The sequence below is a fragment of the Hyperolius riggenbachi genome, chromosome 10 (assembly GCF_040937935.1).
Source record: "Hyperolius riggenbachi isolate aHypRig1 chromosome 10, aHypRig1.pri, whole genome shotgun sequence".
Lineage (NCBI taxonomy): Eukaryota > Metazoa > Chordata > Amphibia > Anura > Hyperoliidae > Hyperolius > Hyperolius riggenbachi.
In genome coordinates this window covers 79,842,496-79,986,674 of record NC_090655.1, presented here as the reverse complement: position 1 = coordinate 79,986,674, position 144,179 = coordinate 79,842,496, and the positions used below count along the sequence as shown (strand labels likewise).

General features: G+C 45.0%; 2 protein-coding genes across 3 annotated transcripts; both read left to right on the top strand.

Annotated features, from left to right (window-relative positions):
- Positions 1-66,956: 66,956 nt before the first annotated feature.
- On the top strand, positions 66,957-100,237 carry GSTK1 (glutathione S-transferase kappa 1). Its single transcript, XM_068255396.1, has 8 exons — positions 66,957-67,108; positions 73,205-73,286; positions 75,985-76,113; positions 94,675-94,775; positions 94,884-94,919; positions 97,855-97,971; positions 98,080-98,173; positions 99,815-100,237. Exons 1-8 carry the CDS (start codon positions 67,040-67,042, stop codon positions 99,856-99,858), a joined length of 672 nt encoding a protein of 223 aa, XP_068111497.1. The 5' UTR covers positions 66,957-67,039; the 3' UTR covers positions 99,859-100,237.
- A 6,497-nt stretch (positions 100,238-106,734) lies between these two features.
- On the top strand, positions 106,735-142,810 carry YBX3 (Y-box binding protein 3). Of its 2 annotated transcripts, none has more exons than XM_068255633.1 (9): positions 106,735-106,988; positions 113,510-113,573; positions 116,755-116,788; positions 121,405-121,494; positions 123,927-124,049; positions 129,133-129,227; positions 129,492-129,687; positions 132,301-132,382; positions 142,208-142,810. In XM_068255633.1, the coding sequence occupies exons 1-8, from the start codon at positions 106,889-106,891 to the stop codon at positions 132,355-132,357; spliced, it is 759 nt and encodes a 252-aa protein (XP_068111734.1). In that variant the 5' UTR covers positions 106,735-106,888; the 3' UTR covers positions 132,358-132,382; positions 142,208-142,810. The 2 variants fall into 2 exon arrangements, with proteins under 2 accessions (XP_068111734.1, XP_068111735.1); XM_068255634.1 differs by having other exon boundaries at positions 132,301-132,394.
- The last annotated feature ends 1,369 nt before the right edge of the window (positions 142,811-144,179 follow it).

Sequence of the window (144,179 nt, the reverse complement as noted above, 5' to 3'; positions counted from 1 at the left end):
TAGCTTGTATCAGTCCTGGACTGGCAGCTTGCACTCTCATGTCAGTACAAAATAAACGCAATGGGCAACATGTCAGCACAAAATAAACGCAATGGGCAACATGTCAGCACAAAATAAACGCATTGCGGGCCACATTTCAGCACAAAATAAACGCATTGCGGGCACATTTCACCTGGAAAAAAAAGCATTTATTCACCTGACAGAAGTCCCCTCAAGCAGCCGGCCTTTGGTGTGTGTGCAGCTCCCCTGGACGATCCTCCTCCAATCTCCCGTGCTCACAGGCAGAGCAGGGCTACGGCAAGATGGCGCCCAAAGCCGTGTACTGCAGACACAAATAGTCTCCAGTACAGGGCTCCGCCTCCGGACGCCATCTTGCCGTAGCCCTGCTCTGCCTGTGCCTGCCGGAGGACAATGCAGGCTGCTGGAGCAGGGCTGCGGGGAACGAACTAGCGCAGTGTCTATGAGACGCTGCGGCTAGTTCATTCAGTACGGTGGCTAGAGTCCCGGGGCCTGGGACGTCCCGCTGCTAAAAGTGGGATGTTTCCCGGGACCTCATGCAGCCTGGGACAGTGCCCCCCGAAGGCGGGACGCGTCCCGGGTAAAGCGGGACATATGGTCACCATACTTTCGCCTGTATTAGTCCTGGACTGGCAGCTTGCATTCACTTCTGAGTGCAAAGTTTTTTTTTGTATTAAACATGTTTTATTGAGGTTTTCTTTTAACGTACAGCGTCAATATCATATTGCAAAAACAGTAGATACAATATATATTATTACAGACAAGGAAAAACATCTAGTAACATCTATAAGACATCTACCAAACTGCGACCCCTCAATCTAGGTTAGAGACCTTGAGATGGATATCCAGGGCTTGTTCTAAATGGGTCATTATAACGATATTTAATCTTAACGCCGTGCTTACCACTCCTAGTCTGTACCAGCGTACAGGGAGAGGCAGCTATAGAAGGTTCCGAGACCGGTTAACTGTTCTTGAGCTTTTATTTATCGTAGTGGGTTTTTAATGGGTTGCACTTATGTAATTGTTAACCTTGCTGTGAAGTGCTAGGGTCCTTGATCTAGTGTTGTTCTCTAGTGTCCTATGGGCCGTACAGTCGGAAACAGAATTACTACAAACACAATAAGAACGAACAAACAAACATGTACTCACTGCCATTTTAACTTCTAACTAGCTGTTCCACAGGTTCCCCTCTCCCGTTGTGGTCGTTTAGAGGTGTGTTCTAGGATTTGTCAAAGTTGGTGTCCCACATTATTGGCTATCTATTTATTAAGAGATTATAGGAAAACCTAATGCTGGGAATACACGATGCGTTTTTGCGTTCGTTTTCGCTTTCGATAGATTCTACTCTCGATTCACTGCTCGATTCCCCTCTCGATTCCTTATCTTTTCTTATCAATTACATTCACTTGAATGAGGAGAATCGAAACGAAAGTAGAATCGACCAGATCCGACAGGTTGGAATTTATCTATCGAACCCATCTATCTAAAGTAAAAACTTAACGTGTATTCCCAGCATAAGGGTTTTAATGGGAAGCCAAGGGTCGGGTGGGCCTTTTATACTATCCATCTGGCCAGGGGGGGAGGGAAAATAATGACAACGATGAGGTTGGACATCTGGATCTGATCCTGTGCTCAAGTAGAATGTTTTGCTCACAGAGGCATTTAAGTTGTGCCAGATGTGGGCTATCCTCGGATTTCCAATTTTGGAGGATTAGGGACCTAGCTGGCGCCAGTATATGAAAAGTAATTGGTCTATGCATCGGGTCTATGTCATCCATTCCTACATTTAGCAGTGCTAGTGGTGAGGGCAGTGCGTTGGTTGTCTTTGTAATAGCTTGTATTAGTGACTGAACTTTCTGGCTGCAAAGTTAATGGATTAGATTAACAGGCTGCTGGGTGGGGACAAGGAGAATTAAGTAAATGGCCACAGTACACATTCCATCCCTGACTGACCCTGACATCCAAGCATGTTATCACTCACATTCTGGTGATCAAGAGCAGCGGCTGTTCTGAGTGACGGAGTAAGGCTGAGCCACACACGTTACCTGGCTCACCTGGCTGCTGCAGTGCTGTGTGACATGCTGGACAGAGAGAGGCTGGGGGAGAACACAGGATGATCCAGAGGCAGTGTCCAGCAGCCCCTCGAGTCCCTCAACACATGCTGCTCAGCAGTGCTCCCCTGCATAGCCGCTTCCTAGTGTCTTCTCCTGAATTGCCTCAATGGGTGACGTGCGTTCTGGGGGCGGGGCTGGCTCTCTCCTCATTGGCAGGAGAGAAACGCCACTCCAAAAAGGCTGTCAGCGATTGGAGGGAGGAGAGAGACAGAGGAGCACTCCATGCTCAGCCGCTCATGCGATCAGCAGCTTGCTACCGCAACATGCACTGCCTGTGAAATGATTAATGATAGGGACGGAGGAGTTCCGCCCGGGGGGGGGGGGGGGGGGGCTGGGGCAGTTGACGGCCAGGGGAGGGCAGGTGCCCCAATTTGCCAGACGTGCGGACGCCCATGGTAGCATACATTGTAGAAACTGGGGAACAGTTCATTTGAGAGCACTGGTAGCTAGAGTGGTTAGAGATCAGGGATCAGAGCATTGGCTACGGGCTAGGCGCTACGGACAGTTACGAAGGGAGGATACTGTATGAGAATATGACAAAATATGCATTCTGGGGTTTTCGTCAGTGAAAACCGATATGTCAAAATCATTGTAGTCTTTCACTTCAGCCTTTGACCACACTTAGCTTTAACAGAAAAAAATGAATTGTGTATTTTATTCGGCAGCCAATGTCTCTGATCTTTTGACACATCAGTCTCAAGATTGACATTTCCAAATGGAATCTCTCAGGAATGGCTGCATTGTAAAAGAAAACTGTGTATATTATGATATATATTTACCAAGAAACGGGAGTAAACATGGGCTTTATACTGGCTTGTGTAAGGTACAGTCTGATGTGTTCATCTCGGGAAAGATGTTCATCTCTGAGTGTATTTCTATGCATATCCTACTCAGCAGACTCTCCTCCTTACTCCTGGGTAGAGGTGTGACTGTAAACCTACATAAGCATGCTGCTTTGAACTTGCCTTTGGTGGATGATAATAACTGCCTCAGCCAAGAATATTGTAAGAAACCAGAATGTATACAGCAGCCACCCAATGTCTGCCAAAGATTTGGCATGCCCAATCATCATCACCTAACCGCATTGTACTCCCCACTCTTCCACCCACAGTAAACTGGTTAATCGCATGCCACTCAGCGTCCCTCTGCTCCCCTCCATAGCAACAGACGTGTTGCTAGCATGGATGCTTCTGTGCAGCGTCAGCACTGCACAGTGGTTCAAGGGATTGAGTACTGATCCCTAATGAAATGCCTCAGTGTTCATGAGGCTTAAAGTATACCTGTGTAGCCCTTTCAGGGAATAGAATGTGATGTGGTAATGTATTGACATGTGTAATGTAATATTTGCTAGGGCAGGTGAAATTTCGCCTTGCTATTAAGAGACTTAGCCACTGTAGAACCAAATGAGCGCATTAGATGGCGCACGCGAGCATATACTCTCATTCACTTGCCGGTCACTTAGCGACCTATGCACATAGTGGGGAAGCTTCTGGAAACAGCGCGAGAGGCCGCACAGGCGCAGAGGACAGCATGGCGCCCGACATAGGCTGAGGAAACTGGTTATAACCAGTTCTCCTCACAGCACAGTGAGTCAGTCAGGCAGCGGTGAGCAAGGGGAATGGAGGGAGTGGAGCAGCAGCCACAGCAGCTACCTCAAGATGCCAGAGAGGGGCCCAGCGGCAGCTATCCGAACACAGAGAGAGGCAGCATCTTGAGGAGAGAGGACATGGCGACAGCGGGGGACAGATAAAGAGACACCCAGAGCCAGAACCAGAGATAGAGCAGAGAGAGGCTATGAGCCAGATGAGTATGAGTGTTGCTACTTCATTGTGCCACAGTTCAGAATCAGAGTATTAGACCACAAGGACGAAAAGAGCAAGAATTCAGTGTTAATTGCCTGAAGAGAGTGACAGTTAACCACAGTATACTGAATTATTTCCTCTGATCAAGGTGGCTAATTTGAATCTATCATGAAGAGGTTACTGTTTCTTTAAGTTCATAACAGACAGACAAACAGTTTAGTTCTGCAATACAGCACTGTAATTGCCTGAAGAATTAAGACTGTGCATAGATTACTTTCCAGTTATTGTGAACTATGTTGCCGGAGAGTGAATAGCCTCCAAGAGACCCCTCGGTTGATGTGTATGCTCAGCCGCCAGTAGTGATTATGACTCTGAGACATTTGCCTGTTAGCCTGTAGGAGGTCCGCTCTCCCCCCGCCTCCCATCTACATTGATGGCACCGAGGTGGCCAGAGTGCTCTGCGCTCGCCTCCTGGGCACTATCATCTCCTGCGATCTCAGCTAGAAGGCTAACATCACGGCAACCCAGAGGAAAGCCCAGCAGAGGCTCTTCAGCCTCCGCCAACTGAAGTTCAGCATGGCGCAGGAGATTTTAACTTGTTTCTACTCAGCCACCGTTGAATCGATCCTCTGCTCCTCCATCCTGGTCTGGTATGCGGGAGCCACCGCCAGCGACAGGCATACCCTACGGAGGATCATCAGGTCAGCGGAGAAGATCATTGGGAGACCTCAGCCTCCACTTGACCTCCTGTACAACACAAGACTGCGTGCCAGGGCACTGAAGATCGCAAGTGACCCCTTACACCCAGGCCACTGTTTTTTCACCCCACTACCATTGGGACGTAGACTTCGGGCCATCGCCACCAAGACCACCAGACACAGGAACTCTTTCTTCCCTTCGGTCGTTAGCCTCCTGAACTCCCTTAACATTCTTCCACCTTCTATCAGTGCCCTTCCACCTGCAAAGTAGCGGACCGCAAAAATAAAAAGTTTCCTTGTCAAACAACCTGCCACCAGGCATCACATTTAAACTGCCTAGCTTTGGTAGACTTTCAACAAAGTTTTTCTGTTTCTGGAAAATGCATACTGACGCTGAATGTTCTGTGCATTCGTGTATATTTTTATATCTGTCATGATCTTATTGTACTTCTGACGCTTTCTGTACTTATGATGCCTTCTCCTGCTTTTTGTCTATGTACCTCTCGGGAGCTATGTATTTGTGCCAAACCCAAATCCGGGCATGACCCAGACATGCTTGGTGAAATAAATTGATTCTGATTCTGTATCAGTTCCTCAATCTCTGTACAAACAGCCTAACAGTAAAGTGAATAATAAGTGATAGATGCTCTACCAAAGTGCAAGGCCTGTGAAGAAGAAAAGAGAGAGAGTGTTTAAGATAAGGAAAATCTGTCAGTTAGACACAACAAGGTCTGTTAACCTACCTGCAGAACAGGAGAAGATTTTGTAATGGAGTCACTCTGCATCCTGTGACAGTAAAAGAACTACAGTAAAAGGAGAATAGCACCTGATAGAGAGAAAGAGTGAAGCAGAGATTTATATCCAAGTGTGACACTCGCATAAGCTGGAGCTTCATTTAAGTGTGGAGTCTGGATAGCACAAAGAAAGAGTTGTCTTACTAGAGAAAGATATTGGTGCTATACCTGGGTTAATTTGTTTACTTTGGTTTTTTTTTATTATTTCTTTTTTATTTCTTTGATCCCTTATTGGTTTATTTTGTTATTTTAATTTTATTTGATTATTATTTTATTTGGGGCCACAGTAAAGAGAGGAGAGTATGAGAAATCTTCTGAGCCAAAGAGTGGAAGTTATTTCAGAGCCATAAATAAAAAGTTGCTTCAGTACCATAAAGGAAGAAAAACTCTAATACCAAAGGTTTTGCTGAGCAATATAGCTTGGACTTGGTAACAAGGGACAATGACTGCTTAGAACTGAAGTAGCGCAGTAGACCTGTTTCTGCCCAAGCCCTTATACACCAGCATATGGTACTGTGATAACCAAATGTTATTGAATAGTGGTTGATGAATGTAAAAAAGATAGAACTAAAAAAGTGTTATAAGTAACCTGATTTAATTCCGCAGCTTTTACTGGTGCACCGGATGTGAAGAGGAGAAGAGTAAATTGACATGTGATGTGAAAAGAATATATGTATACGTGTTGAATGTTGTTACTGGTTGAGTAGTTACCAGCTGACCATTGTTTTAGGTCACAAGTAAATTCTTGATATTCACATTTACGTCAGTGTCTGGTGGATTCCTCTCAGCCGGGGCGGAACAAGAGATAAATTGGGTTACACCAGAGACCAGTAAATTAAAAAATTATACATACCAGGGGCCTTCTCCAGCCCCTTTTCAGGCTGATTAGTCCCTCGCTGTCTTCCCACGCCGCCTGCATCCTCTGCTAGGCGGACTGGTAATTCGACCAATTGGTGCGACTTAGGGCAGATGCAGTCCAGCCGAGGGCACTCCCCCGTTGCACTCCCTTTTTCGGGACGTACAGGGCCTGCACAGAACTCTCCCTGTGACGGGAGCACAATGGGGCATGTATATGTGACTAGGCACACATGCACAGTACGCCCTGACTGGCAGAATTACCAGGCTGCCTAATGAGGATCCAGGCAGCGTGGGAAGATGGCAATGAACCGATCAGCCTGAAGGGGGCTGGAGTAAGCCCCTGGTATTTATCTTTTTTTTTTTTATGGTCTCAGGTTTCCTTTAAGAAGTTTTGTGAACCAGACTGATAGTGTATTCCAATTTGCATCTATAGGAGGGGAAAGATCCTTCCAAGTTCCAATACATTACTACAGGCAAGCATGCAAAGGCTCTATAAACAACTGGAAGACACATTTGTTGTGCAAGCATTGGACCTGATTCAGCTGCAACTATTGCTAGCATTAATGGCTAGTGATAGTCTAATGCAGCCTCAACCTTCCTAGAGTCGAGGAACCCCTAAAAACATTTTTAGGTCTCCGGGAACCTTAGTATGAAAATTATGTTTACAACTCTTGCCACTTCAATTGATGGGTTGAAAAGTTTGATTGTGTTCTATATCTACAGATAGAATTGTTGTTATAAATAACACAATGAGGGTAAAGAAGCGCCCAGGGGTTTATGAAACAGAGTTAAAAACAACAGTAAAAACCATAAATGAATTGGCTTACCTCAATAAGGACATTCTTATAGGAAAAAAAAAATAATTTTATTTTTGCACAGGCAACGCGTTTCATGGGTCTAAGCCCGCTTCCTCAAGCCAATAAGAGTGCCTGAGTATGTAGAGCCAGTATGCATGGAGCGCTTCAAGAGAAGCCATTATTGTCTTTTAAAAACAAAGCGACCACCACCAGTCTCAGTCTGGGACACCCCAAATGGAGATGGAATCATTATCTCCACTTGCTTCCTGTGGCTGGTTGCCCCCAGCAACCCACCTTTGTGAGTAGCCTTTTTATCATTATATTGTTTTCAGTGTTACTGACATACTACACCATTTGGGCTCCCGATTTTTGTTTTGTCTCTTCTTTCCAGGGTGTCCCGACACCCCCATCCACTGTGTTGTTATAAATAAGTTAATTTTGGCCAACATATTAGCCTAATCTGAACATGCCCTGTTTCTGTCTAGAATCTAGAATCATCTTCTCACATTGATGTATGCAAGGGAATTAAGTTCAGTTATAGATAAACCCCTTTATCTTATCTTTTGTGACTCTCTTTCAACTGGCAGAGTCCCAGTGGATTGGCTGTACAGTCAACGTTTTCCCATTATTTAAGAAGGGCAAAAAATCTGATCCAGGAAATTATAGACCTGTAAGCTTAACATCAGTTGTATGCAAACTATTTGAGGGGTTACTAAGAGATACTATACATGACTTCATAGTAGAAAATAATCTTATTTCTCAGCATCAACATGGGTTTACTAAAGACAAGTCCTGTTTGACTAACATGCTCAGCTTTTATGAGGTAGTGAATGCTAATATGGATATTGGGAATGCTGTAGATGTGATATACTTGGACTTTGCAAAGGCCTTCAACACTGTTCCCCACAAAAGTCTGGTGCAAAAGTTGAGGATGCAAGGACTGGGGAAGAGTCTGTGTGCATGGATAGGGAACTGGCTAATGGACAGAAAACAAAGAGTTGTGGTCAATGGATCGTACTCAAAATGGGAGACTGTTAGCAGTGGGGTACCACAGGGGTCTGTTCTGGGTTCAGTGCTCTTCAATTTATTTATTAATGACCTAGTAGATGCAGTAGTGAGCAATCTTGCTATTTTTGCAGATGATACAAAATTGGGCAGAATCATCAACTCTCAGGAAGATAGTGTCATTTTGCAACAGGATCTGGCTAGGATGGCTATATGGGCACATACATGGCAGATGAAATTCAATGTTGAAAAATGTAAAGTCATGCATTTTGGTCGTACCAATGGTCTAGCACCATACAAAATAAATGGGATACAGTTGGGGACATCAAACTTGGAGAAGGACTTAGGAGTACTCATCGACAACAAGTTAACCTCCTTGGCGGTCTGATTCTTTCCAGATTTTAGGGTCTAAAAGCGGTGCAATTTTTTTTTCACTCTTTCAGACCCTAAAACCTGAGAAAAATCATTCTGGCAGGGAGATCTGCAGCAAAATAAAAAAAAATTTTACCTTCCTGGGCTCCTGGGCTGCAGTTTTCTCTTTGCCCACAAGATGGCGCTAATATACATATAAACAAACTTCTCTATATTTCTCTAATATAGAGAAGCTCGTTTTCAATGTTAGCCCCGCCCCCGATGACGTCACGCTGCCACCACCGCTCTGCTGCCACCACCACGGCTGCGCTGCTCCAACTGGCTGCCGGGTCCCCGGAAGAATAGCGGGGACATGGGGGATCCCGGCGGCCAGGGAAAGACCCCACACTGCCGGGGAGAGAGGCTGGAGTCCCGCTGCGCAGCGAGATCGCGCGCGGGACTCCACAACTAAAGGTAAAGCTCTGCAATGCCTACCCCGACCTGAGCTCGGGATCACCGATAGCAGCTGCTTTTTTCTACCCCGAGCTCAGGTCGGGAAAACCGGCAAGGAGGTTAAATAATCGTCCTCAATGCCAAGCCACTGCAGCTAAAGTGAAAAAAAAAGTGGGAGGAAAAATGTTTTAGCCATTTATTTAGGAAAGGGTTCTTTACAGTAAGAGTGATTAAGATGTGGAATGCATTGCCACAGGAAGTCGTTATGGCAAACTCTATACCTGCATTTAAAGGGGGCTTAGACGCTTTCCTTGCGTTGAAAGGCATCCATGGCTACAATTACTAGGTAATGCCTAATGATGTTGATCCAGGGATTTTATCTGATTGCCATCTGGAGTCGGGAAGGAATTTTTCCCTTTTGGGGCAAATTGGACCATGCCTTGTAAGGGTTTTTTCGCCTTCCTCTGGATCAACAGGGATATGTGAGGGAGCAGGCTGGAGTTGTACTTTATACTGGTTGAACTCGATGGACGTAAGTCTTTTTTCAACCAAAATAACTATGTAACTATGTAAGATTTTTCACAAGCTTCACCCCTCTTTTGGAATTCCCTTCCAAAACATACATGTTACACTTCAACGTTTGAAAACTGTAAGCGCTCCCTTAAAAAATTCACTTTTTTACCAACCTATATTTTCACAAACATTTTAATTCAGTTAAAAATGTAAATTTTGATGCGAAATTCAAGCTCTTCCCTAGTCTGCACTGTTGTATTCCACTGTGACGCTGATTGGGAAGGGTGTCATGGTGTAATCATATTTAAATTCACAATTGGAGTCTCCAATTGCTCCATTGATCTGGATCAATAAGAATCCTTCTTTGCCTTACTGTACTCATTCCTCTTGGAGGGGATGGATATCTGCGGGTGACCATATTATTAACCTCCCTAGCGTTCTGGACGAGCTGAGCTCGTCCAGAGACACCGGAGGTCACTGCTCAGGCCCCGCTGGGCTGATTTGAATTTTTTTTTTTTTTAAAACACGCAGCAAGCACTTTGCTTGCTGCATGTCCTACTCAATCGCCGCCGCTCGCCGCGGATCCGCTGCTACCTGCCGCGGTACAGGGCGAGACCCCGTGCGCTGCCTGGCCAATCAGTGCCAGGCAGTGCTGAGGGGTGGATCGGGACTCCCTGTGATGTCACGACATCGAGGACGTTGATGACGTCACTCCGTTCGTCGCCATGGCGACGGGGGAAGCCCTGAAGGAAATCCCGTTCAGAACGGGCTTTCCGGATGGGTCTTTGCGCCGGCGGCGATCGGAGGGGTGGGAGGGAGTAAGCAGGGAGGGGGGAATCATGTAGCTAGCGATAGGCTAGCTACATGATAAAACAAAAAAATATGCGGCCGCGGGAATCAGAACGCCAGGCAGGTTAAAGGAGGCTTTCACATTCAACCTAATACTATTACCCCATCTCATTCTTGAGGCAGGAAAGAGCTCTTTGTCCTTAAAGGGAACCTGAATCAAGTAACATTATTTAAAATAAACATATGATGTTTCTGCAAATGATTATTTCATACTTGCCTCACTTTCAATTCCTCTCAGAAACTCACCATCTTCTTCTAACAATCATTCCTTTCAGTTTCTACTAGATCTAGTCGGAACCAAAACTTTTAGGGCCCTTTTCCATATCAGTTGCTGTCAGTTATAACTGAAAGGACAACTGATGAGCAAGGTAATGTCCATGTTTCCCTATAGCTAAAGTGGGCGATATTACAGGTTAACGGAGTGCTGACCTGGAAGCTGTGATGGGCTCATCAGCATTTTTTAAATGAAGGACAGAGAATTCCATTCCTTTGATCACAGTGGACAAACGGCATGGGAGAGGAGAAAGAGATTGATGACTATGTGGGAGGTAAGTACGACGTGTGTACGTTTATTTTGACTTTTATTTCTCAGTTAAGGTTTGCATACCTAAATAAAAAAACAAAAGTCAAAATAAACATACACACTTCATACTTACCTCGCATGTAGTCTACACATCAATCTCTTTCTCTTCTCACGAGTCCTGCTCAGGTGTGCGATGGTATAATTCGATATCGGGACCACCGTCGGACATCACAACATGCGCTGAGTCATGTAGTTCCGGTGCTCTCAGTGAAGCCAAACATCAGAGGAGGCCAGAATTCCTGTCAGCGAAGTGGTGTGCCTCACACTGAGCACAGATATGGGGGACAATTACACTTGGGGTGCGGCCCAACCGGTGGCAGTGTGAGGATGATTGGAAAATCTGTCTGTAGTGTGTGGCCAGGCAATAGATCCCTCTCTGTTCAGATTTGATCAGCAAGAGGTCTATCTAATGGATGGAGATGGCCCGAACAGTTCGCCGGCGAGCAGTATTCTGCGAACATTGGCTGTTCGCATTTGTGGCGAACAGCGAACATTTGGTGTGTTCGATTTGCCCCCTATCCATCATCATTGAGCTAAACTTTGACCCCTTACCTCACAGTCAGCAGACACATGGCAGCCAATCAGCTAGCACCCCTTCCTGGACCCCCCACCCCCTTATCAAAAAGCAGTTGCGGTGGCCATATTGGATCAATTCTCTGCTGGCTTCTGACTGTTAGTGAGAGTAGGGACAGACTTGCTGCAGATAGGTAGGGAAAGTATTAGCTAGGCCTGTGTTCTTGTTCCTTACTTGCTATGAAAGCACTCTAAACAGCCTTTTTGAGGGCTAGCACATCGGTCTTCTGTGTTTTTTTTGTGTATGACACTCCACAGCCCACTGACACCCAGAGCTACTGCATATAGGAAAAAAGGTCCTGGAACACAACAGGTATTGAAGTAATGAAAACCACAAAGTGGGAGCATGGGGCTGAGAGGATTAGGAACTAGAAAAATGTATTGAGTCAGGCCCTGCTTCAATTTCAATAAACAACTTTATTCAAAAAGGTGAACAACACTGTATTGACACCAAGTGCCTCTTTAAAACCATAAAACCACTCACTGCAGATGTTAAACACGCAGCCGGCTGGGCTCACACGTACAGCAAACTTAACACACCAATCAACCTGGGATCCCATCACACTCCTGTTAGACTATAGATACTGACTGTAAAACGAAGCAAAATGAACGCAAGCATAGTCCCAAAGCTAGGTCTCCGCCGAGACACAAGGATGGAAGGAGGGCAAAAAGATACTGTACAGATCCACAGCTCTAAATGCATATGCACATGCAGTTATAGTAATCCAGCTGCCTCACTGAGGCTCTCACCACTCAGCCGACCAGTTCATAGTCGTTGCTATTCCAATTGCTGTGGGATAAGCAGTTGCTTGGTAGATGGCCTCTCCTGCTGCAGACAGTACATATGTCCAGGATAATGGAATCCCTCAGGTGTCTAATGGAGGACGTGTGCACACGTGTGTAGCCTGCCGGTGATGTGACCAGTCACTCAGCCCTTCATGGATGATGCCTTCCGCATAGGTCAGCCGGTACCAGGCTCCTTCGTAGGCTTAAAGCAGGGTCGGTGGCTGTGCTGCACTTGGTGAGCAGTGAGGACGCCTTCACCACGCGTATCGGCCGCTTCCGGCCTTAATCATGTGATCTGGAGGCTGGGTCTTGAGCCTGACGTTTTTATAGCGTCATCGTCCATGCGACCAAAAATTCGCATCACCATTGCCATCATGCGGATATTTTCGCTTTGGTCATTCGCATGAATGCTGATATAATTTCGCATTGACTGAGGTGCCATCTTGTGGAGGTTTCACAAATTACATCTCCATTAATTAATGTGCCAACACTTCTCACAGATAACTAGTTGTGCATATGCCATCTAGTGGATAGTTCGGTTGGTGCAACCATATGTAGTTATTTCATTCACTTAGTAAATGTTGTCAACACTATCCATGCCTGCTCTCGAACTAGCATGGAATCATATTATTTCACCTATAGTGGCATTATTCCTTCAATCATCTATTATTGGTATATATATCTAATCTCTTAGCATAAGGTAGATCTTTATTTCTTACTCACCGGCTATAGAGTCTTAGAATACTAATAGTAATTTCTACTCAACATCTCGGCATTCATTCAAGGTTTTAGATACGGCTGATCATTATCTAACGTATTCATGCTAATAACCAAGTGGGGAAGGGGTTATTCCCTGAATACGTTAGATAATGATCAGCCGTATCTAAAACCTTGAATGAATGCCGAGATGTTGAGTAGAAATTACTATTAGTATTCTAAGACTCTATAGCCGGTGAGTAAGAAATAAAGATCTACCTTATGCTAAGAGATTAGATATATATACCAATAATAGATGATTGAAGGAATAATGCCACTATAGGTGAAATAATATGATTCCATGCTAGTTCGAGAGCAGGCATGGATAGTGTTGACAACATTTACTAAGTGAATGAAATAACTACATATGGTTGCACCAACCGAACTATCCACTAGATGGCATATGCACAACTAGTTATCTGTGAGAAGTGTTGGCACATTAATTAATGGAGATGTAATTTGTGAAACCTCCACAAGATGGCACCTCAGTCAATGCGAAATTATATCAGCATTCATGCGAATGACCAAAGCGAAAATATCCGCATGATGGCAATGGTGATGCGAATTTTTGGTCGCATGGACGATGACGCTATAAAAACGTCAGGCTCAAGACCCAGCCTCCAGATCACATGATTAAGGCCGGAAGCGGCCTGTCACGGACGATTGCGGGGACGCAGGCGCGTCCTGGAACCGCCCGTGAAGAAAAGAACGATCGCTCTCGATTCCTGCATCGATTGCGCTTCAGATCAATAGAACCAAGATTTGATGTGTAGTATTCCTCTGCCTAGGAACAGCTGGGGGATCTGTCTTAGCTGAAGTGACAGCCTGGGGGGAAGGTGTTAATTAGCTTGGACATATTCCCTGTGGAAGGCACAATTTCCCTTTTGGTTCTGGGATCCAGGTGACACTTAGCTGATCTCATGGAGATGTTAATTAACCAAAGGATGCCTAGGTGCAGCCAAGCAGGCTACGAATCCACGGGAGGTCTTGACACTTTGCTCCCTAGTAAAGATCAAAGGAAAGTCAGCTGTTAGCAGCTAGAACACAACCTCAGTCTCATGGCATAATCCATAACTTCCCAGATCTGTCATATTTCTGTGGTTCCTGAGATGGCAGCTTCGCCAAACGTGGGGGAAGTGTAGCATGAGCCCCGGTGCTGGTTCTGAGGAAGTTTCAGAACATTCTGAGGTAAGGACTGCCAGTTAGGCAGTTTGAAAAGGCCCTGATGATACCACAGGGGTCCCACCCCTCATGTCTGGTATTAGGGCGCTGGGTAAATCGAGACAGACCTGAAAATGTTAATAAATCTGCCCTGACCTGTACGGTTCTGTGAGATAGAGCCCATATATGGGTAGATATGATTTCTAGCCCCAGTACAAGGGGAGGGCTCATCTCATCTTTGAAGGGGGTGTATGGCTCCCCGCCCTCACTCCCTCCTACTGAAGCAGGGGCATAAGAATGGCTGAGGACCCAAACTCAGTGTCCTCCACACTGAACCATCTGGCACTCATCAGATGCCAGCTTGAGGATATGCTGGCATCCACCTGGTCTGAACTCTGAACTCTGAACTCTGGACTTTGAAACCAAGAACTTTATGATTCTTCCCACAATAAGGACATCTTTCCAGGAACTAAGTATTTTTCTCCCTTCTTTTATTTTTCATACTGGCTATTACTGTTTTAATAAATGATGATTTGAGTAATGTCCGTCTGTGCCATTCTGACAGTGTACCTGTGCTAGCAGTACCGCGCAGCTGCACTGCTCAGAACCCGAGCTCAGAACAGGTGGAGGGGGTTCCGGCCTCCTCCCCCTCCTCTGACTGCAGGGATGAGACCTTTCAGCCGCTGGCCTCGTGTGACATGAGCCAGTTGGCTGAAACTGACAGCGCCGTATTCTCAGCCGCACTACAAAGTGACCCAAGCCTGGAGGTGCTCAGGCAGCAAGCCGCTGAGCCCCTCGCGGACGGGGCCGCTTTCAAGGTGTACTGGGAAGGTGGGAGACTGTATAGTGAGTCTGTACAGCCCCCTACAGGTAGATCCCACGCGAATACCAAGTGGCTTGTGGTCCCGAGTGCGTTCAGGGGACATGTGCTGAAATCCGCACATGGTAATCCTCTGACAGGGCACTCGGGTGTCCGCAAGACACTCGCCGGTATTCGGAACCAGTTTTATTGGCCCCGGATGAACAGGGATGTAGCAAACTACTGCAGGGCATGTGCCGTCTGTCAGGAGCTGGGAAGGTCCAGGGATTTCCGCGGGGTTCCCTTAGGTCCACAGCCACTCAGCAGGGGAACCCTGCGTGGGCTGGCTGTTGACCTAACCAACCCACTGCCCGTTGTCAGCAGTCCCGGCAGACACCACGTCCGACGGCAGTGGCGCAAACGCCCTGTCCAGAACGGTCCATGTTGGGTCAACCCTGAGGGTAGCAGACCGCGACCGGTCCAGGGGAACCGAGCCACAGGCTCCAATAGGTTTTCCCGCCGTACCGGCAACTCGAGGCCCGTCAGCCAGGTTAGCGGCGCCGCCACACATCTTGCGGATGAGTGGCTGAGCCGCAGACAAGGGGGAGGGCTGTCACGGACGATTGCGGGGACGCAGGCGCGTCCTGGAACCGTCCGTGAAGAAAAGAACGATCGCACTCGATTCCTGCATCGATTGCGCTTCAGATCAATAGAACCAAGATTTGATGTGTAGTATTCCTCTGCCTAGGAACAGCTGGGGGATCTGTCTTAGCTGAAGTGACAGCCTGGGGGGAAGGTGTTAATTAGCTTGGACATATTCCCTGTGGAAGGCACAATTTCCCTTTTGGTTCTGGGATCCAGGTGACACTTAGCTGATCTCATGGAGATGTTAATTAACCAAAGGATGCCTAGGTGCAGCCAAGCAGGCTACGAATCCACGGGAGGTCTTGACACTTTGCTCCCTAGTAAAGATCAAAGGAAAGTCAGCTGTTAGCAGCTAGAACACAACCTCAGTCTCATGGCATAATCCATAACTTCCCAGATCTGTCATATTTCTGGGGTTCCTGAGATGGCAGCTTCGCCAAACGTGGGGGAAGTGTAGCATGAGCCCCGGTGCTGGTTCTGAGGAAGTTTCAGAACATTCTGAGGTAAGGACTGCCAGTTAGGCAGTTTGAAAAGGCCCTGATGATACCACAGGGGTCCCACCCCTCATGTCTGGTATCAGGGCGCTGGGTAAATCGAGACAGACCTGAAAATGTTAATAAATCTGCCCTGACCTGTACGGTTCTGTGAGATAGAGCCCATATATGGGTAGATATGATTTCTAGCCCCAGTAAAAGGGGAGGGCTCATCTCATCTTTGAAGGGGGTGTATGGCTCCCCGCCCTCACTCCCTCCTACTGAAGCAGGGGCATAAGAATGGCTGAGGACCCAAACTCAGTGTCCTCCACACTGAACCATCTGGCACTCATCAGATGCCAGCTTGAGGATATGCTGGCATCCACCTGGTCTGAACTCTGAACTCTGAACTCTGGACTTTGAAACCAAGAACTTTATGATTCTTCCCACAATAAGGACATCTTTCCAGGAACTAAGTATTTTTCTCCCTTCTTTTATTTTTCATACTGGCTATTACTGTTTTAATAATTGTTGATTTTAATAATTGTCTGTATATATTAATTATTTATATTGCTGTGAATAAAAGACTTCCTCCAAGTCATTCACTGTTTCGCTACCCTGCTTATCAGCATACACAGAAATGATCCCGGGTCTCTGAAGATACGCTACTGTTTGTTTGTTGTTGGCTAGACAGAATATCGTGTGTTTAACCGTTTTATTCGCAGGATTAGTCAGTCAGTTAGTGGGCCCCACGGTCCCATGATAACCGCGGTGGTGGCAGTTTACTCTGAACCAGTGGGTGAAGTGGTAATCACCCGTGTCTCACAGGCTTCCTTCTGAGTTGTCTGCGGCTAATTCTTAACGGTTCCTGCGCATTGACTGCGACCAGAGTTCGCACGATCTGTGCGCTGGCACCGTTTAGAAGGCTAAGTGCGGTCAGCCACAAGGGCTCGTGTGACACGGCCGATACGCGTGGTGAAGTCGTCCTCACTGCTCACCAAGCGCAGCACAGCCACCGACCCTGCTTTAAGCCTACGAAGGAGCCTGGTACCGGCTGACCTATGCGGAAGGCATCATCCATGAAGGGCTGAGTGACTGGTCACATCACCGGCAGGCTACACACGTGTGCACACGTCCTCCATTAGACACCTGAGGGATTCCATTATCCTGGACATATGTACTGTCTGCAGCAGGAGAGGCCATCTACCAAGCAACTGCTTATCCCACAGCAATTGGAATAGCAACGACTATGAACTGGTCGGCTGAGTGGTGAGAGCCTCAGTGAGGCAGCTGGATTACTATAACTGCATGTGCATATGCATTTAGAGCTGTGGATCTGTACAGTATCTTTTTGCCCTCCTTCCATCCTTGTGTCTCGGCGGAGACCTAGCTTTGGGACTATGCTTGCGTTCATTTTGCTTCGTTTTACAGTCAGTATCTATAGTCTAACAGGAGTGTGATGGGATCCCAGGTTGATTGGTGTGTTAAGTTTGCTGTACGTGTGAGCCCAGCCGGCTGCGTGTTTAACATCTGCAGTGAGTGGTTTTATGGTTTTAAAGAGGCACTTGGTGTCAATACAGTGTTGTTCACCTTTTTGAATAAAGTTGTTTATTGAAATTGAAGCAGGGCCTGACTCAATACATTTTTCTAGTACCCAGAGTTACTGCACACTACTGCTGTTGCCTCAGTTGCAGGCACAGTACCACTCCAATGCATTATTATTTCAATGTATTCTGATAGTACTATTGCATTTCTCTGTGTGAGACACTCCACAGCCCACTGACACCCAGAGCTGTGCATATTGTGATTTCTGCCCTTTAGGGATTAAAACCCGACTTTGCGTCAACTCCATAATTTTTGGTGGGACTTTTGCCATGGATCCCCCTCTGGCATGCCACAGTCCAGGTGTTAGACCCCTTGAAACAATTTTTCCATCACTTTTGTTGCCAGAAACAGTCTTTGTATGTTTTAAAATTCTCCTGCCCATTGAAGTTTATGGCAGTTCGCCAGATTCACCTGTTCGCTAACATTTTGCGGAAGTTCGCGTTCGTTGTTCACGAATAGAAAATTCTATGTTCGCAACATCTCTACTAATAGACACTCAGGCCATAAATCAAGTGATGTATGGCCGGCTTAAAAGTGGGAAGGGAGTCAGTCAAAGGAGGCCTAGGGGTAGTGGGGGGGGGGGGGGGGGGAGCTCAGTGATAGGAAGAAGATTGAGCAGGAAAGGAAAAGTATGGAGGAAGTGATGGGGGAGTGAGGAAAAACATCAATTGTTAAAATGGGAAAAATACATTAAAAATGGAGAACAGGAATCCGGAATGTAGAGAATGGATGAAATATTCTAGATAGTGGTCATGCCTAGGAGAAATCATGGAGAAGCATGTGATCCGTTTGGTCAGGTGATAGATATGTAAGTCTCTGAATTGCTGGTCATGATCATGTGCTAAAGCAGGATGAGCTCACAGCAAATCAGAGCTTTGCAAATCTATCAGCTGATCAAACAAATCACATGCTTCTCCATGAGTTCTATATCACCAATAAAACTCAGTAGTTCTGTTCCACCCCTAAAAGCTACAACATACAATTTCCAAAAGACAATAGACAACAGAACATGGGGTTTTAAATGAACAGTTTATCTATTTAATCTTCAATCACAGATATCTTCACGTGTTTCGCGGCTTACAAGCCGCTTCCTCAGAGGCACACTGTATACAAACATCTGTTAAAAAAAACACAATGTAGACCAGAAAAAAGGGTCAGATATATACCATCAAAGATCTATGCGCATGTCAGGGTACAACGGCTAAATATAAAAATAAGTTATTTATCTTACCCGATATGGACCAAACAAGAAATAAATCCACAATCTGAAAAAAATGTAAATATGCCATAAGCTACCAGCTGATCAAACAAATCACATGCTTCTCCATGAGTTCTCCTAGATATGACCATCACTAATTCTAGATAAGGATACCGTTAATACAACTGATATGGGGAATGGTCGACAGGATATGGTAAATGAGTGCAGGGTGAGTTCAGGTTGAGCAGATGAAAATAGTACTGTTTACTGTGTATATAGAGGGGTGGAGACATTGTTAACATTAATAAGGTGTCCTATGTACAAATGGTGGGGAAACCAGAAACCACCAATTCTAAAATACTGCATATTCAAGACGCGCTTGGTCTTTTACTTCATGATAGAAAGAATTCGGTTACCATTATGGTTTCTAATGAGTACATCCTAATCAGTGACATCACAATCTGGTTGAGGATTTGTGGAAGATTACTTACTTTTCTGAAGAAAATTTACATATAGAACATATATAGCAAATCTGGTGACAATAACATGCACGTGTGTGTGTGTAATGTAGTGAATGAAAATCCGCTTCAGTATGACACTGCACTGGTTTAAAAATCTGTTATCCCCTCTAAATTTTAAAATCGAAGGTATTTTTGAAAAATTATTTTGGACTTGTTCCATGGGTTACCTTTGATATACATACAGTGCATAATTTAGTTTTGATCTGATGTCTAATTGTCCATATACTTCAATGGAAATAAGTAAAATGATGACAATTTTGCAAAAAGTTTTGCAACTTTGCAGCAAATTTTTGTTATGTTTTTTTTTTTAAGCAATTTCACCCATCCCTAATCTACTTCACTGCTTTTGGTATAAATTCATCTTCTGTTGTCCACATTTTAGATTTCTACAAGAGCAAGTTTATCTATCTAATAATACAAAAAGAAGAATAGAAAACTTAAACCCTGTTTAAGTAAGATGATACTCAGATTCATTCCAGTCATCCTTTGTCGTGCACACATAAGAGAATAAAAGGCTGGTCCCAAATAGTTGTATTGTGCAATAATATTGATCTCTAAAAAGAGATCAATATTATTGCACAATACAACCTAATACTGAAATGTGTTAAAAAAAACACATTTCAGTATTAGGCCACTATAAAAGAAATTCATCATTTCTATCACAGACCACATCATTTGTATTTTTGCAAGAAGCAAAGAAAACCGAATGACATGACACTAATAGTACTTGACTTGCAAATATGTTCTTTTGACCATGTGTCAATGAGTAATGAGGGGTGTAATGAGGGGACTACACTATATGAAAACTGCATAAAAAATTAGATATAAAACCATAGAAAACACAACTCCAACGTTATTCAGCAAGAAGCCTTTTAAACAGAAACTTTTACCAGATGAGGAACTACCAATCGTGACAGAGAAATCAAAAAACATTTGAAAAAAACATTTTTCAAGCAACTAAAGGAAATAAAATTCTGGAAGAAAGATTGCAGTTCATACTACTTGCCTTCACCGATCGTACTTGACGAGTCTTCACTATGTCTAGCTTGGCCCTCACCGATGTTATAATTCACAGTACCTTTCTTGCAACAGGCTTGTCTGGAAACGGTTTTATCCTAATAGTTCACTTCTTGGATTGGCTAAAAACCCACAAGCATAATCCATGCAATATGATCATCAACAGCTTGGGAATTTCAAACATCTTCCTTCAAGCAACTGTCGTCTTCAACGAGATATTTTACTTCACATATCCAGAATTGTACAATGAAGCATCCATATTCTTTCTGTTTGCAGCAATCTCCGCATCTCTGGTATTCTCCAGTCTCTGGTGTGCTACCTGTCTTTGTTTCTACTACTGTGTGAAGATCGTTAACCTGAATAGACCGTTTTTTAACAAACTGAAGGCAAAGCTTCCTGTGGTGGTACCTTGGCTCATCAGCTTCTCAATTGTCTTGTCTTGGATAGCTGGATGGATGGTCTATTGGGACTTGTACCCAGAGTTTTCATTTACCACACTTAATACCACAGGAAATGTCACAACATTACTGATTCATGATTATAGAAGCAGGTGCCGTTGTTTATTGCACATATATCTACTTATCGGTTCCATGGCCTTTGCTATAATCGTTGTGACAAGTGGGACTCTCGTAAGCACATTTCACGGATGAGACAAAACAATGAAAGTGTTGGCCATTCCAGAATCAAGACTCATGTATCAGCTGCAAAAACAGTGACCTCACTCCTGATACTTTATTTGATTTTCTATACTGCTTTTACTTTAGTGGTTAATTCCATAACCAGAATGGCTACCGCCATTTGTTTCATTGTGATTTCTGGCTTTCCAACTTTAAATTCAATCATTTTGATCTTGGGGAACAGAAGGTTTACTGATGTTCTCAAGAAGATCTTTGGCATAAAAACCAGCATCACAAATTCTGGAATTACAGTTATTGCTGTGGTTTAACTTGCATGTGCGGCGGAATTTATTGTAAAAGCAAGCTAGTGTAATGTCAATGTCAACCCTTTTCACAGCTACTAAAACAGAAGAGCAGTGGAGGTGCCCAATGAATAAAAGATAGGCTAATGAAGCTGTTGATCTAATAAACAGAGAGGTAATCTTACCTCTCTCGAAGAATTTGGACCAGACTGATCTAAATTCTTCAATAGAGTTAAGAGTACATCTCCATTTATATGTTCAACAGCTTTATCAACCTATCTTTTATGCATTTGGCCCCTTCACCCCTATTTTAGGGCCATTTCACATGGGCCGCTTAAAAGCAGTGAAGTCCCCGCCTGTCAGCTGCTCTCCTGCAGCGGCCGGGCGCTTGTAAACGCCCGGTACCGGTGCTGTACAGACCACCCCCCACGGAGTGAGATCTGAGCGCTGCTGCAGCCATGCTCAGACTCGACATGTCACATGCCACTGCTGTCCAGTAACGCCACCACATGTCAATGCTTGACACATGTGGTGTTGCAGCCACTGCAATTCGGCTGCATTTAAATTGCACCCGAATTGCACTTGCAGGTGGCAAATGGGAGACTGAACTGCTCAGCAAACACGCAGTTCAGCAGCCCGTCTGAAAGGGGCCTAAGTGTTTTGTTATACCTCTTTAGAGGTGATAGTTTTTTAGTTTGGACTAAAGAACATTTGGAGTGCAACTGACCAATTCCTGTTAAAGCCTTGCAAAACCGAGCAGGGACTGTTAATGTCCTGCAGCATCCTACTCTTTAGCATTGAGAACACCATTAATCCTAACCAAATCTTCAACTCCATTTACAGAAATGCAGCCCCAAACATTCAAGGAACCTCCACCATGCTTTACTGTTGCCTGCAGGCACAAATTATTGGACCACTCTCCAGCTCATCGACACACAACCTGCCTTCAGCTACAGCCAAATGTTTCAAATTTTGACTCATAAGTCCAGAGCACCTGCTGCCGTTCCTATGTTTTCATGCATACTTGAATTGCTTGGCCTTGTTTCTGACCACTGGTCAGAAATGCCACATGCCACTGGTTTCTGACATTTCAGACCTGATGGCACCGCTGGACATCTTCCAATTTTGAAGGGTGATAAGCTTGATATGTCTTTCATCTGCTGCACTAAGTTTCCTTGGCTGCTGGTTTGAAGGCATAAGGTAGTAACACTGAATATTGATTGATTTCGATTTTACTTTGCATTTTGTAAACTGACAACAATAAACAGTCATTAGTAATATTTGCACTTATTATTCTTATTACTATATTCTTACCTCCTTGCCAGGGGCATAAAAATAGCCCCTGAGATTCCCACCTTTCTGGTGTTGGTGGGAGGGCTAAGGGGGTTTGGCTGTCATGAGATGCAGATCGTGGCATCTGAGGAGGAAGTGTAACTCCTTGTAGCTCCTGTCCCTGCATGTCATGTGACATGTGCCATAGAGTGCAAGGAGTTACACTGTACGGCACAGCTGAAGTGAAGAGAGGAGTGGGGATGACATGTCGCTTGCTCTGCTGAAAAGTAATGTATGCTGCTGCTGCCATGCTCTGCTAACTCTGTGATTCGGCAGTGTTTGCGCTGCAATTGCCAATTGCAAGCGATCGACAAATCACTAGTGCAGTGGCTCCCTATGGGGGCATCCACACTCCAACATTTGCAATCATGGAAAATCACAGCAAAATCGCCACGATTTTTGGTGTTAAACAGCCCTTAGGCTGAATCACTTTCTGTCAGCTATAACGCAATGGACAACTGGTAAGGAATTTTCCATGTTTCCCAGTAGGTTAGTTTACATCTATACATCATAACATAGATGTAAACTGACCCATTGGGAAACATGGAAAACACCTTCTCATCAGTTGTCTTTTGCATTATAACTGACAGCAACTAATTCAGTGTAAACCCAGCCTAAGCTAATTTCAGATAGAGGTGCTCATACTCTTTGGTTTGTAAACAGTTTTTAACTATTCTATATACACCGGGCACCTTCAATAGTGATTATTCCAAAAGTTTAATACAACTCAGTTGGGAGGCTGCAATTTTTTAGCTTGCCCCCCCAAAAATCCAGAAGGTGTGCAACCATCCATGTTCTGCTCTACAGTACCTGGAAACACTGAGCATAGGAAGTCACCTCCCCTCAAGCTCTGACAGTAGTAGCAAGTTCTTGCAACCTGCCTAATGAAATAGGTGACAAAAGGGAAAAACATCAGTCAAAAAACTAAGAAATGAAAAGACCAGAGAATATTAATAATAAAAAAAGGAACGAAAAGGGAAAGTAAAAGACAGAGCCTGATATAGTCTATCTATGACATCTGGGCCTTGATTCACTAAAGGGTGCTAAGTGTTAGCATGCCAATGAAAAGGCACTTAGGACGCAAAAACGGCCGCTTCACGCAAAAGTTTGTGTGTGCAAAGTTTAAGCGATGGGCGCGAAACGTTGTACCGGTGCACGCGTAACGTCGCACCGTTCGCGTGCTAAGCATACTTAGCAGTGCTAAACTTTGCACGTGATCTGTAACAGCTTTAGACGTGCAAACTACTTAGCACCCTACTTTGCACGTCCAAAGTTGTTAGGCATGCAAACTAGGTTAGCACACCTTTGTGAATCGAGCCCCTAGTATGTTAGTCCAATACCTGCAAAGCCTGGGATAATTCCATTTTATGTGGATGAGGTCTCCATGATCCTTTTTGCGCCTAGGGCAAACTGGCACAAAACAAACGCTTAGGTGCAAAATAAGTCCTATGAATAATTTATAACTGCAAAAATGCTGGGGTAGCATTCACCAAGACTAGGGGAACTGCTTGAAGAGCTTCTTGCCAATCCTCATCTGTAAGCTCAAGAAAGTCAGACTCCCAGGCAATTTTGCATTTTAGTGGGAATTTTTCACGATGTTTGGCCAGCAACATACTAAATCAGGATCGTATCAGGCCTTGCTTACTCGAGGCTTGCTGCAGCATATTAAACACTGGGGAGGGGCAGTATACAAACCAAAAGGAAGCAGCTTGAGTTTATTGAAGAAAACGTGCAGAGATTTATCATGCACAACCATCAGGTAATGCAGCTTACAAAGGACAGAGAGGAACACAGAATGAATACAGGAAATCAAAATACCATAGAGATCATCCTAGCACATTACAGTGACATCCTGTGGTTACTTTACTATACTGCAGTTTAAATAATGTGGTTGGTAATTCTAATAAATAATTATTCCACAAAGGAGTGAGGGAAGTAAATCCTGCCACATACTTGTAGGGCTTTTGCTCTGCACCACACTTTATGCATAAGGATTAACATAGGCAACTTAGGTTTCATATTTCTCAACCTGCCCCCCTTGAGTGCCAAATACACACAATCTGTACCTAGGAAATGATCAAGTAGCCTTCTTGCCGATTCCAACAGTGGCACCTGTAACCAGCCAGCTTAGTATATATTTCTAAGAATGATATTTCCTGTTCAGGGCTGGATTTTTGGAAAGGCCACAAAAACCCGGCCATGGGGTGGCTGCAGTCCAAGGAGGCACCTAAACATGAAAGAGGGGTTACTATGGTAGAGGGGGAAAATGGGGAAGAACATATGAAAAAGGAAACTGATGCTCAAAGGAGCTGTTCATGAAAGAAAGGGGGCTGCTGTACATAGATACACACGGAAGATGGGGGCTACATATGGAATGGGGGGGGGGGGCTGTGGCACAAAAAAGGGAAGTCACGACATACTTGGACTAGGGGCTTTGTTCCTGTAGTCCAGAGATACTGCGCCATTTGGCTCCTGGTCTTTCTTCTTTTATAGAGAATCCTGTGATTGTTGGATTTACCAGGACAACTTCCTATTCACGCAATCTAAGCTAATTGCAAAAGCATGAGGTAAACCTACTCTTTAAGATAAAGTGGGGTGCGAAAGTTTGGGCAACCTTGTTAATCGTCATGATTTTCCTCTATAAATTGTTGGTTGTTACGATAAAAAATGTCAGTTAAATATATCATACAGGAGACACACACAGTGATATTTGAGAAAGTATGCAATATTTGTTTAGATACAATTAGGCAGGTGCTCAAATTTGGGCACTGTTGTCATTTTATTGATTCCAAAACCTTTAGAACTAATTATTGGAACGCAAATTGGCTTGGTAAGCTCAGTGACCCGTGACCTACATACACAGATGAATCCAATTATGAGAAAGAGTATTTAAGGGGGTCAGTTGTAAGTTTCCCTCCTCTTTTAATTTTCTCTGAATAGTAGCAAAATGAGGGTCTCCAAACAACTCTCAAATGACCTGAAGACAAAGATTGTTCACCATCATGGTTTAGGGGAAGGATACAGAAAGCTGTCTCAGAGATTTCAGCTGTCTGTTTCCACAGTTAGGAACATATTGAGGAAACGGAAGACCACAGGCTCAGTTCAAGTTAAGGCTTGAAGTGGCAGACCAAGAAAAATCTCGGATAAACAGAAGCGCCGAATGGTGAGAACAGTCAGAGTCAACCAACATACCAGCACCAAAGACCTACAACATCATCTTGCTGCAGATGGAGTCACTGTGCATCGTTCAACCATTTGGTGCACTTTACACAAGGAGATGCTGTATGTAGAGTGATGCAGAGGAAGCCTTTTCTCCACCCACAGCACAAACAGAGCCACTTGAGGTATGCTAAAGCATATTTGGACAAGCCAGCTTCATTTTTGGAATAAGGTGCTGTGGACTGATGAAACTAAAATTGAGTTATTCGGGCATAACAAGGGGCGTTATGAATGGAGGAAAAGCAACACAGCATTCCAAGAAAAGCACTTGATACCTACAGTAAAATATGGTGGTGGTTCCATCATGCTGTGGGGCTGTGCGGTCAGCGCAGGGACTGGGAATCTTGTTAAAGTTGAGGGATGCATGGATTTCACTCCGTATCAGCAGATTCTGGAGACCAATGTCCAGGAATCAGTGACAAAGCTGAAGCTGCACCGGGATTGGCTCTTTCAACAAGACAACGTTCCTAAACACTGCTCAAAATCAACTAAGGCATTCATGCAGAGGAACAAGTGCAACGTTTTGGAATTGCCATCTCAGTCCACAGACCTGAATATAATTGAAAACCTGTGGTGTGAGTTACAGAGAGCTGTCCATGCTCGGAGGCCATCAAACCTGAATGAACTAGAGATGTTTTGTAAAGAAGAACAGTCCAAAATACCTTCAACCAGAATCCAGACTCTCATTGGAACCTACAGGAAGTGTTTAGAGGCCTTAATTTCTGCAAAAGGAGGATCTACTAAATATTGATTTCATTTCTTTTTTGTGTTACCCAAATTTATGCACCTGCCTAATTTTGTTTAAACAATTATTGCACACATTATATAAATCCAATAAACTTAATTTAACGTCTCAAATATCACTGTGTGTGTCTCCTACATGATATATTTAACTGACATTTTTTATTGTAACAACACACGATTTATACAGGAAAATCATTTTGATTAACAAGGTTGTCCAAACTATTGCATCGCAAAAGTTTGGGCAACCTTGTTAATTGTCATGTTTTTCCTGTATAAATTGTTGGTTGTTATGATAAAAAAATGTCAGTTAAATATATCATGTAGATTATAGAAGACACACACAGTGATATTTGAAAAGTGAAATGAAGTTTATTGCATTTACAGAAAGTGTGCAATAATTGTTTAAATACAATTAGGCAGGTGCATACATTTGGGCACTGTTGTCATTTTATTGATTCCCAAACCGTTAGAACTAATTATTGGAACTCAAATTGGCTTGGTAAGCTTAGTGATCCCTGACCTACATACACAGGTGAATCTAATTATAAGAAATAGTATTTAAGGGGGTCAATTGTAAGTTTCCCTCCTCTTTTACATTTCTCTGAAGAGTAGCAACATGGGGGTCTTAAAACAACTCTCAAATGACCTTAAAGTGAACCTCCAGACTAAAAATCTACTCAGCAGCATTGAAAAGGCTTGGTGTTTCTTAAACAGTTTCACAGCATCAGACCTTTGTTTTTCTTACATAAGCCTTATTTTTAGCTGCACAAAAGCTTAAGCTCTGCCCCATCAAAGAAAACTGCCTGGGCTTTTTTTCCCTGATGCTGTGCAAATCATGATGGGATTTCCTATGTTGTTATTCACGTTGCCTAGCAACTGGGAGGGGTGATCAGCACACAGGACAGTTGGAACTGTGTCTCATGCTCCCTGTCACCTCCTTTCAACCAAAAAGATGGCTGCCCTCATGTAATCAAACATTTGCCTGTTCTTTTAAAACAAGGTGGGTAAGAGATTATATTATTATCTATTTTAATTAACATAACTAATGTAACTTAATGACAGTATGTTTGTTTAGGCTGAAGTTCCTCTTTAAGACAAATATTGTTCACCATCATGGTTTAGGGGAAGGATACAGAAAGCTGTCTCAAAGATTTCAGCTGTCTGTTTCCACAGTTAGGAACATATTGAGGAAATGGAAGACCACATGTTCAGTTCACGTTAAGGCTCAGCGTGGCAGACCAAGAAAAATCTCAGATAAACACAAGCAACAAATGGTGGGAACAGTCAGAGTCAACCCACAGACCAGCACCAAAGACCTACAACATCATCTTGCTGCAGATGGAGTCACTGTGCATTGTTCAACCATTCGGCACACTTTACACAAGGTGATGCTGAATGCAGAGGAAGCCTTTTCACCGCCCACAGCACAAACAGAGCTTCTTGAGGTATGCTAAAGCACATTTGGACAAGCCAGCTTCATTTAGGAATAAGGTGCAGTGGACTGCTGAAACTAAAATTGAGTTATTGTGGCATAACAAGGGGCATTATGCATGGAGGAAAAACAACACAGCATTCCAAGAAAAACACCTGCTACCTACAGTAAAATATGGTGGTGGTTCCATCATGCTGTGGGGCTTTGTGGCCAGAGCAGGGACTGGGAATCTGGTCAAAGTTGAGGGACGCATGGATTCCACTCAGTATCAGCAGGTTCTGGAGACCAATGTCCAGGAATCAGTGACAAAGCTGAAGCTGCGTCGGGCTGGATCTTTCAACAACACAATGATCCTAAACACTGCTCAATATCCACTAAGGCATTCATGCAGAGGAACAAGTACAACGTTCTGGAATGGTCATCTTAGTCCCCAGACCTGAATATAATTGAAAATCTGTGGTGTGAGTTAAAGAGAGCTGTCCATGCTTGGAAGCCATCAAACCTGAATGAACTAGAGATGTTTTGTAAAGAGGAATGGTCCAAAATACCTTCAACCAGAATCCAGACTCTCATTGGAACCTACAGGAAGCGTTTAGAGGCTGTAATTTCTGCAAAAGAAGGATCTACTAAATATTGATTTCATTTCTTTTTTGTGGTGCCCAAATTTATGCACCTGCCTAAATCCAATAAACTTCATTTCACTTCTCAAATATCACTGTGTGTGTCTCCTATATGATATATTTAACTAAATTTTTTTTAATCATAACAACCAACGAAAGATACAGGAAAATCATGACGATTAACAGGGTTGCCCAAACTTTCGCATCCCACTGTATACGTGTGTGTGTATGTGTTAAATATATATATTTCAATAAAATATTTCCCTGATTTTTCTTTTAGAGAACACAACCTAACATATTTTGGTTGGAACGTTTTCTTTTTTTTGAGAATAAGTTTTTATTGAGTCGTCAATAAGGTATACAAATACAGCTGTAGCAAAATAGTGCATTGCATACAAAGATTATACAAGATCTCATCCATTGTCAGCGCAAAGGAATGTTTTCTTTTAAACAGCTTGTGATGATTTGCTCAGCTGCCTGTGCAGGCAGCCAGCCTTTTGACCATTGTTTAGATTTGCATGCTGCAGGACTCTGGAAAGAAGAGCTTCTGTCAGTTTTGCAGCTTGTGCTTGCTGAGGAATTTGCATACGTTGTCATGCAAATTGCCTGGCCACATTCATTGGAGGCGTGTACTATAAGTACTGTGTGTGTCCCACAATGCTTTGCTGTTCATAAGGATTTCGTCCTATGTAACACTCCTGGTGGGGTGTCAGCCTTGCTCTCTGTTTGAACATCAGCTTAGAGTAATTCCTAAATCTGCGCTAGGCAGATTTCCCTAGTGCTGTTAGGATTGTATTATCTGTATTGCCTGTTCTGTCTTGTCTTGCCTGTTTGCCATTGTCCTGTCCCTATGGTGGTTGACAGGAAATGGTTCTGATCTCTGTTCTTGGAGTATAGCTGATGCAGCGGTTGCTACCAGCTATCTCTTCTGTTCTGTCTCCTGGGATCGCACTAGCTACTTTTTGCTAGTGCTGGGGATCCTTCTGTTCTGTCTCCTGGGATCGCGCTAGCTACTTTTCGCTAGCGCTGGGGATCCTTCTGTACTGTCTTCTGGGATCGCGCTGGCCACTTTTCGCTGGCGCTGGGGATCCTTCTGTTCTGCTACTCTGTACTTGGATCGCGCTAGCCACTTTTCGCTAGTGCTGTGGATCCTATCTCTCGCTTGTCCCTGTTTTCGTGTGTCTGTCTGCTACGCTTGCTGGAGGCTCGGTGAGGTAACCGTTAAGCAAGCGCTCGCGTCCTCTGTTTCATGTTTGTCTGTTAATGGTTAGTTAGGCGTGCTTGTCTCTATTGTGCTTATCACGTGGAGACCGCGCATAACCGCGTGCACTGTTGCGAATGAGTGCGGTGTTCACGGTTAGCTAGCATTTGTTATTTTCCGTATCTCCTTATTGTATTATTTGCTGTGCCTTTGCTACCCTCGTATTCTATTCTGATCTGCCTTGTGTCACGTCTGGCGATCGCACCTCTCGCGATCGCGTTCCTATTTCATATCTGCTGTTGTGTGTGTGCGCGGTCGCTGGGTGGCGACTGGATTGGCGCACACACATACAACCTGTCCCTTTGCTCATTCTCATTTGCAATCGCCTCTCTTGCGATTGCGTTCTGCGTTTTGTACAATTCCTGTCTGGCATTTGTGGAGGTACAGAGGATTGGTTCCTCTGCACTCCCCAGCGCCATCTGCCGACAGGAATTTTCCCTCTACGGGTGCGTAGCACCTTTTGCTGGGTTCCTGCAAATTATACGCCTGATCACGGGGAAAGTTCCACAATCGTTACACAGCTTTTGTAAGCATCGCACAGCAATATTATTATTGCTGTGTCATCAAATATCAAACTTACAGGACTGTAGAGTTGGAGTTTAAATGCGATTGAATGTCAAATTCTAAGAACAAAAAAACATTGCAGATGAATAAGCCACATTATTTACATCTGTCAACAGATGCAGTGAAAGTCAGTTGACAAATGCTGCCAACTAGACTTGCAAATATGGCATCGTTTCCCTGTTGTTGTGTTTGGAACCGAAAGGTGAGGAAGACATTGTAAATAAAATGACAGATCTGGGTTTTCTTTGCATTCTGGAATTGAAAACAGGAGGCAACAACATAGACAGACGTATTGTTGTGCTCGCATGGCCACTAAAGATGAATGAAAGCGCACACCACGTAATTTGTTTAGGACAGATGGGTGATGAATTTATTTAAACTAAACCTGCTGTTTTCTTTAGCAAATAGGCCTGTGCTCACCTTACGCCTGATGCATTAATATATCAAATTCAGGAGCTTAGTTATAAATTAATCAAGAGACTCCATGTCCACACCACAGTTATCGATAATTGCAATCAGAATTCATTGGGCTTCTGAATACCGGAGTCCTGTATTCTTGATTGTCAGCAGGATGTCACAATTAAACCCTATATTGGCAGTGGTCATCCACTGCACTTTGTTTCTGTCAAGTTTAACGGGGAACGTGTTTATTCTAACTGTCCACTTTGCAGACTGGCTAAAGACCCGGGAGTTTAACCCTTGCGACGTGATCATCAACTGCATCGTCCTGTCCAACGTTTTGCTCCAAGGAACCGTTCTTATCAATGAAATTTGTTTCTTCATGTTTGTGGTTTACTACTTTCAAGATAAAGTTTTAAATGTTATGGGGGCGATGATGGCTTCATTGGCCTTCTCTAGTCTCTGGTGTTCCACCTGTTTGTGCTTTTACTACTGTGTGAAGATCATTCAACTCAGCGGGACATTTTTCTACAAAGTCCAGGCGAAGCTTCCAGTAGTGGTACCCTATCTACTGGCACTATCGGTGGCAATATCTTGGATGGTTGGGCTGCCTGCTTACTGGCAAGTTTACACGTATATGGCCGTTACTAATGACAGTATCCCTGGAAACCTAACCCTTCTTGGAAACCTAACCCTCCCCACTACTTTTAATATTAAAAGCAGATGCAATTGCCTCTTTCAGATGTATATGCTGTTTGCTGCTGTTGCATTTATCATCATCTTCATTACAGCCGGGACCATTATAACCTCTTTATACAGGCATATGAAACGCCTTAGACAAAACAGCAAGAGCTTTGGTAATGCAAAGATTAAATCCCACATATCTGCTGCTAGGACTGTTTCCTCCCTACTGCTTATTTATTTAGCATTTTATGGTGCTCTTACCGGCATATTCAACGAGACTGCGGAAGTAGGTACTTTACTGTTTTCATTTTGCTTTGTAGTGATTTCAACCTTCCCGACCATTAATGCCATTATTTTGATCACAGGAAACAGAAAACTGCTAAATGCCGTAAAGCATCTGTTGGGTATAAAGCATAGTGCTGACTGTCCTGTATCTAATGCTGCCAACTTATAGATGTTTTTGACGTTTCCCATGTGCACTTTTCTGTATGCAAAATACATTCTTGAACTATTGAACTTTATCGAATCATTGAGAAAACCCTTGGACTTTGATATTTCAGATTTTGAAAGACAAAATATCATGAGGTTCATCAACTTCAAGATCTAAAAAATACAGGCTTCTTAAAGCCCATCTGCAGACAGATTCAAAAACCCTATCTAAAAGCTTAGTAATAAAAGTGCTCAAATGGCACCTCTTGTGTGAATAGAGGCTTTTGTTGCTTACACAAAATGTCTTAAATTATGACAAATGCAAGAAAATGCCACTGTCTTAGCTCCAAAAACTTCAAAACCAACTTATTTGGCACCAGCTACTCCAGAAGGTTCTTTAGAGACAGACAGAAACAAGCTCTTCAGCTAATTGCATACACAGATCCAGTAAAGCTTTTTTTTAACCTGGAGTAGGGCTTTAAATAACTCATAGGCATATGATTATTGGACAAGCTAGTCCAGTTCTAGAAATGAGTGAACTATGTATTACCATCCAGGCTGCTGCACGTGAAACCAGAGCAAAATGGCTGCAGATGTCCAGAGGAAAGGACATTTCTGCTTATAAAAACTAGCGTATATCCTCGAAAACAAATCAACCTCATGTATAAGTCAGCAATATTTGACCCTCTAAAGCTGGAATTGGTTCTTGACTCAAGTATAAGTCTACCCAGGAAAGTTAATGGCTGCACTTGGGGACTAGAAGGGACTAATGACTGCATGTCATACAGTATTGCAACCATTAACCTCTGTCCCTTAAAGGGAACTTAAATTGAAGTAAAAAAAAAAGTTTAAGTTACCCGGGGCTTCTACCAACCCCCTGCATACGCCCTGTGCCCACACTGTCACAAAGTTATCCTCCTGTTCCTGCAGCACCCTACTTTCATCTTGACGCGTGGCCCCAGTCTACACACCTCCTAATCGTGCTCCCATGTACGTGAGTGCTCTGCACATGCGCAGTATGCAATAATCTCTACTGCAAAATGCTTGCTGCGGTGAAAGCATGAAGGAGGACGGGTGTGGCCGTCCATGCACAGTGGCTGTCAACTCGCTCAGTCGGTCAGCCGGAAGAGGGTCACTGCAGGGGACTGGAGGATCACTTGGTGACGGCACGGACACAGGGCGGCTGCAGGTGGCTGGTAGAAGCTCCGGGTTAGTTAAACTCATTTTTTTTTTTTTGGGCTTCAGAGTTCCTTTAAGTGCAGCCAATATATTCTCCAGGCCCCCAAGTGCAGCAATTATTCACCCCCCTTCCTTTAACCCAGTATCGTTCTGCCCTTTTCCTTGTTAATAGTTGTGGCTAGGTCTTTCAGACCTGTGTTGTCTTGGCATTTCCTTTATCAAGAAAATGTCACCTACCACTGAGTGCTGCAAATGGGAATGTCAATCACTAATAGTACACACATTAGTCAGTGTTGCCTGTGACTCGTGTATAAGTTGACCTCTACACTTTTATTTAGTGAGTCAGACCTACATTTCTAGACTTATAGTTGAGTATATATGCATGCATATGTTTTCAGATTGGCTCTACAAGAACTATTGGTTGATTACCATGGAACCTTGGTTTGCAAGCATAATTTGTTCCATAAACATGCTTGTAATCCAAAACACTCTTATACCAAAGTGAATTTCCTCATAAGGATTCATTCCACAATCCAACAACATTTTATAGAAACACAAAGTACTTTCCTGTAAAAAAGACTTTCACTTAACAGAATTATTGCTACCTGTTGGCTCACCCCAGCCTTTTTCTGTGTAACTTTACTTATCCAATAACAGTTGTTTTTTCCTACTTTTGAGGATTTCACAGAATTGTGACATTGTACAGTCCCTACATTCCGATTAAGAACAATTAACGACATCAGATTTACTTACTGTAGGCTTCTTCCAGTCCCCCGCCATATATAAGGTTTTGATCTCCTGCAGTGTCCTGCTACCACCACTGAAAGATCCAGCTATTGTGCATACATTGTTGAGTCCACATGCCTCCTTGGTCACACTCCCGTAGCAGGGAGCGTTTTGCTCAAGCATAGTTAAAGCCTTTATAAACTGCGCAAGCGCAGAACACTCCTGACTACGGGAGCATGATTGAGGAGGAACATGGGCGGGACCGTGCATGCGCTGTAGCCAGATCTTTTAGAGCAGGCAGTAACAGTTGACAGTGGATCAGAAGCACAGACCTTATATACTGTGGGGGCTGGAAGAAGCTCCAGGTAAGTAAATTTGAACTTTTTCCCCTGCCCCCGGTATTCTTAAAATTACAACTTGGGAAGCACAGATCTATCTAGAGACATTTCTTTTAAGGAAAAAAGGATTTTCCTTTAACAGCTCAATTGTATCTGGCTGTTGTGCTGTGGGAGCTGCTCTACTTTTGTTGTAGTTCTCTTTGCATCTACCATGAAAAAGAAGCCCTTATGTGGTCATAACAAGTCATAATTAGAGCATACCTACCAACTTTTTGAGATTAGAAAGAGAGACACTTACGCCACGCCCCTGCCACACATCAAATCACACCCCTAGTCACGCATACCATAAAGTTTCTATAAGAAAATTATGTCGTTTTATAATTCATATCACACTGGTCCTTTCTCTCCTGGTTCATTTTCCTTCATATTAACATTAGAAAATACAAAATATATCATTTTAAACGATGGTAATAAAGTTTGGAGTTAAATAAACACATTTTTCAGGAAAAAAAAATTATTTTGCCTATAGCTCATCCGTGATTAATAATAATGCACCAAGTTTCTCAGGTACCACGTATAAAGAGGCAAAACTTCTGGACCCCAAAAATACCTAGGTGAGAAGTAGGGAGAGCCCAATAGTGCAGTATCATCAGGTATAGGAAGGAATAAACTTATATAGATAGATATATACTCACAAGGGTGGGTTGCAGTTCCTGCAACCACCGTATAGGCCTGCAGGAAATTAACTGTCCCTGCTCGGTACTCCAGGTCCTGCTGGATACTGGACAGTGGCTCATCTGTACCACAATAGACTTTCCAGAAAAACTACAAAGCTATTACCTCCAAAGGAGGTCTGACTGGTAATGGGTAGGATGGAGGCACCCAATGTGTGTTCTATTTTAGTATTTTAAAATACAAATAAAAAAACCGCATGATAAAAAGAGAGGTAATTTTTTACCTCTCCAGAAGATATAGACACCAGTTCAACTGGAAAAAAAGCTTTTCACGGGTCATGGCCCACTTCCTCAGGTCAATGCAAAATGCCTTGATAGCATAGGGGATAGAGTATAGGTGCCTCTTATCCTGATTATTGTGAATGGGCACACTTATCACAGGCCATTGTCCTCTGTAGTTTCAGATAGTCTCTTCTACACACAGGGCTGGTTCAATCTCTGATGGGGCCCCATGGCAAAGGTTACCCTGGGGCCTCCCTACCCTGCCCCCTAAACCAAATTCAGCTCCTGTCCTGAGCCCTGCTGGACCCCTCACACTGCTAGACCCTCCTCTCCCCAATCGCCCCCCTCAACTATACTGTGCTCCCAGGTTTCTCCATGATCAGCATTGCAACTCACCTGTCCCGGCGCTGCTCCTTTGTTCATGTTCCCTGTCTTCATCATGCTGCTTGCCTCTTCTTAAAGACATGGCGCATGTTATTGCATTATGACATGCAACAGGTCATAGAAAAGAGGCAGCCAGCGGGGATGAAGAGGGGGAGCACAGATGGGGCAGCGTGTTGGAACAGGTGAGTTGCAATCAGGGGCGTAGCTAGACTTACTAGGGCCCTCCTGCAAAAATGATAGCATAGGGCACCCTCGGTCCCTGAACCCGATGAGGATCATGTGATCGGGAGTTGGCGAATGGCAGCAGGGAGTGTTCTGCTGTGAAGCATAGAGATGGGCCGAACGGTTCGCCGGCGAACGGTTCCACGCGAACTTCGGTGGTTCGCGTTCGCGTCCCGCTGGCGAACCTTTGCGGAAGTTCGGTTCGCCCCATAATGCACCGTGAGGGTCAACTTTGACCCTCTACATCACAGTCAGCAGGCTCAGTGTAGCCAATTAGGCTACACTAGCCCCTGGAGCCCCACCCCCCCTTATATAAGGCAGGCAGCGGCGGCCATTACGGTCACTCGTGTGCTGCCTGCGTTAGTGAGAGTAGGGCGAGCTGCTGCAGACTGTCTTTCAGGGAAAGATTAGTTAGGCTTAACTTGTTCCTGGCTGGCTGCATACCTGTTCTGTGAACCCACCACTGCATACCTGTACTGTGAACCCACCACTGCATACCTGTTCAGTGAACCTGCCACTGCATACCTGTTCTGTGAACCCATCACTGCATACCTGTTCAGTGAACCTGCCACTGCATACCTGTGCTGTGAACCCACCACTGCATACCTGTTCTGTGAACCCACCACTGCATACCTGTGCTGTGAACCCACCACTGCATACCTGTTCTGTGAACCCACCACTGCATACCTGTTCTGTGAACCCACCACTGCATACCTGTTCAGTGAACCCACCACTGCATACCTGTTGTGTTTAGTGAACCCGCCACTGCATACCTGTTCTGTTCAGTGGACCCGCCACTGTATACCTGTTTAGTGAACCCGCCACTGCATACCTGTTGTGTTCAGTGAACCTGCCACTGCATACCTGTTCTGTGAACCCGCCACTGTATACCTGTTTTGTTCAGTGAACCCGCCACTGTATACCTGTTCAGTGAACCCGCCACTGCATACCTGTTGTGTTCAGTGAATCCGCCACTGTATACCTGTACTGTTCAGTGAACCCGCCACTGCATACCTGTTCAGTGAACCCGCCACTACATACCTGTTGGGTTCAGTGAACCCGCCACTGCATACCTGTTGTGTTCAGTGAACCCGCCACTGCATACCTGTTGTGTTCAGTGAACCTGGCACTGTATACCTGTACTGTTCAGTGAACCCGCCACTGCATACCTGTTCAGTGAACCCGCCACTGCATACCTGTTGTGTTCAGTGAACCCGCCACTGCATACCTGTTGTGTTCAGTGAACCCGCCACTGCATACCTGTTGTGTTCAGTGAACCTGCCACTGTATACCTGTACTGTTCAGTGAACCCGCCACTGCTTACCTGTTGTGTTCAGTGAACCCACCACTGCATACCTGTTCAGTGAACCCACCACTGCATACCTGTTGTGTTCAGTGAACCTGCCACTGCATACCTGTTCTGTTCAGTGGACCCGCCACTGTATACCTGTTCAGTGAACCCACCACTGCATACCTGTTGTGTTCAGTGAACCTGCCACTGCATACCTGTTCTGTGAACCCGCCACTGTATACCTGTTCTGTTCAGTGAACCCGCCACTGTATACCTGTTCAGTGAACCCGCCACTGCATACCTGTTGTGTTCAGTGAACCCGCCACTGTATACCTGTACTGTTCAGTGAACCCGCCACTGCATACCTGTTGTGTTCAGTGAACCCGCCACTGCATACCTGTTGTGTTCAGTGAACCCGCCACTGCATACCTGTTCTGTTTAGTGGACCCGCCACTGCTTACCTGTTGTGTTCAGTGAACCCGCCACTGCATACCTGTTGTGTTCAGTGAACCCGCCACTGTATACCTGTACTGTTCAGTGAACCCGCCACTGCATACCTGTTCAGTGAACCCGCCACTGCATACCTGTTGTGTTCAGTGAACCCGCCACTGCATACCTGTTGTGTTCAGTGAACCCGCCACTGCATACCTGTTGTGTTCAGTGAACCCGCCACTGCATACCTGTTGTGTTCAGTGAACCCACCGCATCAGTGCGCATACCTGTGCAGTTAAGTGAACCCACCTACCTACGTGAGTGCACGCAATGTGATATACCACTCCGTGCATACCCGATATGGACAAAACAGGTAGAGGAAGAGGTAGTGCCAGAGCCAGAGGAAGGCCACCCGGCAGGTCTGCGCGAGGTCGTGTAAATGTAATTTCGTGTGGACCTGGCCCACAGTACAGTGCTCGGAAGAAGGCACGTCCCATCACCTCCCAAGATTGTCAGGACGTGGTTGAGTATTTAGCGACACAGAACACCTCATCTTGCTCAGCCACCAGCGCTACTACTAGCACCACTTCCACTGCATTTGACACTTCGCAAGAATTATTTAGTGGTGAAATCACTGATGCACAGCCATTGTTGTTACAGCCAGATGATTTTTCACCAGCTCATATGTCTGCGTTACGCGGCAACACTATGGATGTAACGTGTAAGGAGGATGAAGGACCTACTGATGGTGCATGTTTGGATTTTTCTGAGGCAAGCGAAGCTGGGCAGGATGATTACGATGCTGACGATGATAGGGATCCTCTGTATGTTCCCAATAGAGGAGATGAAGAGAGGGACAGTTCAGAGGGGGAGTCAGAGAGTAGTAGGAGGAGAGAAGTTGCTGAAAGAAGCTGGGGCAGCTCTTCGTCAGAAACAGCTGGTGGCAGAGTCCGGCACCATGTATCGCCACCTATGTACAGCCAGCCAACTTGCCCTTCAGCATCAGCTGCTGAGGTCCCCATAGTGCCCACATCCCAGGGTGGCTCAGCGGTGTGGAAATTTTTTAATGTGTGTGCCTCAGATCGGACCAAAGCCATCTGTTCGCTCTGCCAACAAAAATTGAGCCGTGGAAAGGCCAACACTCACGTAGGGACAAGTGCCTTACGAAGGCACCTGGAGAAAAGGCACAAACAGCAATGGGATGGCCACCTGAGCAAAAGCAGCAGCAGCACACAAAAGAAAAGTCACCCTCCTTCTATTCTTCCTCCTTCAGGTGCATCATCTGCTTCTGCCGCTTTCTCCCTTGCACCTTCACAGGCACCCTCCTCCACTCCGCCTCTGCCCTTGAGCGGTTCCTGCTCCTCTGCCCACAGCAGCAGTCAGGTGTCCGTGAAGGAAATGTTTGAGTGGAAGAACCCAATTTCGGCCAGTCACCCCCTTGCCCGGCGTCTGACAGCTGGCGTGGCGGAACTGTTAGCTCGGCAGCTGTTACCATACCAGCTGGTGGACTCTGAGGCCTTCCGTAAATTTGTGGCCATCGGAACACCGCAGTGGAAGATGCCAGGCCGCACTTATTTTTCGAGAAAGGCCATACCCCAACTGCACCGTGAAGTTGAGAGGCAAGTGGTGTCATCTCTTGCGAAGAGCGTTGGGTCAATGGTACACCTGACCACGGATGCCTGGTCTGCCAAGCACGGGCAGGGCCGCTACATTACGTACACAGCCCATTGGGTGAACCTGGTGGGGAACGATGGCAAGCAGGGTGCAGCGGACCAAATTGTGACACCTCCACGGCTTGCAGGCAGGCCTCCTGCCACCTCCTCTCCTCCTGCTACATGCTCTTCGCTGTCCTCCTCCTCCTTGGCTGAGTGGCAGTTCTCCTCTCCAGCTACACAGCCCCAGCTCCGCAGGGCCTATGCTGCATGCCAGGTACGACGCTGTCACGCCATCTTAGACATGTCTTGTCTCAAAGCGGAGAGTCACACTGGAGCAGCTCTCCTGGCTGCTCTTAAGAAACAGGTGGATGAGTGGCTGACCCCTCACCACCTGGAGATAGGCAACGTGGTGTGCGACAACGGCAGCAATCTGCTTGCCGCTTTGCATATGGGGAAGCTGACACACATACCCTGCATGGCACATGTCATGAATCTAGTTGTTCAAAGATTTGTGGCAAAGTACCCTGGCTTAGCGGATGTCCTGAAGCAGGCCAGGAAGTTCTGTGGGCATTTGAGGCGGTCTTACACAGCCATGGCACGATTTGCAGAAATTCAGCGGAAAAACAACATGCCGGTGAGACGCCTCATTTGCGATAGCCCGACTCGCTGGAATTCGACCCTGCTCATGTTCTCCCGCCTGCTAGAACAGAAGAAAGCCGTCACCCACTACCTCTACAACTACAGTAGAATGAAACAGTCTGGGAAGATGGGGATGTTCTGGCCCGACAACTGGACACTGATGAAAAATGCATGCAGGCTCATGCGGCCGTTTAAGGAGGTGACCAACCTGGTGAGCCGCAGTGAGGGCACCATCAGCAACTTAATTCCCTATGCTTACTTCTTGGAGCGTGCTGTGCGTAGAGTGGCGGATGAAGCTGTGAATGAGCGTGACCAGGAACCGTTACGGCAGGAACAGGCATGGGACCAATTTTCATCAGACCCAGCTGTTTCCTCAACACCTGCGGCAGCACAGAGGGGGGAGGAGGAGGAAGAAGAGAAGTCGTGTGCAGAAGACGAGTCAGACTCGGATGATAAGCAAGGTGTTTCTTTGGGGGAGGAGGAGGAGGAGGAGGAGGGGACGGCGGCAGGAGAAAACCCGCAGCAGGCGTCGCAGGGGGCTTGTGCTGCTCAACCTTCCCGTGGTATTGTTCGTAGAGATGAGCGTAATGACCTAATTACGATTTTGCGAAATTTCGCGTAATTAGTGTAATTACGATTATGGCCGTAAGTACATAATCGTAATGAAGAAGGATTTCGCAAAATTTCGCGTAAGCGTAATTTTCGCGTAATTTTCGCATTACAGTCGTATCGTGCCGTAATTTCGCATTAAACGCTACCGTAATTTCGCGTTAAACCGTAACGCTCCGTATAATATAAAAAAGCCGCCGACTTTAAGGGTTAATAGCAAAGCCCCCTTAAATGCTAAGAGCCTCAAATTTGGAGAATATATTAAGGAGATCAGGAGGAATAAGAGGAAAAAATTTTTTTCAAAAAGACCTTATAGTTTTTGAGAAAATCGATGTTAAAGTTTCAAAGGAAAAATGTAAACATTTAAAAACCCGCCGACTTTAACGGTTAATAGCAAAGCCTGCTTAAAGTTTAGGAACACCAAATTCCCAGGGTATATTAAGGGGATCAGTGGGAATAAGAGGAACATTTTTTTTTTTTAAAAAGACCTTATAGTTTTTGAGAAAATCGATTTTTAAGTTTCAAGGGCGAAAATGTCTTTTAAATGCGGAAAATGTCAGTTTTTTTTGCACAGGTAACAATAGTGTATTATTTTCATAGATTCCCCCAAGTGGGAAGAGTTTTACTTACTTCGTTCTGAGTGTGGGAAATATAAAAAAAAAAACGACGTGGGGTCCCCCCTCCCAGACCTCTTTAACCCCTTGTCCCCCATGCAGGCTGGGATAGCCAGAATGCGGAGCACCGGCCGCGTGGGGCTCCGCACCCTGACTATACCAGCCCGCATGGTCCATGGATTGGGGGGTCTCGGAAAGGGAGGGGCAGCCAAGTTTTCCCCTCCCCCTCCGAGCCCTTGTCCAATCCAAGGACAAGGGGCTCTTCTCCACCTCCGATGGGCGGTGGAGGTGGAGGCCGCGATTTCCTGGGGGGGAGGTTCATGGTGGAATCTGGGAGTCCCCTTTAAAAAGGGGTCCCCCAGATGCCCACCCCCCCTCCCAGGAGAAATGAGTATAGAGGTACTTGTACCCCATACCCATTTCCTTTAAGAGTTAAAGTAAATAAACACACAGACACTTAGAAAAAGTATTTTAATTGAACAAAAAACATAACCACGAAAAAAGTCCTTTAATATTCTTAATTAACCATTAATACTTACCTGTCCCTTTAAATAAATGATCCCTCGCAATATCCTCGGAAATGTTCTATCAGTTACAATGTAACAAAGTTATTACAATGTAACAACTTTGTTACATTGTAACTACGCCGCACCCGACGCCACTCGCCGCTCAGCCGCCGCATACGCGTCCGTGCAGGACGCTAAGTCCCCGCAGCTCCCGCTGTCCACCCCGCCCACATCTGTCACCCACATGTCACCCACATGTGGGTGACATGTGGGTGACATGTGGGAGAGGCGGGGAGGGCAGCGGAGCTGGCGGGGACTTAGCGTCCTGCACGGACCCGACAGAGCTCTGAGCTATATAGCTCAGAGCTCTGAGAAGCATCTTTGTATTTGGGCTCCAAGGAGCCCCATTGGTCCTTAGCAGACCAATGGGGTTCCTTCAAATCAGAAGGAACCCCATTGGTCTGCTAAGGACCAATGGGGCTCCTTGGAGCCCAAATACAAAGATGCTTTCGAGAGCTCTGAGCTATAGCTCAGAGCTCTGTCGGGTCCGTGCGGCGGGTGAGCGGCGAGTGACGTCGGGTGCGGCGTAGTTACAATGTAACAAAGTTGTTACATTGTAATAACTTTGTTACATTGTAACTGATAGAACATTTCCGAGGATATTGCGTGGGATCATTTATTTAAAGGGACAGGTAAGTATTAATGGTTAATTAAGAATATTAAAGGACTTTTTTCGTGGTTATGTTTTTTGTTCAATTAAAATACTTTTTCTATGTGTTTGTGTGTTTATTTACTTTTAACTCTTATTCCCACTGATCCCCTTAATATACCCTAGGAATTTGGTGTTCCTAAACTTTAAGCAGGCTTTGCTATTAACCGTTAAAGTCGGCGGGTTTTTAAATGTATACATTTTTCCTTTGAAACTTTAACATCGATTTTCTCAAAAACTATAAGGTCTTTTTGAAAAAAAAATTTTTCCTCTTATTCCTCCTGATCTCCTTAATATATTCTCCAAATTTGAGGCTCTTAGCATTTAAGGGGGCTTTGCTATTAACCCTTAAAGTCGGCGGCTTTTTTATATTATACGGAGCGTTACGGTTTAACGCGAAATTACGGTAGCGTTTAATGCAAAATTACGGCATGACTGAAACGCGAAATTTCGCGTTGAAAATTACGCTTACGGTATTTTCAATTACGATTTTAATGGCAATTTCGCTACGCTAATTTCGCATCGTAATCGCAAATTTCGCATGCGTAATTATAGTAATGCGAAATTACGAAAATTTCAGCTCAACTCTAATTGTTCGCGGCTGGGGGGAGGAGGTTGACTTACGTGACGTCACTGAGGAAGAGCAAGAGGAGATGGAGGGTACTGGATCCGACTTTGTGCAGATGTCGTCTTTTATGCTGTCCTGCCTGTTGAGGGACCCCCGTATAAAAAACCTCAAGGGGAATGAGCTGTACTGGGTGGCCACACTACTAGACCCTCGGTACAGGCACAAAGTGGCGGACCTGTTACCAACTCACCGGAAGGTGGAAAGGATGCAGCACATGCAGAACCAGCTGTCAACTATGCTTTACAATGCCTTTAAGGGTGATGTGACAGCACAACGCCAGCAAGGTACCACTGCCACTAATCCTCCTCCCGTGTCCACGCAGTCAAAGACAGGACGCTCCAGCGATCTCATGGTGATGTCGGGCATGCGGACGTTCTTTAGTCCAACGCCTCGCCGTAGTCCTTCCGGATCCACCCTCCACCAACGCCTGGAACGGCAGGTAGCCGACTACCTGGCCTTAAGTGTGGATGTAGACACTGCTGTGAACAGCGATGAGGAACCCTTGAACTACTGGGTGCGCAGGCTTGACCTGTGGCCAGAGCTGTCCCAATTTGCCATCCAACTTCTCTCCTGCCCTGCCACAAGCGTCCTGTCAGAAAGGACCTTCAGCGCAGCCGGAGGCATTGTCACAGATAAGAGAAGTCGCCTAAATCACAAAAGTGTTAAGTACCTCACCTTTATCAAAATGAATGAGGCATGGATCCCGGAGGGCTGCTGCCCGCCCCAAGACTAAGTCAGTCCCCGCACACACAGCATCTCTGCCTGCACGCCGTGTGACTGGCTGCCTGGGCTGCCCCAAGAAGACTAAGTCGCTCCCAGTCCCTCCACACAGCATGTCTGCCTGCAGGCCGCTTGACTACCTTCTCCGCCACCACCAACAGGGTCCAGGACTCCAGGCGGATTGCTGAATTTTTTAGGCCGCTGCTAGCAGCGGCCGCTGTAATAATTTTTCTGGTGCGTGTACATGACTGCCTAATTTTTCTGGCTGCACTGCGGGCAGCTGCAACAACAAAAGAAAAGGCATGTACATGCGCCCATTCCCCTTCGTGATCATTACCTTGCCGTGGTGAAGGGGCTTGCGTATCACAATGAAGCAATGACCGGCGCCTAGATGAGTGTCTCGGGGGGCACACAAAAGATAATAAGGTCGTTGCTTGATTGTGGTCAGACCAAATTTGATCAGCTGGACAGTCACTGTTCTGTCATTCAGCTACATCAGCCAGGCGACCTGCACTCTCGCCATGGTGCGCACCAGTCCAGCACGGCCATCACTACACAAACAGCTGTTTGCGGTGCGTTACACGGTGAGTTTGGTGTGTCAGTGTGAAGCAGTACCTTAATTACACTACCTGATTGATGTATACACATGCAAGATGTTTTAAAGCACTTTAGGCCTGTCATTTAGCATTCAATGTGATTTCTGCCCTTAAAACGCTGCTTTGCGTCAAATCCAGATTTTTCCCCGGGACTTTTGGCATGTATCCCACTCCGCCATGCCCCCCTCCAGGTGTTAGACCCCTTGAAACATCTTTTCCATCAGTTTTGTGGCCAGCATAATTATTTTTTTTTTTCAAAGTTCGCATCCCCATTGAAGTCTATTGCGGTTCGCGAACTTTAACGCAAACCGAACGTTACGCGAAAGTTCGCGAACCTAAAATCGGAGGTTCGGCTCATCTCTAGTGAAGCAGTGCCTGGAAGCAGAAAAATATTACAGTTACTCGCTACTCTGCAGGGCAGGAGGAGGTGGCAGGGACTTTTTTTGTGCGAACAGGGAGGTTTTTCTGCTAATTGGCTGCTCTTGCGGTTGGGGAGAGGAAGGAGGAGGGGCCCCCAAAGCCTCTAGGCCCCCCTGCAATGGCAGGGGTGATTGCTACACCCATGGTTGCAATGCTGATCATGCAGGAGCCCGGGGAGAGCAGTTAAGGGCTTGAGCCCACTGCTGCGTTTTTAAAAACACATTGAAACGTATGCGTTTTTTAAGCATTTTAAAATGCATTTAGACGCGGTTTAATGTGTTTAAATGCATCATAACGCGTTCAAACGCGTCAAAATGCATCCAAGCGCTTTAAAAACGCATTTCAAAACGCTTAAACGCATGCGTTTTTTAAAAACGCAGCAGTGGGTTCAGGCCCTAAGAGAGGCAATCAAGCTTCAGGGCCATGGGGCAATTGCCCCCATTGCCCCAGTGGTAGCACTGGCCCTGTCTGCACATTTATATCAGCTTGTACTCTTTACTGCAATGTGGAAAGTGGTGCCTTTGTATTTTCTTCTCGGGAACCCGAAGTGAGAGGGATATGGAGGCTAACAGGTTTATTTTCTTTTAAATAATGCACATTGCCTTGCTGTCCTGTTGATCCTCTACTTTAAAGAGGATCTGAAGTAAGAGGTATACGGAGGCTGCCATATTTATTTCCTTTTAATCAATACCAGTTGCCTGGTAGCCCTGCTGGTCTATTTCTCTGCAGTAGTATCTGAATAACACCAATTTACAAATATCTGAATAACACCAGAAACAAGCATGCAGCTAGTCTTGTAAGATCTGACTTTAAAGTCCAGGAAACACCTGATCTGCTGCATGCTTGTTCAGGGGCTATGGCAAATAGTATTAGAGGCAGAGGATCAGCAGGGCTGCCAGGCAACTGGTATTGCTTAAAAAGAAATACACATGGCAGCCTCCATATACCTCTCTCTTCAGTTCCCCTTTAAGCCATAGACCCTGAACAAGCATGAATATCAGATGTCTATGACAAATCAGTCAAGATTAGCTGCATGCTTGTTTCAGGTGTGTGAGGTGAGTAGTTAGACCCTACTGACCAGAAAAATCAGCAGGACAGCCAGGCAACTGGGATTGCTTAAAAGGAAATAAATATGGAAGCTTCCATAGGTTTCACACCTCGGTTCCTTTTAAGCCTGGTACATACATACATTTTGATTGGCCAATCCCTGGCCAATGTAACCACTTGTATGAGGGCCAACAGATTTTGCATTCTATGAACAGATTGTGTAGGCAAGATCTCATACTACATGCAAGTGGTACAATTAGCCAACGACTGGACAATCAAAATTGGATGTGTGTCCTCAGCTTATCAGTAAGTTGACTTTTGCTGTAAATAAAAGTGAACATGTGGATGGCTGCTGTGTTTAGAATTTCAACTTTTTATGACCTTGTTCTTTGTTCCGTCAATAATTCATCAGCTCTGCTGGGAATTTTAAGTGTGTTTCCTGGTACTGCATTAAGAATACATGTGTGCTTGTTTATACATGCGTAAAGATTAGAAGCATCATTAGCTTGTTGATAAAAATAACACGATCAAAATGTTCCTGTTTCCCTAATAAAGATCAGACTTTTATCCAGGGAATCTGAGATGTGTTTCTGTTTACTATTTTAATGCTATATAGATATACTGCGTACTTTTGTAGCTAGGAGCAAAGTACAAGTGATAACAGACATAATGTATATTTTTTTCTGCTGGATAAGTGACAGATGTTCTTTTTAACTAAAAACTGAAGATCAGGTCAACATAAAAGGCAGCTTTTAAAGCAGAACTACAGACTGGCATAATAAACTGGCATAATAAACATAAACATAATAAACATAATAAACAATTAACAATTAACAACTAACAACCTATCTCCCAACTAATTGCTTATGCTTATTATGCAGTTATTCTACCTTCCTTTGACTCAAAGTAATGTCACCTGCATGTAAATCCCAGCTCCCTTCCTGGTCACAGTCAGCTTCTACTGAAAGCAGCCATCTTGTAAAACAATGCATTATACAGTTCAGCCAGAAAGTGAATGCAATGTGAAGAGCCACTCATACTTCATCTCCCTATGCCAGGGATGTCCAAAGTACGTCCCAGGGGCCAAATACGGCCCGACAATCCTTTTCTGGTGGCCTTCCAAGCTCTCTACAGTTGTTAATTCCAAATGGCCTACAGGCTATAGCTGTGGTGCCACATTCAGAGGCCACTTTGTATCGCCAATCTGCCTCCCCGTTTGCTCACCAGTAGGTTTTCAGCCACCACTGTAGTAGTAGCAGCCACTGATTAGCAGCTGCCACTATGTCAGCAGCAGTAACAACCACTGATTAGCAGCTGCCACTGTGCTAGCAGCAGTAACAGCCACTGATTAGCAGCCGCCACTGTGCTAGCAGCAGTAACAGTCACTGATCAGCAGCCACCACTGTGCTAGCAGCAGTAACAGCCACTGATCAGCAGCCGCCACTGTGCTAGCAGCAGTAACAGCCACTGATTAGCAGCTGCCACTGTGTTACCAGCAGTAACAATCACTGATTAGCAGCCGACACTATACCAGCAGCAGTAACAGCCACTGATTAGCAGCTGCCACTGTGCTAGCAACAGTAACAGCCACTGATTAGCAGCTGACACTATACCAGCAGCAGTAACAGCCACTGATTTGCAGCCGACACTATACCAGCAGCAGTAACAGCCAATGATTAGCAGCTGCCACTGTGCCAGCAGCAGTAACAGCCACTGATTAGTAGCTGCCACTGTGCTTGCAACAGTAACAGCCACTGATTAGCAGCTGACACTATACCAGCAGCAGTAACAGCCACTGATTTGCAGCCGACACTATACCAGCAGCAGTAACAGCCACTGATTAGCAGCTGCCACTGTGCCAGCAGCAGTAACAGCCACTGATTAGCAGCTGCCACTGTGCTAGCAGCAGTAACAGACGCTGATTAGCAGCCGACACTATACCAGCAGTAGTAACATCCACTGATTAGCAGCCGACACTATACCAGCAGCAGTAACAGCCACTGATTAGCAGATGCCACTATGCCAGCAGCAGTAACAGCCACTGATTAGCAGCTGCCATTGTGCCAACAGCAGTAACAGCCACTGATTAGCAGCCGCCACTGTGCCAGCAGCAGTAACAGCCACTGATTAGCAGCCACCACTGTGCCAGCAGCAGTAAAAGCCACTGATTAGCAGCCGCCACTGTGCCAGCAGCAGTAACAGCCACTGATTAGCAGATGCCACTGTGCCAGTAGCAGTAACAGCCACTAATTAGCAGTTGCCACTGTGCCAGTAGCACTACGCCTTCACACTGAAAGGGACATTCAAACTGCACATGGTATATGGGTTATTTCCATGGAAATGTTTAATTTGACTAAATGTCACAGGCATAGTGTACCTAACAGCAAACAGCAAAAATGTTGTTTAATTTTGCTAGTTCGGTCCCCTAGCAAAAGTTTGGGCACCCCTGCCCTTTGCAAAGTCTCAGTCCCAAAGTTGAAAGTCAAAACAGTGCAGGTCAGCCAAACAATAGAAGGTATGTTACAACAAAAACTTGTTGAAATAAAATATAGAATTCTGTTTGTTAGAACTTCACGAGGAATACATACTGTACAAATGGTTCCCAAGTTCCGGGCCACTAATCAGCCTGTAGTTGTAGCTAAGCAAATGACAAATGACACTGCTTGCAACCAATATATTGGGAAAGATCAACCCCACCTCTACATGCAAAGTAGTCTTGCTGGATGCCTTCTAAGGCCACATTCACACTGGCAATCCCAAAATGCTAGCGCTTAACACTAGCGTTTTGCATGAGTGATTTTACCGAAATTAGCACAGTAAAATAACTGTACATTCTCGCGATTCCCAGGCAATCGCGATCAGCACTTTTTAAAGCACTGCATCACGGTCGCTCCAAAATCGCAGCAAAAAGCTGCAAGCAACCCATTTAGCGATTGCCGCTAATCGTGAATCACCCACGATCGGTGACAATCGTGGCAGTGAGATCACTGCCATGAGGTTTGCATTCCGCTAGCACTTCTGAACTTAGCGGGAATTACCCACTAATCGCCCAAAGGAGAATAGGCCCTAAGGCCCTCTTTGTTTTTCTTTATTGTTTTACAATATATTCTACTGTTTTAAAGATGTCATTCAAGAAGCTTTCAGGTCTGTTAAATGAGGTGGTGCCTGGGGCTGGGTTCTGCAAAGGCCACCAAGGCCTGGGCCTTGGGCTGCAGCTGGCCAAGGGGCGGATGGACATGGAGGAGGGATTACTGCATATGGAGGAAGAGGCTGCAAATAGAATACAAAGGTTGCAAGTAAGGAGCAGCATATGGAAATAGGGAGCTGCTGCTTGAGGGAACTGTATATAACTTAAGTGGGCTGCTGTACATGAATGTTAGACATGGAAGAAGGGGCTGCACAAGGAATGGGAGGGGGTGCCGCACATGCAAAGGAAGCTGCACGAAAGTTAGTCTAGGGGCAGAAAAAGTATAAACCTGGCCTTGGTGGTGCCAAACATATACAAAGTTCAACTGTTTCGCTCTGATTTCCAAATTGTGCTTCTTATGGCCAAATTCATATTTTCATTAAACCAATAAAAATACGCAGACATGCTACTGGGGTTTTAAAAAGACAATAAACTCTCCTGTATTCATGCTATTCAACATGTAAGATTGTGCTTCTTGTGCTGCAAGTGTGGCTGATAGCATGGAGCAAGGGTCTGTACTGTACTCAGCTTTCCTCACTGGATATTTTCTCACATATTGCTGATATTTACCTATACACTTGAGTCAATTAACCCATACAATTAAGTCAATTGGGTAAATTATTATTTTGTAATGATTTTAAAAGGTTTTACATTTTATGAAATATAAAACACACATGAATTTAATTAAAAATTAGTACTGATTGACAGCGATCAGACACATCTGGAAAGTTTAAACTTTGTCTATGAGATAATGTGGACTTTCACACAGACCCTTATGCAGGGGGAAAATGCTGCTGCTGTGATATCTGGCACCCTCTTCACAGGGGTGCCCCAGCCCCTGAGTGCAAATGTCCCAGCCATTCATCTCTCACTCTGCATTTTGCCACTGCTATTCCCTGCATTGTGCACCTACAGAGGAAAGCAGGCTGTTGCCCATAGCAATCAGTAGCTCGGCTGCCCTGGTGTGTGCGGCATATTGCTGTGCAGCTGCATCTTCTGATTCTATTACGACATGATGGGGGGCCCAAATCAGTTACTTTGCTTAGGGCCCTGTTATAATTTAAGTAGGCCTCAGTTACTTGGCCTGAGTTTTATGTAAAAGGCTTGTCCGCAGTGTATGCCTTTAAAATAAATAGAGGTTTTGTGATGCAGGCAGAGGCATCTCAGGGTCTGCGTGTAGCAGAGGATACACGCAGATACTGAGAACATGTTCCTAAAAGAAGGCCATTGGACTACTCTGACCTTAACACTACACCACAGGAACATAAAACATTGGCCATATTTACTAAACATCCACGTTCCTGCATATGGGTCAAATGCCTCATTGATTATTAATCAAGTAGGTGTGTATGATGACACCACGAGTGGGTCCACCAATAATCTGGTCTAGGGGGTGGCGAAGATGATGTCATATTTAACTCTTTCCTAGTCGGTATAAAAGGCTGAGAGAGCTACGAGAGCTCACTTCTGCTTCTTCCTTCCGCACTAGCTAGCAAGGCTGACTGGGACGACTTCTAAGCATGTTCTTCCTTTCTGTAATCTGATATAATGTATGCTGTACATAGGTAGTTTAGTGTAACGTAGTTAGGAAGAAGGTACCTGATAGACTTCAGCAGGGAGTCTCATCACGAGCTTGTAACGCAACATGAAGATTGGCATAGCTAGGATATGATGACTGTATCTATCTGTCTTTCTGTGACTTGAATAAATAACGTAAACATTGAAGAAGCCTGAGAAAGTCTATATCCTGTTTGCGGTGTGGAGAGTCAAGTGATCCCACAGTCTGTGAGACGATGGTGTCGAAGCAAGGTGATAAGAACAGTTTATAACAGTGGCGCTGAAACCCTTCCCTGCCTAGCAAAACAGGCAGACGGGGCCGGGGCCGAAGAAGAAGTTTTCAAGACATTCCACAGCAAGACAAGCGGTATAGACGGACGCGGACTGTTAAGCTTATCAAGCTGATACTGATAAGCTGAGTGTGCGGGAGCCGAGCACACGGGCTGCAATTCGAGGATCAGCGGCGAAACTCTTGGACGTTACACTGTAACTGCATGTGCACACAGTTACAAGCCCAAAAACCTGGGTCAGAAGGAACTCTCCGAGGCTACGGCTGCTCGCAACTGCCGCTGGAGATTGATCCGCTGTGGCTGTGACGTTCCGGAGTCCACAGAAGTTTCGTGGGAGGAAAAGTTGCGGAATGCTGATGAATTGCGAAGAATCTGCTGCTCAGGCAAGTTTGATTTACGTTGTGATATGGCGTTATCTGTGTTGTATTTTGGTGTTATAACAAGGAGAGGATAAGGTGGTCATATGTACATTCTGTGTTAAGTGCAGCATGGAGGCTGCGTGCTTTATTTATTTTTTTGTTGTTCCTTCTTCTAGGTTGGTTTTGTTTTTCTTTCTCCCCGTCCAGAGACTGGGAGTGATGCCAGCTGCGTTTTAGCCTAGCAGAGAGCGCCCCACGGAAGAGATAGGGGGGGGGGGCGGCTGTCGAGCAGGTGGAGGGGAGAGAAGAAAGAGAGAGATAGCTGAGTAGACAGGAGAGGGGAGTTGAGACAGTTGTAAAACTTAGAAGTAAGTTTTTCTTCGGTGAGCTGGTTTTTTTTCTAAGTAAGTTATCGTTGCAGCTGAGATAATGGGTGAGGTTTTTGTTTGTTTTTCATCCGTGCGTTTCCAGTCAGAGCTGCTAACATGCTTGTAAATATCTGTATCTGTTATGTTGTTTAGCCAGTTTGTCTGTTGTGCGTTTCAGCAGTAATAGCTGTTAATATGGTTTAGAGTTACGCTGCGTGCTTGAGTAGGTTTGAGTTATGGCAGAGATAAACTGCAGATGATTTGTGAGGAGAGAGAGGTTTCTACGTTCCTGGGTGATGCTAAGAGGTAATATATTTAGCATTGCAGCTGTGACGCGGTTGGTCTCAAGTTTGGCAAGCATCCCAGAGAGTATAGGTAGCGGAAGGCTGACTCTCGGTAAAATGTATCGATGCTGTGTGTAACTATGCATAAAAATGTTTGTTCTGTGTGTATTTTGTTTTCTCTCCTAAGATATAGGAAACGAGAGGCTGATATGGGAGCAGCCATCTTAGCTGGCAGTCCAGGACTCAAAATGGCGGCAGTGGAGAGAGCCCGCCCCCGAGAGTCATGGCCCCCACACGTCATGGCAGGGGGGGAGGAGGGGCTGGGGGATCCACGTCACGTCAGGCTGTGCTCGCGGCTCCGGGCAGAGCAGCTGAAAGGGAGGGGGGTAGAAATACAGAGACATGCTACTGTGTGTCTCGGGTCTCAAAGTATTTCCCCAGAGTTTTTCCCTGAGTCCATGGAAAGGAATGCCAGGATACGTGCAACAAGCTATTACTGTAAGATTAGCAGGAGCACGGATAGGAAAAGTGTCCCAGCTAGGTGCAGGGACACACGTAGCAGTGCACTGTACTGAGTTGCTTACGGGATTATTCCTGTAAGTGGGGCACCTTAATGGGTGGTGCAGCATGAGTTCCCAATAGAGTATAGGGGGGGACAGTGCATCAGGGGGGTGCCGGAGGTGAAAAAAAGGGCGTCGCCGCTGCTGCAGAGCGGTAACGTTTTTTTTCCGGTTTTTGTCGTGGACAGGGCCAGAGCTTGACTGAGAGGTCTATGCTGGGCTGGGGCTGTTTTTTTGTGCGTTTTTTTTCGTCCACTGATTGGTCAAATATGTTTTTTCCAGCTCCTATCAATTGTAGCACAAAGAACAAAAACTGACCGCAGTTCATGGGGCAATTATACAGATGATAGAATTGCCATGTACAGGGTGACAGTGTATCAGTACGCTGTTTGCCATGTGACTACCTACCATGTGGGCATTCAGGGATCTGCATACAGGCATGTGACGCTGGTAGGCCTAGCCCTGCACCCTGTGTAGTTTAAGTGCAAAGCGCTCCTTCCTACAGGGAGGCAGCCGTTTTTTTTGGTAGTCTAGGTAGTGGCAGAGGGTACAACACACAGAACTTCTAGCAGAGCTGGTATCGCGATGAAGTTCTAGATAAGTAAATGCGATAATGAGTAAGAGCATTGCAGGCTCACCTGCAAAGCAGCAGCAGGTGTGGCATCCGGAATCTGTGCATGCGACGGCCACGCATGGACAGATAAGGGGGGATGTGGAGTGAGCTGCAATGGCGTGAGAGCTTCCAAAGGTGAAGCGAGCTTCCAAAGGTGAAGTCCGCAGGAGCATATTTTAAACAGGTAAGTACTGAGGATAGTACTGAGGTAGGGGGGTGAAGTTTAACTCCAATCTACCAAAAAGAGTAAACAGAGTTCATGAGATGAGAACCATAACGCAACGAGATCAATTACGATATATATTGATCAATTTAAAGTGTACAGAGTACAAGCCGCAGGGCGAATCCCAAATCATTAATAAGAATTGATTTGTTTGTATTTCGATTTCAGGTGTTTGGCAATATGGAATTGAGACAGCTGCATTGCTGGCAGCAAAGATGGAGATGTCAGTCGGATAAGCGAAAGGTTCCAGATGCCAATCTAAGTTTGGAGAAACACGAGATTCCTGAAATCGGAAAGAGACTAAAACACGAGATTCCTGAAATTGGAAAGAGACTAAAACACGAGATTTCGGAAATCAAAAAGAGACTAAAACACGAGATTCCTGAAATTGGAAAGAGACTAAAACACGAGATTTCGGAGATCGGAAAGAGACTAACAAAACTGTCTGAGCAAAGCATAATGCAAAGTGCTAATGTTTTTCTTTCCCAAGGTGGTGCTTTTATAATGAAGAGTACCGTGCTGATGGTGATCCTAGGTTGCCATTCCGTCCTAGGAAAACGAAGAGAGGACATTCTCATGTATAATAAGGGGTTAATGAGAATGCAAGGCCCAAACATGTTGATGTTGGGTGACAAAGGTACTGATACTTTCACACCTCCCTCTGATTGGCACAGATGGACCAAGCAGGGATGGAGGGAAAGAGCACTTGTGCCAGGAGAAAACAAATTTCATGGCACAATGTGGGTGAAAGGTCTGAAGGGTCAGGTGTGCGGGCAGTGGGAATTGAATGGCAGTATAAATCTGCTATTGAGTACCACACTCCCAGAATCGACGCACCGATCCAAAGGTTTGTTAAAAGGTACATTGCAGTACAATGGGTACGTGCAAAAGGTGGAGTGTGTGGGGTACCTTGTCGTGGTTATGCAGAGTGAGATGGTTCCAGATTGGAGAGGAACGAGCAGGAGGCGTCAATTCTCTTACCAGAGAGACGCAGGGGACAACATCACACTCTGGAGCTACCAACAGAGAGTGCCTCTGAAACAACTATACACACGTAAAGGCTGGAAAGCCGAGGGTGGGTGGTTCTCGAAACAAGACGTAAAAATCGAGATCAAGCCACATTTCCAGGTGACAAAGAGGGTGGGGAGAGCGGTCCCGGGGGAGGGAAAGCCCACACAGGGAACCCCATTCACACCACACGGGTCACAACAGGGGACGATATTACACAGTCCATATGCAACAGCTTATCCTCATGATAGTTGGGTAAGTGAAGAGGTACTCTTAATCGAACGATTGCAGAGAGTACAGTCTTCCCGACCTCAGGTACATAGTGTGCCTCCAGACATAAGGGGGGAAGAGGTCCAATCAGGACAGCTGGGGACATATTTTGTCAGCGAGAGATTGGACAAGGGGAGGTATATTAATTTTTCTGGAGAAGGATCTTTTGCATGGCAGCTTCGAGATGTTTGGGTGAACAAATGGAAACGGTGCAACATTCCTTTAGGCACCGCCACTTCCTTAGTTCCCACCTCAACCCGGGTCTTACACCAGGACCTGAGAGGTCAACCTTTTTTGGTGCTAGACGGGGAGGTGAAGCAAGTAGAGTTGTCCTCATGCGGGCAATTCTTGCAGAAGTACCTGCGTTGGCCGGGGCAAGTCAAATTTAGTGAAGAAGCCTGCAGGCTCAATAACGCAGAATGCGAGGCTACCATTCAAAAGATCCACCCTGAAGCCAAACCGATAGTTCCGGTGGCTGAAGGAAAGGTTTGGTTTTTTAACATAAGGTCTAATGATACATTCAAGGTATATTCTCATAATTGTTCCGATAAGGGGGAGTTTCCAAGGGGAACATATTGGGTGAGTGGAGATCCCATATGGATCTTGTCATCCAGGTTGGATGACGTTGTTTTTCAAATTGGTAAGAAAAATCTAAAATTCAAAGTTTCACGGGTAGTTCCCGTCCTGAAAGAGAACACGACATGGGACAAAGGGAAACAGGTTTTGATCCAAGACGACCCCCTTTTGTTACAAAGGTTAAACAAACAGTACACTAAGTTAGAGGTAAGATTTCACCATGATACAGGTGATCTTCACGAGGTAGAACACAAAAATGAGCAGGTGAGTTCCAGTCTGACCTGGTGGACAAAGGTTCCGGTGATGTTCCAGGGACACTCGGACTGGGCCTCTGCAGTTCCAAAGTTCTTTCTACACCCACTGGTCGTCTGGATGGGGATGACAACGTTAGGTATCATTATCCAGGTGAGGTTGCGTGTTAAAATTACGTAAAACAAATTAACCTGGTCCAGAGATTGGTGCCTCATAAACAATCTCCTGAACCAATAGTTTAAATTAAGGGATATACAGGGTTACGGGTATAGGTTTAGTAGTACCTGTGATGGAGCTGATTGTATAAAGGCGCTCTTTTAGAAGGCACCTGGCACTGCTCCGTTTTGTAACAACCAAACGAGTTTCACTTTTCTGTGGTCATGCAAGTTTGTGAGTGATACGTAAGTGACGCAAATGCTGAGTATGTGGTATAGAGGGATTTAGAAGTAGGGCCTCCCCAGAGAGCCTGGTTACAGGAAGACCAAGAACTCTTGCTCTCTCTCTTCCAGGTTGTGTGAGCACGAACATCGAAAAGTGAAACATAAAAGAAAAGAAACCAGGTACTGGGAGGTTCAGACGCTGGGATCTGCGGGTCAAGCCGTTTTAGGGGGGATTGTTATAATTTAAGTAGGCCTCAGTTACTTGGCCTGAGTTTTATGTAAAAGGCTTGTCCGCGGTGTATGCCTTTAAAATAAATAGAGGTTTTGTGATGCAGGCAGAGGCATCTCAGGGTCTGCGTGTAGCAGAGGATACACGCAGATACTGAGAACATGTTCCTAAAAGAAGGCCATTGGACTACTCTGACCTTAACACTACACCACAGGAACATAAAACATTGGCCATATTTACTAAACATCCACGTTCCTGCATATGGGTCAAATGCCTCATTGATTATTAATCAAGTAGGTGTGTATGATGACACCACGAGTGGGTCCACCAATAATCTGGTCTAGGGGGTGGCGAAGATGATGTCATATTTAACTCTTTCCTAGTCGGTATAAAAGGCTGAGGGAGCTACGAGAGCTCACTTCTGCTTCTTCCTTCCGCACTAGCTAGCAAGGCTGACTGGGACGACTTCTAAGCATGTTCTTCCTTTCTGTAATCTGATATAATGTATGCTGTACATAGGTAGTTTAGTGTAACGTAGTTAGGAAGAAGGTACCTGATAGACTTCAGCAGGGAGTCTCATCACGAGCTTGTAACGCAACATGAAGATTGGCATAGCTAGGATATGATGACTGTATCTATCTGTCTTTCTGTGACTTGAATAAATAACGTAAACATTGAAGAAGCCTGAGAAAGTCTATATCCTGTTTGCGGTGTGGAGAGTCAAGTGATCTCACAGTCTGTGAGACGATGGTGTCGAAGCAAGGTGATAAGAACAGTTTATAACAGGCCCCATTTGGCCTTAATCCGGCTCTGCCCTTATATATGAGATAGCTGTAGCAACATGCAGTATGATGAACTTGCTGATAGACAGTTGTTTCAAATGAACTTTGGATTTCTTACTTACCCATAACAAGCAAATATAGCTAGTCAGATGATTAGACTTCTATTTTAGAGTAGTGCACATCTTAAAGGACAACTGAAGTGGGAATAATATGGAGGCTGCAATATTTATTTCCTGTTAAACAATACCAGTTGCCTGACAGCCCTGCTGATCATCTGCCTCCAGTGTTTATAGCCATAGACCTTAAAGTGTACCTGAGATGTCCCCGTATAAATATTTTATACTCACTCGGGGCTTCCTCCAGCCCCATGAGCATGGATAGGCAGGGCCAGATTTAGGCCAAGGCCACCTAGGCCATGGCCTCGGGCATCAACAGGAGCAAGGGCATCAAAGCAGCAGGCTAAACTGGTGCAGCATTTGCCAGCTTGCAAATACTGCATTGCAGGGAGATCAGGCGAGCGCCTGACCGTGGTACTCTGTTGCTAGCTGCCTGTGCAGCAGCCATCTTGCTCTCTGTGCACGTTTGTGGTTGGTGGCTATGGACTTGGGCAGAATTGGAGGGGGAAGAGAAAGCTTCTACACTGGAGATGAGTAAAGAAATGAGTGACACAGATGGCTGCTGTGGTGTGAAGGCGATCTGGCTGCCTATAGTGAAAGGGGGGGGGGGGGAGGAGAGAAAGGAGTGATTAAGGGAGTCATCTGGCTACCTATACTGGAGTAAAAGGGGGAGGAGTCATCTGACTATGTATACTGGAGGGAAGGGGAGGGGTCATCTGGCTACCTATACTGGAGGGAAAGAGGGAGGAGTCATCTGGCTACCTATACTGGGGGGGTCATCAGGCTACCTATACTAGAGGGAAGGGGGGAGGGGTCATCTTGCTACCTATCCTGAAGGGGCGGCTGTTGACACTGGCCTAGGGTGTTAAAGAGTACAAATCCGGCCCTGTGGATAGGCCGAGATTCTCTCACTGCCTGTGTGTGTGTGTGTGTGTGTGTGTGTGTGCGTGTGTGTGTCCAGCCATTTAACCCTTTCTCCGCTGGAGGGTGGAGATGGTAATAAGAGCTGATTCTCCCACTCCTAGCAATATGACTTTAGGCTGAGATCTGGCCCCTTGTTTAGGGGGGAAAAGTTTGGCATTTTTACAATTACGCCATTACTCTGTGGATATTCGACATATAATATAAAAAACATTTTACACTTAGTCATCATGCACTGAACGTATAGATATCAAACTTGCTTGGGGTGACACCTTTCCTGTCTAGGGAATCGATATCTCAGGCTGTTAATGAGCTATTCCTTGGATTAACCTCTCAGAAGAAGGTGTACTGTGCTTGTCACATAAGGCAATGTGAATTATGAATGACTAGGTCCCAGCGATTCCGCAATACCCATGGAATTATGGCATCATGTGGAATTATATATCAAAGTTTAATTAGAGGACAGTCACTTACATTCCCCCACTGCGAGGAAATGTGGCTCTGGTCAACTAAGAAATTTATGAGGGTATCTGGACTTTCTGAAGTAGAACCACAGAATGTGAAAGGGGTCTGCTATGGAGAACTTTTATGACTTTATGGCTTCTACCTGCAGCAGAAGAATAAACACATCACATCCAGTGGCGTAGCAATAGTGGGTGCAGAGGTAGCGACCGCATCGGGGCCCTTGGGCCAGAGGGGCCCTGAGGAGCCCACTCTCAACCATAGTATTAGCTCTGTATTGGTCCTGTGCGGGTAAAAATCACTTCTATATGTGCTTTTATTAGTAGTAATCATTAGCACACTGTTCCCCATCCCCTCCTTGCACTTCTGACACTGTAGTTGTCCTTGGCAGGTTTTGGTGCGCCGTATCAATTGTTATGCATAGAGCACTTGGGGGGCCCAATGTAAACCTTGCACCGGGGCCCATAGCTCCTTAGCTACGCCACTGATCACATCCTTTAAAAAGAGTCTAGAAACTGATACAAACACTACTTTATTTCAACAAGCTGGGGGCCTAAATGGGTGCTCTACACATCACACCTTCGTGCACATTTTCATATGCTGGGGGAATTAAGTGCAGGTGAATCCATCACACTTCTGAAGACAGGCTGCTCCATACTCCGCATGTGTGAGTACACAGTACAGAGTAGCCCATCTTAGTGAACACTCGGGGAAAAGAGTGTTTCGGAAGCCTCCCTTGGTGGCAAATTTGAACAGAGTTGACAGCACTGGAACGAAGGGACCGTGAGAGGAACGGGAAGGTTCTATAGGACCCAAAGCCTTCCCTCTCCATAGGTATGTGATTTTTCTTTTGAAATTCATTACAGATTTATGTTGAGCGATGTCCATTCAAATAAATAGAAAGCCATCAGTACCGGCTTTTACCATAATTTGCACAAATGCCGAGCTTGATCCTGTCATTTCCCATTGTCTCATTTCATCTTGGATGCTACATGTAGCGTCCAGGATTGGCTAATTACAGCGCTTCTGTGTCCCTTTGTGGGGGTGGAAATGTGATGTATTAGCCAAACAACAGGGCTGTAAGGAACTCACCTGCTGGCTCCCGCGATGTTCCGTCTACAGCAGCATCGTGCGCGTGTCCTGGCACTTCCTCTTCCATGCAATGCACTTCCTCCTACTCCGCCCCCGGCGTCCATGGCAACCAGAGTCCCTCGTGACCTCACTGGACCGGCGTCTGCTGGTAGGCACCCGTCCTACACACTAAGACGCAGAAGGGTTTAGTGTCAGCTGACACCTTCTTGCTATCAAGAATATTCAGATGTGTTTTCTCCTCAGGCTGCTGATAAGCTCCCTCCTCACAGGTCTTATGACTGCCCTATAGAACTGTTGCCTGGTACGATGCCTCCACAAGGGCATTTGTATAATCTTTCTGGCCTGGAAACTTTGGCTATGAAAGATTATATTAAGGAAAATCTGAACAAAGAGTTCATCCGTCCTTCTTCTCCTGCTGGAGCTGGGTTCTTTTTAGTGCAGAAGAAGGATGGAGGGTTATGTCCTTGTATTGACTACAGGGTTTGAACAAAATCACTGTAAAAAATAAATATCCCCTGCCACTCATTGACGATTTGTTCGCTCAAGTTTCTGGGGCACAGATTTTCACCAAGCTAGATTTAAGAGGGGCTTATGATCTAGTCAGAATTTGTCAGGGAGATGAGTGGAAGACAGCTTTTAATACTCAAGACGGCCATTATGAGTACCTGGTCATGCCCTTTGGCCTCTGTAATGCCCCAGCTGTCTTCCAGGATCTAGTAAATGACATTTTCAGAGACTTCTTAGGCAAATTTGTCGTAGTATATCTTGATGCTATTCTACCAGTACCTCTTTCTCCAGACCTCTCTGAGACTTTAATGCCTTTTCAGGAGGACTGTCCTCCGGAAAAACCTCCTGATGTTTTGTTTGTACCTATTCACCTTCGATTGCTGGTTCTTGAACAATTTCATGACTCGAAATTGTCAGGCCATCCAGGTGAAACTAAAACATTTGATTTATTGTCACGCCATGTTTGATGGCCCTCTCTAAGGAAGGACTGCAAGGCCTTTGTTGCTGCCTGCGCAGTGTGTGCCCGAAGCAAAGTTTCACGGGTTGCCCGAGGGGTAATCTTCTGCCATTACCCATTCCACAGAAGCCATGGACTCACCTATCTATGGATTTTGTGGTGGATCTACCCCCCTTGGAAGGGAACACTGTAATCTGGGTAATAGCAGACAGGTTCAGCAAGATGGCGCATTTGGTTCCCATGTATAGGCTGCCTTCTGCTAAGATCTTAGCTGACTTATTTATCAAGAAGGTGTTTCGCTTACATGAAATTCCAGAGAATATTGTATCAGACAGGGGAGTTCAATTCGTCTCGCAGTTCTGGCGTTCTTTCTGCGATCGACTTGGAATTGCACTGTCCTTTTCCTCGGGATTTCATCCTGAGACGAATGGCCAGTCTGAAAGAACCAACCAGACGTTGGAACAATATTTGCATTGTTTTGTGTCAGACTGTCAGGAATCTTGGGCAGAGTTTCTGCCATTAGCAGAATTCTCCTTTAATAATCTTTGTAGTTCATCTACAAAATGTTCACCTTTTCAGGTAGTTACTGGTCAGAATCCCAAGTTTTCTTCCTTGTCAACTTTCCCTTCTTCTTTCCCGGCTCTGGAGGATTGGTTCTCGCATATGAAATTTGTTTGGACACAAGTTCAGTTGAATTTGAAGAAGGCAGTCGCACAACAAAAGAATTATGCTGATCAGCACTGTTCCCCAGAATTGGAGTTTCGTCCAGGGGACCAGGGATGCTCGGATACCCCTTTTCAAAATCCGGATTGATCCGGATCCGGATACCCAGATATCTGGATCCAGATCGGATATCCGGATTTGACCTTTTGGGTATCCGACCTGGATCGGATATCTGACCCCAGTATCCGGGGTATCCGGGCGGATTCGGATATCCGGATAGAAAAACCTGAAGTGGCCTTTAAATTGCTTTAAAAAACTTTTTTTTTAGAGTAAATGCGGCATGTAGCATCATTATTTTTTTTAAAGGGAAACACTAATTGACGATGTGGGGACTTATAATCCCCCCCATAAATTGCACTCACAAAGGTAGACTTGAATCAAAGCGTAATAATCACAGTTGGGTCCCCGGGTGACCACTCTCGTGTTTTCCCCGTCTCACTATTCCATGAGTGCCCGTATTTCCTGGTATGGCCGATAGCATCCGACGTAGCTCCGCCCTACGCGTTTCGTCAGCAATTGTGACTCATCAGGGGCTGACGTCAGACACACGGCGGCCTCTATTATACACATATTGCATCTCATCAATCCCCGTGATACCGCTCTATGTGTGTCCACCTATTCAGCGCATGCGCAAGTGTCCCAATCAGACGCATCCCAAGCGTACCAACGGACGTATCATACTATGCTTGCGTCACCCACATCGTTTCGCGCATGCGTAAGCATCCCATCGTAAGCACCCTAAGCATCCCAACAGACGCATCCTACCACGCCTTCACCACCCTCACCATCATAGGTATCTCTAGGAGCGTGTACTGCGCATGTTGTGTAGGTTGAGGTCGGCTTGACCCTGCACATGCTCCTTGAGATACCTATGACAGTGAGGGTGGCGCAGGCGTGGTAGGATGCGTTTGTTGGGACGGTCTCCTCTCTGTATACATGCTGATACACACGCTGCTTCCTGTTTAGCTGGAAGCAGCGTGTGTATCAGCGTGTAGGCAGAGAGGAAAAGACTGGCGGTGAGAGAGCAGCGCTTGGAGCCAGGGAGGTGAGTTGTAAACAGCGCTTCCTGCCTGCTCACTATACATCTGAGGGGGAAGCACGGAGGGCGGCCCGGGAGAGGAGAGGAAGGGAGAGGTCAGGCTGCCCTCCCGTGGCTCCGGCTCCCACCTCCATTATGGGGGACAGCTACCTATCTAACCTACGCTGGGGGGCAGCTACCTAATCAAACCTATACTGGGGGGCTCCTACCTAATCTAACCTACGCTGGGGGGCAGCTACCTAATCTAACCTACACTGGGGGGCAGCTACCTATCTAACTTATACGGGGGGGGGGCACCTACCTAATCTAACATACACTGGGGGGCAGCTACCTATCTAACCTACGCTGGGGGGCAGCTACCTATCTAACCTACACTGGGGGGCACCTACCTAATCTAACCTACACTGGGGGGCACCTACCTAATCTAACCTACACTGAGGGGCAGCTACCTATCTCACCTACACTGGGGGGCAGCTACCTATCTAACCTACACTGGGGGGCAGCTACCTATCTCACCTATACTGGGGGGCACCTACCTAATCTAACCTACACTGGGGGACAGCTACCTATCTAACCTACACTGGGGGCAGCTACCTATCTAACCTATACTGGGGGACAGCTACCTAATCTAACCTATACTGGGGGGGGGGGGGGGTGGCAGCTACCTATCTAACCTATACTGGGGGCACCTACCTAACCTATACTGGGGGGCAGCTACCTAATCTAACCTATACTGGGGGGGGGGGGGCAGCTACCTATCTAACCTATACTGGGGGGCACCTACCTAATCTAACCTACACTGGGGGACAGCTACCTATCTAACCTACACTGGGGGACAGCTACCTATCTAACCTATACTGGGGGGCAGCTACCTAATCTAACCTATACTGGGGGGCACCTACCTATCTAACCTATACTGAGGGGCACCTACATATCTAACCTATACTGGGGGGCAGCTACCTATCTAACCTATACTGGGGGTGCAGCTACCTATCTAACCTATACTGGGGGCACTTATCTAACCTGTATTGGGGGCACCTACCTACCTCACCTATACAGGTGGCAACTATACTGGCTACCTATATTTGAGACACTTATCTAAATAACCTATACTGGGGGCACCTACCTATCTAACCTATGCTGGGGGCAACTATTCTGGCTACCTATATTAGAGGCACCCACCTAGCTAACCTGTACTGGGGCACCTACCTATCTAACTTATACCAGGGGCGCCTGCCTATCTAACCTATACTGGGGGCAACTATACTGGCTACCTATACTGGAGGCACCTACCTGGCTAACCTATAGCGGGGGCAACTATACTGGCTCACCTATGCCTGGCTACCTATACTGGGGTACCTATTCTTGGCTACCTATACGGGGGGACCTATATACTAACTGCAACTAGACCTGGCTAACCTACACTGTGGTACGGTGACCATACGTCCCGCTTTACCCGGGACGCGTCCCGCCTTCGGGGGGCGCTGTCCCAGGCTGCATGAGGTCCCGGGAAACGTCCCGCTTTTAGCAGCGGGACGTCCCGGCCTCGGGACTCTGGCCACCGTACAATGAACTAGCCGCAGCGTCTACTAGACGCTGCGCTAGTTCATTCCCCGCAGCCCCGCTCCAGCCTGCAATGTTCTCCTTCTCCTCCGGCAGGCACAGGCAGAGCAGGGCTACGGGAAGATGGCGTCCGGAGGCGGAGCCCTGTATTGGAGACTATTTGTCTCCAGTACAGGGCTTCGCCTCCGGACGCCATCTTGCCGTAGCCCTGCTCTGCCTGTGAGAGGCTGAGCGGGAGATTGAACATCGTCCAGGCCAGGGGGAGCTGCACCTGAGGCACCAGAGGCCGGCTGCGTGAGGGGACGTCTTCTGCCAGGTGAGTAAATGCTTTTTCTTGCAGGTGAAGTGTTTGGCCGCATTGCGTGTATTTTGTACTGACATGTTTGCCCGCAGTGCGTTTATCTTGTACTGACATGTTTGGCCGCATTGCGTGTATTTTGTACTGACATGTTTGCCCGCAGTGCATTTATCTTGTACTGACATGTTTGGCCGCATTGCGTGTATTTTGTACTGACATGTTTGCCCGCAGTGCGTTTATCTTGTACTGACATGTTTGGCCGCATTGCGTGTATTTTGTACTGACATGTTTGCCCGCAGTGCGTTTATCTTGTACTGACATGTTTGGCCGCATTGCGTGTATTTTGTACTGACATGTTTGCCCGCAGTGCGTTTATCTTGTACTGACATGTTTGCCCACAGTGCGTTTATCTTCTACTGACATGTTTGCCCGCAGTGCATTTATCTTGTACTGACATGTTTGGTCGCATTGCGTGTATTTTGTACTGACATGTTTGCCCGCAGTGCGTTTATCTTGTACTGGCATGTTTGGCCGCATTGCGTGTATTTTGTACTGACATGTTTGCCCGCAGTGCGTTTATCTTGTACTGACATGTTTGCCCACAGTGCGTTTATCTTGTACTGACATGTTTGCCCGCAGTGCATTTATCTTGTACTGACATGTTTGGTCGCATTGCGTGTATTTTGTACTGACATGTTTGCCCGCAGTGCGTTTATCTTGTACTGGCTTTTGGCCGCATTGCGTGTATTTTGTACTGATATGTTTGCCCGCAGTGCGTTTATCTTGTACTGACATGTTTGCCCGCAGTGCGTTTATCTTGTACTGACATGTTTGCTCGCAGTGCGTTTATCTTGTACTGACATGTTTGCCCGCAGTGCGTTTATCTTGTACTGACATGTTTGCCTGCAGTGCGTTTATCTTGTACTGACATGTTTGCCCGCAGTGAGTTTATCTTGTACTGACATGTTTGCCCGCAGTGCGTTTATCTTGTACTGACATGTTTGCCCGCAGTGCGTTTATCTTGTACTGACATGTTTGCCCGCAGTGCGTTTATCTTGTACTGACATGTTTGCCCGCAGGGCGTTTATCTTGTACTGACATGTTTGCCCGCAGTGCGTTTATCTTGTACTGACATGTTTGCCCGCAGTGCGTTTATCTTGTACTGACATGTTTGCCCGCAGTGCGTTTATCTTGTACTGACATGTTTGCCCGCAGTGCGTTTATCTTGTACTGACATGTTTGCCCGCAGTGCGTTTATCTTGTACTGACATGTTTGCCCGCAGTGCGTTTATTTTGTACTGACATGTTTGCCCGCAGTGCGTTTATTTTGTACTGACATGTTTGCCCGCAGTGCGTTCATTTTGTACTGACATGTTTGCCCCCATTGCGTTTATTTTGTACTGACATGTTTGCCCCCATTGCGTTTATTTTATGCTGACATGTTGCCCGCAATGCGATTATTTTGTGCTGAAATGTTGCCCATTGCGTTTATTTTGTGGTGTCTGGGGTAACTGTTGCTGCATTTATTATTTAATGGTCATAGTTGGCTGTGTTTGCTGCTTTGGGGTTATGGCATACTATTAAATAGCATCACACAGTTTCTGCACACCTATGATGTGAATCCACGTTTGACCACATCACGGCGTAAACACTGCTTTCTTATGCCTCGCTGTTGCATCATTCTGTTAGCTCCGCCCATAGAATGTCATGACCACGCCCATTTTTCGCGCGCGCTGCAGACACCAAATTTTTCGGCGCACCCCCTATTTTTCGGCGTGGCGCGCAGCCCCCCCCCAATTCACCCCGTCCCAGGTTGAGCCTACAAAAATCTGGTCACTCTAACTGTGGGCACCCATACCTTGTTTCGGGGGGGGGAGGGGGGGCGCAATTTTTACACCCTCGCCCTGGGTGCATTTTAGCCTAGAAACTGCACTGCCTAAGAGCAAGCTAAGAAGAGGAACCCGGACAACCCGGATGTATTGAACTGGACATTTATCTCTGGTGGACATTGTCAGATTACCGTATCTGCCTTAAGGTGCGTACACACGCACAACAGCAGCCGACGGGCCTGTCGGCACCTCCCGCTGGGCGGGTTTTCAGCAGACTGTAGTGCGTGTATATGCACTGTCGGTGGACTGATAAGGCTGTTCCTGAACGATCCGCCAGCCTTATCAGTCCGCCGACAGTGCGTACACACGCACTACAGTCTGCTGAAAACCCGCCCAGCGGGAGGTGCCGACAGTCCCGTCGTTGGCTGCTGTCGTGCGTGTGTACGCACCTTTAGGCCTTTATGTTTTAGGTCACTAGCGCAACTTTTTTTTTTTTTTTTTATAAGATTGTCTCATCAGATTGTGTGAGTGTGCACCACATACCCTGCAAAAAGTCTTTGTTCCAGGAGCGCTGGCCTAAGTTGATTGTAATTTTGGGTTTGGTTCACTACATATCTTTTTAACCAATAGGATTATGTGTATATTTTTTAAACCAATTATAACAAGTAATTTCATATGTAATTACATCACACATTCATTTTTTTCATAAAACACACATGAACTTTCAACCAAACGCCAGGCTTCAAAAATCACAAGTGCAGCATCAAAAAGAGCAAATCACTTAATCGCAATCACAGCATTAAAAAGAGCAAATCGCTCAATTGCAATTAAAATCGCCTAGAGAAAATAGCCGAAAAATCAGAATCGCAATCGCAGGCGTTTGTGATTTGCGATTTCTAATGGAAAAGGGCACTCAGTGTGAGAATTTTCATTTCTTTCCATCCAAACGTTTTTGCATTGCTGTATATACTGTGTGCAACACAATAGATGCATCAAAACAAAACAAGAGAAAATAAGCTAGAACTAGGAATCTAATAAGACGTGACATCCTTTCTACCAGATTCTTTTATAAAAGAAATAGATTAATAATAGTGCAACATTAGTTCACGTGGTGTAAGAGAAGGGAAAGTCTCTTGTACAGCCTCTTATGATTGGTCGCAAGAAGAATGAGAACGGCCATATTATCGGAGACTCCTCTCTCTCTCCAGCGTAAGAAAACTAATGAACTTGGCATTCTGGGAGATGTAGTTTCGCAAGATTGAACTTGCACATGTAGCCGCATACACAGCAGTGGTAAACACTACATCTACACGCTGCAATACCAGCAGTCAGCGATAGGTGGCCACAGTGACTAGAGCAGTCCACAAGGTCAGCTTGTAGGGGGAAGATAAACTTTGTCCTCGTTACCCACAATTCTTCTTCTCAGCTTGTAGTGTCAGCTGTCAGGAGAGATGTCTAAGCGGCGGGTGTTGGAGTTGTTCTATGATGTGGTCTCCCCCTATTCCTGGCTGGGGTTTGAGGTGAGAAGCTGTCTGTAGCAAGTTTATTCTGCATGTCCCAGATCAGAAACTACAGAGGGTTTACACGTGTGGCAGTGATTATGAAATGACCTGCTGAGATTAGATTATATGTTATAACTGTTTTCTGATTGTCATACAGCAGAACACAAAGACTGCCCCTGTATACCCCCTGTGTGCAGCCAGCACTGATCCTGCACTAATTACACCTGTATACCCTCTGTATACAGCCAGCACTGATACTGCATGCTGCACTGACTGCACCTGTATATCCCCAGCACTAATGCTGCACTGACTGCACCTGTATACCCTCAGCTCTGATGCTGCATGCTGCACCTGTATACCCCCAGCACTGATACTGCACCTGTATACCCCCAGCCAGAGCCGGTGTTCCAACATTTTAGCATACCCGACAGAATAGCATACAAATGCTACTGAGCATGTGCAAAGTCATGCAGGGCATACATTAACCCTATAATACCCATCAGCAGCATTAACCTTTTCAACCCCAGTTAGCTGCCTGTGTGCTGATGTGCAATCTCCACTATCCAAGTGGACATAGAGTTAGAATAAAAAGTTGTCCGAGCGAAGCGAGGACCGAGCCCGCAGCCCAGCGAGCGGGCAAGGGGACACTGATTCTACTAACAAGGGGTATATCACTTTAAATGTATGCTGTTTTGTCAATGTATGCTAGTTAGTTGGAACACCGGATTAAGGCTAAATGGGGCCCTAAGCAAAGTAACTGATTTGGGCCCCCCCATCATGTCGTAATAGAATCAGAAGATGCAGCTGCACAGCAACATGCCGCACACACCAGGGCAGCCGAGCTACTGGTTGCTTTGGGCAACAGCCTGCTTTCCTCTGTGGGTGCACAATGCAGGGAATAGCAGCGGCAAAATGCAGAGTGAAAGATGAATGGCTGGGACATTTGCACTCAGGGGCTGGGGCACCCCTGTGAAGAGGGCGCCAGATATCTCAGCAGCAACACTTTCCCCCTGCATCTCCAGCCTGGCAATAGCAGAAAGCTCTGGACACTGCCAAACCGGAAGCCGTTCCCCAGACAGAATTACATAACCACCCCCACCACCGAACAACCGATTTCCTCCCAAACTAGACAGCCACCATGCAGCCTCCATCCCAGTGAATACGATAGTCCAGCAGAGAAGGCAGCCGCAGCGGGGGAGAATGACAGCACCAGATGACTCGCATTCACCTATTGCGATCCAAGCAATAGAGGTCCTGTCATCCGGAGCCCATCTGTCTCCTCTAGAGTGCTGCCGCTCTGTTACTACTACTATTACTACTTCCTACTTCCTGTCTGATCTGAGAATCAGGAAGTTCAAAGCGAGCGGCTGCACTGTAGAAGAGACAGATGGGTTTCAGATGACGGGATCTCTATCGCTTGGATCATGGATAGGTGAGTGAGCGTTTGCCATCTGCTGCTATCATTCTTGCTGCAGCTGTGGTTCTCTGTGGGAAGGGAGGGAGGAGTGAGCAGCGGCAGAGCGCACAGTAGCAGGAGGGGGACCTAGGAGGAGAGCCTGGCTCTGAAGACAATCAGCAGCGCACGGCATCATTTTACAAGACAAGACAAATAACATTTATATCGCGCTTTTCTCCTGGCGGACTCAAAGCGCCAGAGCTGCAGCCACTAGGATGCGCCCTATAGGCAGTAGCAGTGTTAGGCTGCTTACACACTAAGACGTTACAGGCGCACGTTAGTAACGCTGCACGTTCTGCCGAAAGTGCAGCATGCTACGGCGTTACAGCGGCTATAGCCGCGTTAGACTGTTTGCACATGCGCAGTGGGGGGTGAGAGGAGGCGGGGAGATGCTGCTACAGTAACCGCGCACATGGCTACTTAATATTCACTGCACTGGCGGCCGCTGATTGGCCGGCGGGACCACGTGATGCGGAGTGTCTCGCTCCGCATCACGTGGTCCCGCCGGCCAATCAGCGCCACTCTGGGAGACCTTATACGGATAGAGCTGCCTAACGCGGCTCACTCTACCGTCCTCTCCTGCACCACCATGCGTTGCATTAGGTGCACGTTATGCGACCTTAACGTAGCACCTAACGCAACGTTTTGGTGTGCAAGTAGCCTTAGAGAGACTTGCCTAAGGTCTCCTACTGAATAGGTGCTGGCTTACTGAACGGGCAGAGCCGAGATTCGAACCCTGGTCTCCTGTGTCAGAGGCAGAGCCCTTAACCACTTGAGGACCCACCCTTTACCCCCCCTTAAAGAGACTCTGAAGCGAGAATAAATCTCGCTTCAGAGCTCATAAATAGCAGGGGCACGTGTGCCCCTGCTAAAACGCCGCTATCCCGCGGCTAAACGGGGGTCCCTTCACCCCCAACCCACCCCCCGCAAAAGTGTGTCGTGAAAAGGTCGCTGGCTGTCTCTTCCTGGAGGCAGGGCTAACGGCTGCAGCCCTGCCTCCAGTCGCGTCTGTCAGCGGCGCATCGCCGCCTCTCCCCCGCCCCTCTCAGTGAAGGAAGACTGAGAGGGGCGGGGGAGAGGCGGAGATACGCGCTGACAGACGCGCGTGGGGCAGGGCTGCGGCGGTTAGCCCTGCCCCAACCAGGAAGCGCTCCCCCGGTGTATCGAGGGGGATTTGGGGGTGAAGGGACCCCCGTTAAGCCGCGCTATAGCGGCGTTTTAGCAGGGGCACACATGCCCCTGCTATTTATGAGGTCTGAAGCGAGATTTATTCTCGCTTCAGACTCTCTTTAAGGACCAGCGCTGTTTTAGCTGATCTGTGCTGGGTGGGCTCTGCAGCCCCCAGCACAGATCAGCGTGCAGGCAGAGCGACCAGATCGCCCCCCTTTTTTCCCCACTAGGGGGATGATGTGCTGGGGGGGTCTGATCGCTCCTGCCTGCCGGGTGTTGCGGGGGGGGGGCACCTCAAAGCCCCCCTCCGCGGCGAAATCCTCCCCCTCCCTCTCCTACCTGGCCCCCCCTGGTGAACCGGGCTGCACAGGACACAGGCTGTCTCCTGTCGCACGAGCGGCTGCTTCCTGATTAATCAGCCTGCAGCTGGCGACGCAATACTGCGTCGCTGGTCCTGCAGCTGCCACTTTGCCGACGCACGGTATAAGCGTGCGGTCGGCAAGTGGTTAAAGGGACTCCGAGCAGTGCCTGTGGGTATGCCTTTAAGCATACCCACAACTAATTAATTACATCCTCACACCTACCAGCTTGATGTTTGTAATTATATCCCCCTGGGTTCCTTGTATTTCATTGCATTGTGCTGAATCGAGCTGCCGACTTTGGAGAAAAGTCGTCCTGTGTAATACAATATAACTATGGAAAGATGCATATCATTTTGAAGCTCTCTTTCTCCTCTTTCCAATGATAGATAAACTGCCCCCCTTACGCCTTTTAGTTTTCGCTATTTTCGCGACCGAAATTGCCGTGGCCGCGATTTCGATCGCGAAAATAGCGAAAACTAAAAGGCATAGGGCGGCGGTTTATATATCATTGGAAAGAGGAGAAAGAGAGCTTTAAAATGATATGCATCTTTCCATAGTTACTGCACTGCTCAGAGTCCCTTTAACCATTATACCATCCAGCCACCGCTGACAGGATGGTGAGGGCTGGTTTATGTGCTGATGGGGCCCCTTTGACTCTGACTGGGGGGCCCCAAGCGACTGCTTTTGTTGCCTGGTCGGTAATCCGGCCCTGCCCCCAGCACTGATACTGCATGCTGCACTGACTGCACCTGTATACCCCAGAACTGATACTGCATGCTGCACTGACTGCTCCTGTATACCCCCAGCACTGATACTGCATGCTGCACTGACTGCACCTGTATACCCCCAGCACTGATACTGCATGCTTCACTGACTGCACCTGTATACCCGCCGGCACTGATGCTGCATGCTGCACTGACTGCCCCTGTATACCCCCAACACTGATGCTGCATGCTGCACTGACTGCACCTGTATACCCCCAACACTGATGATGCATGCTGCACTGACTGCACCTGTATACCCCCAGCACTGATACTGCATGCTGCACTGACTGCACCTGTATACCCCCAGCACTGATACTGCATGCTGCACTGACTGCACCTGTATACCCCCAGCACTGATACTGCATGCTGCACTGACTGCACCTGTATACCCCCAGCACTGATACTGCATGCTGCACTGACTGCACCTGTATACCCCCAGCACTGATACTGCATGCTGCACTGACTGCACCTGTATACCCCCAGCACTAATGCTGCATGTTGCACTGACTGCACCTGTACACCTCCAGCACTGATACTGTATGCTGCACTGACTGCACCTGTATACCCCCTGTGTATAGCCAGCACTGATATTGCATGCTGCACTGACTGCACCCGCATGCCCCCTGTGTACAGTTAGCACTGATACTGCATGCTGCACTGACTGCACCTGTATAACCCTCTGTGTGCAGCGAGCACTGATCCTGCATGCTGCACTGACTGCATATGTGTACCCCCTGTGTGCAGCCAGCCCTGATCCTGCATGCTGCACTGACTGCACCTGTATACCCTCTGTGTACAACCAGCACTGATACTGCATGCCACACTGACTGCACCTGTATACCCCCAGCACTGATACTGCATGCTTCACTGACTGCACCTGTATACCCCCAGCACTGATGCTGCACTGACTGCACCTGTATACCCCCAGCACTGATGCTGCACTGACTGCACCTGTATACCCCCAGCACTGATGCTGCACTGACTGCACCTGTATACCCCCAGCACTGATGCTGCACTGACTGCACCTGTATACCCCCAGCACTGATGCTGCACTGACTGCACCTGTATACCCCCAGCACTGATGCTGCACTGACTGCACCTGTATACCCCCAGCACTGATGCTGCACTGACTGCACCTGTATACCCCCAGCACTGATGCTGCATGCTGCGCTGACTGCACCTGTATACCCCCAGCACTGATACTGCATGCTGCACTGATTGCACCTGTATACCCCCATCACTGATGCTGCATGTTGCACTGACTGCACCTGTTTACCTCCAGCACTAATACTGTATGCTGCACTGACTGCACCTGTATACCCCCTGTGTATAGCCAGCACTGATATCGCATGCTGCACTGACTGCACCTGCATGCCCCCTGTGTACAGTTAGCACTGATCCTGCATGCTGCACTGACTGCATCTGTATACCCCTTGTGTGTGCAGCCAGCACTGACCATCCATGATACACTGACTGCATATGTGTACCCCCTGTGTGCAGCAAGCCCTGATCCTGCATGATACACTGACTGCACCTGTATACCCCCAGCACTGATCCTGCATGCTGCACTGCCTGCTCCTGTATACCCCCTGTGTGTAGCCAGCCTGACACTGCATGCTGCACTGGCTGTATCCGTGTACCCCCTGTGTGCAGCCAGCACTGAGCCTGCATGCTGCACTGACTGCACCTGTTTACCCCCTGTGTGTAGCCAGCACTGACACTGCATGCTGCACTGACTGCACCTGTTTACCCCCTGTGTGCAGCCAGCACTGAGCCTGCATGCTGCACAGACTGCACCTGTATACCCCCTGTGTACAGCCAGCACTGATACTGAATGCTGCACCTGTATAACCCCGTGTGCCCCCTGTGTGCAGCCAGCACTGATACTGCAACTGTATAACCCCCTGTGTGCAACCACAAGGGGTATACAAGATTGGATACCCCACTCTGTTTTTAGGCCTGAGGACCCCTAGCAGAGCTTTTAATAATTTTTTTTTTTTCCACAATTCCCGGGATGCGATTTGCTTTGCTTTCCATCAATGCGATCTCTCCAGGACCACTCCAGAAATGCTGTGCATTACTTTTTGGGTCGTGCTGCATTAGAACCTCCACACAGGGTTCCACTGTTTCAGGGCTTTGCCATTTGCCAGTGATTGGAAAGCACTGCTAGCGGGCCTCATTGATCACATTGTTTTTCATACTAAAGTAGAGTAACCCTTTAAAGATCGGAGCAGCAAGGAGTGGGTGGGCTGATTAGGATATCACTAGGGATGGCCTCTGCTCGGTTGAGCTAGTGTTTCTAGTGTTTGTACATATCTGATCTTACTAAGTTTTTCATGTTAATTTTTTTTTTCTGTAACAGGTCATGTGCCGATATAAGGATATATGGAATGTAGATGTCAAACTTTGTCCAGGATTCCTTGGTGGAATAATGCAAGCATCAGGTAAGAATTAGCTTGGCACAAGCTTTTTTTTAATTAGGATTGGCAAACAACTGACCAATTTTACCACCACCATGTACTGTATCGTGGGTTTGTCCTATACAATCTGCTCATCGTATTCAATATCTGTTGACCTTTATACTACAAGGAGGTGGTCAGTGATTGACCAATCATAATTGAAAGTGTGTATCCGACTGAACTGTGGAGAGCAGTTAGGAGATTCTTGTAAAGAATAATAGAGGAAATTGGATTCCTGCCCCTTGTAACTTGGATGCAGATCCTGATAACATTCTGAAAGTTCTGTAACGACAGCCTACAATGTCACAAGCTGGGCTCTGTACAGTACTTCAAATGCATACACAGAATTTAATACGGACATAAAACGAAGTAGTAGTGCATGAGTGCTTCCTTTCACTGGGCATGTGCGGTTCGGAACTCGTGCATGCTCAGTTCAGAATCTTTGTTCACTGCCTAGTGAACTTCCTGGATATTGTGTTACAAGAAACTTGGAGGAGTGTTAGAGACCCCAAAGACAATGAGCTGCAGGAAAAGTGGCACAAATAAGTGCTCTTGCCCACCTGGAGTTTTTATTTAGTTTCAGCACACTTCAGGGGTGTTTTCTGTTCAAGAATGGCCTTGTTTTGCTACCGTACATAAAGATGAGTGTTTATCCTGTGCTTTACTGCAGCACTCAATTTGCTCTCAAAATACTACCAGATGGACTTTTCCTAAAACATATCTGAGGCTGGGTTCACGTATGACATAGCGTGAAAGGTAGCGTTTTATGGCACATGCGTTGCATTTTTTTGTGTTTTTTTTTTTTTTTTTTTTGCATTTGCGTTTTTACGCGTTGGTGTTTGCGGGTGGCTATGCGTTTTTCATACGTTTTTCTATTGCATTTTATGCAAATCACTAGGAAGAAAACAAGAAGAGAAAATGTATCGCTAAACAATTTTTTTTTTTAAGCAAAAACGCATGAAAAACTCATACCATTGCGTTCCCATTGACTTTTATGTGCGTTTTGGCAGCCATCCTGCATATTATGCAACACTGCCAGCGTTAGCAGAATGCTTACTGTAAAAACACATATAAACGCATATGCGTTTTTTCCTGCGGCTCATAGACTTCCATTAGCAGCAAAAACGCAGCATTTCCTGCTACGTTAGCGTTCCTGCCATGTGTGCACCCACCCTGAAGGGATTGTTAAAAAAAAAAAAAAAAAAAAATGTTGGACACCTACCTCAGTGGAGGGAAGCCTCTGGGTATTTTCCTCAGATGTGATTTTTTTTTTTTGATTTTTATGATGGCTTTGTACAGAAAACCAGACAGTATGTGGAGAAAATCATTGGGAATCTATTCTGTGGTAGATTTGATTGCAGAATTTTGTCCGACTGGTTGTTATCCAGTGTAAGGGCCCATTTCCACTGGAGCGATTTCCGCTCCGAATCCGCAGTTTCCCTGCACACAAATCGCACGGGGAAACTCTGCCATGGGAAACTATGGTGCTGCCGGCCGAATCGCTTGCGATTCGGCCAACACGGCCCATAGTTTTCGCGCGAGAGGCTGCGAATACCATAGCCGCGCATGGCATGGCTTCTGGGATTCGCCTGCGATCCCACACACCCGGAAGTGCCGCTGCGTGTCTCACTGACTTGTGCGGCACAAGTGGAAACGGGCCCTAACACTTTAAGCCTTTGATCTATAGCCGCTGCCACCCCTGATTGAGATTTTCCAACCAACTGATAATTTCAATCCATTTTTGTCTGAAATGGATCAAAATTGTGAACAATCTGTCATGTTTGGCATAGATTGTTGGCATATATGATTAGAGTGATCAAATCTGCCAGAAGTCTGTGGCTGCCGTTTGAACGAAGTCCACTATACAGTCTGTATTTTCTTTAGAAGTCTTTGAAAGTAAATTACAAGCAGGTGAAACACAGAAATCAAGGATTATTGATATCCTGGAGTTACCATATTATTAACCTTTTAGTGGCTTCAAACGAGATGTATAATTTAAAGCTGCTTGTGGCAGCCTTTATTTGTCTTCCTAGTGTAGCCAAACTAGTGCGTGGGAGTAAGAGGTTATATTTACCTGCTCCGGGCAGGTCTTCTGAGTCCTGGTCTCAACTGATCACATGATAGGACATGTGATCGGGATCTAGGAGACTGTGTCAATGTTACAGTGCCCCCGGTGGTGGAAGAGGGGTGGTGGAATCATCTCCTATTTTACCACCAGGCGGCACTGTAACGGTGATAAGGTCTCCTGGATCCCGATCACATGTCTTAGAAACCGAGAAGACCCAGTTCCATCGCCCCTCTTCCAGCACCAGTATGTCGCTGCCGTGGTGGAGGAAGAAGAAGCTGATCCAGCCGTCCAGACAGGTATGTATGAGAGCTCCCTGCCGCCACGTACCCAGCCGAGCCTGCCAGGCTGGGATAGCACACTTTCCCAGCGGCAGGAAAAATCCAGCCCTGCAGCCAAATAAAGTTTTACTTTATTTGGCTGCTAATGGGTTAAACGCTTCCTGTTCTTTTTTTTTAAACTGCGGCTGTCTGCCTGTGCTCATGTATTTGTCCAGTACAAAGTCACTGTTAATATTTGCAGAAGGTTTTCTTTTTTTGTAGTGGATAGATCATGCAGTGATTATGTTCTTTTATGCAGACTGTACTTACATTTTTTTTTTTTTTTTTACATTATCAGGTAATAAGCCTCCTGCAATGGTTCCTAAGAAAGGGCAATACATGACACAGGATCTGGGGAGAATGGCGGAGTTTTACCAAGTGCCTCTAAAACAACCCAGCGATTTCTTTGAGGTTGTTATTAAAAAAGGTAAGTCCTTCACTGCTGCGCTTTATTGCTACCATTGGTCTTTGTAGTTTAATATTATCCAGTTTAGTTGTGCTGTAATCCCTTCAAACACAAACCTCTAATACTATGAAATATCTGTTAGCTATATTAGCTACTTGAGGATGGAAATATAATATACTAGCTAATGGCGCGGCGTTACACGGGTATCTGATTGGATGTGGCTCCACACTCTTTTCTGAATTTGAACCCCAGTCATCCAATGACCAACTGTACCAGGTTTGAGGCTTGTGCTATTAACAGTGCAAGAATGGCAGCAAATAAATATTCCCCTTGAAAATCAATAGGTGAATTTTGATTGGCTTTTGTAGGCTCCACCCACTTTTCTGAATATTAATCCCAGTCACCCAGTGACCGACTGTGCAAAGTTTGAGAACCCTGTCATAAACAGTGTTAGAATGGCTGCAGTTTACATTTTCCCAGTGAAATTTGTATTTGTCTCCACCCACTTTTTGGTTATGGGAATACAAAGTATCCTATATGTTATTCCAGGTAATGTACTATGTGTGTGCTAAATTTCATTCAAATCCTTTCAGTCATTGTTGCGTGATTGAGTAACAAACATCCAAACTTTTGCATTTATAATATTAGTAAGATTACATCCCAAAACATACAGATAAGTTAACCACTTCCCGACCGCCGTATTGACAAATGGCGGCCGGGAAGTGGACCCCGCAAGGACCGCCGTATAGACAAATGGCGGCGGTCCTTGTAGGGGCATGGGCGGAGCGATCGCGTCATCCGTGACGCGATCCTCCGCCTGTCGCCGCTCACCCGCCGCAACATCCCGCCGGCCATACGGAAGCGCCGGCGGGATGTTACATAGACGATCGCCGCATACAAAGTGTATAATACACTTTGTAATGTTTACAAAGTGTATTATACAGGCTGCCTCCTGCCCCGTGGTCCCAGTGTCCGAGGGACCACCAGGGCAGGCTGCAGCCACCCTAGTCTGCACCAAGCACACTGATTTCCCACCCCCCCCCCCGCCCCAGATCGCCCACAGCACCCCTCAGGACCCCCCCTGCCCACCCCCCAGACCCATGTTTACACCCAATCACCCCCCTAATCACCCATCAATCACTCCCTGTCACTATCTGTCAACGCTATTTTTTTTACCCCTCCCCTTGCCCCCTGCCCCCTCCTGATCACCCCCCCCCCTGTGTACTGTATGCATCTATCCCCCCTGATCACCTGTCAATCACCCAGCAATCACCCCCTGTCACTGCCACCCATCAATCAGCCCCTAACCTGCCCCTTGCGGGCAATCTGATCACCCACCCACACCAATAGATCGCCATCAGATCACCACCCAAGCGCAGTGTTTACATCTATTCTCTCCTCTAAACACCCACTAATTACCCATCAATCACCCCCTATCACCACCTGTCACTGTTACCCATCAGCTCAGACCCTAATCTGCCCCTTTACGGGCACCCAATCACCCGCCTACACGCTCAGATTGCCCTCAGACCCCCCCTTATCAATTCGCCAGGGCATTATTTACATCTGTCCTTCCCTGTAATAAACCACTGATCACCCATCAATCACCCCCTGTCACTGCCACCCATCAATCACCCCCTGTCACTGCCACCCATCAATCAGCCCCTAACCTGCCCCTTGCGGGCAATCTGATCACCCACCCACACCAATAGATCGCCCGCAGATCCGACATCAGATCACCTCCCAAGTGCAGTGTTTACATCTATTCTCTCCTCCAAACACCCACTAATTACCCATCAATCACCCCTGTCACTGCTACCCATCAGATTAGACCCCTATCTGCCCCTACGGCACTCAATCACCCGCCCATACCCTCAGAACGCCCTCAGACCCCAGCCCTGATCACCTCGCCAGTGCATTGCTTGCATTTATTCCCCCATCTAATCACACCTTGAGACACCCATCAATCACCTCCTGTCACCCCCTAGCACACCTACCCATCAGATCAGGCCCTAATTTTCGCCGTGTGGGCTCCTGATCACTCGGCCAAACCCTCAGATCCCCCTCAGACCCCCTTCCGATCACCTCCCCAGTGCATTGATTGCATCTATTTTCCCCTCTAACCACCCCCTGACACACCCATCAATCACCTCCTAGCACTCCTATCCATCAGATCAGGCCCAATACAACCTGTCATCTAAAAGGCCACCCTGCTTATGACCGGTTCCACAAAATTCGCCCCCTCATAGACCACCTGTCATCAAAATTTTCAGATGCTTATACCCCTGAACAGTCATTTTGAGACATTTGGTTTCCAGACTACTCACGGTTTTGGGCCCGTAAAATGCCAGGGCGGTATAGGAACCCCACAAACTGACCCCATTTTAGAAAAAAGACACCCCAATGTATTCTGTTAGGTGTATGACGAGTTCATAGAAGATTTTATTTTTTGTCAAAAGTTAGCGGAAATTGTTTTTTTTTTTTTTTTTTTTTCCACAGTGTCATTTTTCACTAACTTGTGACAAAAAATAAAATCTTCTATGAACTCGCCATACACCTAACGGAATACCTTGGGGTGTCTTCTTTCTAAAATGGGGTCACTTGTGGGGTTCCTATACTGCCCTGGCATTTTAGAGGCCCTAAACCTTGAGGCGTAGTCTAGAAAACAAATGCCTCAAAATGACCTGTGATTAGGACGTTGGACACCTTAGCGCACCTAGGCTGCAAAAAAGTGTCACATGTGGTATCGCCGTACTCAGGAGAAGTAGTATAATGTGTTTTGGGGTGTATTTTTACACATACCCATGCTGGGTGGGAGAAATCTCTCTGTAAATGGACAATTGTGTGTAAAAAAAAATCAAAAGATTGTCATTTACAGAGGTATTTCTCCCACCCAGCATGGGTATGTGTAAAAATACACCCCAAAACACATTATACTACTTCTCCCGAGTACGGCGATACCACATATGTGGCACGTTTTTACACCCTAAGTACGCTAAGGGGCCCAAAGTCCAATGAGTACCTTTAGGATTTCACAGGTCATTTTGCGACATTGTTGGTTTCAAGACTACTCCTCACGGTTTAGGGCCCCTAAAATGCCAGGACAGTATAGGAACCCCACAAATGACTCCATTTTAGAAAGAAGACACCCCAAGGTATTCTGTTAGTAGTACGGTGAGTTCATAGAAGATTTAATTTTTTGCCACAAGTTAGCGGAAATTGATTTTAATTGTTTTTTTTTCACAAAGTGTCATTTTCCGCTAACTTGTGACAAAAAATAAAATCTTCTATGAACTCACCGTACTACTAACGGAATACCTTGGGGTGTCTTCCGAGAAGTAGTATAATGTGTTTTGGGTTGTATTTTTACACATACCCATGCTGAGTGGGAGAAAGATCTCTATAAATGGACAATTGTGTGTAAAAAAAAAATTAAAAAATTGTCATTTACAGAGATATTTCTCCCACCCAGCATCGGTATGTGTAAAAATACACCCCAAAACACATTATACTACTTCTCCTGAGTACGGCAATACCACATGTGTGGCACTTTTTTGCAGCCTAACTGCGCTAAGGGGTCCAAAGTTCAATGAGCACCTTTAGGCTTTACAGGGGTGCTTACAATTTAGCACCCCCAAAATGTCAGGACAGTAAACACACCCCACAAATGACCCCATTTTGGAAAATAGACACTTCAAGGTATTCAGAGAGGGGCATGGTGAGTCCGTGGCAGATTTCATTTTTTTTTTGTCGCAAGTTAGAAGAAATGAAAACTTTTTTTTTTTTTTTTTTTGTCACAAAGTGTCATTTTCCGCTTACTTGTGACAAAAATTAATATCTTCTATGAACTCACTATGCCTCTCAGTGAATACTTTGGGATGTCTTCTTTCCAAAATGGGGTCATTTGGGGGGTATTTATACTATCCTGGAATTCTAGCCCCTCATGAAACATGACAGGGGGTCAGAAAAGTCAGAGATGCTTGAAAATGGGAAAATTCACTTTTTGCACCATAGTTTGTAAACACTATAACTTTTACCCAAACCAATAAATATACACTGAATGGGTTTTTTTTAATCAAAAACATGTTTGTCCACATTTTTCGCGCTGCATGTATACAGAAATTTTACTTTATTTGAAAAATGTCAGCACAGAAAGTTAAAAAAATAATTTTTTTTGCCAAAATTCGTGTCTTTTTTGATGAATATAATAAAAAGTAAAAATCGCAGGAGCCATCAAATAGCACCAAAAGAAAGCTTTATTAGTGACAAGAAAAGGAGCCAAAATTCATTTAGGTGGTAGGTTGTATGAGCGAGCAATAAACCGTGAAAGCTGCAGTGGTCTGAATGGAAAAAAAAGTGGCCGGTCCTTAAGGGGGGTAAAGCCCTAGGTCCTCAAGTGGTTAATTGGCTTTCTCCTAAATTTGCCCTAGACTGCAATACGTACACTGCACTACACAATAGATAGACATATGACTTAAGGCCCATACACACGTCGGATTTTTGCGAACGACCCGTCGTTTGAACGTTCCGTCGTTCGCACGTCAAATCCGGCGTGTGTACAGACTGTCGTTCGGGTGATAAGACTGGTTTTCAGCGATCCGCCCGGAAAACCAGTCTTATCACCCGAACGATAGTCTGTACATACGCTGGATTTGACGTGCGAACGACGGAACGTTCAAACGACGGGTCGTTCGCAAAAATCCGACGTGTGTATGGGACTTAATGTGTTAGGATGGGATTAGATTGTGAGCCCCTCTGAGGGACAGTTAAGTGACAAGACAATAAACTCTGTGCAGCGCTGTGGAAGATGTCGGCACTATATAAGTACTAAATAATAATAATTTGTGTTCGCACTGCCCCCTAGATTTCACAGAAGGATAGAATTGTTGTACAATCGTTTAACCTCAGCACTTAAAACACTCGCAACAAGCTGGAACACTAGAAGCGATAAAAATAGGTTTCAAAAATGGAGGATATTGGCTTCTAAAATGGATTGCATGCAACTCCATTCCGGACCCTTTCACCAGCATTAAGGTTTCCTCAGTAGAAAGGGTCCCTAATTTACCGATACCAGTTAGAAAGCAAGCAAATATTTCATGAAGGATAATGTCCGCAACACTAAGCAATATATATTAATAATGAGTGTGCTAGGGCCCAAAAAGATATTTAAAGGGAGGGAAGAGAAAGAAAGCCCATAACAGCACCACTCAAGAATAAGCAAAAATTTATTGATACATAATTACAATACTTATTAGGACATTTGTTGAATATTCAAATAAATAAAAACACTAAAAACAGACCACATATTTCCATAAACAGCCGCAAAACAATCCTGCCAAATGAATGGTGTGTCCATACACATATATATATATATATATACACAATTGCGTGCATAGACCACTGAATCACATATGTGTGTAGGTCTAATGATAATGAATAAATAAATAAATAGATGAATATACCTTTGTGGGCATCAATAAGAGCCCATCAATGGTTGAACCCGGGTTCAGTAAAGTGCAAACGTGAAAAAACTTGTAGTACAAAGAAAAAATCACATGAATGACATATATCATACAGTGCAATACAATACAAGTGCAAAATAGCAAATTGGCTGCAAAAACAGTTAAACAATAATTATCTTGGAGCAGCCTATGTGAAAGTGCATGAGAGGATGTGCGCAAGGAAGATACTTAGCCCAGGGAGCAATGGAGAAAAAGACCAGGCAGTGCGGCTGAAGATGGACAGAAGGATCCCCTCAGGACATTCCCAGCAGCTCCGCGGGCGTCACCCCCGCGGAGCTGCTGGGAATGTCCTGAGGGGATCCTTCTGTCCATCTTCAGCCGCACTGCCTGGTCTTTTTCTCCATTGCTCCCTGGGCTAAGTATCTTCCTTGCGCACATCCTCTCATGCACTTTCACATAGGCTGCTCCAAGATAATTATTGTTTAACTGTTTTTGCAGCCAATTTGCTATTTTGCACTTGTATTGTATTGCACTGTATGATATATGTCATTCATGTGATTTTTTCTTTGTACTACAAGTTTTTTCACTTTTGCACTTTACTGAACCCGGGTTCAACCATTGATGGGTTCTTATTGATGCCCACAAAGGTATATTCATCTATTTATTTATTTATTCATTATCATTAGACCTACACACATATGTGATTCAGTGGTCTATGCACGCAATTGTGTATATATATATATATATATATATATATATATGTGTATGGACACACCATTCATTTGGCAGGATTGTTTTGCGGCTGTTTATGGAAATATGTGGTCTGTTTTTAGTGTTTTTATTTATTTGAATATTCAACAAATGTCCTAATAAGTATTGTAATTATGTATCAATAAATTTTTGCTTATTCTTGAGTGGTGCTGTTGTTATGGGCTTTCTTTCTCTTCCCTCCCTTTAAGCAAATATTTCATGCTTATGAACCTAAGATTCATGCTGAAGCACTGTCAGGTTTCTTCCATTAGAGTGAACACATGCACATAAATCGGTCTAAAATCTGACTGGTCCAAAAGCTTGATGAGCAACAGCTATCCTTTCTTGTGTGAATGTAACTACTGTTCCGCGGGGCAGGTGAGCACAGCTCACTTGTTAGCAGGAACCTGTGCTCATCCCCCAGTGGGGTGCCATTGGGAATAACTAGGGTATTTTACGTTTGGGTCTGATTTCCCCACTCCCCTTCTCTCTCTGCAGAGACTGACAGCAGGAAGCAATGCTGGTAAGTATCCTCCCACCTCTCTCCCCTTCCTGCAATGGTCATAGCTCTCCTTTGGCCCATACAACAGCTGGCCTACTGTACTTGCATGTATTTAGTCCCAGCCAAGATAGGGGAGGCAAGTCTTAATACAAGCCACAAGATCAGTGCAGGAATGCAGAGAGGTAAGTGGGAATCCTATAAATGGGATGGGTGGGACAACTAGACTTCCAGGAAAAGCTATACAGAGAAGAGGGGACCACTAGACTGCCATGTAATAATATATAAAGGTGAGGGGAACCAAACGATCCCAGACCCCAGGAAAAGCCTTTAGACCTCCATGCCAAACTATAAGGGGGAGCTGGTTTCCATTATATCACCAGGGATCGTTTTAAGGGGTAGGGGGACAACTGGATCACCAGGGAAAATGAGGGGACACAGTACAGGGGCGCAGGCATGTATACACTGCTGGTGAGTTGGGTGCAGAGTGAGATGAATTAGGGCTCACCCTGCTGCCGCTCAAATTCCCAATAGTATAAAATACTATTAAAAAAAATCACATGTACATAAGTATTCACAGCCTTTGCTCAGTATTTTGTTGATGCACATTTGGCAGCAATTACAGCTTCAAGTCTTTCTGAATATGATGCCACAAGCTTAACACACCTATGCCATCACCATGCTGTACTCTAGGGATGGTATTAGCCATGTGATGAGTGGTGCCTGGTTCTCTCCAAACATCACGCCTGGCATTCACACCAGAGTTTAAAGGGACTCCGAGCAGTGCAGAAACTATGGAAAGATGCACATCATTTTAAAGCTCTCTTTCTCCTCTTTCCAATGATATATAAACCACCACCCTACGCCTTTTAGTTTTCGCTATTTTCGCGATTGAAATTGCCGCGGCCGCGTATTCGATCGCGAAAATAGAGAAAACTAAAAGGCGTAGGGCAACGATTTAGGTGTCGTCAGAAAGAGGAGAAAGAGAGCTTTAAAATGATATCCATCTTTCCATAGTTATATTGTATTACACAGGGCGACTTTTTGTCAAAGTCAGCAGCTGCATTCAGCAGAATGGAGCTGCTGACACTGGGGAAAGTGTCGTCCTGTGTAATACAATATAACTATGGCTTGATGGATATCATTTTAAAGCTCTCTTTCTCCTCTTTCTGATGACACCTAAATCGTTGCCCTACACCTTTTAGTTTTCTCTATTTTCGCGATCGAAATCGCGGCCGCGGCAATTTCAATCGCGAAAATAGCGAAAACTAAAAGACGTAGGGTGGTGGTTTATATATCATTGGAAAGAGGAGAAAGAGAGCTTTAAAATGATATGCATCTTTCCATATTTTCTGCACTGCTCGGAGTCGCTTTAATGATTATTATTATTATTATTATTATTATTATTTATTGTATTTATAAAGCGCCAACATATTACGCAGCGCTGGACAATAAATATATACAATGATACAAGGATGACATACATAGGGTTATACACATAGAACAAAGTTATACATACAAATTGTACAAAATACATGATCATGCAATATGGGCTGGTTAGGTAGGCCCAGTAATACAAGTACAGGCTGTCATAGGACAGGAGCACATGATCCTGTAGATTACACTAGGGAGTGGAGGACCCTGCCAGAGGCTTACAATCTAAAGGGAGGGGTGGAAACACTAGGGGGGGCTGTTAAATATTCCTTAGAGAGTTACTGTGTGGTAGGAGGTGGGTAGGCCATCATAAAGAGGTGGGTTTTGAGGGCTTGCTTGAATGTGTTGAAAGAGGGAGCAAGTCTGATGGGTGGTGGAAGGGCATTCCAGAGGGTGGGGGCAGCTCTTGAGAAATCCTGCAGGCGGGCATGGGAGTGTGAAATGCGCGGGGTGGTGAGGCGAAGGTCGTTGGAGGAACGGAGGGGGCGACCTGGTGTATACTTGTGAACAAGCTGCGAGATGTAGGTAGGGCATGTTTTGTGCACAGATTTATACGCCAGGCATAGAATCTTGAAACTTATCCTGAGACGGATAGGGAGCCAGTGCAGGGATTCACAAAGGGGAGATGTGGATGCAGAGCGGTGCGAAGAATGGATGAGTCTTGCAGCCGCGTTCATCACTGATTGAAGGGGGGCAGTGCGTTTCAGGGGGAGGCCAGAAAGGAGTGAGTTACAGTAATCAAGGCGGGAGATGATGAGGGCATGGATGAGCAGTTTGGTCGTGTCCGGGGTTAAGAATGGGCGGATCTTGGAGATATTACGGAGGTGGAAATTGCAGGCTCTTGTGATGTTTTGGATGTGTGGGATGAAGGAGAGGTCAGAGTCCAAGGTGACACCCAGGCAGCAGGCCTGGGAGGTAGGGAGAATGGTTGTGTTGTCGATTGTGAGGTGGAAACCTGGGATGGGTGCAGCAGCATGGGGTGGAAGGATCAGGAGCTCAGTTTTGTCTAGGTTAAGCTTTAGGGACCTAGCTGACATCCAGGAGGAAATTGCTGAGAGACACGAGGAGACCTTGTTTATGGTGGTGGCTGAGAGATCGGGGGTATGGAGGTAAATCTGAGTGTCATCTGCATAAAGGTGGTAATTGAAGCCCAGGGAGGAGATAAGCTTGCCAATTGAGGAAGTGTATATGGAGAAAAGAAGGGGGCCTAGAACAGAGCCCTGGGGGACCCCAACTGAAAGGGGGGCAGGAGTTGAGGAGGAGCCATTGAAGGAAGTGGTGAAGGAGCGATTGGATAGGTAGGAGGAGATCCAGGCCAAGGCAAGCCCATGGATGCCCATGGACTGTAGTGATTGGAGGAGGAGGGAGTGGTCAACAGTGTCAAATGCTGCAGAGAGGTCAAGGAGGAGCAGGATGGAATAACTGCCTTTGGCCTTGGCAAGGGTAAGGTCGTTGACCACCTTGGCGAGGGCTGTTTCAGTTGAGTGCGCAGGTCGGAATCCAGACTGTAGGGGGTCAAGTAGGGCATTGGTGTTGATGTATTGGGTAATGCGCTGGTGGACTAGGCGTTCGAGGAGTTTAGAAGCATAGGGAAGGAGGGAGATTGGGCGGTAGTTTGAGGGTAGGGATGGGTCGAGTGAGGGTTTTTTCAGCAGGGGAAGCACAGTGGCCTGTTTGAATGCTTTGGGGAAGATGCCTGTGGAAAGGGAGAGATTGAACAAGGAGGTGAGGACTGGGGCCAGGTCAGAGAAGTGGGGACGAAGAGTATTCGCGGGTACCGGATCACAGGGAGAGGATGTGGGGGGGGGGAAGCCACTAGCAGCAGGCTGACTTCATCAATGGTGGCAGGAGCAAAAGAGGCGAGGGGTGGATGAGACAAGGGAGCCGCTGGGAGGGAAGGCAAGGGGACAACCTGAGACGCATTGGTAAGGGAGGGATGGAGGAGGGAAATTTCATTGCGTATTGTTGCAATTTTAGTGGTGAAGTGGTTGGCAAGGTCATTGGCTGAGAGGGAGGAGCTGGGAGGGGGAGGAGTGGGGTTGAGGAGGGAATTGAAGGTAGCAAAAAGCTGTCGAGGGTTGGAAGCTTGGGTTACAATCATTGTCTCCATTAGACTGGAGAATTTTGTTTCTCATGGTCTGAGAGCCTTTCAGGTGCCTTTTGACAAACTCCAGGCGGGCTGCCATGTAAGCCTGCACGATTTTAGGAAAAAATTGAATTGCAATATTTTTTTTTTCCTGTAAAAAAATTGCATTTTTAATTTTTTTTCACGATCTTCTTCAAATCAAGCTTTAACATTAAATTCACATGTACATGTACAGCAACATTTACAAACATGCATTGACAGAAAATGACATCATACTATCACATTGATAGTATGATGCCATTTTCTGTCATGTTTATAATTTTACTGCATTGTGAATTTATCAAAACAAATAGCAGCTATTAATAAATGCAAAGCGGAGTACCACAGCAGATCCTGGGCAGTGGTCACTTAGTGAGCAGTGGTGGTGATCCAAGTTGTTTGCTCGACAGGATAGTGGAGAGTTAGCAGATCCTGGGCAGTGAGCAAATGTACAGTGCACTGTGACCACGGGAGATGGGGTGTAAGTGCAGAACAGGAGATGTGCAGAACCTTCTCCTCCACAAGCAATGTGCTGGCCGCATTACACTACTTATTACCACTCGGACTCCTTCCGGCCGGAAGGAGGAAGCATGCCACGCGGCCAACACAAACAATTTTACGCATGGAACGATTAAAATAGTACACGTAAGAAGCCCACACGCTTAAAATTGTACAAATGAAAAAAATTGTCACTTTGACGATTAGGAAAGCGTCTTGCCGCAAATGGCCATTTCTATTTTAAATCGATATATCGTGCAGCCCTACTGCCATGTGCCTTTTACTAAAGAGTAGCTTCCGTCTGGCCACTCGCTTGATTGGTGGATTGCTGCAGAGATAGTTGTCCTTTTGGAAGGTTCTCCTCTCTCCACAAAAGGACCTCTGGAACTTTGACAGAGTGACCATCGGATTCTTGGTCACCTCCCTAACTAAGGCCCTTGATTGCTCAGTTTAGATGGCCGGCCAACTCTAGTAAGAATCCTGGTGGCTTTAAAGGAAAATTTAAGTCAAATATAAAAATGATTTTTAATCACCCGGGGCATCCCTCAGCCCCCCGAAGCTGGAGGGTGCCCTCGCAGCCCCGCTCCGATTGTCCTGTCCCCGCCGGCGGCTACTTCCGGGTTCGGCGACAGCCGCCGACAGGCTGGGAACGCAGCTGATTTTCCACGTTCCCAGCCGCTAAATTACCCTCTATGCTGCTATAGCGTATATGTTATACGCTATAGCAGCATAGAGGGTGATATAGCAGCTGGGAACGTGGAAAATCAGCCGCGTTTCCAGCCTGTCGGCGGCTGTCGCCGAACCCGGAAGTAGCCGCCGGTGGGGACAGGACAATCGGAGCGGGGCTGCGAGGGCACCATCCAGCTTCGGGGGGGCTGAGGGATGCCCCAAGTGAGTAAATGTCATTTTTTTTATATTTGACTTAAGTTTTCCTTTAAAGTGTCACTGAAGTGGAAAAAAACCCTTATGATATAATGAATTGTATGTATAATACGGATAATTCATAGAACATTAGTAGCAAAGAAAGAGTCTCATACTTTTATTCTCAGTTATATAGCCGTTTTTCTATAAAATTGCAGCATTCCCTAATATTTTCTGTTTAAGAATATATATTTTAAATGATGAAACAGAGCAGAGCTAATGAACCTTTGAACTCCCTGGCAGCAAAACCTTAAATAAACAAACAATGAGAACACAGGTTGAGATAAGTGCTTCAGAAAATAACATTGCTCTCTGACTAAATTAGTCAGAGAAGCTTTTCTGCATAGATAACTGAAGTATCTTAAATGGATACTGTAGGGGGTCGGGGGAAAATGAGTTGAACTTACCCGGGGCTTCTAATGGTCCCCCGCACACATCCTGTGCCCGCGCAGCCACTCACCAATGGTCCAGCCCCGCCTCCGGTTCACTTCTGGAATTTCAGACTTTAAAGTCGGAAAACCATTGCGCCTGCGTTGCCATGTCCTCAATCCCGCTGATGTCACCAGGAGCGTACTGTGCAGACACAGACCATACTGGGCCTGCGCAGTATGCTCCTGGTGACGTCAGCGGGATCGAGGACACGGCAACGCAGGCGCAGTGGTTTTTTAGACTTTAAAGTTTAAAATTCCAGAAGTGAACCGGAGGTGGGGCTGAAGCATCGGTGAGTGGCTGCACGGGCACAGGATGTCTGCGGGGGACCATTAGAAGCCTCGGGTAAGCTCAACTCATTTTCCCCGGACCCCCCTAAAGTATCCCTTTAACTCTTCCTCTACTGGAAACAATAGGAGACTCATACCTGTGCTACTAACATTCTATTTCTTAGCTGTACTACACATACAAATCATTATCTCATAAGTTTATTTTCAACTCCGATTCCCATTAAACCTCTTCCACTTACGATGGAGGTCACTGCTCATTCGGACCTTCAAAGCAGCAGAAATTTTTCTGTAACATTCCCCAGATTTGGTCTACAGACAATTCCTTTGACTTCATGCTTGGTTTGTGCTCTGACATGAAGGGCTCGATTCACAAAGCGGTGATAACGCTATTAAAGACTTTAGGCGTGATAACCATTTTTATCATGCCTAAACTCAGTTTAGGCATGATAAGTTTAGGCATGATACGTTTAGATAAGTTTAGATCGCGCGCAAAGTCCCGCATGCAAAGCAGCGCCATTAAATTCTATGCACCAGACTTTGCTAGCGCAAAACTTTTGATCAGCTGTGCACTGCGGTGCTAACCCAGTTGGTGCTTAAACTTATCACGCCTAAAAACTTATCACACCTAAACTTATCATGCTTAAACTTATCACACCTAAACTTATCACACCTAAACTTATCATGCCTAAACAGAGTTTAGGCGTCATAAAGGGCTTTTCACCACGGTGCTAACTGTTAGCACCGCTTTGTGAAGCCCCGTTCAGACTGCAGAACGCAGACCGCAACACATGCGGACCGCAACGCGTACGAACGCACGCCATCCGCGTTCGTATGCGTTGCGTGGCTGATCCCATCACTAAAAAGTGAATGGGACAGCCATGCGTTTTTACAAAAAATGTGTGCAGCATGCGTTCCCGGACCGCACAGGTCCGGAACGCATGCAGTGTGAACATCAGACATTGCACTCTATGCAATGTCTGATGTCGTGCGTGTCGGCCACCTGCACGCGTTTCCAAAACGCGGCTGGAAACGCGTGCAGTGTGAACGGGGCCTTAATCAGGCCCATGAACTGTCAACTGTGGGACCTTATATTGACAGGTGTGTGTCTTTCCAAATCGTGTCCAATCAACTGAATTTACCACAGGTGGATTCCAATTAAGCTGCAGAAACATCTCAAGGATGATGAGGGGTAACAGGATGCGCCTGAGCTCAATTTTGAGCTGCATGGCAAAGTCTATGGATACTTACTGTATGTACATGTATTTTCTCATTTTGTTTGTTTGTTTGTTTTTTTTAAATAAATTTGCAAAAATATTAAACTTTTTTTAAACGTTGTCATTATGGGGTGTTGCTTGAAGAATTTTGATGAAAAAAATGAGTTGAATCCATTTTGGATTAAGGCTATAACATTACAAAATGTGGAAAAAGTGATGCGCTGTGAATATTTTCCAGATGCGCTGTACATTCTATGTCACTATAGTGCCACTTTAAGGCGATTCTCTCATGTTCATGACAGGATTGCTGGTTCTCTTCCTTCCTCCACAAGCACTAAGGGCCCATTTCCACTTGTGCCGCACGCATCTACGAGACACTTCCAGGTCTGCGGGTACGCAGACGAATCCCATCAGCCGTGCCATGCATGGCTATGGGATTCGCAGATTCCCGCACAACTTTGCATGGAAAAGCCGGCCGAATCGCTGGCGCAAGCAATTCGGCCGGCGGCTCTATTACTCCCTATGGCAGAGTTTCCCCCCGAGATTTGCCTGCGGGGAAACTCTGCGGACTCGGCGCGGAAACCGCGCAAGTGGAAACGGGCCCTTAGGTGAGACCAGCATCATACTGAATAAATCCAAAAGGAAATACTGTATATTCCGACGTATAAGAAGACTGGGCGTATAAGACAACCCCCCAACTTTACCAGTTAAAACATAGTTTGGGATATACTCGCCGTATAAAACTACCCCTCTTCTAACGCACACCAAATAAACATTTAAAAAACATCATATACTGATGCTATGTATGAACAGATACTGGTGCTGTACTGTATAAGGTACCCAGTATTTAACACTATACAGGGGATTGGCCGGTTAGGGAGAGTTGACCAATCCAAACGGATTGGTCAGCTCTCCCTGTTTATCAGAGCGGTATGGAAGATTAGATCTCGCTGTGCCCATAAAACGCGCCTCATTCACCTGTCTGGCCCGCCCTTGTATCCTATTTACCTCCTTCTCTGCCTCTCATATCTTGCACATGTGCGCCTGCGCCGCTTCACTACAGTCCTCAGCAGCGAGATCTGAGAGGTGGGACCAGGATAGGGCGTATCACCCAGCATCAATGACACCCGGCGTATAAGATGACCCCTGACTGTTCATAAGATTTTCAAGGGTTAAAAAGTAGTCTCATATGCCAGAATATACAGTAAATAATATAAGTAATGTGCTAAAGAGTTAAACATCAAAATATATACAGGAGAGCAGCTAAAGAAAAAAAGCGCCATACCAAATAATTATGGCAAATTATAAATTCATACTTTATTAAGCAATTCAAAGTCCAATATAAAAACAATTTAAAAAATCAACCTGAAGGTGGAGTCTAGGGGAACAGCAATAAATCAGAATGGGCAACAATGAAGTATCAAAAAATGCGACACAAGTGGCATGAACAATAATAATATGTTTATAGACCCATCCAGATAATCACTAAAATACCACGTGGCAAATTTCCCTGATAAACAAATTACCTCATATGATTATACATTTCTGAGTAACTGAAGTATTCATCTACATAGCCAATGCTTTGGCAAGAGTAATCTATGTATATATAAATATGCGGTGAAAGGAAACGGGACAAAAAGTTCCGGATCAAAAATTAAGTAATAAGTTAAAGTTAAATTAAAAATACAAGATTTCAGAAATAAAATCGATTTTCTAAATTATAATAATAAATGGCAGCCTTTTTTCAGCTGCATGATGACAAATATAAAATATTTTACATTTATTGGAGGAACCCCTCCCTTCCTTTCATATTGCCGGGACAGAATCCGGCAGACTGGTGGAGGGGATAAAAAACAAAAACAAAACACAGGCTGCTACTGATGATGTCACAGGGGAGGTGGTCTCAGCTTGTGTGAGATTTCACATAGACGATGCCCCTGTGAGGGACGGTAGCTGATGACAAATGCACCCCTAATCTAAAACCTCCTACTAAGCTCAGAAGTAATGGCTGCCACCTGTATAACCCTAGTTTATGAAGAGAGAAGGGTGAAATGCATGCACTGAAATGCTCATAGGCTTGAAGGAGTGTTTATTTCTTTGTGTCAGAGTAGTGCAACTAAATATTTTGAATTAAAAAAATGTTTGGTTTGGGTCCGCTTTAATGTGTACCAAAAACTTTCAAAATGTATAGAGATTTATACTTTATAGGAAACAAATGTGTATATATCTCACATCAAAAAGCACAAAGAGCATTCCAAAAGACCATGCAGATATTATGTACCGTATATACTTGTATAAGCCAAGTTTTTGGGCCCAAAAGTGTCTTGGCCCGGCTTATACTCGAGTCACTACACTTTGGCTACCTCGCCCCCCCCCCCTCCCGAGTGCCCCCACTATATGCATGTAAAATATGTATTTATTCATTTCATATGGTCGTGTGTGAGCTTTTGCTATATGCAGCTCTTCAGCTTTGCAGTATCCTTCAAATGCTGAGTATAATGGAACTTTTGCATACAATATTAATGGCTAGACACCTGGTTGTTGGTGGCTGGTGGGTGAACTCTCTGCTGTTGTGGCATTTCCGCCACACACAAACACCCCCCACCCCCGACTTATACTTTTTGTTTGTTTGCTCTTGTTTTTTTAGGGAAAAGTTGGGGGGAGGGGGTCGGTTTATACTCGAGCACATATGGTAATTAAAACGTTCCTAACCAGAAAACATCAGTGAGTGAAGTGAGACAATGAGTAATATCAAATAGCAAAGAAGGATGGTGAGGATTAGGTGGCCACTGATCCCCCCCCCCTCCCCCCCCAAAAAAACTATCTCTTCCTCCATCTCAACTGCAGCAACAATAGGTCCACCCACCCCCTTCCTGGCTCTGTACGAGTTATGCTGTTCAAATATGGAGCAGTTCACTGACATTTGTGTGAAAAGAGAACCTTTCCACTGCTCAACCCTCATAGCAAGCATTTGTCAAGCTTTTGACAAAACCTTGCTGGGCAATAGCTTCACCCACCCCTAAGGCCTTTACCTGCGTACCATCGTAGGAATGGGTAGTGGTTTTTATGTCTGCCGTTTTGCACAGCCACAAACATAGTTGTCAGTGGCTGAAACGAGGAGCTTGGGAAGTGGTAACACCAACTTCACACTTGTCTGTCTGAACTGAACCTTAAAGCGGAATATAACCCTGCATTTCAACTTTGCTCTAAAACATTATTTACAGCATATTATATGCAAAAAGCTATTTTTTTTTTAATAGACTAGCATTGGAAGGGTTAAACACATAGGTTTAAAGTTCCTTGGAGAGATATGCAGAAGTTCAGATTGTTACATTCTATTTAGTCAAATGTATCTATTGAGAAATGTTACACACTCTTTGGCTTTCCTCCAGCTCCTTCTCAGTGAGAGAGAGTGAGTCACATTCAACACTTAGATACATTTATGTAAACAAAATGTATCAATGTCAGCTTCGGATGCGTCTGCAGAAATCTCCAGAAATTTTAAAGCTCTGTGTAACCCTTCCAATGCTGGTCTAGAAAAAAAAAATGCTGGTTGCATATAATATACTGTAAATAATGTTTTAGAGCAAAGTTGAAATGCAGGGTTATATTGCGCTTTAAGCTGCCCACTGATGAGACAATCTTGATTGTCCAATTTTACCAAAATCTATGTAAAAGAAGGGTAAACTGAGTGAATATACTTTGAATGGCTGCTTTAGGTAGTCCCCCTTATATTACATCAAAGTTGCAAGATTGTACAATAAAGATTGAATCATTAGTGGGCACCTTGAAGGCCAATTTACACGGGGTCTGGTGTAGCGCGATGCAAAACATGTCAATGCAACGCACAATAAATGCTTTATAACGCACTGCATACATTCTTCCCCGTTAGGCTAGCACCCTTGTGATGCACTGACTTTAATTTAAAGAGAAGTTGAAAATTATCTCCTAGGAGAAAAAGTTAATTGCATATGGGTCATAGTGTTATACAGAACCATAGTTAATAACCAATAAACAAAGTGTGCACATACTGTATATAAGAAGGTAGCACTTTGTGTGCACTTTACGGGTGGTCAATAAAAACACTTTGCCATTCTGTCCATTAGAGGGAGACATCCTCAAAGGGAAGATTTAGAATTGTTAACAGCAAGCCTTATCCTCAGTATCAATGTTTGTGAGGGTAATTTGGGCAGCTGAAATGGGCATGACATTGATCATTTCTGCCTGCAAATTAGAAATGATTTATCTTGATAAGTGTTTATGTGCTAGATGGGATCAAATAAAAGATTATGTCCTTTAAAGAGTCCTTTGCATTTCCCATTATCTTGTAAATAATCCATGTTTGACAACTGCAAGGTAAATCGTCCATGTATTAGTTCCTTCTAGAACCACCCCTTCTTTGGCCAGCGTTAGTAACTGTTATATAATTATAAAAGAGGAACTTTAACCCAGGATTTAATTTTATCTCATTAAGTAGCTGATATCCCCTTTCCTACAAGAAATCTATCTTTTCTCAAATAGAAGATCAGGGACCCCTCCTACTGTGTGATGTCATGACCATGGTCCTGACTGTCTAGGAGCCTCGTTGCATTCTGGGAAACAATGGCTTTTTTTTTTCCAACTGCCAAGCAAGCAATATCTTCCTCTGTGCATAGAACTTTCAGTAACGAACATTCCGTACAGATCACCTGGCAGAACTGAAGATGTCACCAGTGATACATTTTAGAATGTAAATCAGGGAGAGTAAAGATTTTACAACGGGCAAACACTGTCTAAATATTCTATAAATTAATATTGTAAACCATAAGCAATGTTGTTTTTTATTTTCACTACAGTTCCACTTTAAGTCATAAATGTAGTTATTAGAACTGTATTGCAGCATACATTTGTATTGTGCCTAATACATGTAGATGATTTCCTTCACACTCCACTTGTATCCGTAACACTGTCTGTATTACAGGGAGTCTCTCTGCCATGCGTTTCATCACTGCCATCCAGATATCACATCCTGAGTTCCTGGAACCAGTTTCAAGGGAGCTGTGGATGCGGATCTGGTCTGAGGTGGGTGCTGATTCAGGCATGTCTCTGATTGTATATCTCTATGTTGTAATAGGCAGGTTTCGTTTTCTTGTATAATAATACTCTGCTGTTTTGTTTTGTTTTTAATAGGATAAAGATATTACAGAACCTCAGAGCATTTTGGAGGTATTATTTATTGTTGTGTTTGTTGTTTATGCCACTTCCTGTAATTATGTCAGTGTTTTGATCTTGTATTATGTTTATAGAGTGACAAGTTTGTGAGCCGGAGTATCCTTGTATATTAGTTACCTCACTATTCTTAATCAACCCCTGCTAACATCTGAATAACAGTGCGCCCCCAAGTGGTGGAAATCTCTGTGTGAATGGGATTGTCTTATGTAGAGCATATAGCCTTAGATTTCACCCAGGTATTTCAGTCTGTAATGTGTGGAGTAGGACAAGTGACTTTTGGTGGATTGCAAAAGGAGTGCTCAAAGTCAGTTGTCTATGGGTAGGGTGTGTGGTTGGTATTGGTTCCACTTTGTGGGCCACTCTGGTGGTGGGAGGATCTGGCAATAGGGGTGACAAGAAAATAAATAAATGAAGGAGTGCACTCAGTGGTGTCAGATGCGTTTATGGACTGGCTGAGGAGTAACCTCACCTGAATTGGTGGCTGGTAAGCCCGTACTGGGTTTTTAGCAGTAAAGCTTTGTCCCTCTCGCTGTGGACAAGGCATGAAGCTTTTTTAGGGCTCCTGCTGTACTCAGATGAGGGTCCTCATGAAGCTGGTGCCTGCTCTAACTGGCTGCACACAGCTGCATTCTGCGGTTTTCCCCCTGCGCAGCAATGCGACTTGGCACTAAGCAGGTTGCAAGCAGCAAGTATGAGTAGAGGAATTGCTGCGGGGTGTGAAAGTGGAAGTAAGACACGGCTATGACTGTGTTTGTGAAGTATATATTTTATTTGCAACGCGTTTCTGGGAGGGAAGCTTCCCTTTCATGAGGCTAAACATCTGCTCTTGTAATAAAAGAAACATACCAGGCAGGGAGGGACCACTAGTTGGCTACACGTGCTTTGAGCACACTTTAGTTATAGGTCCGTGGTGATGGGTTTTCCTTATTTCCACTGCAATGGAATTCCTGGTCCTTCCCTATAGCCCTTTTCACCATTGCTTGCTCTCTTTGACTAGCATCTGGCCCACCATCAACCACCCATATGATTGCTTCCCAACTGCACTGGTGGGGGCAAAATTGCAAGAGCAGCCTGGTAGTCCTGGCTATTGGCTAGCATGATAAAGTCGAGGCTAGAAACAGAGAGGGCCTCTGAGAAGCCCTTTCAGAAGAATGAAGGGCGCAGCAACAATTTGGGGATGATTATATTGGTTCCATAACTTGGGCAATAAAAGCATCAGTTGTTTAAGGTAAAGGTAAAGGGGGGAACTAGTGGGTTTTTACTTGCCTGGGATTTTTTCAAGCCCCTGTAGTCCATCAGCTTCCTCAATGTCCGAGTCTGCGATCCCAAGGCCTACTGGCAGGAGCAGTTCCAGACCACGCCCTTCCGAGATCGCTATCCCATAGCCGGGAGCATTCTGTGCCTGCACGCTTAGTTAAGGCTTGTAACTGTGCAGCCGCTGAACGCACCCACCGCGGCATCGCAATCGAGTAGGTGTTCAGCCCCTGACAGCAGCAGAATGGATGGGGACTGGAGGACACTGTGGGAACTAACAGACTACTTCGGGCTTGAGGAAGCCCCAGGTAAGTAAAAATCCAGTGGTTCCACTCATCTCAAATACACTTGAAAGTGTACCTGAGATGGTACACTGGCCCTTTTTTATACTTACCTGGGGCTTCCTCCAGCCCCATGAAAACCGTGGCCTCCCTCGTCGTCGCCCTTGGCCCCTCCGTTCTGGCACTAAGACTCCCGGTAATCCGGGCAGTCACGACCCTGTGCGCATGTGTAGCCGCACGCACAACCCTCGTTGCGCTCCCACGTCATGGAGCCTTCTGGAGCAGAATGCTTCCTGGGGACAGGATCGTGTGCGCGGCCGAGCTGTGCATGCACAGAAGCCCACAACTGGCAGCAACTTTGCGAATTACCGGGAGTCTTCGCACCAGAACGGAGGGGCCAAGGGTGACAACTAGGGAGGCCACAGTTTTCATGGGGCTGTAGGAATCCCCAGGTAAGTATAAAAAAGGGCCAGTGAACCATCTCGGGTAAACTTTAAGGTTTACTACCATTTTAGTTTTATAAATTATTTTTACCTACTGCCAAGGCAGTACTTACAAGGAACTGAGCAGGGACTGTTATACAAGTTGTACATAAATCTGCAGGACTATTATTCCTGGCATCTCTCCTGATGCTTCTCCCATCAGCTGACCCTTTTCTGTAATCTGAGTATTTCATAGCTTGGGTAATGCTCGCCTCACTCTGCTCAAAAGACCACTACCTCAAAAAATAACTACAAGTGTACACCTGATCTGTATATGGTTTTTCAGGGTCTAGGGCTAAGAGTATTAGAGGCAGAGGATCAGCAGGCTAGCCAGGTAACTGGTATTGCTTTTAAAGGAAATACATATGGCAACTTTCATATCCCTCTTGCTTCAGTTGTCCTCTAACTGCTGCCCTTTTGTCTGCTAAGCAGTTTGCTTGTCTCCCGAAATGGTCATTCATGTCTCTCTTCTTCCATACAGGTGTTTTTTGACACTGGTTCTTTTTTTCATCAGCGATCTGCCAAGTTAGGCAGCTGAATGGGGCAACTTGTCAAAATGCTTCTGGCCAAATGTTTTATGTGCCGTTCCTTCACCACATTAGTGTGACTGAGTGCTATTGATTTTAATTGAAACATCCCCCCCCCCCCCCCCCCCAGCAGCAGATAGGGCAGCACTGGCATTGCTATCAGTATAATGTTTAGTTCCACAATGGGTAGATCGATGATGCAAACTGGAAAGTATTTCTGATGCTCCTGTTTGGCCTGGACTGAAGAAACTTCCGGATTGCACAACAATCAGTTTGGTCTCTTTTTGTCATTGTATTTGCTGCAGTGGTGTGAAGATGATATTGATTATAATATACCGTACATTTTTTTTTTTTTTTGCTGTAATTAACTGTATGTTTCTATTAGGCTGCAAAAAAAGCAGGGATGCCGGAGGATGAAGCTAAGAAGGCCCTGGCTGCAATTTCCTCCCCGGAGATAAAGGAGAAGCTGAAGCAGGCCACGGAGAGGGCATTGGAGTATGGGGTAAGCGTACCCATGTGAATGCAGGAATTGTCATGCCAGGCAAACAACAAATGCCACAATATCTCTAGAATGTGGTGTATGCTACTCTGTGTTGTGCTTTATTTGCAGGTGTTTGGCATGCCTGCTGTCGTTGCACACATAAATGACAAACCGCAGCTGTATTTTGGATCAGATCGCTTTGAATTATTGGCACATCAGCTGGGTGAGTATAAAATGGGCTTTAATAAAGTGGTTGTGTCAACCATGGGATTCTACTAATGCTGGATACACACTATACAATTTTCTGACAGATTTACTGATTTACAGAAAAATAATCGGAAAATCAATCGGTAATCAGATCGGACGTGTCTAAAATAATCGACCTGACAGTAAATTTGTCCGAAAATTGTATTGTGTGTACCTAGCATTGTAGGTGCCATGATTGTAGGCTTTTGCCTAGAGGTGCCCGTATTAAATTGGGTGCTTTTTCCCAAACCGCCCCAAGTCTAGCCACATGTCACAATGATTGCAAGCTTTGCTGCTGGGCTTTCAGTATCTGTGCCACCTATAGCTACCCAGTACACTACATCACTGTGCCACCTGCCCATCTGTGCCAAGTGTAAAGGAAGGTTGTCTACTGCAGCACATTTGGATTTTCATTTTTTTTTTTTAGAAATGTATCTGCAGGTTATAAAAGTGCAATTCTGTTACTCTCTATAAAACCTTTCTCCTAAATACTAAATACTCACTACATCTCCAGGAGGCTTCAGCGATGGGGATTCTGGTTGAGATCATGGCTGCTTCTTGCTGCAGTTCCTCTTGAGAGAGCGCATTGGGCTGTTGGTTGGATGCAGGATGTTGCTGTTGCAGCCACTAACCTCTCCCTACTAATTTTTTTTTTGGTGGGGAGGCGGGGAGGGGGCAGCTGTGAGTATTTCAGTGATTTGCTACCAGTGATTGTAGTATGGGGTGCAGCTGGCCTGCCACTTAAAGGGAATCTGAAGTCCGAGGAATACAGTAGCTGCCAGCTTCATTCTCTAATAAACGATGCCAGTTCTGTGCTGATGCTCTACTTTTAATACTTCCTTCCAGGTACCTGGCCCAGAATGAGCATGCAGATCAGATATTTGATTCTGGTCTGACTCCACTTGCTGCGTGCTTGTTTCAGATATGTGACTCAAATGCAACCAATGCCTAAAGCTTAGCTGTATAAGATGGAGGCGTGGCCAGAACATGAGGGTGGGATCTGGACACTGTGTGGTAGAGTTTGAGGGTGAGAAGCAGTGGTGCAGTCTTCACAGTTAGGGTCACATGACTCCTCTAAGTTGAGGTCCACCATAAATTGGGGGTTGATATTATAATATAATTGTGTGATGTGTGGCTCATGAAGCGTAGTATGTTTTGATAAGAGGAGATCAAAGCGGACCTGAACTCAAAACGTCCCTCTGCTCTAAAAGATAAGCAACAGCATAATAACCTTTAAAGAAAAAACATTGTGTTGTTACAGCTGCTACAAATCCTGCAATAAATCTGTCTACTTCCTGCTTTAATGGAACCAGACATTTTGTTAACATCCTGTGTTTACAAATAAGCTCTCTGCTGTGGCAGTCAGCTGATACAGCGGAGGGATCAAATTGCAACTTGTGCTTAGTCACAGATAAGGGGGGATTAGACAGGCTAAACTCTAAATACATACAGAGTGCATGTCTCTGTTTTCCTTCTGTCCTGTGCAAGAGTTCAGGTCCACTTACTTTCTGGCACCATTTTTGCAATGTCAGTCTATCCCTGAGACTTGAAAAAGCAACGGTCATGAGAAGAATATGACAATCTTCCATTCTGACAGTTTGCTTTTGCTTCCTTTTAGGTGAAAAATGGTTGGGACCAGTTCCCCAGAAGTCCCGTCTGTAAGGACCCTGCAGAGGAGATCCACCCACCCCACCACTTTTATGGAAATCCAGGGCTGCCTGGACTGTGTTACCGCCACAGACTAAAATGATTTGCATATTTTATGAAAAATAGTACCATATAATTATACTGTTAGAGGCACTAGGATAAATGGAAACTGCTCTCTTAGTGGGTTTGAGCGCCTGACACTGCCTTATTAATGTGCTCTGGGTTCTGAGCTGCCGAGGATATCATTTAAGCCAGAATTGCCACAATGTCTGCAATGTAATTTGTACCAGTATTTTTTATCGTGACATCTTGTGTGTTTTAAAATTAAAATACACATTAAATGTGTGCTGTTATATTCTTTGGTAATATAAATAAAGAGCTAATTTGCTATCAACACATTCTGTCATTCACAATTCTTATCCGGTTCAGCACTGCAGTGCTGAAAATCTCATGCATCCGAGCAACGTTCACCTCCCATTCATTCACCAATAACTTTATTGCTACTTATCACAATGAATTGATCTATGTCTTGTTTTTTCCACCACTAATTAGGCTTTCTTTGGGTGCTACATTTTTGCTAAGAATTATTTTTTTCTAAATCCATTTTAACGGGAAGATTAAGAAAGAAATGAAAAAAATTCATTATTTCTCAGTTTTTGGCCATTATAGTTTGAAATTAATATATGCTACCGTAATTAAAACTCATGTATTTTATTTGCCCATCTGTCCCGGTTATTACACCGTTTAAATGATGTCCCTATCACAATTTATGGTGCCGATATTTTATTTAGAAATAAAGGTGCATTTTTTCAATTTGCGTCCATCACTACTTATAAGCGTATAATTTAAAATAATATAATAACATACTCTCTTGACATGCATATTTAAAAAGTTCAGACCCTTGGGTAACTATTTATGTTTTTGTTTTTATTGTATTTTTTTTTTCTTAATAAAAAATGTGAGTAATTTTTGGTGTGGGAGGGAAACAGTCAATTTTAAATGTAAAATAGGATAATTGCTTATTGAAAAATGTATGTGGGTGCAGTTTACTATTTGGCCACAAGATAGCCACAGTCAAAGTCCTGGATGCGAACGATCTCGCATCCAGGAACTAAAGAACACTGAGAAGTTTCCTGGTGGGCAGAAATACCGCGCTCTCTCACTAGAAAGCGTTGGTTTTTCTGCGGGGAAGTTAGATCGGTGAATGGGAATTCTATTCCCATTCACTGATCGGGGGGTGGGCGGTGGGAGCGTGCGCCCGATCGCGCACACCACGCGGCGGCAGCAGAACCTATCTGGACGAACTTACTTGTCCAGATAGGCTGAACTGGTTATAGTGGTCTTATTTCCTGACAGTTTATATGGATTTATGACGTTGAGATGACCCATTGATTTGTCCCCACATTCCTCAATGATTGTTGTAGTATTTATTGCATTGCTATACAGTATTTTCTCTTCCCATTCCTGCTAGTCACACAGTAGTAATAGTCCATATATGTCAAACTCTGGCCCAAATCAGGCCAGCAGAGCCATCAAATTTGGTCCTCAAGTGGTTTCCCTACTTTGCATTATGTTTGGCCCACTCTAGATCACCAAGAAAGCTATATTGGAGGTGAAGCCCTAGATCACTAGGGAACTGAATAGGGGAGGGGGGGCACTAGATACCAGGGAACTTGTATAGGGGAGAGAGGGAGCCACTAGATACCAGGAGATTGTATAGGGTAAGGAGGATCACTAGACACCAGGGAACTGTATAAGGAATTAGGCATTAGACACCAGAGGATTTATGCAATTCACTTTTTCACCTGAGTTTCCTTGTGGGAGATGATTTTTTTTATCTTCGGTTTAAAATAACTTTCCAGCACTTTTTAACTAAAATATTACCAAAATATAGGTGAAAAAGTTATATCAAAATTTTTTTGAGCATCTTCTTGCTTTCTGGTGGCTTAAAGAGACTCTGTAACAAAATGTTCAGCCGTATTTCTTCTATCCTATAAATTCCTATACCTGTTCTAATGTGCTCTGGCTTACTGCACCCTTTTCTAGTTGGACTGTCTCTGTAATATATCTAATCTTCCTTTGTCAAGGTTTGTCGAGGCAGAGAGGAATGCACTGCCTTTTGCTGTGATTGGGAGGAGTTATGCACACCTCCTCCACGCCCCATGCAGTCTCTGTGTGTGTGCTTTGTTTATCCCTTACAGACAGGTCTCTGCTCACAGCCAGCGTGTCTGTGACCTTGTGAACAGCTGTGAGTGCAGAAAGATCAGTTCAACGCCCAGACAAGCAGCCAAGGCAACAAGTGGGAGAAACATTACGGCAGTCAAGTCACTTTTGGGAGGAGCCTCTGCAAACAGGCACCTGCTCTGATTATGTATTTCCTGTTTGGCGGCCATCTTCATTGTTTACAAAAACAATGTATAAAACTGTGATTTTATCACCAAGAAAGCAGCAAGAGCAGTGAAAATGTCACAGAGGGGGCTAGGAGAAGACAACAAACAGGCTGGTACTTTTATTTATGTAAGATTTTCTCAGTACAGATTCTCTTTAAAGGGCATTTTATTGTCAGGTTTAAAAGTATCACCTAGGTGAAAACTCAGGAGAAAAAGTGAGGTTCATATGGGCCCAGGGGCCATATGCAATTCACTTTTTCACATGTCTTTTTCTCCTAGGTGAAATTATCAACTTGTCAATTAAATACCTAACTAATTTCTGTAGTACTCGTTCACCTACTTTTTGATGTTTTTTCAATTGCAAAGTGTTGAAAAATGATTTTAAACAGAAAATGAAAAATTATGTCCTAGGAGAAAATGCAGGAGAAAAAAAATAATTGCAAGGGCCATATGCGATTACCTTTCTCTCCCAAGTTTTCTCCTAGGTGATATTTTTAAACTTGTCAATAAAATAAGCTACCAGAAAGCAAGAAAATATTCAAAATAACTCTGTCAGTACTTGACAACTGGTAGGTTGTGTCGGTCCAACGTGTGTACGCACCTTAACACTTTAGCCACTGACTTTGAACAAGCATATGCAGATCAGGTGTTTCTGATATTACAGTATTGGCAAATCTGACAAGATTAGCTGCATGCTGGTTTCTGGTGTTATTCAAACACTAATGCAGCCAAATAGATCAACAGAGCCACTCCTGAACTTGTGATCATGGAAGAAAAAAAAATGAAGTTCCTTGTTGGTGAAAGTTCTGTTATATCCTATCAGAGTAGATTTATGACTGGTTCTCTTTAATTGTGTGTGCATGCTGAATAACCTGATATTGCAGAGGCTTGCTTGGGTAAGATCTAGTGATTGTCATGAGAGACATGAACATTAGAGCCCTCATTAAAAACAACAGGCAGTGACAGGTCAGTGTGGTGTGTGACTAAACACAGGACAGACAGATCTGTTACGACTTCTTTCCACAGACTTGTGGCAAATGCCTATTGAAATCCACCAGCTGGGATGATTAAACACCAAGCAACCTATTTATAAGACAGAGTTAAAAAAAACTAAATGTATTCAGCATCTTTGCTCTCCAGGTCAAAAGTGTTTTGAAGTCCTATCTGCCTCAGTGTGTGTGTATGTGTATTATCTATCTATATATCTATAGATATGTATTTATATCATCTGAAAAGTATTCACTTTTTCGACATTTTGTTATGTTCTATTCCAAAATGGGATTATCGTATTTTTTGGACAATAAGACACTCCTGACCATAAGACACACCTAGGTTTAGAGGACAAAACCAGGGGAAAAATATACTAAACCTGGTGCATCCTTGGTGGAGGGGCATCTAGTGGATTATGCCCCTTTGTATCTTATGTCCCCTTGTACCTCTTGTTTCTTCCTCTGTTCCCCTTATGCCCCCTTGTGTCCTACTAGTTTGCTACTATATACCCCTTTGTGTCCTCCGTTTGTCCCTGTGTCCTTCATTTGTCCCTGTGTCCTCCTCTGCATGGGCACAGTACAGGGAGTCCCGACATTGCAGCAGGTTGGAGGTTCATATTGGCAGGCATTCACAAGTCAGGAACTCCCTGCATTTGGACTATACAATGTAGTAACTTTTTTCCCCCACTTTTGGGGAGAAAAAGTGAGTCTTTTAGCCCAAAAAATAGTCATTTAATTTTTTTCTTCAGAATTCTACACACAACACCCCATAATGACAACGTAAAAAAAGTTATCTTGAGATTTTGGTAAATGTATTGGAAATAAAAAAACTGAGAGATCACATGTACATAAGTATTCTCAGCCTTTGCTCGATACTTTGTGGATGCATCTTTGGTAGCAATTACAGCCTCAAGTCTTTTTGAATATGAAGCCACAAGATTCACCCATTATTCTTCACAATACCTTTCAAACTCCATCAGGACGGAGGGGAAGTGTTGGAGCACAGCCATTTTGAGATCTCTCCAGTGAATGTATTCAAGTCTGGGCTCCGGCCGGGCCACTCAAGGACATTCTTAGAGTTATCCTGAAGCCACTCCTTTGATATCTTGGCTGTGTGCTCAGGGTCGTTGCTATGCTGAAAGATGAACCGTCGCCCCACTCTGAGTTCAAAAGAGCTCTGCATCAGGTTTTCATTCAGGACGTTTCTGTACATTGCTACAGTCATCTTTCCCTTTATCCTGCCTAGTCTCCCAGTTCCTGCCGCTGAAAAACATTCCCACAGCATGATGCTGCCACCACCACGCTTCACTGTAGGGATGTTTTTTCCTGGTGATGAATGGAGCTTGGTTTCCTCTAAATGTGACGCCTGGCATTCACACCAAAGGGGTATCTGAGGATTTAGGTGCCACCATGGGACAAAATGTAATTTGCAGCTCTGGCAGTGCCAACAGTATAGATGAACTCCGGCTAGTGGTAGTGTCTGTGATTCCAGCGGTGGACTTAGTATCAGGGGTTGGTGGCAGATCGTGACCGTGACTACTGTGCTGGAGTTTGCGGCAGAGGAGTTTGGCCCGATGATTTCTAGCTATCTGTCTAGCTAGCTGTCTGTCCACCCCTGCACATAGCAACTCTGTGCGGCACTTGGCTGTCTCAGAGGAATTCATCTTCTATGCCCGCATAGCAAGAACCAGGCCCGGATTTATATCACAGGAGCCTATAGGCACAGATGTCCTGGCTGGCACCCTAGACTTCACCCTCCATGAGCCTACAAACCCCTGCCGAACCGCACCGCAAGTGGCTGGCTGGCCCAGCTGTCACTTCTCCCTTACTTCCCTTGTCCATCATAGCTACAGGTGTCCCTTAGTATTAGGTATCCAGCGCTATCTTCAGTATTAAGTAGCTAGAGGTGCCCCCGACTGAAGGGAGATCTCGTCAGTGAAATGCAGAGAGCTGGGCGAGAAATCTCTCATATACACTCTTATCAGGACTCTAGGGAAGGAGAGAGGGAGGCACTGGGGGTGGGGAGTGAGCCGCCTTTCCATCATCAGGCGCCTGTAGGCCCGTGCCTACAGTGCCTTATGGTAAATTCAGCCCTAGCCAGAACCGTCACCCTAGGTATCATGTCATGATCCCTACAGGCTACGGTTATAGTGCGTGTGTACGCGCCATGTGCTCAAAATCTCTAAACAGGCTTTTTAGCTACAGAGGCTTGATTTCACCCTAAAAGTGACACTGATCAACTATAAGATGGTCATTTTAGATCTAGACCTAGAAATTGGATTTCAAATCTTTCTCTTATAATACAGATGACAAATTTAACCACTTGAGGACCCACCCTTTACCCCCCTTAAGGACCAGCGTTGAATTATGTGATCTGTGCTGGGTGGGCTCTACAGCCCCCAGCACAGATCAAACACCAGGCAGAGAGATCAGATCACCCCCCTTTTTTCCCCACTAGGGGGATGATGTGCTGGGGGGGTCCGATCTCTGCTGCCTGCGTGTGGCTGGCGGGGGGGGCACCTCAAAGCCCCCCTCCGCGGCGAAATTCCGCTTCCCCCTCTCCTACCTGGCAGCCCTGGTGATCGGGGCTGCACAGGACGCTATCCGTCCTGTGCAGCCTGTGACAGGACGTCCCCTGTCACATGGCGGCGATCCCCGGCCGCTGATTGGCCGGGGATTGCCGATCTGCCTTACGGCGCTGCTGCGCAGCAGCGCCGTACAATGTAAACAAAGCAGATTATTTCCGCTTGTGTTTACATTTAGCCTGCGAGCCACGATCGGCGGCCCGCAGGCTATTCACGGAGCCCCCCGCCGTGAATTGACAGGAAGCAGCCGCTCGCGCGAGCGGCTGCTTCCTGATTAATTAGCCTGCAGCCGGTGGTCCTGCAGCTGCCACTTTGCCGACGCGCGTTATGAGTGCGCGGTCGGCAAGTGGTTAACCTATCGCTATGTTTTTTTTTTTAGGGAGTTGTAGGGGAATACTCCAAACACAGGGAGCACATACAAACTCCATGCAGATACGATGGCAGCAATTCATACCTGGAATTCTAGTGCCACAAGGCAATAGTGTTGTGAATAATAACTATTAGTAAAAATGAAGATCAATGGATTTCTGAACTCGATACAAAAATACTTTATTGGAACATGGCAAGAAATTACAACAGGATTAAAAGGCCACCTGTGTCGACAGCTGTTTCACATGTTGCCCCGCCTCCTCAGGATACTGATACAACATGTAAATTATGTTGCAGAGAAATGAAACAACGTTCCATACGATTACTGCGCCTAATGGCATGATATAGTTTGGTAGTTTATTGTATATCATTGTGCTTAGCGCAATCTTCATGACAGTTTCCAAAAGATTTCAGGTTTAAAATATACTGCAATTAAATGACCAGTGAAACCTGCATGGGCTATAAGTAAGCTACAGTGTGAGTAACCCTGCAGTTGTCTCTTTAACTCAGGAGGGGGAGTGGAATGCCCCTCCGTATAAAAGGTCCTGCAAGGCCATTTTTAGGGCAGTAAGATCAGTGAGGAGAAGAAGAGAACAAGCTAAGTCGAGGATTGAGATCCCTCGAGATACCATCTGAGATCCTCCCTGCCTCTCCCCCCTAATCTCCGAACATCAATTAGCAGGGAATCAAAGGGAACCAAGAAGCTTCAGCCATGAGTGAGGTACCAACAGAAGAACCCAAACCCAAGGCTGCAGGGGGAGAACCAAGTGCTGCTCCCCCCATTACAGGTGATATCGAGAGGAAAGTACTGGGTAAGTAACAGTAGTATATGTGAACTATGTATTAAAGTCCTTCAGAAGTTTGTACTCCCTTTCCTCGTGTCACTCCTGCACGTTCTCCACTAAAAAACCTGTCATGGTCTATTTCTGTCCCTGCTGATGCTACATCTGTTCATCTGCTCCCAGATTATGTGACTAGAGTTCCTGCTGTGTATTAGAGTTTAAAAATCCTTTATATTTCTTATTCAACAGCACAGACCAATTTACTCAGCTATTATCTGAAGATCAGGATTTTTCTTAAATGTTTTTTTTTTTAATCTTTTTTTTATTGTGAGGCCTTTTCCTGTTCCTGCAGCTACATCAAAGTAAGCACTTTACTTGTACCTTCAAATATGCTAACACTTTAGAGTTATCTCCTGACAAGCCTCAAACTTCAGTAGCACCAGTTTTTTCAGCATTCAGCCCTACATAGACAGGAAAATTGTGGGAATGGAGGCACTCAGTATATTAATTAATAGTTTTCTGTTGGCATAAAAATCATACAAAAGAGATGTATTCTTTTACCACTCCAGAACATAGGACACCAGTTCAACTGGAAAATGTGTTATTCAAAACACAGATAGACAATGCGTTTTGCTGGTACTGGCCCTCTTCCTCAGGTCAATACACAGTGCCTTGTAACAGTGTGCATAGAGTATGGGCGCCTCTAGAGATATTGAGGGGTGTCCATACGCTATGCACACTGTTACAAGGCACTGTGTATTGACCTGAGGAAGTGGGCTAGGACCCATGAAACGCGTTGTGTTTTGAATAACACATTTTCCATTTAAACTGGAATCCTATATTCTGGAGAGGTAAGAGAAAACAGAGATGTTTATGCCATTAAAAAATCATTTTATAATATTCTGGGCACCTACATCCAGACAAATTTCCAGTAAGACCTCCCTTGGAGGTACTAGTTTTACCCAAAAGTGTATTTAGGAGAGCAACCATCCAACATCCAGCAGGACCTGGAAAGCTGAGCGGGGTCGATTTATTCCCCACAAGCCTCTACGGTGGTTACAGGTATCTGCAAACCATCCCTGTGAGTATAAAAGCATATACTTACAATTACTTCTAAACTAACGGTACTGCACCATTGGGCTCCTGGCCTCTCTCTGCTCTCTTATCACCTACGTGCTCCAGGAGTGCAAACCTACTATGTGAAACCCCAAAACCTTTCTACATAGACATGAACTTATCTGGTTTGAGCAGTTTGCTTTTCCTATTCGTCTTCATGTGCTTTTCCTTAGAATGCATTGGTGGGTATTACCCCTGAGCAGCATTGATGGTTTGGGGTCTCTTATCTGCAACCAGTGTCCTTATTTTATATTAGAGATAGGAATATGGGCTAGCTGGGTATTGGGTCTGCAGATTTTTTGGCCAGCAGCTGATTAATAGGTCAGTTGACTTTTAATTGGTTAGCGACCCTTTTGTGCTGCATTTTCTTCTGGATATTTTGCTCATCATTATTCCACAGTCTCTTTAAAGTAAATGGGAACCTGTTAAAAAAATCAAACAGATACTTACCCAAGGAGAGGAAAGGCTCTGGATCCTATAGAGCTTCCTCTCCTTTCACGAATCCCTCGTTCCAGTTTTGGCTCCCTAGCAGTATTCGACTAAATTGGTCAAATACTGCTTTCCGTCACTGAAGGAGGTCTCGGAAGGCTTTAGAAGCCCAAGTGCTCCCGAAGACGGGCGGCTCCATAAAGCACCTGCGCGAGCATGCTCTCTCACACGCTCTCTCACACGCTCATGCAGTCACAGTACAGAGCCGCCAGTCTTCGGGAGCACTCAGCTCCTAAAGACTTCTTAAGCCTCCGCCGGGGGATGCAAATGGGGGAGCGCTGCAACTAGGGGACAGAGGAGCGGGAAGGCTCTAAATGACCCAGAGCCTTTCCTCTACTTAGGTAAGCATCTGATTTTTTTTTTCCCCCAAGTTGCCATTAACTTTAAATGGCTGACCAGGCATGCCCTGCAGCTCTCAATTAGCCAGGAACTGTTGGGTTTTAGCAACTTTCTACTTTGTTCTTTGAAACATTTAATTTAGTGTGCACTGCATACCTGCAGGCAGGTAGGAACATTATTTTTTATGAACTTACAGTATGTCATAAGGAGATGGTTAGTGAATTCCTTATACAAGCAGGAGGATGTACCGTATACATCACTGGAGAGGATAACACAAGAGTAGGTTCTTAAAGGGAACCTTAACTGAGAGGGATATGGATGTTTCCTTTTAAACAATACCAGTTGCCTGGCAGTCCTGCTGATCTCTTTGGCTGCAGTAGTGGCTGAATCACACACCTGAAACAAGCATGCAGCTAATCCAGTCTGACTTCAGTCAGAGCACCTGATCTGCATGCTTGTTGGGTGGCTGTGGCTAAAAGTATTAGAGACACAGGATCAGAAGGAGAGTCAGGCAACAGGTATTATTTTAAAAGGAAAAATCCATATCCTTCTCAGTTTAGATTCCCTTTAAAGGTTTAGGGGTTGATTCACTATAATAAATAGTGTGCCTTATCAGAGTTAACATGCCTTTTAAGAGTTAACATGCCTTATAAGAGTTACCATGCCTTATCAGAGTAGCATAGCAAGCGCTCGCTCCACTCGTCCTGCCCTGAGCCCCTGCGAGTCCAGTCACTTTAAAGGACATTATCCCTGCACTTTGATTAGCCCAATAGGCTGCCTGTCAAGTTTCCTGCCAAGTGATAGGCAGCCTATTGAGCCAATCAAAGTGCGGGAATCATTTCATTTAAAGAGATTGGACCCGCAGGGGCTCAGGGCAGGACGAGTGGAACTCTCGTCATTGCCAATTAGCAGGTATACGTTCTTAGCGCTCGTTATGCGTCACTGATAAGGCATGCTAACTCTGATAAGGTACGCTATTTGTTATAGTGAATCAACCTAAAGTGTACTCATGCTGAATTGTGAATAAACTGATGAGTCGAATGGATAATTTCCGGCATGTCTGATCTGCTCCCAGATGAGAACGGGATCGATTTTGTGCAGTAGTGATTTGAAAATCAATCCTGCTCTCAATCGGGAGCAAATTGGACAAGCCAGGAATTATCAATTAGACCTGTCAGGCTGACAAGAATTAGCATCATGTATACTAGCCTCAAGTCTTGGTTCAAATTGCGATGGACTTATCAGGAGCAGCAGTGTATCTAACTAACCAGAATTCTGGAAGTCCATCTGGTTCATCTGGTGCACTTTGGAGCAGATGTGTGCCATTTTATTGGATGAATGACAGTGCCTTCATTAGCTTTTTAAGGCCCGTACACATGCTAGAATAAAGTCTTCTGAGGCATTTCAACAGAACACAATGTCAGTCTATAGGCTCACTTCATGTCTGTGCAGCCACAGCCCAGCTGCGTCGCCAGAGGGATAGGTATATCAATCGAGCTTGTGTATGGGGCTTTATTCTTATGCCTGGTACACACCATGCAATTTCCTGTCAGATAGACAGGTCAAATCGATCATTTCTGACAGGTTCGATCTGATTTCCGATAGTTTTTCGGATCAATTTTGTATCAAAGTGGTCGGAAAAACAATTAGAAAAACAACCGGAAATCAGATCAGACATGTCAGAAGTAATCGATTCGACCTGTCTGTCTGACGGGATATTGCATGGTGTGTACAAGGCGTCCTGATTATCTTGTATGTCTCCTTACAAGATAAGATCTTTATAGCCATAAGGCATTGCACAGGAAAGAGGGAAGAAGGAAGGGAAGACCTCAAAAGCATTAATAACAGTTTAGAAGCATTTATTAGAACAGGGATTAAACACAAACTGTAGCTACTTTACCATCATTACAGGCATAGCTGAGCTCCCAACTGTCCCTCATTCGGAGGGACAGTCCCTCTTTGGGAGCCCTGTTCCTCTGTCCCTCTTTCCTTCTCATGTGTCCCTCTTTCAGGACTTTGTCCCTCTTTCTATATAAATATATATATTTCTATACTAAAAAATGTGTTTGATTGACTTTAAACTTTATTCCCATCCTTTAAATTGATATATTACTAATTTTAGAATGTTAATATGAAGGAAAATAAACCAGAACCAGGATAGAAAGGACCAATGTGGTTTGAATTATAAAACAACATATTTTTCTTACGAAATCTGTATGGTTTGAGTGACTAGGGGGCGTGACAAGGGTGTGCTTTAAGTGTCCCTCTTTCTCATCTCAAAAAGTTGGGACTTGGGAGGCATGTTACAGGTATAGATTAACATCTTAGTTTAATAAGGCACCACACAGTTACTGTGCCGCCCACACACTGCCTGATATAAAGTCAAGGTACCTTTACCCTGTCCCCTTCATGGTTCCCCTCTGCCCTGACATTGAACCTGGTCACCCTATCATGTGTAGAAAGCACATGGAGGTGGGGGTGGGGTGATTAACATAGCTACTTTTCCTTGCTGCAGCCAGAGACCTTCTCGTCTTCACAGAGCTGCTGCCATATCTTCTGACATCCCCCCTCGAGGTAGGGTTGCCAGGTTGGCTGATGGAGAAAACCGGACAGGGGCTGGAGTTAGGGGCGGAGTCAGAAGCGCACTTTTATGTAGAGTGGGGCTAAGCAATGGGCTTTTAAAAAAATGTTTTTTACAGTATTTATATCGCACTGACATCTTCTGCAGCACATTACAGAGTACATAGCCATGTCACTAACTGTCCTCACCAGTACATGCACATAAGAGACCACTTTTCACCAGTAAATGCACATAATAAGAGACCGCTTTTCACCAGTAAATGCACATAATAAGAGACAGCTTTTCACCAGTAAATGCACATAAGAGACAGCTTTTTACCACTAAATGCACATAAGAGACATCTTTTCACCACTAAATGCACATAAGAGACATCTTTTCACCACTAAATGCACATAAGAGACATCTTTTCACCACTAAATGCACATAAGAGACAGCTTTTCACCAGTAAATGCACATAAGAGACAGCTTTTCACCAGTAAATGCACATAAGAGACAGCTTTTCACCAGTAAATGCACATAATAAGAGACAGCTTTTCACCAGTAACTGCACATAATGACAAACAGCCAGTTGTCCCCAGTATATGTAGCCAGGGATATATGTGCCCAGTATATGTAGCCAGAGGTATATGTCCCCAGTATATGTAGGCAGGGGAATATGTCCCCAGTATATATAGCCAGCGGTATATGGGCTCAGTATATGTAGCCAGGGTGTATATGGGCCCAGTATATGTAGCCAGGGTGTATATGGGCCCAGTATATGTAGCCAGGGTGTATATGGGCCCAGTATATTTAGCCAGGGTGTATATGGGCCCAGTATATGTAGCCAGGGTGTATATGGGCCCAGTATATGTAGCCAGGGTGTATATGGGCCCAGTATATGTAGGCAGGTGTGTCCCCCCCCCCCCCCCCCCCCAGGAGGGAAGCAGTCAGCGCAGAGAAGAGGGAGAGCGGTGAAGAAGGGGGCCATCTCCCCCCCTTCGCTCACCTTAGGGTCCTCTCCCTCCCTCGCTGTCTCCTCCGATCGGTGTGTGCGGTGGCTGGCAGAGGGGCGGAACTTACCTTCCGTGTCTCCTCCGTCTGGTGACTGGTCTCGTCGCAGGCGCCGCGCGGGATGAGTTGCCACTACTCTGGTCTGATGCAGACCAGAGCAGCGGCTGCGGCACCAGAACTTCCGGCCGGCGCATGGAGCGACATGGAAGGTAAGTCCCGCCCGCTGCCAAGCGCCACCGCCAGTCAGCCACACACAGATCGGAGGAGACAGCGAGGGACGGAAAGCATCTAAGGTGAGAGAAGGGGGGGAGATGGCCCCCTTCTCCGCCGCTGCCCACCGCTTTCCCTCCACTGCGCTGCTCTCCTCCTGCTACAGGCGGCTGTCAATACTGACAGCCGCCGGAAAAGGCATAAAACCGGACATCTTAATTGTCCGGTTTAGCATGCCTTTTTGCACCGGACACAGCGGCCAAAAACCGGACTGTCCGGTCTAAAACCGGACACCTGGCAACCCTACCTCGAGGTTATGTTATATCATAACCACAACAAGGCTGAACATCTGAGGGTATGGTGGTGGCCAGCAGGTAGCAGATGACTACTGGAGTCCTGGCAGCTGATCCTGGGAAGGAACTGTAGCTACATAGATCACACTTGGCATGCTTAGTATATGCACTTTGCAGGTGGAAGGGACTAGGCAGGAGACCAGTGATCACTGACCCATACGTAAATCATTTATGTCTTCTGCTTCACATTTCAGTGTATTTGAATGAGGTTACATCAGTCTGTGCATCTATATACACTAGATGGTTGGCTTCAAATACTAGTAGTGTAAGCATCAGCAGGGGACAAACAGAATGTCTCTCGACTCTCAGCCTGCACAGTGTCATGCTATTGTATGATGGTTTACTTTTCTATGACTATTTGCAATGGCAATTTGTACCTCAAAGTCATAAATTTAAAAAAATGCACATTAAAACAAACCTTAAGTGAAAATAAACTAATGAGGTGAGTCATTATATCTGTTCTTTTTCTGCAGCAACCAAAGTGCAAGGTACTGTGAAATGGTTCAATGTGAGAAATGGCTACGGATTCATCAATCGGTAAGCTTTAAAATAGCAGAAAATTTTGTAATTTGTCATTTTGTACTGGCGGAGTTACTAAAACAGACCCATCACTGAAATCACTCAAGACTCGAGTGAATGGGCATGTGTCAGAATGATCAATTCCAATTATTATTTTAAGGGGAAATTGTGTGGGCCTGGTACACACTATGTCAGAGCGGTACCTCCACAATATTGTGTGGATGAGTTTTAACACTCCAGTGCTGCCCTGTTGTCTGCTGCACTTCTGAGCATGGCAAACACTGAAATTGTGCCCCCCCCCCCCAAACCCACCAGTACTAATAGGTAGCCAGATGTGTTCCCCAGTATTATGTAGCCAGAGGCTCCCCAATATTAGGGGAGGTGTCCCTCCAGTATAGGTATCCTCCGTAGGTATAGGTAGCCAGAGGTGTTCAGTATACGGTAAGTACTCCCCCCCCCCCCCCCCCCTTCCCCCCATGTAAGTAGTTTGATATGTCCGAAAAATAATGCCACACTTTGCCTGATCTCGACTGCCACCTTAATTTAGTAAACCCACACCTCAGTCTGAGGGAACAGTCCCACCAAAATAATGGTACATAATAATATAGAAATAACAGTCGGAGAGTTCATAGGTATTTGCAAAAATAGAAAAATAGCTTTATTGTGACACCAACTCCATCAATGGGTAAACAATTAAAATCAATTAAAATTGGCCTGTAATGAGCGCATCTCCTTTCGCACCTACATCACGCACCCCTCACTCACACACCCCTAAAGGTACCGGTACCAATTTGTCGGTGTCTTCAGAGAGGGGGAGAGAGCAGTATGTGCATATACATGAAGGGCAAAAGGGAGTCCTCTTCAGCTTGCAAGCTAGATATGTATGAGTAAGTCCAGAATAGTCTCACCACTGGTAGTAGTCCACTCGTTTGGTTACCGCAACTGCGATGTCTCCAGAACAGTTAACCACCTGGGTCACGACCATAGGACAGTAAGGCCCTCAGGCAACGGCTCTACCCGCTCTGCGTTGCTGCATGGCAGCGGGGAACACCCACTGATGCCATGTCAGTCTAGCGTAGTTTTGCAGCCAAGTGGAGCGCTCCAGGTCACGTGATTCAGACCCGCCCACCGACGCGTTTGCGCCCGCCCACTTGCGAGCTTCGTCAGGGTGTACGTGGCTTGCCATTGGTTACCCAACCCATTCTTTTAAATCCAGCAGCTGCAGGGCGGGGAGTCCTTTAGTGCGTCATAGCTCCGCGTAGCATGCGGTAGTCTATGCGCACCATCTTACATCTTCTAGCGTTGCGGATAATCCCCATGGCAACTCTGATATACTGATGTAGCGTCATGCCCACGTTCAAGCGGCATTTTTACCGCGTTCCAGCTTACACAACACTTGCCTCTCGATTGTTCACCCGTGCATCCAAATAAAAGGGGTATGTACAGAACGGGTTTATCAAAAAATATATATATCTCTTGTTTATCATAGAGGGATCTCAGACAGTTCTTTTGTTTTTGGTATATTGCACTACTTAGTAGAGAGTCTCCGGGTGGTATGTCTCATCCCCCTCTCCCTTTCCAGTCAGCAGTGATTCCCCTGAGCACCCTAAGGAGGCCACCATTTATTTGGGTAGAAATAGGGCATAGCTAAGTTCACTATTGAGCCCTGCTGGGCCCATGGCCCCCAACAGGTAGATCCACCGGCTTTCCTGCTGTTTCAGTAGTCTTAGTCTGTCTCCCCCTCTCCTATTCACTGGGATTAGGGCAATTCCCATTGCTTGCAGGCCACTCGGATCTAGTTTGATATGTCCCCCTAGTCTCCCCTCCCCCCCTTTCCAGGTAGCCCACTTGCTTGCATTTGTGTCACTGAGCTCTCCATGACTCACAGATCTCAGATCACCGGAGAAGAAAGAGAGGGTGCACAGTACCTACGCGGTACACTTCACTCCACTAATCTGATGTCTGAGTGATGGGGAGGCCCCGGGGCAGGCATGGTGTTGCATCACAGGGGCAGGCATGGTACCCATAGCGCTGTGGCGCACATGGCAAGTGCCATGCCTGAACCCCTCTAGATACGCCACTGCCCTTTCTGCATGTGTGCTTCTCCGCTGCAGTCAGGAGCGTGACTAAAATAAATTGGACCTTACAGAAAATCTTTGATGAGGATCCCCAGCTCTTTTGTCTAAATCAGTATTGCCATATTCCCCTACAGTATCACTGCACATCCCAAATGTAGCCATGTAGCTCCATCAGTGCCTTTACCCTCATGCAGAGTATTCAAGGAAGTGTTGCCACTATTTTTATATTAACCATTTACAGTGCACAGCGGGCCTCTCCTTCCATCTGTCTTGATTCCACTCTCCTCATCTCCACACAGCCTTGTCCCAGTGCTGGTGAGAGGCTGTTGGAACATAGGAAGAAAGCTTAACCACCAGTGGGACATGGTATAGTGGATGGGAGGAGATGGGTAGAGTGCTATCGTGCACACTCTTCTGGGTGTTATCATGGGAGTGTCAGAGGGAAAGCCTAATGGGCACCTTCTGGTTCTGGACCCCAGCAGCCGCATGTCCTGCTCCCCCAGCAGTTATGCCACTAGCAGCTGAAAAATGCAGGGCAGTGACTAGTGTGAACCAAGGCTACCTCTTTCTTACCATGATTAAACAAAAAATACTCCCTCAAACTGCAACTTTCTTATTGACTCAGTGATAAAATAGACAGTTATCATGCTTTCTGTCTACTGACTGTTCAAAAGCTTAAAAGCTATAAATAGAGAGGGAGTTAGGACATTAAGTTTTATTCAACGTAATTATTCCAAGCAAACTGTTTATTGCAGTTTAGCCATGCACATACCAACAATCAATCACCCCTTTGGGAATACTGATAGGGAAGTAGTAACCAATGCATTTCAGTCAAATTATAATAGTACTAAATCAATGATTATAATAAATTCAGCCATAGCCAATGTGGTATCCTGCATCTGTACTGATTGATGTGGTATTGAGACATGCACCTGTCACTTACCTGCCTCCCAAATGATTTCCCATCGCTCCGAAACACACTGTCAATCAACAAGCTGCTGGATTTCAATTGAAAGATCTCACACTGCTCTTTGCAATGTTCAGTTTGCAAGTTTTATTGATTGCAATTGGTAATTCATCCTTAATTGATAATATCCTTCTCCATATTCTTACCTTCATAGGAATGACACCAAGGAAGATGTCTTTGTCCACCAGGTATTAAAAAATAGTTATAATCTTTATGTTACTTATGAATTCTATAAACAATATACAGGTAGTTCCTGGTTAACAAATGAGATAGGGACTGTAGTTTCGTTCTTAACCTGAATCGGTTCTTAAGACGGAACACTGTGCCAACTCTGTCCACCTGTGCCTCCAATGTGCCCCTCTGTGTCACCTCTGTTCCCTTGTGCCTACAGTGTGCCCCTCTGTGCCACCTCTGCCCCCCACTGTGTCACCTCTGTCCCACCTCTGTCCCCGTTTCTTCAGTGTCTCCATCTGTGCCACCACTTTTTACCTCTGCCTCCACTGTGTCCCTCTGTACTACCTCTGATCCCTGTCCCTCTTTGTGCCTCCTTCTGTCCCCCTTTATCCAGGGCTGGATCTAAATTTTGCTTTAAAATGTGTAAAATGTGTATGCAGAACTTGGAACTCTCTATATAGTATAGTGTACCATAGCAAAATGACAATTTTTTGCTTAGAATATCTTTAATTAAAGTTTTCAAATCTATAAGGTCTGTTCAAAAAGTCTTTTTTTTGTTTTTGTTTACTTGTTCCCATTTTTGTGCCGTTCGTAAGTCGTTGTATACATATATAGTTGTTTAAAATAAAAGATGAAAAATTATCTCCTTGGAGAAAACTTATGAGAAAAAGTGAATTGCATATTGGCCATGGGTAATATTTTCCTAACCTGTCAATAAAATACTATGTAAACCACCAAGAAGCAAAACAAAATATTCAAAAATGATTTTGATAGTATTTTTCCCCTACTTTTGTAAACTTTTTTCATTGTAAAGTGCCGAAAAAAAGAGAAAACTCAGGTGAAAAAGTTAATTGCATGTGGGCCATAGGCCCATATTCAATTCACTTTTCTCCTGTGTTTTCTCCTAGGAGATCATTTTTCATCAGCTGTTTAAAGTACGAAAAGTAGGTGAAAAGTACTGTCAAAGTGATTCTGAATATTTTCTTGCTCACTTAGAGGGAACTGAGCAACTGGCAATACATTTTTTTTTGTAAAGTCCCCATAAGGGAGGTTTTTAATGGCGTGTGCCGCTTAGGGGGGCGGGGGTTGGGATTAGCGTCACTTCTTACCTCTGGGTTGCTGCTCCTCTGGCGTCTGGCCCGTATGCGCCATCTTTTCCACAGACCGTCCACAGCTTGGCTAAGTGTCACGCATGCCCACTGCAATGTATGCCGAAACATGTAGTCCATGGATGTGCGAATATCTTTGTACTCGCATCCACCGACTACATCTCCCAGGCATGCAATGCAGCAGGAAGCTGAAAATTCGGCACAGCTGTGGTTGGTCCGTGGAGAGAATGGCACACCCCATATGGGCCAGAGAAACACACTCCTTTACAAAACTTATGGGGAGTTTCATTTTAAAAACTTTTATTGCCAGGTGCTCAGTAGAGATGGCCCAGCCTTGGAGAACTCATGGAGAAGCACATGATCAGTTTGATCAGCTGATAGATTTGTAAGCCTCTGATTTGCTGGTCATAATCATGTTTTAAACCAGGAAGTCATCTCAGCAAATCAGAGGCTTACACATCTATCAGCTGATCAAACTGATCATGTGCTTCTCCATTAGTTCTCCAAGGCTGGGCCATCTCTAGTGCTCAGTTCCCTTTAAAGGGCATTTTATTGATAAGGTTTGCAAGTATCACCGAGGATGGTGTTTCTCAAACCTGTCCTTGTGACTCTCCAATGGTGCATGTTTTGCAGGCAACCTCACCAATTCACAGGCGGGGCAATTACTGTCTCAGCTACATGGAATACAGCTAACTGAGACATTAATTACCCCACCTGTGCATAGGTGAGGCTGCCTGCAAAACATGCACCGTTGGGGAGTCACAAGGACAGGTTTGAGAAACGCTGACCTAAGAGCAAACGTAGGAGAAAAAGTGAATTGAAATTGTTACCCAAAACAATCATCCCTGATTATTTCAGATGTCAGCTTTCCAATATGTGCTGTAAAGACACACCTCTCTCACCTCTGTTTAGCCCATGCATTTCAAACTCTGGCCCGTGGGCCAAATTTGGCCCGCATAGCCTTCAAATTTTGTTTCCCCACTTTGCATTATATTTGGCCCACTCTAATACACCAAGGAAGCTATATTGGAGGTGAAGCCCTAGATCACCTAGAAGGCAAAGGCCTAGATCATGGGGGAGGGATGGGGAAAGCACTATACACCAGGGAACTATATAGGGGAGAGAAGTTGTGCCACTAGACACCAGGGATCTATAGATCTATATAGGGGAGGGAGTGGCCACTAGACACCAGGGAACTGTAGAGGGTAAGGGGCCTCTAGACACCAGGGAACTGTAAAGGGTGGAAGGAAGAACCACTAAACACCAGAAAAATTAGGAAACTGTACAGTGGAGGGGGATCACTAGACACCAGGGAACTGTATATGGGAGAGAGGAGGCATTAGACACCAGGGAACTGTTTTGGCCCACTTTGTATTTGAGTTTGACACCCCTGGGCTTGCCTATAAATGTTTTTGGAAAAGTTTTGATAGTATTTGGAAGAGATGTAGCTAGCAAGATCATTGTGTGTTTAATCGTTTTTGTTACTTTAAAGCAGTACTTTGTAGCACATTATTGGGAATACCTCGAGATTAGAACTCATTTTACTCTAAAGACAAATAACCCTATAAACAATCCTTGATTCTTAGCTGCCAAGCAAGCTTTTATTTACTTTAGTCAATATAAATCCTGGCTTGCCTTTTGCTTTTGCTGTTTGTTGCATTGGATAAGCTTCCATTTGTGCTAGACTTGCATCTGTACTGAAATCCCCAAAGGTCAGTCATGTGTCATAGTTACTATAATGATTGACTTGTCACTCCTGACTCTGACTTCATCCCTTCTGGTCAGGCATTAGTAGCAGTCACCCAAAATAGAACATGGGGCTTCTGCCAGGGTCTGTCAGGCTGTAATTTGAGAGAGGAACTCACGCTGACCCAGTTGTCAAGCATTCAGAGAGAGCTAAATTGATGGGTCAATGAAAGCAGTCACTGCGGTGCATAGTAAACTCTGGTTTCATAGGAAGAAAGTTTAAAAGCAGCATCAAAGCCAGCAACTGAAATACAAAATAACCACAGGACATGTAGCATCCAAAAATAAAAAAATCCCCATATATATTTAGTGCCCCATATCAGGGGTGTAACTAGAAATCACTGGGCCCCCCTGCAAAACTTTGTATGGGGCCCCCTCCCCCCGCACACGAAATAGGGACTGTCTGCAAATCTTTTTCTACAAAACTTTGTATGATTTTCTATCAGTTGCTGAGCAAATGCAGTCATTAGAACAATTGTGCAGAGAGCAGAAAGTTGTTTCTTTCCTTGCCCTTAGTTGTCAGTCTCTCAGGACAGGGCCCCCGTGGCTTCCGTGGCTTCGGGCCCCCCTGCTGCTGCATCCCTTGCAGGGTCTATTGTTACGCCTCTGCCCCATATACAAATGTAACCCCCCCTTTTTTTTCAAGTTAGCTTGTGTGTCTTCGCAGAACTGTGCCAAACTGTGCAGTGCCAACAGGATTGTAGGATTGTGGGAAGTTGGTTTTTTTTAGCTACAGTAAAAGGCTTATCTCAAAATGCAAGTAACAGAAACTTCCCTTTTAGGATTAAATAAGGACAATATGACCAGAAGGTAATTAAATCCCTGCACCTTAAAGAGTTCACACAGTGATGTAACCCTGTTATCTAGGTGATGGTTGCTGTGGGAGGGACGGTAATCTGCAACATAAGCAGCAAATCAACATTGAGCTGGGTTAAAAAAAAAAAAAAAAAGAGAGAGAAAAGGGCAGAAGTGATGTCACTTTTGGCATCACAGAGAAAAAGTAAGGATGGTAACCAGCACAAAAATTATTTTCTTTTTTTCATGCAACATTTCTCTTAAATCTGACAGTGAACGCTAAAAACAACAGGATAGGTAAGCTAAATAAATCATTTCTTATTGGATGATATATTTTAAGTTTGTCAGTTAATATGGAGTTTCATCCCATTTTAATAAAACACAATAGTTGTAACAAAGTAAAGTACATTTGGAAAAGAGATGAGCATAGTTCACATAGTTACAGAATCCCATAGATGGCACAAAGCCTATTGCAGCTATACAAGGCACCTGTTCCTTCGCACCAAACATGCTGACTTGGAGGACGTGATGTTAATTTCTGGGAGTCAGAGTAAGGTCTTTGATAGCACTGTCTATTCTCTTGCATTCACTTCATACATAGTGATGGGCCGAATATCACATTTTGGGTGAATCTCTGCAAAAATTTGTGAACCTGGTGAATCTCTATAGAATTCAGTGGGCAGGAGAATTCTGAAAACCTACAAAGACTGTTTCTGGCCACAAAAGTGATCGCATCAGTGGCTACAGTAGGCAAATCATGATGGATCTGGGAACCTCTGTATAATCGCGGCACTTCTGGGATTTAGCAAATCATGATGGCTTTGTGTTTGCTGTAAAGTGCCCGTAGTGGGTCCGAGCCCTAAGTCTGTTGCATAGGGTCACTTACTACCTTTGATTATCTCTAGCTTGGCAATTCTTTAGTATATGTAGTCCAGTGAGTATATGCTAAGCTGTGACATGCTTTGTGTTTTGCCTCACAGACAGCAATAAAGAAGAACAATCCTCGTAAATACCTGCGGAGTGTAGGGGACGGAGAGGTGGTGGAGTTTGATGTTGTTGCTGGGGAAAAGGTAAGAGTTTCCTGCAGTGCAGTGCCACCATCATATTCAGAAATACAGAGGCTGCCACAGTGATTGTCGACATGTCTGTTGGTCCGTTGGTCTCCGCTGCAGAAAATGGTCCAGTTTTGGCCCTTTGTGAACCTAGCTTTATAGTTAGGGATACCTTGATCGTGAAAGAGCAGTGTGTCTACTTCCTGTTTCCTTGGACACAGCCATAGGGTTAACATGCTGTGTTTCCAAATTAACTGCTCTTCCAAGGCAGCCAGCTGACACAGCTGAGAGAAAGAAATGCACCCTGAATGTATTTAGATAGTCTGTCTAATTCCCCCTCATCAATGACTAATCACAAATGTAATTTGATCTGTTTTTTTCTGTCCTGTGCAAGAGTTCAGGTCCACTTTTAGGCTGCTTTCACAATGGGACGTTACAGGGGCATGTTAGAGCAGCCTGTAATGCACAGTAATGAAAAATCAATGGGCTGTTCACAGTGCCCACGTTGCGTTACATTTTAATGCTACACGTATGAATGAAAGTGCAGCGTTATACTGGGCTTTAGCTGCGTTAGACTGCTTGCACATGCTCAGTGACTAGCCAAGTGGCTAATTAATATTCACTGCACTGTGGTGATGTAACCTGGACTCATAGTGTTGTCCGGATCATGAATGAATCGTACATTTGATCCGGATCTTTTTTGTCAGTCGAATCATCTGGATCATCACAATGAACGATTAGGTTCACAGTGGATGTCTGTCTGGAAGAAACATAGAACATAGAACATACAGAATGTACAGTGCAATCCACATCAGCCATGGTCTATCTCATTGCATGGGTAATAATTATCCCTCTGCTTCAGTTCATTCATAATTTTATGCTTATGTCCATTTTAAAATGTGTTTTTAAAAAATAATGAAGAACCCATAAGGGATACTTGACAAATGGGATTGTGAACTGTAATGATGCTATGAGTCCATTGGAATTCCCATATTGTACACACCACGGTTGGTATGTCCAACGGCCGGTGGTTTTTATCAGAGTTGTTGGAGTTTGGTTCTGTGCTTATTTGCCTTTTTGCCTTTTTTCTTCTTTGCGTAGTATATTCATTGTTTATAATATTTTTTAAAATATTGACAGATTTTTAGAACATGTAGCACATGTATATATATTTTTAAATGCGGAGGATGACGCGCTGCTTAGCCATTCATTATTTTTTTCTCCATGCCAGCTTCCACATTAACAGTGGCGTAGCTATGGAGCTCGGGGCCCCGATGCGAGTTTTACATTGGGCCCCCCCAAGCACTCTATACGTTACAATTGATACGGCGCACCAAAACCTGCCAAGGTCGTTTACAGTATTAGAGGTGCAAGAAGGGGATGGGGAACAGTGTGTTAATGATTACTACCATTCAAAGCATCTATAGAAGTGATTATTTCCACCTCAGGACCAATAAACAGCTTATACTTTGGTTTAGTAAGGGCCCCATGGGGCCCCTCTGGCCCAAGGGCCCCGATGCGGTCGCTACCTCTGCAACCCCTATTGCTACGCCCATGCACATTAATGCCCATATATTTGCCGTTTAGCATGCATTCATTTCCGCAATCTTTTACCTTTGGTATAGGTATACCATAGTTATAAACCACACCTTTTAAAAAAATTTCGAAAGACCTTCATAATGTCTAGTATATGAATAAGTAAATAGGTTTAATGTACATGTGTGTTTTTAAAATACGGAAGTTGGTGAGCCATATCAACTTTTCCCCTACATATGTTTCCGTAATATTGGTCATATAACCGCCGCGCAGCATGTATACAATTTTCCGTATCAATTTCCGTAACTATGCCGCGCGGCACGTAAATGTTAGTTCAATAAAGTTGAGTGAAACCTCCCCCTTCACCTCTATGGCAACCATACAGGGAAACACTATGTGTATGCCTGTACGCGTGTGACGCCATCTGACGAAGGCGCAGAGCGCCGAAACGCGTCATGACGTCACACGCCTACTGACCACCAGCCACGCCCACCTCACAGCAAAACGGAGCCCAGACGATCGGGACTCGCGCTGCCGGCCACAGCGCGGCATCCTCCCCTTTTGAGTTAAGCGGTTGGCTGTCCGCTGACAAGCGAATACACAAATTATGTTTGTGAGTATAACTTTTAAATTTCAATAAACCACCTTTTACGATTAATGCGCTATGGCACACTCCATTTCTCTCTGATTCTTTTGCATAGATAACTGACTTTTTTTTAACTCTTCCTGTACTGGAAAACAATATGAGACTCTTTTCTTTGCTACCAATGTTCTATTCACTATCCGTACAACACATACAATTCATTATATCATACGTTTTTTTTTTTCACTTCAGGTTTGTATTAATTAAAGTAAAAAAGTTATAAACAGTTGTGTAAATATTTGGCTTCTCACTGTAAAATTAATATATTTAGGGCGCGGAAGCAGCCAATGTAACAGGCCCGAAAGGAGCTCCAGTCCAGGGAAGCCGCTACGCTGCAGACAGACGCAGGTATCGCCGTGGATACTACGGACGCAGGAGAGGACCACCAAGAGAGGTGTGTAATAATAACATATTCCACAAGGCACAATAAAACAAATTTTCACTAATACAAAGCTAGCTCTCTCCATAAATGCATTATTACCGCCAACAAAATGTATTATTTTTCTAATGTCCCGGTAGTGAATGATCATCCGGCATCAACGAAATGCCGATGGTCATTCACAAAACAAAAGTAAACACACAGGTTTACACTACTTCCTGTGTACTGTTCAGTACAGGATAGTGTGGGGACATCTAGTGGCCAAAAAATAAAATTACACACACACACATACATATGTTAAATAAAGAAAAAAATCCCCCATTTTAACCCCTTACTTCCTCTCCGCTATAGTTAACAGAATAAAACGTTTGATAAAAAAAAATTATAACATAAAAAAAAATATTGTCGCCATACATTGCACTAGGAACATAATTTAAATGTGATAGCCAGGACTAACAGGCAAATACAATATGTGGGTTTTATTTATAGTAGCATTCATTAATTTAAAACTATAGGGAGGAATTGGAGAAATAATGTTTTTTTTCCTTGTTTTTTTTTTTTTTTTTTTATTGTTTTTCCCTATAAAATGCATGGGAAATAAAGTACTTACAGAAAACAAGTATCGCCCACAAAAAGCCAAATTTGGGGCAAAAAAACAAGGTATAGATCATTTTCTTGTGAAAAGTATTAATAAAGCTATTGGCGAATGAAAGGGAGGAGCGCTGACAGGTGAAAATTGCTCAGGTCCGTTAGGGTAAAAACCCTTGGGAGTAAACTAGTTAAAACATATCCATGTAAACCAGCCCTTAGCTTTAGTTGACTTTGGGCGCAATATTGACTACTTGTCAATTGGGCTCAGTTAAAAAAATAGGTGTAGATTGACATACAGTGCGTGGCGGCTCACGTTCGTCTGTGCACGGCCACGTATACCCACGGTTGCAAGCACACACCCCCACATGTGCCCGTGACCCACACATGGCAGTGGCCGCGGCTCCTCGCCTGGGCACCCTGTAAGACCTGTATCTGGCAGAATATTACCTAGTGTGTCCTTCCACCCTCCCCTTACATTGTAAGCCTTGGCAGGGCACCGCAGTGTGTCCTCTTGATCATGTGACCTCATCAATGGCATCTTTCCCATAGACTGAGTTGACTGGAATTGCTGGGTCTCTGTAACCAGTTCTCAAATCACATGATCATGTATCTTGTACCCTGTTTGCCTTGTATAACCTTGTGTTACATTGTATAGCCTTGTGCTATGTTCTGAGTTCTGACACCCCTTGTTAACATATATGTATGTATCCCTATTTATTGTCCAGCACTACGTAATGCTGTGTGTTTACTCTGTATAGGAAAAGGAGGAGGTGAATAATGGGAACCCAAAAAAGGGGACATATGATGGACACCTAATGATATTGCGTGACGGGGAGGGGGACGGGGATTGAATCAGGCACCCTGGGGATGATTTGGTTGGAAGAGGGGTCAGGCGGGCCCCCAAGTTACGTCTGCCCATTGTAGCTAGAACCTGCCCTGATGGCCACACTTGATTTATGACCTTTGGAAGATGGGCCCCAAGGCTGTGAAGGGCACCAAGGGGAGGAGAGGCATGGAAAGGGGTGTGAATATTTAGGGGGGCCCCTCAAAGTTTTGCGAGAGGACCCCATGACTTGTAGTTACACCACTGTTTCAGCGAGGGTTGTAGCTCTTCTTTCTATCTAGTGACCATTATATGAGAGTGAGGTCTTCTTGGAAATGGAGAGGTAGATGAAGAATGAATATACAAAAAACACACAGCGCTTAGGACAATCAACTATTACCAATATGGTTTCCTTGACATATATATAAAACCAATATGATTAAAAATGAACTGGCCAATGTGGTATTATTTTTCCAAAATTGCAAAGGACACAATCAACATCCCAGGTATAGTGACTATATGACATCCAGAAAGTCCTAGTTCCAAAGTCCTAAAATACAAAGGTGCGCTGCTGTTCCCAGGAATGAGCTAATTCCTCCTTCAAAACTCCACTCTAAATCAGCTAAGCGCTCTCCTTGTCCACCATATGACTTTCTTCTTCAATATGTTGCAACAGTCAGCTACACCTCCACCATGACGGATGAGTCACGTGGAGTGACTAGTTTCGTCACTCCACGTGACTCATCCACGTGACTCATTCCCCTGAATGAGTCACGTGGAGTGACGAAACTAGTTGGGAGGAGCCACATGCGGAAGGAACCTCGCGGTTAGCGGAGGGAGGCTGGCGGTGGAAGCGAACGCGCACCCTGAAAACAGCAGACGGCGGTCAGCCCGGGAGACCGCACGGGGGGGAGCCCGTTAGTAACTCCACATGCTTGGCCAAACTCTACTAAATGTGAGTGTAACAACGGAATAAAGCCAACTGTTTTTAAACTGTATTGCACAATGAAAGCGTTTTATTGTCATTGAGGTATATGCTTATGGAAACGTTTGCTGCTGAGCTGATGGTGTTCTGAGAAGAGGAGAGCTCGAGGGCGTGGGGAGCCTATTAATGCCCCAGAGGCACGAAAGGCCACTGTAATACATGGCCCACCCTGTTTGGTGAGTTTGGATCACATAGGGTGTCATGGTGGAGGTGTAGCTGACTGTTGCAACATATTGAAGAAGAAAGTCATATGGTGGACAAGGAGAGCGCTTAGCTGATTTAGAGTGGAGTAGATGAAGAATGAAATGGAGCAGCTGCTCTTGCTGAAAGTCTAAATTTGTCTCCTGAGTTTCATACTGTGTGAAGGAGAGAGACAGATGCTCGGGATTATGAGAGAAAGAGAGGTGTGAAAGTCCAGTCAAGTGAATCACTCAGATTACCAGCACATGTGTAGAAGTGTCATGCCCGCAATGACTTGTCATGGGCTAAAGGCTGGAGATGAGGTTGTCACATATAACAGCTATATATAGGAATAGTTGTAGATGTCCATTGCATGGAGAATTGTATTTGATTGATCTGGCTTGGGCCAAATAGCATATAAATGGTGGGTGGGGGTATCGGTACTCTGGAAAATGCAAAGCTGGCAATCAGGCTGATGATCGGAAAAGTACCATTATTTCTGTAGAATCGCCATATTTATATGCATTTAAATGACCGACCCTTTTATGCAGAGTATGTGGGATTGCCACTCTCAGCAGGAATCTGCGATAGCCATATTTACAATGAAGCAATCAGCTGATTATATGTGGAAACAAAAAAGTATAACACAGGGAAAACGGATGCGTACATCAAAAAAAGGCGTCGGGAAAAAAGGGCGCGGGGTGTAAACGATAAGCAGTAATGCCCTTTATAAAAATATTGTGCTGTATTTCGTTTACAAATAATGTTTTACAAATTTATAAATCATAAAATAATGTGTATGAAATCGGCAATTGTGAAAACGTTAATATTCCCTGTTTCAAAAGTGAAACTTATATTTACGTTTGTTAATAGAACGATAATATATGTTTCATCGTTATAATTGTATATTGTTGTGAATAATCTTCATTTATCGTTTCTTCTTATAATAAAATCTGAGAATATTGTTTATAACGATGATATAAATATAACTACGTTCGTAATAAGTGTTGTAAAACATTAAAAGTATACCTAACCCTACTCTCACACAGAACCCTCCCTGTACCTATCCCTAACCCCTAGACCCCCTGGTGGTGCCTAACCCTAAGACCCTCCTGGTGGTGCCTAACCCTAACCACCCCCCTAGTGGTGCCTAACCCTAACCACCCCCCTGGTGGTGTATATTGTACTGTAACTATACCTAACCCTACTCTCACACAGAACCCTCACTATACCTATCCCTAACCCCTAGACCCCCCTGGTGGTGCCTAACCCTAAGACCCCCCTAGTGGTGCCTAACCCTAAGACCCCCCTGGTGGTGCCTAATCCTAACCACCCCCCTTACTGATCACTTTATTATGTGGATAATAATGTTTTACAAATAGTGACTGTAAAAAATATATTGCAATTTACGTTACATACTGATCGCTTATTTTGTGAATAATAATGTTTTACAAACAGTAAGGGATAACATTTTAAATAATGTTTTAGTTAAATATGATAAATATGTTCAGTATTTTTATAAACTTTATTTGTCACGGGTGCATTTTCTAAGATTAAATCATCACAAGCACAGTTATAAAACATTAAAACTCTCAGGGCACCATTTGTAAAATGTTAGTAATCTCCGGCGCCCTTTTTTCCTGTTCGGCGCCCAATAAACGATATTTATTATGGGAGTGAATGGCGGCGCCCTTTTTGTCCACAAGCTGCTGGCGCCCTTTTTTCCTGTTACCAAAACGGATACCCAATCTGGTGAAGTATTTTGGTATTAAGTTAGTGTAAGTAATGAAAGAAATGGGCACTCATACTGTTCAGGCAGCCCAACCTGCAACCAGCATAAACGCAGAAGTAGAAGTACCATCCACACTTGGCCTTTTAGGTACAGGTGTGATCACTTCTCCAAAAGTTAAATATATTTTGGGGGATTTTAAAAACCATAAAATCTAAAATTTCTGATTCCTAAAACGTCGTGGAAACACATGTGGCTAGTGTCTGGAGGCAAACAGTATAAAAAACTGTTCAAAAAAGAAGGTAACTAAGCTTACCTACTATGATAAAAACGTTCAAAGTTTATACAGTTTTATTAATAAGGACAACAACAACACATTTTGTGTCCTGAAGCCACTTCCCCAGGTAAATAAGCCTTAAAAGAAACAGAAAGTGGACAAAAAATGTGTTGTTTTTGTCCTTATTTGTTAAAACTGTGCAGAAGCAGGCCATGTTGAGCAGGGCAGGCACACTTTTACATGGACGGGAGTGTGGTGGTGTAAACATATTTGACAAGCCCTTGTAGAATATGTTCAGAGGGTTCCAGCGAGGAAAGGCAAGCTCATGCGGTATAGTGTAAGCGATTATCCACAGGTTTCCCTTTACTGAATTAATTATCTAACTTTTTCTCCAAATTTCACTTCCGGTACACTTTAATACATTTTAAGCACATTTAATAATGAGCAAACTTACACTTCATCATTGTACACCTGTCTATAATTGCTTATTATAATATCTCTGCATCACTACAGGGAGTAGAGGGAGATATAAAAGATGGCCCCCCTGAAGTAGCTCAGCCCCAGCAACCAATGCGCCAGCCTACCAACTACCGAGCAAGATATCGCAGGTAAGTCTCCGCCAGTGGATACAGATTTGGGCATTTGTGAATAGGATGATTAAATGACTTACAGCAGAACTGAAACCCCAGGCAAGGGCTACAGTCTTTAAGCACATAGTTGCAGGCAATTTTTTGTTGAAAATCCAGTTCATGATATCTCCATTGGAGTTGCTTGAAGATCTTTAGAGGCGTCATAGTAGGTCAAGTTACCTTACCTTTCAAAATGTAATGCTATAGAAATGACTCCATTATAACATCATATTTTTGTCATAGACCCGGGGCTCAGTCCAGACCTGTTCTACCTGCTGGAGAAATGGAAAACAAAGAAAACCAGTTTGAGACCGGGGCTTCAGAACTACAACAACAGCAACAACAAGCAAACCGTCGCGGTTTCCGGAGACCGTACAACTACCGACGCCGACCTAACCAAGCAAGTGCTCCAACACAGGGAGGCAAGGAAACAACTAAGGTCTGGAAAACACTCTGAAGTCTGAAGTTTGTATATAGATCAATTTAGAAAAAAAAAAGAATTAGATACTAACTTTCAAGGAACCATGTACAGAGGCATAGCTATGGGTAGGCAAGGGGGTACATATGTCCCCAGGCGCAGCACTGTGCACAGTTGCTGTACCCCTACATGTGTGAGAGGCAGCTGGCTACCCAAAGTGCCCCTGCTTCTTTCTGTCCCTCCGCAGAGGAGTGTAGAAGTGTAAACAGCAGCAGAAAAAGCAGGGCACATATGGATATCTAAAGGGAGGGGGGGCATCTGATTATCTAAAGGGGGCCACATCTAACTATCTATAGAGGGGCACAACTGGCTATCTAAAAGGTGGGGAGGGTGGGGTAAGCGGGCACATCTGGCTATCTATGGGGGACACATCTGGCTATCTAAACAGCATTTGTACATTTGATTTCACCCATGACTTTGAACACATTCTGATGCGTGGCCACGCCCCTTTTGTCCAGAGGGGGTTGGCACAAAAACTTTGTCCTTGGGCGCTGAAAACCCTAGCTACGCCTCTAAGATGACTTGTATCCTATGCAACCTTGCCTCTGCTACATTGGTCTGAAAGTGGTTTCCAGTGCAGCCATGCCACCTCGAGACAGAAAAGACCATGCAAAGCGTCTACTAGCAAATATCACAAATGTTTATTGAATCAAATTGCAGTCACATAAAACTCCCTTATCCCCCCCCTAAAATACACGGCCGTGTATAGCTAGATGCCAGCTGACCATACACACTGAACCACACATTGCAGCAAAGCTGTCATACTCAAACTATCTAGACAAACTTTGTGGATCCTCCACAATTCAAATCTGACTTGAGTGAATGTATGCTTTAAATCCACAGCCCAAAAGCTGCAATAAACATCCTCTGTGCTTAATCTGCCACGCTGTAAGGCTGACTCAGTAAAATGATACTGTCCGCTTGAAGACTAGTTGGTCTATGATAGATATAAGGTGCGATTACACCGCTCACCAGGCATCCGCCTCAGTTCAATGGCTTTTCAGCCCTTTTCAGATAGGGCTGTCTTAGTAATACACAGTTCAAGGTGTAGGCACAATTCCAATAGCAGATTATGCACCCCTCAGCCATACAAGGCTAACAAAGATTGCATTTGCCCAGGCGGGCTCTCACCACCGCTGGGTTCAGCTGACTACTTGGATGTCCTCCACCATCAGTGTATATGATCTCCAGTGAGCCTCTTAAATTCAGCAAGCTGGGCAGCATACATGGAGTTTCTCCCTGCAGGAGAGACGCTGTAACAATTCAGCTCCTAGTCAGCGTGGCAGCCAGTCTGTGTGTGAACTTCCAGTGACCTGCAGGCCGTGTCACAACTTTGTACCAGCCATGCCACCTCAGCAGTATTTTCAAAGTTGTAATGAGTGCAGGTGCAGCCTGGCCACCTCAACAGTGTTCTCAAAGTTTTATCTAGTGCAGCCTTGCTATCTCATCAGTGGTTTCAAAGTTGTATCTAGTGCTGCCTTTAGCTACTGCTATTATAGGCTATAGCCAGTATTGTGGCAATCAATACAGAAAAAAATGCACTATTTAGGTTAAAAAGAGACTAAGGGCCCTTTCACACTGACACGGTGCGGTGCGGCATTTTACTGCAGCCTAGCGATAGGGCAATGAAAGTCTATGGGGGAGTTCACATTGCCTGCAGCGCAGTGCACTGTGCCGTAAGCACCCTATCTAACGCGAGCGCATACCTACGTTACCGTATGGCTCCTGTGGTTACTGGAAGTCATGTATGTCTACGGCGACGCGTGAGTTTTTAAATAAACCACCGCAGTTTTACGTGTCGAACATGCAATACACTTCAGCGCATGTCATCTATCAGGCCGCAGCCTCACTTCCTGTATGGCCTGCTGCTAGACAGGGATTACTGTGCATTAACGCGGGAATCCCCAAAAGCCTGTTTTTGGCGCTGCAGGGCACACCACTACCGCCAATCCGCAATGTGAAGCTGTTCCTAAAACGAAATCCGTACTGCAACACTGCTGGTAAGGCTGCACAGAATTCATTGTTGCCCCTAAGGAACCACTAGAGGCATCCATGTACAAAAGACACCTGGGAAAAATATATTTTTCTTTCTAAAAGCCGCGATTTGCAGCAAAGAAGATGGTAAATTTCGGTGCCCGGAGGCGTCCAATATCGCTCCCCCACATTTACTTTCTTTGCCGCTAATCACAGCTTTTATAATAGGCGCTTACGGCAGTGCCATTTTTTTTCCAAAAGGGCTCCTGCTTCGCCACTAAAGACCTCTCTAATCTCTGTGGCTTTCACAAATGCAAAACTTATCGCAAAATAAAAATTTCACTTATAAAACAGAAGGGGGATAATACTTTTGCATTGCATTTTGCATCACTTATCCCCACCACAGTGATCATATAATATTAAGGATGGTGATTGATCAAGAAGCTGCACAACACAGTATAGATAACAGCTTATTTTTTGATCTTCTTCAGTATCGCCACCTGTTCTGTTTTGCTCGCTGTTATCTCATTACCATAGAGACTAATGAGGTGCTTGCTGCTGATGTCAATGTAACAGTGTTTTATGTGTGGTCTGTTGCAGGCTGAGGGCTCAGCCGAGAAGCCCGTGCCAGTGGTTGAGAAAAGCAATGCTGTGTAATCTGAGCGACTCCATCCACCATCATGTAAGTGAGAAGGTCAGTTACAGTTACAATATGTGCGGCTTCATGTATGCCTTCTGCTAGCTAATGCCAGGGCCATAGCAAAGGCGTTATGTTTCATCAAAGATGAAGACCCAGCAAACGTTTTATTCTCATTCAGCTGTCTGCATTTGATATATCAATGTTGTCATATACACAACAGCAGAGGCTTAATCACTTGAAGACTGCGGTGTTAAACCCCCTAGCGACCAGGCCATTTTTTTACTAACACACACACACACACACACACACACACACACACACACACACACACACACACACACACACACACACACACACACACACACACACACACACACACACACACACACACACACACACACACACACACACACACACACACACCACACACCACACACCACACACCACACACACCACACACACACGTTGATTTACTCATTTGTAAATATTTATCTTCTTTTTTTTTTTTAAATTAATGTACTTATTTTTGAATTAAGTTTCTCTCCCTCCCCCCGTTAGCCTATCACAGCAGATCACTTCCGTGTCCCATGGCTGTCCTCAGTACAGCGCTGCCTTAGATCGCAGCGCTGTACTGTGTTAATAGACGGCGGTTTTGCTGTCTAACAGTCTCCGAGGGGCAATCGCGAGCGGCAACCATGCGAAGATGCACGCACATCTGCACACGCGATCTCCTGCAATCCCCGCCTGCAGCCATTCACGCCAATCTGTATGGAGTGGTCCTGGGGCTGCCGCCACATTCCCGCCAAATGACGTGGAGCGGTCGGCTAGTGGTTAAAGTGATACTGAAGCGGAAAAAAAGTATGATATAATGAATTGTATGTGTAGTAATAATCTATATATATAAAATCGGATGTGTGTGTGTGTATGTATGTATGTGCCGCGATCACGCGAAAACGCCTTGACCGATTTGAACGAAACTTGGTATGCAGATCCCTTACTATCTGGGATGATATGTTCTGGCCGTCTCGCGTCCCCCCTTCACACCTGGGCGGAGCTACAAACCGCAAATCATATTTCACCCATTCAGGTGAATGGAAAAAAATGGAAAAGGCCGCCATTCTCACAGTAATTGAGCCAGAGTCCCCACACTTGGCACAGTTGGTCACTTGGTGACCGAGGTTACAAATCCAGGAAAAGTGGGTGGAGCATAAAACAGCCAATGAAATTTCAGACATTCATTTTAAATGTAAACTGCAGCCATTCTTACACTGTTAATCACAGGGTTTTCAAACTTGGCACACTTGATCACTGGGGGAATGAGATTAATATTCAGGAAAGTGGGTAGAGCCTACAACAGCCAATCAAAAGTCACCTATTGATTATTAAGGGGAATATTAAAACTGCTGGCATTCTTACACAGTTAATGGCAGAGGCTTTAAACTTGCAACAGTCGGTCATTGGGTAACTGGGGTCCAAATTCACTAAAGGGGCGGTGCCACAATCAGCCAACTTGGTCATTGAGTGACTGTGTGTCAAGGTTACAAAAAGTGGGCGGAGCCAAAAATAAAGTTCACTAGGAAAATATAAACTGCAGCCATTCTTACACTGTTACTGGCAGGGTTCTCAAACTTTGCACAGTTGGTCACTGGGTGAATGGGATGAATATTCAAAAGAGTGGGTGGAGCCTACAACAGCCAATTAAAATTCATCTGTTGATTTTCAAAGGGAATATTAACATTGCTGCCATTCTTACACTGTTAATAGCAGATGCTTCATACCTGGTACTGTTAGTCACTGGGTGACGGGGATTCAAATTTGGAAAGGGGGTGGAGCCACAAACAGCCAATCAGATTTGTTTAATTTCAATGGGAATATACAAATTATTGATACCAAATGTCAAAAGCTCATAAACTTGGTCATTGAGTGACTGTATGTCAAGGTTAGGAAAAGTGGGCGGAGCCAACAACTACATTTTTTCCAGGGGAAAATATAAACTGCAGCCATTCTTACACTGTTAATGGCAGGGTTCCCAAACTTGACACAGTTGGCCACTGGGTGACTGGGATTAATATTCAGAAATGTGGGTGGAGCCAACAACAGCCAATCAAAATTTACCTATTGATTTTCAAGGGGAATATTTACATTGCTACCATCCTAACACTGTTAATGGCAGAGGCCTCTTACCTGATAGGTGACAGGGGTCCAAATTCACTAAAGGGGAGTGAGCCACAAACAGCCAATCAGATTTGTTAGATTGATTTCAGCCATTCTGTTATTGGCAGGGTTCTCAAATGTGACACAGTTGGTCAATGGATGACTGAGATTAATATTCAGGAAAGTGGGTGGGACCTACAACAGCCAATCAAAATTCACCTATTGATTTTTAAGGGAAATATTGGAACTGCTGCCACTCTTACACTAATAATGGCAGAAGCCTCAAACCGGTACAAGTCGGTCATGAAGTGGCTGGGGTTCAAATCCATTAAAGGGGTGGAGCCACAAACAGCAAATCAGATTACTTTACTGGATAAACTGCTTCCATTCACACAATTTTGATGGCAGAAACCCAAAAGCTTAAAACTTGGTGACTGGGATTAATATTCAGAAAAGTGGGTGGATCCTAAAAAGAAAATCAAAATTCACCTGTTGATTTTCAAGGGTAAAATTTAAATTGCTACCATTCTTGAACTGTTAATGGCACAAGCCTCAAACCTGGTACAGTTGGTAATTGGGTCACTGGGGTTCAAATTCAGAAAAGTGGTGGAGCTACAAACAGCCAATCAGATTTGTTTCATCTCACTAGTAAATTACAAATTATTGAATCCAAGGACCCCAGAGCTCACAAACTTGGTCATTGAGTGGCTGTGTGTCCAGGTTACAAAAAGTGGGCAGAGCCAAAACCAAATTTCACTAGGAAAATATAGACTGCAGCCATTCTTACACGGTTAATGGCAAGGGTTCTCAAACTTTGCCCAGATGGTCACTGGGTGACTGAGATTAATATTATGGGAAGTGTGTACGGAGCCTATAATAGCAAATCAAAATTCACCTGTTGATTTTGAAGGGGAATATTTAAATTGCTTCCATTTTTGCTCTGTTAATAACAGATGCCTCAAACCTGCTACAGTTGGTCATTGGGTGACTGGGGTTCAAATGCCGGAGAGGGGCAAAGCCACAAACAGCCAATCTGATTTGTTTAATTTCTATGGGAATATACAAATTATTGATGACAAAGACCCCAAAGCTCACAAACTTGGTCATTGAGTATTTGTGTGTTAGGGTTAGAAAAAGTGACCGGAGCCGATACCAGCCAAATACATACCCGGGCAACGCCGATTCATCAGCTATTATTCATAAAAGTGGATGGAGGCGGAGCCTACAAAATGAAAAGAAGGAAGTGACTGGTTCTCCACCTGAATTTAAGCCGCAAAGGCTATGTTTATTTAATCCATAGTTGATAAAACACACACGACGTTTCGGCCTGCGGCCTTTATCAAGTGTTAAAACACACTGAGCAAATGCTCACATATTAATCACATACACCTTAATAAAACACACCCCTTTCGGGGCGGGCACAAACTTAATTAGAGAGATCAAAGAACAGTTTAAAGAGACAGTGTCTAAATTGACATATATCATAAAAAACATCTCAAACTGAATTCTTCATTAAGTCCATTGGGGACCAAAGTCTCCAACCTGCTGATCCATCTGCTCTCCCTTCGCAAAAGGGCCATTTCATTATCCATTCCTTCTGCTGCTATCACCTTCTCCAACACACACCATCTTAAGTCACTGACCATATGATTACATTCAAAGAAGTGTTAACCTACGGGAGCCTATAAAAGCCAATCAAAATTCATCTATTGATTTTCAAGGGGAATATTTCATTTCTGCCATTCTTGCACTGTTAAGGGCACAAGCCCCAAACTGGGTACAGTTATTTATTGGGTGACTGGGGTTCAAATTCAGAAAAGGGGTTGAGACACAAACAGCCCATCAGATTTGTTTCATTTCAATGCAAATTATTGATGCCAAAGACTGCAAAGCTCACAAATTTGGTAATTAAGTAAAGTGGGCATAGCCAACACCAGCCAAATACATACCCAGGCAATGCTGGGTCATCAGTGGGCGGAGACAAATACAAATTTCACTGGGAAAATGTAAACTCCAGCCACACTGTTAATGGCAGGGTTCTCAAACTTTGCAGAGTTGGTCACTGGGTGACTTGGATTAATATTCATAAGAGGGCGGAGCCTACAACAGCCAATCCAAATTTATTTATTGCTTTTCAAGGGGAATATTCAATTGCTGCTATTCTTGCACTGTTAAGGACACAAGCTTAAAACCTGGTACAGTTGGTCATTGGGTGACTGGGGTTCAAATTCAGAAAAGGGTGGAGCCACAGCCAACCTGATTTGTTTCATTTTAATGCAAATTATTGATGCCAAACAATGCAAAGCTCACAAACTAGATCATTGAGTGATTGTGTGTTAGGGTTAGAAAAGTGGGTGGAGCCAACACCAGCCAAATACATACCCGGGCAACGCCGGGCAATCAGCTAGTGATTAATAGAACATTTGTAGCAAAGAAAAGAGTCTCATTTTTATTTTCAAATATTCAGCTGCTTTTTTTAAATATTGCATCATTCTCTAATGTGTGCAGTTTACAAATTACACTCTGTATTTTAAATGATGAAACAAATCAGAGCAAAAATGACCCTTTGATCTTCCTGGCAAAAATATCTTAAATAAACAAGAAACAATGAGAGACGGGTCGAGATAGGTTGAGATAAGTACTTCACTTCAGAAAATAGCATTGCTCTCTGACTAAATTAGTCAATTAGCTCAGTGAAGCTCTTTTGCATAATTGAAGTTTTTTTAACTCTTCCTGTACTGGAAACATACGAGACTTATATATGTGCTACTAATCTTCTATTTCTTATGCTGGGAATACACAATGAGTTTTTTTGGCAGAATTACTTTCTGATCAATTTTTCGATTGTTTCTCCGATTGTTTTTCTGATTGATTTGCATTGACTTTTATGAGAAAATGGATCAGAAAAACAATCCAAATCAGATCGGACCTGTTGGAAATTATCTATTGAGCCATCTATCTGCCAAAATAAAGCCTCATGATGTATTCCCAGCATTAGCTGTTCTACACATACAAATCATTATCTCTTAAGTTTATTTTTATTTCAGATTCCCTTTAAAGAGGAACTGTAACATGAAAAGATCCCCTGGGGGGTACTCACCTCGGGTGGGGGAAGCCTCCGGATCCTAATGAGGCTTCCCACGCCGTCCTCCATCCGTCAGGGGTCTCGCTGCAGCCCTCCGTGGAGTCCGTGCAGCGGTGACGTCAATATTTACCTTCCTGGCTCCTGCGCAGGCGCTCTGACGGCTGTCGGCTCCGAACTACACGGAAATACCCGATCGCCGTCGGGTCCGCTCTACTGCGCAGGCGCAAGTGTCCTGCGCCTGCGCAGTAGAGCGGACCCGAATGAGATCGGGTATTTCCGTGTAGTTCGGAACGGAAAGCCGCCACAGCGCCCCCGCTGGAGCCAGCAAAGGTAAATATTGAACTGACAGTCGGCACAGTCGCCGGCTGTTCGGAGGGCTGCGGCGAGACCCCCGTGGGACAGAGGACGGCGTGGGAAGCCTCATTAGGATCCGGAGGCTTCCCCCACCCGAGGTGAGTACCCCCCAGGGGATCTTTTTAATGTTACAGAGTCTCTTTAAAGCAAGCCTAAAGTAAAGATTAACATACCTAAATACCTAGATTAACATACATAAATACCTAGATATATTGGGGTTGATTCACTAAACCGTGCTATGACAAATAGCACGCCTTATCAGAGATAGCACGCCTTATCAGAGATAGCATGCCTTATCAGAGTAACATAGCGAGCGCTACAAACTTATGCCTGCTAATTGGCAATGGCACTCATTCTGCCCTGGGCCCCTGCGGGTTCATAGCGCTCGCTATACTACTCTGATAAGGCATGTTAACTTTGATAAGGCATGTTATCTTTGATAAGACGTGTTATCTCTGATAAAGCATGGTATCTCTGATAAGGCGTGCTATTTGTCATAGCACGGTTTAGTGAATCAACCCCATAGTATCTAGATATAGTATCTGTCGGGAACCGACCCCACGGCAAGCCTGCAGAGACGGTTCCCTACTGAGGGTTTGACCAAATTGAGAGTGGAAGCAGCCTTATTCAATCGATTCACAACCTGTGAAACTGCCGCTGCTGCCTGCTCGCCTCCCCTGCTCCCCTGGCCAGCCGCAATACATTACCTGTCTGCCGGAACGATTCCCCGGGTCCCCTCAGTCTCATTTCTTCCAGTGTACTCCATCTTCCCTTTACTTCCTGTCCTGTCCTGTCACAAGTAGAAAGTTCAAACAGTAGAGCGACCTCTACTGTTTGAACTTCGCTTTCTCACAAGATGGGACAAAAAGTGAAGAGAAGATGCCGGAAGAAGTGAGAGACAGCGGGGACTTGCGCCGGCCGGACAGGTGACGTTACGTATTGTGGTTGTCCCCGTATTAAATGTCGCTAACGGCGCTTTCCCGATCTGCCGGCGATCGGGAGCGCAAAATTTTCACCTTGGCAGATCGACAAAATCAATCGATTTCGGATGGAAATCGGTTTATTAGTCCACGTTTGCGTATCGATTTCTATCGACGGGAAATCGCGTTAGTGTATGGGCACCTTTAGACACCATTTAAAGGTTGAGGTTAGCATCGAACAACATGAATGTGGGTCAGTTAGAGCTAGGAAACAGGTGAAGAAGGCCTTAAAATAGGTGTTTGGGTAAGGTTGGGGACTGGGTGTTTTGCACAGTAGAGACAGGGCCGGATTTCTGGGAAGGTCACAAAGGCCATGGCCTAGGGCAATAAAATCTGATAAGATAAGAAGGGTGGCAGGACTTGAAGAGAGAAAAGGTCACATGTCAAAGTAAATCATCTCTTCTGGTCCCGCAGCACAGCCAGCCAGCGCCCTGCTCTGCACTAATAGCTGAGTTTCAGAGTTTCTCAATGCCCGCATCTCTCTCACAATTCCTGGTGTGATGTGAGAAATATCAGGGATTTACATATTTACATTACAAAGCAGATAGAACTAAGTTCCGCATTTACTAAGTTCAGGCATTTACAAACATCAGTTAGCTCTGCTAGTTTCTTCACCATCTCCTTTACAGCTGTCAGACTGACCCCAGCAGTAAATTACACTTTCTTATTTCTACCTAAATGTATGGCTTTAGTTTTTTTTTTTCTTCCTAGCCAGCAGTAGTCTCAGTTAACTCTTTCCTGTCTCAGTTAACTCTTTCCTGACTCATTTTCTGTCCTTCAGTTCCTACCATCTATGAGAACTACAGGAATAAAAATGCTGTTTGCTTTCCTTTCATTGCTAAACTGTCACTGTCACCTGAGCTGTTACTACCTCTATGCTAGTGTTTATGGTTTGGCATCCTTCTTTCCTGTAGCAGTAGAGCATTGTACCATCTTAGCCATCAGTGAAATCAGAGTTTTGCATCATAATGATACCATTTATTGGCTTAAAAGAAAAAAGTAATCTTTCTGCGAATACGCCTTCTTCAGACTTTGTTCCTGTATACGGCCAATATGTTAGAGCACACCACCATATGTATATTCAACATTCAAAGGAGATGCATAGATTTTTGAGCAAATATAAATAAATGTCATTCAGATGCTTAAAAGTGGAGCTGAACTCTTGCACAGGACAGAAGGAAAACATAGAAAAATCCACCTTGTATGTTTTTAGAGAGCCTGCCTAATTCCCCCACATCTGTGTCTAATCTGAAGTTGTAATTTGATCTCTCCCCTTTGTCACCTGACACAACATCTAAGGTCATTTGAAAGCACAGGATGTTAACAATATGTCTGCTTCCATAAAAGCAGGAAGTAGACACTGCCGATTTATTGCAGGATTTGTATCAGCTGTAACAAAGAAATGCTTTTCTTTGAAGGTTATTTGAAGGTTATTATGTTGTTGTGTATCTTTTAGAGCAGAGAGGAAGTTCTGTGTTTAGGTCCGCTCTAATTACAACCAAACATCCAAAGTAGGTCTTGACAGGATGTTTGCTACATACCTGTTCTCTGTTGTGGATGGGCTTCTCTCCATTGAGCTGCCCTGTCACCTGTTTGTGGCTCTGACTGCAGTGAGTCGCACACAGAGGACAAAGAAGCAGCGCATGCTCTGGCTACTTGCAACTTGCGCTCCCTGTAATTTTCCGCTCCTGCCCAGATGTGCACAGCAACCAAGGCCAGTATAGTGTTATGCATTCTTGACAAGTACATACATCAGCGTCATTTCTCAAGTATGCATGCCCAGAACACTATCGGCTGCTGTGCACATTTGGACAGGAGCGCAAATTGCAATAATTATTCAGCAAACAGAGCATCCACTGATTCTTGGCTGAATGGGAGGCAGAGCAGCATAACTGTAATGAGCCGATTCAAACCAATGATTGCTAGTTAGAGTGTTGGAAATAATATTTTTTGGTGGTGGTGGTGGTGGGGGAGGGGGAAGGCGGTAGGTGACAGCAGGCCTAGGGCACTGGAAAGTACAAATCCGGCCCTGAGTAGAGGGGCAAGGGGGGAGAGGTTAGGGTTAGGTGAGTTGGAAGGGGCAGTAGTTGGCCAACTTTCATAGATGATGCCTTGCACCCAAACTACTGTGCAGTGAAACATTAGCACCAAACTCATATGTACAACCTAGCAAGACCCAGTCCAATCAGATCTGACCAGGGTCACATGGTTTAGCATCTCCATAATCGGTGCAGAAGCCAGAGTAGTGTGAACAGGTTAGGTTTATACTTTCACCACCTAGAGGATTTAGAAACAATTAAACAATATGGATATGTTTGTTAAGCTGCAGACTGTACTGAAAGTTTAACCAAGGATTGAACTTTATTGCAATCAGTAGCTGGTATCTTTTTCCCACAAGAAATCTTTACCTTTTCTCCAATAGACCTTCAGGGGGCGCTGTATGGCTGATATAATAATTGCAGTATTTGTATAGCGCCTTTCTACTGTCGGACTCAAAGCGCTTGATATTGTGGTTAAACCCCTCCCACAGAGTGATCTTATGACCATGGTCCTGACAGTTTTCTATCTGTAAACTTTGTTGCATTGTGGGAAATAATGGCTTTTTCCAACTGCCAAGCAACCAGTAACTCCCTATGTGCATAGAACTCTCAGTAAACGAACATTCCGTACAGATCGCCTGGCAATAATACATTTCAGAATTTAATTCAGGCAGAGGAAATATTTTACAATGGACAAACACTGACTACTGGTGAATAATCTATAAATGAATATTGGAAAAAAATAAAAAATTTTACATACTCAGTATGTTGTTTTCGCTACAGTTCCTCTTTAAGGCCCGTACACACGCCGATAACCACCGTCTCAGCGTGTGTATGGCAGTCCCCGGCGCCAAACGTGCATACGTTCCGCCTGGTGGTTTTACTCCTCTGCCGATCCCATTGTTCGTGCCGGTCCCCCCTCCCACCGCATGACATCATGCACGTGCCGCTCGTTATCGTCCCGCCCCCTGCAGAGTAACACAGCACGTTGTCAGCTCCACCCATGACATGCATGTGTGCAGCCCGGCCCAGCGATGTCGCCCAAGTTGAACAGGCCCTGATCCCCGACGGGGGACATCCCTCAAAGGTGTGTATGCACTTTAGCACTCTACTTGATCACAGATCTTTAATCCAATAATGAAGTGTTACCGTTAATTGTCTAAAGAATAAAGATAGTAATGTATGTTTACATTTACACTTGCCTCAAAGTTTCCTGTTCCTGTCCTATCTGATTTGTATTTTTTTTCCCTGTCAGAATGTGAATGAAGGAGAGGTGAACGACAGAAGTGGCCACTAACCATTACTAATGTTGAACACTCTGCAATTGCTTAATACCCAGGAGGGAGACAGAGTGCATCTTTGCTGCTTATCTGCTGCGGATTCCTACACTGTGAACTGTTGACAGGCTTTATTTTAAAACACACAGTAATACGGATCTATCGAAAAAATTCAATGACCTTAAAAGACAACTAAACAGCCACGTTGAAAATGAGCCTAATAAATACTAAGGCGTGATGTTGATATAGGCCTATATCAGCAATCTCTTCAGTCCATATGGAACTATTCTGTCCAACTTTAGTGCACCAGCTTTGTGAAATCATTGATATTGATGAATACTGTACAGCTTCTGCAGCAGATTGAAGTCCTGCTTGAAGCAAGGAAAAGCTAACTGCTACATCATGAAAAAAAAAAGATTAAAAATATGTTCCCTCCTAGCTATTGCACATCTGATGACATCACAGGCCACTTAGTGACCTTGGTTCACAGATACATTATCGGCATGCTTGTTTACTGCACAAGCCAAACACAACCTCTGGATGCCTTTGCAATAAAATCAATGTTTGGAACAACGCATAAATCTGTGTTTCAGTTTATTATGATAATGGCTATTTCACTTGACAACATCTGATTTTTGATTAGACTGTGAGTGATGTTAAGTTTTTGTATGGTTAAAGTGAACTAGAGATGGTTCACTAGGCTTAATTTATAATTACCTGGGGCTTCCTCCAGCCCTATGAGCAGCACTGAGTCCCTCACCATCCTCCTTGCCCCCTCCGTTAAGCCGCTATGACTCCCGGCAGTCGTGGGCTTCTGTGCACCAATTATCGCTCCCTTCCCCTGGAGCGTTCTGAGCCTGTGCAGTACTACTGTGCAGGTGCAGAAAGCTCCAGGGGACAGGACCGCAGTGGGGACACACACATGGCTGAACCGCGCATGCTCAGAAGACCTTGACTGGCGGCTACTGAGCGGATTACCAGCAGTTGTAGCACCAGAACGGAGGTGCCGAGGAGGACGGTGAGGGACTCAACGCTGCTCATGGGGCTGGAGGAAGCCCCAGGTAAGTATAAATTAAGTCTAGTGTAACATCTCTGATAGACTTTAAGAATGGGTATGAGCAAGCACAGTTTTGCTTGTGTTTGAGGAGTGGCTGTGGCAGAGAGGGTTAATTTACCTGTATGACCACCTCTTGTCGCTGCTCTGCGTGCTGCGCTCCATCCTTCCGACACTTGCTCCTTCACAGCCTGAACTCCAGCAGTGAAGGAGGTAGTATAGGGAGGATGGAGCGCAGGGTGGAGTGCCGCAGCAGGAGGCAGGCATACAGGTAAATTAATTATCCCTCTCTGCCACAGCCCCCTCCTCAAACTGAAGCGGGAATAGTTTTCCCTCTAACAAAACTGTGTTCTTTCTTCCCTAGTTATGAAGAGTGCACAACTAAGCTAGTTGCCTGTTGTCATTATGTAATTTGCATTGTGTGGGCTTTATGTATGTAAGTGTGACACAAGAGGAATATGGAAGTGGCCATTGCTAACATCCCTCTGAAAAGGTTAGTGTCACAGTTGTGTGTTGATCTTCACCAGCAGTAAAAGTGAGTTTAATCTGAGGTACAGTCTGTGGAGGAGCACCACTGTAACCTGCAAGGGATGATGGTAAGCTTTACTACACAGGGGTTGATTAATAAAGCATGACCGCATTCGGTGATGCAGAAAACAGTTGACTTTACCGAGCACTTAGGAAAATGGCAATTCATAAACCCTGTTACCGCATGAAAAGCTACAATTACCGAGCAGTGAGGTAAATTACCGACTTGTGTGGTAATTACCTCAACACATGTCAGTAAATTACTATTCATGCAGCAGACAACGAGTGGTAAAGCCACTAAGCAATACGTCTGCTTTGGTGAAAAGAATGCGGAGAGTAGACTGTGGGAGCATGACTCACAGGCAGAA

Coding starts and splice junctions, on each gene's coding strand:
- GSTK1 (XM_068255396.1), top strand. CDS start 67,040: ATGTCTAAGCGGCGGGTGTTGGAGTTGTTCTATGATGTGGTCTCCCCC. Junction 73,287..75,984: donor TGGAATAATGCAAGCATCAG/GTAAGAATTAGC, acceptor TTACATTATCAG/GTAATAAGCCTCCTGCAATG. Junction 76,114..94,674: donor TGAGGTTGTTATTAAAAAAG/GTAAGTCCTTCA, acceptor TCTGTATTACAG/GGAGTCTCTCTGCCATGCGT.
- YBX3 (XM_068255633.1), top strand. CDS start 106,889: ATGAGTGAGGTACCAACAGAAGAACCCAAACCCAAGGCTGCAGGGGGA. Junction 124,050..129,132: donor GGAGAGGACCACCAAGAGAG/GTGTGTAATAAT, acceptor GCATCACTACAG/GGAGTAGAGGGAGATATAAA. Junction 129,228..129,491: donor TACCGAGCAAGATATCGCAG/GTAAGTCTCCGC, acceptor TTTTTGTCATAG/ACCCGGGGCTCAGTCCAGAC.